Source organism: Dermacentor albipictus, chromosome 1, assembly GCF_038994185.2.
Source record: "Dermacentor albipictus isolate Rhodes 1998 colony chromosome 1, USDA_Dalb.pri_finalv2, whole genome shotgun sequence".
NCBI lineage: Eukaryota > Metazoa > Arthropoda > Arachnida > Ixodida > Ixodidae > Dermacentor > Dermacentor albipictus.
Window position 1 is genome coordinate 76,747,227 of NC_091821.1, and position 116,230 is coordinate 76,863,456.

A 116,230-nucleotide genomic window follows, 5' to 3' on the forward strand; every position below is an offset into this window, starting at 1 on the left:
TTCACATAACCTCAAAGAAATCGAGTAGAGAGAGGTCAGGTGACCTGGCCGGCCAATTTACTCGTCCGTGCCTTCCAATCTGTTGGCATGAAAAGTCGCATCCAGCCAGTTTCGTGCTCGGCTGCTGCTGTGTGCTGGTGCCCCACCTTGCTGATATCACAGAAGTGGAAGACTGGATAGCGGGGCTTCCCTGAGAAACTCATCTACCACTCCTTCAAGGATTTCGTACACCTAATGCTGTCCAGTCAGTGCGTGATCGAAGAAGATGGGACCGATCATAGCACCAGCATAAATTTAGGCCCAAACAATGAAACGTTCCTTTCCTTCGAGCGCTTAATTCCTAACCTTACGTGAGGCCTCCTTACAGCGAAGGACCGATGGAGGAAGCAAGCATACTCTGAAAGCTCCCTTCACCCGTCCTCACGTAAGGAGCGGTTGCCGCCATGCCTGGGTTCGAGATTATCTCTTAAAAGCTTTAGGCGAACACCAGAACACCCCTATTCAATAAAAAAGGTTGTATCGTCGCACAATCTCTAAGTTGATGAGCTAATATAGAGAAGCGTGGACGCTATTTTTTAGTTTTGTTTACTAAATCTAAAGAAGCAGTGCATTACAGTGCGAAACTTGATGTGCTCCAGCAACGCTGGCACGCCGGCGTCGTGCAACGCCTAGCAACGCTTCCATGCCGCACGCGTGACTGAAACGAACGTGCCTGGCAAAACGTACCGTGCTCGCGCTTCTCCGAAGGTGGGCGACAGCACGCACGCGCAAGCAAACGTCACGTGGTTAAGCAGTGAGGCGAAGTGCTCGTTCAGGGCCAGGAGCGGCGTAAGGACGCATGAAGGTAGCTTGGCCCAAACAATAAAACGTTCCTTTTAGGAGTGTGCGAATATTGAAATTTTCGATTACGAATCGAATACGAATAAGACGAAGAACTCTCTTCGAATATCGAATCCAATATCGAATACATGTGTAGTATTAAAAAATTGCAAGAGAGGTAACAATAGCTTTATTACCCTTTTAAAAATAACATTGCATTTTACAAGGTTGCTTCAAATTAAAGAGGTACTCAATTATAGATTACGGACTCAGGTAATGCCCTCAGTCAGGTAAAACGCTTGTTACAGATTGTCGTGAAGGAAAATTAACTGCTCAATATGGCCAGAAAGTAAACGCTCTCTATGCACTGTCACATTTCTACCGGTAGAAAAGACTCTTTCACTAGGAACTGAAGTGGCAGGGATCGCCAAGTACTTCCGGGCGAGTGCACTTAAAAGCGGGTACCTGAAGCGGCCAGTGGACTGCCACCACTCACAAGGATTCATGCCCCTTTCCAGAAGAGGCTTTTGCGCGTAGTCTGTACCTTCCCTCTCAGGGGCAGATGCCAAATGTGTCTTCTCTTTGTTCATCACTAGATCGTCAAAAGCATTCCATACACTCGATGCCACCAGTGGACACGAAGTCGACGCTGGCACGGCGGTGTCCCCATGGGGTTCCACGACGGCTTCCTGGAGCTCCCTTGTCACAAGGTTTTTCAGCCAGATCATCTGACATGATCATCTGATGAACTGTGGCCATAAAGCGCGGATCAAGAAACATGCCTAGGCTGGCCACTTCATCAAATTTCCACTCCGCACAAAGAGCCTTGATACATCTTGAATCAATGTTAGCAAACCCTGAGTTGCCTTTGCAACCTTCAAGGCAATGGGGCATTCCAAAATAATTGGAATTATAAAGCTTGGTGAAAAAGAAACCGAAACTGATCATGTCTCAAATGCCTGAAGCAGATAGACTGAAACAGAGCATACAGATAATGAGCGGATCATGCGAAGTTCTCAGTTAATAAACATGTTCTTAGGAGAATGCGGAGCAAGCATACAATTGGTTAATTGCTCAATTATTCGCAGTCTATCCGAATATTCGCCGTTTCCACCGTTATTCGGCCGTCCTCGGATATTCGTGAATTTCCGAACATGCATTTCTCGAATCGAATACGCTTCGAATATGGAAAATATTCGATTCGTATTTGAAATTCCGAATATTCGCACACCCCTAGTTCCTTTCCTTCGAGCGCTTCCTAACCTTACGTGAGGCCTCCTTACAGCGATCGAAGGACCGATGGAGGAAGCAAGCGTACATAGAGTTACTATACTGACACTAGAGGACAAGCTACCCATAGGGCCCATGCATTAAAATCGGGAACCTCAAGAGCGCCGCCATGTTGCTACGCGCCGAGGTTGCCAGCTCCTGAGACGCTTGCTAGACTTGGTGACAGTAGTCAGTTTTAATCCGGCAACAGTAGCAGCGTAGCAGCATGGCGTCTCGCTTGAAGCTTTCTCTATGCTTGAAGTGTTGTGATGTGTGCGTGCAGCCGTGTGTTTGGGCTTCATAAGTCGGTTCTTTATTCTATGTTGCGGGATGGTGTGGGTGTGGTCCATGTTGGCCGTAGAGCTGGCAGTTATGCAACCGAGGGATGATCCTGTTCAAGCTTCTGGCGGTATGCGGTTTTCAGCGGTCACGCCTGTTGCAGGAGTGTCACTCGACGACGTTACGAGCTCGAAGCTGTGGTCAGATTCCTCGTTGGCGTTCCGTAATTATCTTCGCACGGGCGCGGTATGTTGCAAAAGCCGCTTTCGCGATCTATCATCGTGACGATAGATCGGGTTTTTTATTATTATAAGTAATGATCCAGCTGTAGGGCACATGTAACCGACAAACGGAAGTCTCAGGAGAGCACCTGAGATGGTAGTAGAGCAGGCGGCGCAGGAACTCCAGGGCACCCGAGGGACAGTGGGGGGATCAAAGCTCGAAGCAGAACGGTACGTAGGTTGGGGCCGCCGAGGCAGGTGTGTGCCAGGGAGTGTTCGCACGGACAGCTCCCCTGGCACGCGCAGCCGTGCCTTGCAAGGTCGAGATACTTTAAAGGCACCTGCGCCCATGGTCTTTCTTTTGCCTCGGCGCAGTGAGCACGATTAACGAGAATAATGTGGAGGGCATCCGGTGCAGTCGCGAATGCATCATGACAAATGTAGCTCGCGTCGCCTGGCGTCTGTAGTAATATCAGAGTTGGTTGTATGAATTTTATGCATAATACGTTTTGTTACGGTACCTCAACGGAATGGGTCTAGAGGACGGTGTTGGTACATTTTTTCGTATCGCCCTAATCCTATACCCCCACTACAAACACACACATACCCCCTTTTTTTATGTATACATACAATTCCTTGCCATGACGGATCATAGCCTCCTTTATTTTTGAAAAATAGAGGAGGCTATGGACCGATTGACCAGTTCAAGTTGTCAACTTGTCAGTAACTGTCGTAGGAATCACTGTAATAAACATAATTACACGATCGGATTGTTTACTTTCATTTTTTGTTGTAACACTGAGGACTACATAGAACTTTATTTTGTATATGTGAGAGAAGTATGTGGATATCACGAGCTTAAGCCAATGTGCGATACACAGACAAAGCAGCTGCTACAACATGAACTGCATTGAGGGCCACACAACACATACGTAATTAAAGGTGCAAAATATAGGGGGAAGCTTCAAAATACGCTCTGTAGCACTGCAAAGTATAACATATATTGTATGTGTACAATAAATGTTCAAAAATACAATAATCAATGTACCATTTGCCTTCAAGTTTATTATGAAGTTCAAGTTTACTGAAGTTTATTATGAGCATATGTACAACAGGGATCAACTAACACACCCGCAGTCGAGGTGGCTGTTCGAGGTGTGCTGGCTGCCTCAGTGTAAGAAAAAGAAATTGGGTAAATGTCGACACCAGTGCCACTGCTTCTTGCCTCTGACCTGCACGTGCCTCTGCGGCATCTTTGTGCACAAGTGTGCTGGCGTGGTGAGGCGTAGGAGTCGTCCGAGAGAAAGAGTATTGTTTACATGGAGGAGTGGCTGTTCACATTGCCTGTCACTTTCCCTCAAAGGTTTCCTTGGCGACTAGGGTGACACACCCGCAGTCAAGGTGGCTGTTCGAGGTGTGCTGGCTGCCTAAACGAAATAAAAAGAAATTAGATGAATGTCTATACCAGTGCTATTGCTTATTGCCTCTTACCTGCATTTGCCTCCACGGCCTCTTGGTTTGCGGAGTCTGTATGAGGGAGCTGCTGTGGCTAGGCGTAGGCATTGTCTAAGCAAAAAGAAAAGGCCATTTAAATGGGGAATTATGGAAATAAATGCAGTTATGTCTGCTTCTTGCACTCTTCTTGCCTAAAAGTTTTCAAACATAGTGTCCAGAACACACCAGCACTTTGACTGCTTCTGCTTTTTACCTGCAGGTGTTGTTGCGAGATCCTTAGTATGGCTGCGTGCAGCATTGTAACACTTGGTGGAGGCATTTGAAGTGGTAGCCAAAAATATAAAGAATCATCCTTGTCTGCACGAATGCTTTCAATTTCTAAATGCAGTGGTAACTATCACTATTGGTGCAAGGCCCCCCCCACATCTATGCGGCAAGTGCCATAGCTCGAAACTGAATTGTTCCTTTATGTTTCACAAGGCATCTGATATGTCCACATTAGATGTGATGTGTTTGTTTTTATTTATCCCAGTGTGGAGAGAGCATCATTAAATGGCTGAAGTACTATAGCGCCAAACAGACGACACAAGAAGAGACACGGACGAGCGCTTATGTCCGTGTCTCTTCTTCTTGTGTCGTCTTGTTTGGCGCTATAGTACTTCAGTAATATGCACCAACTAGCCCAACAAAAAGTTCTGCTGAAATATCATTAAATGTTTTGTTTATTTTTGCGTGTCTTGTTTTTTGGTTTATTTCTGAATTCATCATGATGCTAAAGTGACTTATGTAATGGCAATCAGCTTTTGTTTTGCAGAAAAACAATGCATTTCCTGACCCATTGTTTGACATCCCCTCACTCGCATAATTTTGCAGAGTATTCTACCTATATTGACTTGCTTGACCTCCACTAAAGGGTCTTGCATTTTTAAATACGACTCTTTCCTTAAAATCATTAGACACTTCTCATAATTTCTGTACCTTGGGCTTCTGATACTCTGCATTCACTATTTTTGCTTGTTTCTGACTAGAAATGTCTTCTTTAATTTAGAGCTTAAATTTTACCTTTGGAACACACGGAAGGGCTTGCCATTGCATATCTGCATAAAAGGGAAACAGGTTTCATTAAACATTTGCAAAATCCCATTGAAGATTGATGAATGCAGCTTGCAGTGTGATATGACTGAATGAGCCATAAAAGTAACTCATCTCACTTGGTAAATGAAAGCACATATTAGTGTGATGCACAAGATACGTTACACTAACGTGGTGGGTTCTCTTGCTTATAAAGCAAAATAATCGGTGCGCGAGAAAAAAATTATTTTTGCATAACCCTTGTACACACTGACTTAAGGAAAATGAGCTGGAGCTGTCCACATGATGTACTTATTTTACCTGCGAGTATGGTCAACAAAAATGTGTCCCAGCTGCTTAGTGGTATTCCGGATTATGTCAGTATTGCATATGTGCCTGTTGTCGAAAATAATTGAATTTTGAAAGTGCTCGCAGGGATCTGATGCGCATATCTGCAGTTTATGGGTACATGTAAAAGACTCAGCATCAAGTGCAAGTGAACGGTCCCACAGGCCCGGAGTCGATCATGCAAATAGATTCGCTGCACAAATTTGTGACCAGAAAAGATATGCCACATGAAATGGCATGCAAGGAAGTGTTGAAAATATTGCACAGTTAATAAAACGCCTAAGCTATTAATATGTGGCTTGATGCACTCGTTATGCAAAACGGAGGTGAGGCGTGCAGACAGGAAACAAGAGTAGAGTATTTACAAGCAAACAACACGCGCGCCGCCCACTTCTCTACTCTTGTGTCCTGTCTGCACGCCTCACCTCTATTTTGCATAATGAATCCTTACGAACTAGCTCAGCTTTCTGTCGTTCTAAGTCTCGATGCACTCTATTTCGTCCGCATTAGGCACTCGCCTCTTGATTACTTCGTGGCACAGAAATACTCGGTCATCAGGCTGCTTTTCTGCTGTGGCCTTTGTAGAAGCATGATTGTTCAAAGTGCAACAATTAAACAGATTCTTTGAGTTGCTTGTGGCTTCGCCAGTACAATTCCGGTGCGCTGGTCCGCCTGTCCAGCAATTTCCTACTGAAGGGAAACCTGCAAATAAAAACACCGCTCCGCATGCAGAAAAATGCTCTACTGTGACGCTTCTCGAACGATTGTGATGTACCACAAGAGCTGCCTACTCGCGTGATATTCTCAACAAGGAGATAAATTCGTTTACTTACATGTGAAGGTATATGCCAGACCACTTCGGGGCTTCGGTGGCACATAAGGCACGAGTGTGTCATAGCGTCCGATGTCGACGCGCGATCGCATGTCAAACGAAACTACTACGCATCCAAAAAACAGATTCGAAACCGAAATTCGCGTCATCCTTTATTGCATGAATTCGTACATCGTGATTTACATAAGTCACGGACTTAGCGATCGCTTTCTGTAATCTTAATATTAACGTACCACCTTCATAAAGCCATCAGGTATGCGTTTTTAGGTGACAAAGCATAAGGTGACCTGTACTTGTTCTCAGCTCTTTCAATAGTAATTGCGCTGGCCACATTGACCAGTAGCAACAGGGCGGCGCCCTAGAGGTTCCCACTTTTCCGGCCCAGCTTTTCCTCTAGAGTTGTTCTACTAACTCTATGCAAGCGTACTCTGAAAGCTCCCTTCACCCGTCCTCACCTAAGGAGCGGTTGCCGCGTGCCTGGGTTCGAGATTATCTCTTCAAATCTTTCCGCGAACACCATTATTCTATTAAAAAATGTTGTATCGTCGCACAATCTTTAAATTGAATAGCTAATATAGAGAAGCGTGGACGCTTTCTTCTAGTTTCGTTTACTAAAGTTAAAAAAAAGTTGCGCATTACAGTGCAAAACTTGATATGCTCCAGCAACGCTGGCACGCCGGCGTCTTGCAACGCCTAGCAACGCCTAGCAATGCTTGCATGCCGCACGCGTGACTGAAACGAACATGCCTGGCAAGACGTACCGTGCTCGCTCTTCTCCGCAGGTGGGCGACAGTGCGCATGCGCAAGCGAATGCCATGTGGTAAGGCAGTGAGGTGAAGCGCTCGTTCAGGGCCAGGAGCGGCGTAAGGACGCATGAAGGTAGCTTTGGAGCTACCTTATGCTGAGGAAGCACCAAGGAAGCCTTCACCGAGGGCCCCTCAGTAAGGAAGCTTTCAGAGTGACATAAGGTAGCCTCACCCCAATGAAGGCTTCCTTAGTGAGGTAAGGAAGATTTCATTGTTTGGCTTCTTATGCTGAGGAAGTCCCAAGGAAGCACCAAGGAAGCCTTCACCGAGGGCGCCTCAGTAAGGAACCTTTCAGAGTGACATAAGGTAGCCTCACTGCAATGAAGGCTTCCTTACTGAGGTAAGGAAGATTTCATTGTCTGGCCCTTAGAGAAAGGCAAGGCGACTTGGACGAAACAAAACGCACCTTTAAACATCTGCACTGACGTTGTCAACTCGCCTTTTGTGGCAGAAAACAAAAAACAGACCATCCGTGCACTCTATCTACGCTAAGACAACAGCTATCACAGCTTGTTTCCAACACCAAACGCGACGTGTTACTTCGGCGGAGGCTTGGCAGATAAGGCACTAGCTCGATCACGACGTTTTACAGCGAAGCTGTATATGGCTAGCCGATTCCTCCGTCCGTCCGTCTGTCACCTGTACCCCGAAAACGCTTCCGGTGCATCTCCATGCGAATGCACAAAAAAAAAGCGAAAAAGAGTCACGCAATTGGCTGCGCCACTAGCGACGTCGTTGCTCTCCGTCGCACCTGAGCGGGCGCGCAGCAGTTTTTCTCAGGCTCCGAAATGGGTAGGCCATGCGTCATACATACTCCTGAGGAGCAGGCAGCTTTCGATCAGCAACGCCGCGAACAGAACCGGGAATGAGCTCGTTTACGCCGTCCCGATGGTGCAGCCGGGACACAAAAACAGGCTCGTGCAGGCGAGCGCAAGCAGCAACTGCGTATCGAGGATCGGGCCGCCTACCAAGCCGTCGTTTAATGAACCGTCGAGATTAACCCAGTGATAAACACCGGCGCCGCACGTTTCAGCTTCGATGGTTAATCATCTGTACGGAGTGCTTGGGCGGTGATGTTTTTCTTTATTTCCTTCATTTCGTTCTGCCTAACTCAGAAGGAGCCTGTTCGAGGGCGCTGCTTTATGATGCGGGTGGGAGCGCAGTCACGTGGTATTCGCCATATTTCGCAGGGTTTACTTATCAGTCTGAAGAAAATGGTACGCAATCAGTACATCGCTGAAAATACCGCAGTTAGATCTCCCTTGGCAGTGCCTACAAACACCTCATTGACACTTTGATAATTATAATAATACGTCTCGATAAATTTCAGTAACGAAAAATTACAGGCAGCTACTTCACTGTACTGGAAACAACACGCACTGGGTTTCCTTCGAGTAACGCATTGCTTCTTTTTTACCTTGGTGCATGAAAGTTAATTGGAACACCCTCTATATATTTATGACCTCAGCATGCAAGTCACAATGTTTTCATCCCTAATAAATGTAGTAAATTATTAGAAGTGCTTCTTTTAACGAGTCGTTAGCTTTGCTTACTGGAAAGGGAAGCGAGACTGAGACACATCATTCACATGCATTTCACACGCCGTTGATAAAAGACTTTACCGAAGGGGTCACTAAAGTCTACAGGTTTTTTTCAGGGTCAAAAAAGCACGCAAAGCATCTTGAAGCGAGGTGAACATACAGCAACATATTCATTCTCTAGGCATAAGCTATCCATACTTTTTGAAATAATTGTTAAATGGCTACGTCCTTCTCTTTAAAAATATAATAAACTATTTCCCGGTGTATTTATTTAAATATGTTGTATATGTGCATGATGTTTACAGTGGAAATTTAAAACAATGTTGAAATGAGAAAATAGGGATGAGGCAGCCGCCGCTGGTATTTCTAATGCGCTCGTTCTCCTATTGTCAGGATTTGCCAAAATAAAGCAAATTATGAATTAAAATCCGTGCACATCCGCGCCAACAATGATGCAGTAAGCTATTAGCCACAATAAAATTTTAAGTGAAAAGGTCAAGGCAAGTCCAAAGAAACCTCAAATGATGTGGTTGACAAAGCTCTGGGAATGACACTTTAGGTCACTTGAAACTTAGGCTTCCGCGTCACCGGGGGGGGCTCAGGCCACGAAGCCCCTCCCCCCCCCCCCTCCGTAGTCGGCGCCTATGGCAAGATGGATCCCAAAAGAATTGTCAGCGCAGCATAAGGCACAAAGGTTGGACATCTCAAGCATTTGACCCGTTATCGTAGCGAGGGAGATGGATTTTTACAGCAAATCGTTACAGTAGATGAAACTTGGGTACATCATCACGGACCGGAAAGTAAGGCTGCGAGCATGGTTTGGAAACACTCATCATCATTAGAAGTTAAGAACTTTAAACGTCAGCCATCAGCTGGTAAGATTATGCTAACCCTATTCTGGGACATGGAAGGTGTGGTAGCCGTTCATTTCATTCCAAGAAGCGAAACTGTGAAGTGAGAACTATTGTGATGTGTTGCGAACTAAATGGAAATCTGCAATCACATCCAAACGTCGTAGAAAACAGCGAAAAGGTGTCATACTGTAGCAAGATAACGCTCGGCCACATTCTGCCAAACGGACGGCCGAAACAATAACGGAATTGGGATTCAAATTGCTGGAACACATGCCATAGTCTAGACCTGCCTCCATGAGATTTTCATGTTTGGACCATTGAAGGAAGCGCGCAGGGGAAGATTTGCAACCGATGAAGAAGTCATTCATGCAGTGCAAAATTGGTTGTAGGCGATCCAAAAAAAAAATTTTTTTTTTCGACGGGATAAAAAAAAACTTGTGAAATGCTGGGCAAAGTGCGTTGAAGTGCAGGGAGGTTACATAGGAAAATAATGTAGGTTGCAGTTTTCTATCATTACAATAAATGTACCTTTTCTTAGTACCTTTACTTTTTTACTTCCCCTCGTATATACAGGGTGTTTAAGCGAACGCCTTCAGATTCTATTAAAGGTTGCCTGGTGGCAGATAGCTCAATTCTAGTTTATGAGCCGGTCTACTCGAAGCGGCGGACACCACTAGCAAAAAAAAAAATGAAATGCAAAATCGGCTAATTAACAAGAATTTACTAATTACCTTCTTAGCTAATTATCTTATGACCGATACTGCAATTTACAAATTCTAGCCATGGACTTCGCAAGGCGGATCCACTTGGAACAAATTCTCAGGACGACACCAGTTTCGAGATATAAATTTCCGAACTTTGCGGAGAAATGCATTGGCGTTCCAGTTACTTGTGTGCTTATAAGTCGATTCGCATCTCAATTTTTTTTTACAAGTATTGTCCGCCGTTTAAAGTAGACCAGCTCATGAACTAGAATTGTGATATCTGCCACAGGGGGGCAACATTTAAAAGTGCTCGCTGAAACACCCTGTATATATCATAAGAAGCCAACAATTAAACAATGACACCAAGGACAGCATAGGGGAAATTACTTTTACTTATTAATTGAATTAGAGAAATCATTAATGCAAAGTGGATGAAAGTACAACTGACCGCAAGTGGAATACGAGCACGTCTTTGCCTTGTGCGTGCGATGCTCTTATTACCGCGGCGCCGTTTTCCCATCCAGTTTCTCGGGAATCGGAACTACTGGATCTACTGGAACTCACCCTGGGTCAGTTGTTTTTTCATCCACTTTCATTTTCCTTAATTTATAATTTAATTCAATTGATAAGCACAAGTAATTTCTCATATGCTGTCATTGCTTGTCGGCTTCTTACGATATGACTAACAAAAAATGGCTGTGGCTTAGCTAAGGTTAAGCCCAGGATACGAAGCATACTAGCCTTTATTTTAGTTGTTGGACCACTGTTTAGCCTGGTGAACTGCTGTTGCTTGGCTATATTTGGTTCGGCTAGACGAAGAAACAACTCATGCGTTACTCTGCTTCGCCTTCAAGATTGGAACGCGACAGCGTTACCGTCGACCCGCCAAGGGGTGTAAGACAATGGGCTACGGCGCAGCGACTACGCGCCCCGCATTGGACGCGGTGAGCGTCGAGCAACGCAGCGTTCGGCGCGGCAACGAAATGTGCGCCTGAGCAAGCGACGCACGCCTGAGCCTTAGAAACAGCTCGTTTCTAAGGCAACACCGCATTCACTAGAGGCGCTTTTGTACCGCTTTGAAGCATCGTACTCGTGGCTCAGTAAAACCTTTCGGTACTCGGTTCTTACCGTGTGCAGACACAGGGGGAGTGCCGGCTGACTTGATGATGCTTTTGTGTATGAGCAGCGTGTGGAAAACGCGTCTGCATGTCAGGAATGCCCGCGTAGATGAAAGGTCTGCGAGGGAACACCTAAATGACAGTCTTACATACACGCGTGATGCCTTCAAGCACATGATTGAACCCCCAGAGTGGTTTCAGGAGCTTGACACTCTGGTGTCTGTGATATCCTCTTTGAGTGCCTTTTAAATATTTAGTCTCTCGAAGTGATGTAATATTATTTTTCTGCACCAAGTGACCTACTTTGTACGCGTTTGATTGGTGTTGAAATCAAGGTAATAAAAAAAATACTCGTGGCTCAGTGGTAGCGTCTCCGTCTCACACTCCGGAGACCCTGGTTCGATTCCCACCCAGCCCATCTTGCAAGAGTTGAGCCAAAGCCACCTAGAAACAAGCGCAGCTGCTTATATACCGCCGCGACGCCGCGAGCGACGGCGCGAGTTGGAGCCCCGTTTCTCCTCTGTCGTGACGTCACGGTGTCACGTGGTATGGCATGGGGTCAAAGGTCATTGAAGGCGACACCGCCGCGCCTGAGGAGCTGGGTTGAGCTCTCGTAATATGCTTCGCATAAAACCAGGCTCCTCGGTTTCCTTTCTTTTCGTTCATTATTATATAAGAGGGTATTAGTTAAGAATAAAACAATCACACAAATGAAGGTTCTTACCGTATAAAAGCCACACCCTTGTAAGGGCCGCAACCCTAACTTGACAGTTATTTTAAAAAATCCAACCGAGAAGCAATCACGTTCGGTGTGCCGAACGCGATTGCTTCTCGGTTGGATTCCTTCTTTTTTAAATGTTGACTGTCAAGTTGGGGGTGCGGCCTTTACACTGGTGTAGCTCCGATGCATATTTATACGTTAAGAATCTTCTTAAGTGTAATTTTCCCATACTTCGCTATCACAAATACAGTTTCGCCTTTCCGGCGAAACTGCAGCGTCTTTCTCGCGCTTTTTTTTTATTATTATTATTACGAGTCCGCCAGCCACTGTTTCTCCGCGAGGCTGCAAATAGCTCGTACTTCCAACTTTTCCTGTTACCTAAACAAGGCGGCAACCAGAAAAATAAAATTATAAGCGCGTAAGTTTATACATTTTCCCTCGTCTATTATAATGGAACGGTGAAAGCCTAATTCTTTATTGAACTGATATAAAATGCTTGCTTCGCTGCAACTATTTACTGTCAAGTTTCACGAGTAAAACGGGCTCAGCAGAAAAATATACCGTACATGCACCGCGGACTTTTGAAGAGTGAAATACTCGGCCTCCATACACTTTGTCCGTGTCTGTTGTACATCTCATCGTTTCCGCTGATGAAAAAAACTCTCCAAGAACAGCAGACGCTCCAGAAATATAAAGTACGACGCCATACTGAAAATGTCGCAGGACAACTTCGTTTGCTTCTGCGATTGGCTAGCGGAGTAGCACAACGCCACCATAGCCGCGCGGAAGTGCCGATGTTACCATCCCTAATAAATGTAAATTATTAAAAGCTTTAATTTTTTTCACGAGAGAGAGATCAAACAGAAAGGCAGGGACGTTAACCGGAAGATAGATATCCAGTTTGCTACCCTGCACTGGGGAAGAGACAGAAAGATCTTTAAGAAATGCACACACATGAAAGGAATGAGAGGGGAAAGAAAAATTAGGAACACACACACACACACACACACACACACACACACACACACACACACACACACACACACACACACACACACACACACACACAGGAACGCAGTAGTGTCAGTCATTCAAGCAGGTCACTTGACTGGAGAAACCTCAGTAGCGTCTTCACCACTTTCTGGTGTGAAGGTCGCATCAGCTGGCACTCCAAGATTGTCGGCTCAGAAAATGGCTGGTCATCGAGGAGTGCCAACGCCGTCATGAGCAACTGTTTCTGGGAGCTGTAGCGAGGACAATGACAGATGATATGTTGGATTGTTTCCTCGCTACCGAAACTATCACAAGTAGCACTGCCAGTCATTCCGATGCGGCAAGCAAATGCATTCGTGAAAGACACCCCTAGCCATATTCGGCAGAGAAAAGTTGTCTTGATTCGGGATAGTCCAGATGGTACAGTTGAGTATGTCGGAAAGCTGGCGTGTTCCACATGGATTGTGTGGCACCACGTGCTAGAATGCAAACCTTTGCTGCTGCATCAGTTCTTGATGTGGGACTGGTTCCTTTATGGCGTCTTCGTGAGCCCTCCTAGCAGCTTCATTGGCGTTTTCATAGCCTTTGATGCCACAGTGGCCTAGGAGCCTGTGAAAAGTGATTTCATGTCGTTTCTCTGCTAGCTCGTGATGTAGCTGCCTTATTTCTAGCACAAGTTGGTCTTGTGGTCCACAACGTAGAGCGGATAGCAAACAAGGCAGGGCTGCCTTCGAGCCGATGAATATGCTTTATACTCGAGGTAGGTCTTCATGGTTCATATTTTTTCATGAGTCATTAGCATTGCCTACTGGAAAGAGAGCAATACTGAGACACATATCATTCACGTGCATTTCAAAAGTCGTTAAAAAGACTCTGTCGAAGGGGTCACTGAAGGCTAGAGCTGTTTTTCAGGGCCAAGAAAGCATGCAAAGCAATTTGAAGTGAGGCGAACATACAACATATTCATTCTCTAGGCATACACTATCCATACCATTAGAAATAATTGTTAGTTGGCTACCTCATTTTCTTTAAAGAAATATAGTAAGCTTTGTCCTCCGTATATATCTAAATATATTGTCTTTACATAGTGATCACAGCAGAAATAAAAAAAAGAAACGAACTGAAGAAATGTGGATGAGATAGCCGCTGCTGGTGCTTCTAATGCACTTGTCCTCCTATTGTTGTGATTTGCAGAAATAAAGTGAAAATATGAATTAAATGCTGTGCACATTCACCCTGACAATGATGTAATAAGCATTTAGCCACAATAAAATTTTAAGAGGGCTTTGCCAGGCAAGGACTCACTGAACCTATTAGTTGGGTCATGAGAGTCTGGGAAGCTTGAAGTTGCAGAGGGTGCGACTCAGCTCCATAGAGCACTTCTTTTGTTCGATGCCAACCCACGGTCTCCCAGGTACAGTTGAAGACATTTTCTGTGTACCGCTTCTAAGCACTTAGATTGAATATCTGAGGGTGACACCAGATCAAATCAGATGAGATAGGTGTAGGTTACAGGCTGCACTCACATTTTTATGCAGCACTGAAGATAGCGCTGCTCAAGACAAGAGGGAAAAGGTAGACTCGCCTTGGACATTTGAAGATATGACCTGCAACTTAAGTGTATCACAATTTCAGTCAAAGAGCTGCATTCCATCTGAAGAAGCCAAGTCACTTGTTCTGGAACATTTGAACACAACTTTCCTGAATCACCTCCAAGTATACACAGATGGCTCTGTCAAAGTAGACGAAGACTGCTGTGCAATTGCATTCTATATTCCCTCTCTGAGATATGCGTGGTCTGGCTGTCTAGAATGTATAGCCTCGTCGACAGTTGTTGGAGTGACTATATAGGTACTGCTCTGCACAAACTAAAGACTTTGCGTCCACAGAATGTGTTTCTCCTTACGAACTCTCTACTGTGGTCTAAAATAACTAGCCCTCGTGAAAGAACTCGGCAACCAAGGCTTCACAGTAACATTTCAGTTGATTCACTCCCACATTGGTATTGCTGGGAACGAAAAAACGATGCTCTTGCATATGCAGCGCTCTATCATCCTACCAAAGTCAAGGCCCCAAACAGTAATCAAATTTTAAAAAATCTGACATTCGAAATCGCTTTGAATCACTTTGGGTTCCACCACATATGCCCTGCGTAACCAAGAGATTTCGTAGAGAGGAGGCCTCACTTTTATATCAAATAAGGACAGGATTAAGACAGAGCGCATCAATTCTCCGAACTGCACGGAATGCGACAAGACAGGAGAAATTTAACACTTTCTGTGGTCCTGCCCAAAATTCCAAGATGAAAGGCGTGCTCTCTTGGAAAATATGCACGGACCTTCCACATACGTGCCTGCAGCACCTTGTGTTCCCCGAAGGAACAGTTATAGCCCACAAAGGAACTTCGTCTCCTTATCGCATCTTCAAGGGAGACTGGTTTGATTGACGTGTTGTGAAACACCGCAGTGATATTAAAAGAGGCGCTTGGGCGGAGAAATTGCCGGCCTTGATCACCAGGCTAAACACGCCTGTTGATACAGCTCGCGACCACCATCATAATAAAATTTTAAGTGAAAAGGTACAGGCAACTCAAAAGAAACCTCAAATTATGTGGGTAACAGAACTGTGGTAATGACACTTTGGGGGGGGGGAGGGGGGGATCTGCCCTCCATAAAAAACTTCGGAGGGGGCTCGGGCCCTGGAGCCCCCCCAATAGTCAGGGCCTAGGCATAAAACGAAATACATGAGTGTTAATGTATTTTGCCCCCATCGAAATGAGGCCGCTGCAGCTAAGATCAAACTCGCAACCTACAGCTTAGCAGTTCAATGCCATAGCCACTAAGGTACTGTGACAGGTATTTGATGTAATGCACCATGAGCGAGCTGGTTAGCTCTTTCATAGTCATAGCACCCATTTTCTGGGACGCTTAGGGAATTTCAATGGCCAACTATTTCTATATAGGCCAGCAAATCAATGTCAGCTGCTACTTGAACCTTTCCGAAAAGCTGAAAGCCACCATTGGAAAGAAGTGTCTTAGAAAACTTTAGTGTCTTGTCATTTTGCTCACAACAAGGTGCTCTGCCACACAGCAGGCTATCCCACGAAGCAATCAAAGCTTATGGATTTGAACTGTTATGACATCCACCTTATATGCATGAATTTGCACCATCAGACAACGTCTGCTTTCAGCGATGAAGATAAGCCTAAAAATAATGTATTTGCTAATTGACGATGCAATCAAGTCCAGTTTAGATTAAAGGTGCAACAACCAGGAGGCACAACTCTAATTGGTGAAACTGGAACAGAGGCGAGACCGCTACTGGCTACAGACACCCAGGACTTGCTGGAATGGTTACGTTCCAGCATCCAGATCATGACAAAATTCACTACACATACAACTTTAACCAATCTTGGACAACTGCATCTTATTTGGCCGCAGCAAATTTTCATCGAACCCTCATAGTCACCATAGTGGCATAAAATGAGTTTCCTGCCATATATTTTACAAGAAAACCAAATATTGTGCTGCAAATCAAAGAGTAATGAAGCTTTTCTCTTATTTCATCACTACAAGGAAGGAAATGACAATATCAAATGCTCTATCGGTGTCCTCTGAACTAATTTCGTTGTAAGTAAAATTACTGGGTTTTTTTGAATTTCAAGTTCTAGATGGCCAGGGATTGCCAAGGGCTTGCACATGGCATTCATTTTCCACATGGACCTGCCAGAAACTCTACCCACTGGCTCAAACGATGTCAAAAGTGTTAGTTTTTTAGAATCGGGACTGGCTGCAGGCACCCAGAACTTGCTGGAAGTTTTCGTTCCAGCATCCAGTAGATGACAACATTCACTACACATGCAACCATTCAAACTGGATGCCAAAGACCTGTGGAAGGTTTTTGTGCTCTTGTTGGTTTTTTTCAAGGCTTCTTATGGTCACTGTCCATTTGCATACAACTTTCGATGTGTCATCCACATTAAACTTGTCAGCAATAGTATACATTTCCACTTGCATACAGAGGTATGTTCAATTAGTGCCGTCTTCTCGACTGAAGTCTGCCTTTTGCTGCAGCGGTTTGGATAGAATGGTGAAGCCTTAAACTCAGAAGTGAGGGCTGCACTCTGACTGCCTTGATGACTGAATGAGTTTCCAGTACTCGTCATCCATGCAAGTCAATACCACAGTTTCTACACCCAGTGGTACTCAGTGTGAGTCCTTTCCTGAAGGCCTTGTTGGTTGGATGTCGTTTTGAAACTGCAGATCAGGAGTGTCGCAGCCACTATTTGGCATCCTAAAGTTGGTGGCAGCTGTGGGGAGTGCACCAAAATCTCCCTCCATTGCATTATGAAGCACAACTAGCAGAAGCCAGGCGAGTGCTCGATTCACATGTGCAAAACTGCCTGGGAGTGCTAATCGCTTTTGGCCTACACAGCTACTATTATGGTTACATAGGTTTGTCAGTGAGATGCCAGCGGACTTCTAAATTGAAGAAACCCATTAAGGCATCCAGTGACATACTTTAAGAAGCAGTGGCACACTATACAATTATTAATTGCATTACATGTTTTCTGTTCTCACATCAACATTATATGGTTACTGCTTCAAGCCAATGCTCTTATATGGGAAATGGCAACACTTGTATTCAGTAAATGAGGCTACACACATCTTTTGTAAACAGAAAATGCATTCTTGCAGTGCTTTCATTGGTTACTCAACTTACTAGAAAAACAAATGTAACATTTTTTTTTTGAAGTATATTTAACCACTGATATGCAGCAGGGCATGCACAATGAAATAAGACGTTCTTTATTCTCAGCTACAAAAGTATCTAACATTATCGAACTTTCTTTAACAAATTTGCAATGGGATACTTTTTCAAAAGTGAATTAGCTTGCTGCGTAGACAACTGCGATGCCTTTAGCCCTGGAGTCAAGATTCCTAGCGAGCCAATAGCCTTGTACTCTGCATTACGTTTCTGCAAGAGTAAAAAGTGCACACAGATCCCATCAAACACTTCATATAATTAAGACATAGGTAACATGTCACCTTTACACTGAAGCATACTAACAACAACATGTGTCACTTTTCACAGGGGCAATTCATGGTCCATTAACACAATTTACTAATGCGAGACATTGGGCATGCACATAATACACCAGTTGTACATGTGCACCTCATGCCTTGATGGCATAGACTGCAATAGTGGGTGATGCATCATGCTATACACAAAGGATCCTAAAAATTGAATGTGACAACCGTGAGAAAGACCTCGCGTGGCCCTTACAGAATCTACAGGGTGTTTCAGCTAACTTTAGCCAGAGTTTAAAAATATACCGATGCACTCAAAGAGGACGCAACCAAATGCATGTTGTTCACTTTTGTATGTAGTGCGTCACGCTATTTCTTGTATTTTGCTCAACTGGATAATTAGTCAAGATTAATTAACCAACTTCTGAATCAACAAAGCTAGGAAAAAATTCTGATTAGAAAGTTGCAGACTGGTTTGCAAAACTCCAGAATAAACAGTTTCTTCCTATCTATTAAGTATTAACATTTTTGAGCTTACTGTGGATGCCTGTGAAATACAAAAGAACACCACGTGACATGCCCGCTTTCGCATCGTGATTGCACTGCTCCCAAGTGTTATGCCACCCCCCCCCCCCCCCCAAAAAAAAGACAGCATTTCGCCGGGTGTACTGCTACTGTGTCTGCTTATCGCTATCATGAACTGCCATGAGGGAAGTACATCACTGGCATAAATTGCACAGCCAATGCCTTCCTCACTACCCTGTTGCCTTTTAAACGGCAGCATGCCCTGCTAGATTCTTTGTTCGTTTGTACACGGACAGTTAGAGAGTGCTGCAACCACAGCGCGCAAGCAGGTATGTATTTTTTTTGTATTTGGGGGCATCCGCATTAAGCTGAAAAACACTAATACTTAATAGACAGAAAGTTAGAAACTGTCTAATCGGACATTTTGCAAAGTGCTCTACAACTTTCTAATTGGAATTTTTTTGCTTAACACCGTTGCTTCAGAAGTTGGTTAATTAATCTTGACTAATTATCTAACTCAGCAAAATACAAAAATTAGCTTGACACACTACACACAAAAGTGAGCAACATGCATTTGGTCGTGTCAGCTTAGAGTGCATCGGCATATTTTTAAGCTCTGGCTAAAGTTAGCTGAAACACCCTGTATAACCCTATCACAGCTGCACTCAGCCATTAGAGCCATTAGACTAGGAAAGCATAACTGGCTCCTTTATGGGAGCTTGCAGATTTAAATGGTCTTTGATTTCTATGGCATTTAAAATTGTGCCCATGACAGTGCTCTTTCCATCAAAGGACATGCTGCTTACACACTGCAATAGCAAGTGCAAAAAAGTACAATAAACACAAAATAAGTCATGTGTTTTATAAACAATGCTGTTAAATTTCCAGGAGATTTCTGTTCAATTTGGGCATCTGGACATCAGCGAACTCGATGCTTAAACTTTAGGACTTTTCTGCGCTAGTAATTAACAGCACTCATTATTTTGGACTGAAGCGTTAGAATCCTGAGTTATCATAATCAACAAAAGAATTATATGGCAAATACTCTCACCATTAATAATATAATTGGCCACACCAACATTATGACACAAAATCATGGCAAGGAAATACAAAAAATATGCATTTTTAATAGTAGCACTGTTACGGCAGCCACCACCAAAAACATGAACTACACATTTGCACTTTGTTTCACCTAGACATTGAATTGAATGCTCAAGTGACACCAAGTAACACAGCACAGAAGCCAGATTTATGCAAAAACCACAGGCCCTTTCTTTGCAAGTCACAAAGTATGTTAAAATTCAAGCTGTTCCCACACTGCTTGGTCTAACTTTAGCCGAGACTACTTCTAATAAATGCTGCAGCAGCTTATAATGGAAGCACAAAGTAATGAATGATGGTGATGCACTTCCAAACCTTAAATGCTTGAAAAAGCAATTCACATAGCAACAAAACAACTGTAAAGTCAGGATTAGGACACCTTCCTTCACTTGATATCCTATTTGCAACGGCCGACAACTTGCCAAGCTCAATTTTTCGGAACCACCACTGTGACAGCAACATGGCAGACATGAACACACTAGAACTGTATTCCACCGCAGTCTTATTGTCCACTGCTGATCGGCTGATTCTATTGATAACACAGAGAGGGTGCCTCTCAGGCCAATGATGAATTATGTAAAGTAATACACTGAAATACGATTCCTGCAGTAATACCGGGCTGTTGACTATTTCTCTTCTTTTTTGGGAGGAGGCAACTTTGGTAGTGCTTTCAATTAAGTTGATTTCTATGGCCCTGTTTGCACTTTTTTTTATGCAGGATTCCCAGGCCACAATTTTGTAGCGATGCCTTTTCCCGATGCCATAACACAAGAAATTTGGGGTTTGATATGGTGCCATCATGAGCTGTACACAACCACCGTATGTACTACCCATGCAACCCAGTAAATGCTACTAAAATCTGGCAGCAATCGTACCAAAACAGTAATGTGACTCCTGCACTAAGCTCTTACATTAGACATTTAAAAGTATGATAACATGATTATTTTAACAATAACTGACGATGTCTATGACCAGAAATTATAATATGTTACTTTAGTTAGCACATACTTGGAGTTTATAAATTTCTGGAGCATAACTGTTTACTTTTTATTTATTTCCTGTGTTATAATGTCCAAGAATTATGACCTTTTTTTTTATTAAGGCAAAACTTCTGAATATAAATTTGTCATGTGTTTTCTAAGTTTTAACCAAGAATGATGAACCCTAAACATACGTCACATGCTTTTCATCTTCCCTAGAGTTCCTTAACAACTTCTGCTTACCACATTAGCACAGCCGAATAAGTAATGTTCAATTGCCTGGACTTTTCTCTGTCACCTTTTCTCAGGCAAGCAAATGCAATTTTTTTAAGAAGGTTTATTTTAGACACAACATATTTATAACCAATGCTTCATTAGGTACAGCCCAGACTTTTGCAGCTTGCAAAATATTAATAATCAGGATGGAGCTGCTTGTAACAAGCAGCAGAGCAGATGCTCACTAGTTTATGCCTGATGCTCAATTGCTGTTGACAACACCATCCCTCACATTAGCAAAACTCAACACAATCAACTGTGAGGCACAGCAATGCTCACCTGTTCAACATGGGCATATGAGAAAATAAAGCAATGTGCAATGAAGAAGAGAATCGAATGACAAAGTAATGTCCGCATTGTGCTCAGTGACCGAAACAGCAAAATAGAGGAGCAAGACTACTGCAAAGGTTTGAATACGGTACAAGCATTTACGTACCAAGAATTTGTTGAAGCAGCCTTCAAATGCTGTGACTTCCTTAGTACAGTTATTGGAATCATAGTTTTTTTCAGCCAAGCAGGAGAACAAGGTCATCATCTCTGGTAAACAGGCAACATCTGTAATTGTAGCAAAATTCATGTTTTAATTATAGGCTACACTTGAGATGAGCATTAATTTCTTCCAAATAGGTCCCGCCATGCAGCTATGCACAAACTGAAGGTAGCAACATTTTTAATGCATCATTTTTGTTTAATTACAGAGCTCACAAAAGTTCAAAGCCAGGACAATGGGTGGACGGGTGTATACTACTTCCGCGACTTTTAATATAAATAAATAAATAAATAAATAAAAACACAATAGAAGGGGGAAAAAAGCCACAGGTGTAGGAAGAGCAAACTGCAGGCACAAAGATGTGCATTAAGCAGCATGGAAATACTGCCCTTTTACAATCCTTCATGCTGCTTAACAAGATGCAAACTATACAATGGTCACACGGTGCACTTTCGATCGCGGTTGGGCTCAATGGCAATCAAAAGAGCCCCGGCTGACCGGGAATTTCATTCAGAGTTTAGTCATTCATTTTGGTACTGAATCAGTAACTATAGCAGTGACCTGCTTATATCTTCACCATTAAAGAGTCTTTGCAACCAACTCGTTAGCGCTGAAATCTCCGCAAAGTAGTCACATTTACCAGTCTTTTTCGTACGATAGCATAGTTAACGTCGATGCTACCCTTGCCTGTCCAGTATAGGCGAAGAACGGCGGTCATCTACGATTTCTGCACGAAGGAAGGCACAACGAGAGGAGTGGCGCTGTTCATCTGCTGGGCCCCTGCTGCAACCTCCGTTCCGCTTTACTCACCGCAAACAAACAACGTAAATGTCAGTAGCAAAAAGGCTCCGCCGAAAGCTGAGGTACTCCCGCCAGACACGCTAAACTTGCTTCCTTGAGTGGTGCAGACCGTAGACAGCGGCTCTGCATTTACACTGGAATAACTAGGAATATATGGAAACGATATATGCTAACACGAACTAGAACGCGATGTACTACAATCTTCGTGCGAAGCACTAAACGGCGGCAGCGCTAAACTCGTCACAAGTTGCGGCGGCCACTGAAGAGATGCTCTCATTGCACTAGGATCGAAAGTACCAGAAACAAAACGTAGAATGGCTTAACGACATGATACTTCAGTGCTGATTACTGGATAAATTGGTATTTGCAAAACATACCGTTCTGGCGACCTTTCTTTCCAGAGATCCTGTCTTTCAGCTGCATGGGCAAGAGCTGCTGGAACGGGACCGGTGGCTCGGCAGGTCGCCGGCCGTTTCCGTACAACGGCTCTGTCGTTCGCATTCTATTTACACAGACACACGATGACACGTTTTAAGAATTAGACAATGCAAGAAGCAAATGAAAGCGTTACGCTGGCACACATGGAGCACGCATAGCGCCGAACAGCGGAACACATGGAGGAAGGATGCGACAGCACGGTTTCCGTTCAGTGTTGCTAGGCAGACACTAATAATGACATTTAAAACAATTTGAACTGCTTATTATACTGCTGTAAGCTCGTGAAGACCTAAATTTTGAATATACTTGCTAAAACGGTACTGTTGTAAATACTGTGTTTTTGTGCAACAATGGCATTTTAGTCTTAATATTATTATATGACCCGATTTGGCGTCGCCCGGATAGCTCAGTCGGTAGAGCGTTAGGCTTTTAACCTAACGGTCCGGGGTTCGAGTCCCCGTTCGGGCGCTTTATTTTTTTTTTCTTTTTCTTTTTTTCTTTCCGAATCGAAACAGCATTCTTGCAGCCAACAGCGGCCGTGGTGACAGGATCGACTGAATGGATGCCGAGGGATACGAAGTTATTTTGCCTACGCTGCCATCAGGTCGTAGTGTTTTGAATATTTTTGCACGCGGATGTCCCGTCGAAGCCTTACCGAGTCGAACATTTCCGGGACACGTTGGCGCATCTTGGGGTGCTCCCTGAAATTACAGCGTTGGGGGCATATCAGATGAGCCACGTGTGGGCTGTGACATTCAAGAGCACGGAAGGGATGAAGGCTTTGGCATGTAGTGAAATGAAGGTGAAGGGCCAACGTTGTTTGGTTATCGATGCGACAAACCAGGACGTGCATCTGAAGCTTCACTGGCTTCATTTAATGTGGCCGATGATGATGTGCGTGTAGCGCTTGCTCCGTTCGGAAATGTTTCCGAGGTCTCGAAGGAAAAGTGGAGAGTTCAAGGGATCCAAGACAAGGGGTCGATGACGCGCCTGGTGCACCTCGAGCTCCATAGCGGCATTAAGGTAGATGACCTTCCGCACCAGCTCCTCGTCGCTGGTGACATGGCCCTCCTAGTCGCGCCTGGAAGAGCGCCACTGTGCCTGCAGTGTCACAGTAAGGACCATATCAGACGAAAATGCAGAGTTCCTCGTTGCACGCACTGCCGTCGTTTTTGACACGAAGAATCTGAATGCGTGAAGACGTACGCAAGTGTTGCGGAGCCGGTTGGAGGAGAATACACCGCGGAACTCGTCATGGACGAGGCTGACGCTGAAGAAGCCGCAAGCGAAGCAACTTCGAAGCTCGAGGGACTTGATGCGGCAACGTTAACCCTGCCCGACATGCTCCAAGACGCAAATGTTAACAAGGAAAGCCGAAAGATGACCGACGCAGCTGGCGACGCCACCGGCGTCGTGAAAGTGCAGGATGCCACAACGCCGTCGACGTCACCTGAGGAGCCGGCAGTCATGGAAGTGAGCGAAGGACCAACTGGCGTCTCAGTATCCAAGCGAGGCCATGACGCTACGCTGGACGAGCATGAGGCTTTGGCTGCAAGGATCTTGGAAGGACCGCCACCAAAGGCGGCGATATCACTCGGCGGTCAACGCTGCGACCGCGTCCGAACATACCTCCGGACCGGAGGCCGGCGGAGACGCCGCCGACGTAGCCGCGAGAGCGTGTGCTTCGCGGCGTTTATTCTGGAGTCAATAAGTGACCAAGCCAAAACTCAAGGGACGATGGAAAGCCATGACAGGGACTGTGCCTTCCGAAGGCTGCCATGGCAGCTACGGAAGGTTTGTGCAAGATGCGAAGGCAGCTTTGAACCCAGACGCATGAGTGGGTACCATGCGGTTCGTTTGTTCTTCATAAAACATAACAATGGCTCAAAACACTGTACTTCGTTTTGCCACTATAAGTGTCCGCGGTCTTCGTGCCAGAAAGCGGCAATACTAGCTTAGCCGGCTTTTCTTAGAAACAGATGTTGATATAGCAGCGGTGCAGGAGACAAAGATAGAAAGTGAGGAACGGACGGATCGCATGGTGTTGCAGTTCCGCAATAGATACAATGTTTGTGTATCACATGCTGTTGGGACTTCCGCGGGATGCACTATCTTCATTAGAAGCAACCTGGGAATTAGAGAAGAAGAGGTTTTTTTTTCTTGTGAAAGTGGAAGACTGGTTTTTGTGGATTTTTCTTTTTTGGGCGTAGGTTGGCGCGTGATATGTGTCTACGCCCGAAACATTCAAAGCGAGCGTGCGCCTTTCTTTGAGAGAGTAAGTCAGCATTTACAGTGTGACAGAAAAGTCGTATTGCTAGGAGATTTTAATTGTGTATGTTTCGCGGCCGATCGAATGAAAAACATTCCAGTGCGTGACAAAAGTGCTTTACTTTTAAACACTCTGGTGCAAGAATCTAATCTGGGTGACGTCGGTCATTTCCTGTGTGGTACTGGCACGCCTGCATTCACACGTTTTCAAGGGCAAAGTCACGCAAGGCTAGATAGAGGGTATGTCGCACTGGAGCTTGTTCCGATGTGCGGCAGCTATAGTGTAGTAGTAGTAGTATAAAACTTTTATTTAAAAAAAAAGAAAAAAATCACATTCAGGTCCAGTGGGTGGGTCCCTCAGTCCAGGGCCCCACTGGCGATCGCGGCACGCCGGGCTTGGTCGAGAAGGGCCAATTGGTCCTCCCGCACCGTGCTGGCTAGCCACACCTCCCACTGCCTACTGTTGGAGTTTTGCCCCATAAGGGGTGATTGGATTTCTTGTGGCCGACTCTGGCACGACCATGTGATATGGTCAAGAGATGGTCGCCCTCCGCACCAAGGGCAAGTGTTGGGATACCGGGTGGGGTGTATGTGGTGTAGTAGGAGTAGGTGTGGGTATGTACGGGTTTGTAGTCGGCGCCAGTCCCGCATTTGCGCTGAGTCCAAGGATGTGTCTGGAAAGCTATATTGTTGCCTTCCTCGTCTCTGTGCCTCTAAGATATCTTTTGCTGTGATCGGGGATTCTACGAGAGTGCGTTCCGTCGCTCGGATGCTATATTCTCGAGCGAGGCGGTCCGCCCTCTCGTTACCCGTCACTCCGGCGTGCGCCGGACACCACGTAATAGCGTGGTGTTCCGTGAGATTTCTTCCTAGGATTTTGATGGTGAGTTTGGGCAGGGTGCCTGCCATGAAAAGGCGACATGCCGACTGCGAGTCGGTTAGTATTACCGCAGAACGTGCTCTATTTTCAGCGTCACGTATAGCCAGAGCCACCGCAGTAGCCTCTGCTGTGGCCACCGACCCTGTTCTGACTGTTGCGGAAATAGTAGTTTGTGCGTTTGTGGCTACCACAGTGAAAGTTTTGCTATCCTGTTTGCACGCGTCCGTGTAATGACCCAATGACCCAATAACAATGACCCAAAATGACCCATTTTTGTTAACTATGTTTCAAACAAGGCTGAGCGAAGCTATACCTGAATTCATTGTATCGTCACGTCGGTGCAGTCAAGGCAGAGTGCGTGGTTTCCTAAGAAGTAGTCTGGGCCTTTCAGCTGTTAAAGGTTCGGTTTTCCATGGAATACTTAAGTAGGGTATCACGAAAGCGCTTATATAAGGACCTGATAGACACAATGTTGCCGGTGCCATTGCATCGCTCGATGTTCTGCATTGGGCCTGAAAAGGACGTTCTAAAAAGAGTAAAACGAATGCCAGTACGCCCGTCGGTAAAGTCATTTTTTTTTCCAGCTCCCCACCAATACTTTACCTGTGAAACCGTGGCTAGAGGAAAATAGACTTTCTGTGCCTCGAAGCGTCAACTGTTTACTATGCCGGAAACCCGAAACAGTTGAACGCATATTTCTTGACTGCTAAGATGCTGTGTTCCATTGGGTCATTTTACAGAGAAGGCTAAAGAAGGACTTGCCGATTACACCATATGGGATTCGTTTCTTGCCTACTTTAAATGAAGACAATGTACCGTGTGACATGTTCATGCTGGTGTCCTTACATATTTTATGGAAAACTAGAATTGCCATGAGACATGCCGAAATAAACGCCCGGCCTGTTAGAAAACACTTCATTGAAAGCATTTGTTATATTAAGGAAATGTATAATTTGCAAAAAGAAAAACCAGCATGGCTCAGTGTGATGACTGAGCTTGCGAATTTCAAGCGTTCTTAGCCCCGTGACTGCCACCCAATGGTAGAGATTCTTGTCGTGACTGTTGCGTATTGTTAAAATGTATTGTTTTGTATGTTGCCATGTCGGTAATAAAGAAAAAAACGTCGCCCGTGGCTAGAGGAAAGAGGGATTTATGTGCCATGGGGAAGCAGATGCTTTCTGTGCAACAAAGCTGAAACGATTGAACATGTTTTCATTGATTGTAATAATGCCATATTCTTTTGGGATATATTACAGAAAACTTTAAAGATAGACCTACCCCTCAATCCACTGGCATTCGTTCTTTACCCCGTGAACGCGATATTGAACAGATGGATGTTATCTTTTTACTTGGAATGGCGCAGTATGGCGTAGTCTGTTGGCATATAGACATTGTGATGTTAAAGGCCGAACTGTGTATGAATATTTTGTGGAAATATTTGTGAAGGTACGTGACTTGTACAAGATGAATGACTGTGATGAAGCTGCGGTATCAATGCTTGATACAATGACACATATAAAACGAGTGTGATCTATGATCACAAACACTTTTGAGGCTTGTAGCCAAGCTGGAAATAATAAAGAAAAAGCCCGGATAGCTCAGTCGGTAGAGCGTTAGGCTTTTAACCTAACGGTCCGGGGTTCGAGTCCCCGTTCGGGCGCTTCTTCTTTTTTTTTTTCAAACTAAAACAGCAATATTGCTTACATCTAGGGCTCCATGTTTTCGGAGTTTATTTTTCTAGAAACTCGGAGCGTGTTTTTCGGAGTTTATTTTTTTGGCGGAAATTCGGCGTTTATCGGAGTTTATTTCTCGTAAACCCCAATTCTCCAAAATTCGGAGTTTAGTTTTGCATTATTCTCAATGAATACTCCAAAATTCTTAGAAGAAATATCTGAACATGAAAACATTAGAAAACACGAAGCGTATTTTAGTTGTATGGAAGGTTTGAACACACAAACACATATTGGGGGCGAGGACTTACGGAGTCGCCATCTGTCGGAAGCGCCTCCCTTGCGTAGTATGAGGGATAACGCGGCGTGCTCCTCATAGGTCTGGCTTACGGCGCTCGATAAAAACACGCGCCAGCCCTCCAGTAGATTTTTCTCTTAGTGATGGTAACTCACTAAGAATTTAAACAACGCGTGGAAGCGTCCGGACACCGCAGTAGCTATATGGTAGACGACCCGCCCCGACCCCACTATCAAGCGTTAAAACACCCACCCGCGCACACGCATACACACACGCATGCACTCACAAGGGTGTGACGTACGGGTTGACGTGTCGGCGCGGACGCTTAAGGTCGGAGCGTTTCAAACAAACCTTTCGTGGCACAGGCGCTCCATCACCTGCAGTCTTTGGTGACAAGATGGGGGGCGATAAAGGATAAAATAGAGTAGAAAATATCGACGGGTCAGCCGTGTCCCCTAGCACCACTTTAGAGCTGCTTCTGGGAGCCATTCGTCGGAGTGTTTCGCATCGCAGATTCGCAGCACGTGAAACAGGCCGTGTACCAAATGGCGTAGTACGCCGACTGCACGAGACCATGCAGGTTGTAGCGTGATAGCGATGATCGATAAGACCCGTGGCGATAAGACGAGAACCAGTTTTTCACCATGCAGGAACGCAGGTGTTTTACATTTACAAAAGTGCAGACTGGCACCAAGATCACCGCAAGTTGCTTGCGAAACTGGGTGCTTGTGACATGGAACTTTTGTAAGGGGGACAGCTGATGCTATAAACAGATGGACGAATGCATCAACGAATGCCTTTTATTCACTTATGTTTTTGTCTATATACACACTCTTTCAGCGAAACCAAAGAGCACATTTAAGTGACATCAAAAACGCACTGCTGGGTCTCAGTAAATGGGAACTATAAACGGGCGTGCACAGAACGAAAAGTACATACAAAGAATGCGTTTAAAAAGCATAGTTTATAAATCACTATCAAATATTCGTCTCTTTCAGAGTTTCAACACAAGGCCGGCTTGTGAATGACCAAGCATGTAACCCCTGTGATAGAAATTTAAATGTTACTTCGCCCACGTTCTGCCGGTGCCTTTCATTGTTGTATAGTCAGCCTTGTGCATAGCTTCAGACTCTCGTATAGTAATTAATTAAATTAGAATAATTAAATTATGGGGTTTTACGTGCCAGAGCCACGATCTGATTAGGAGGCACGCCGTAGTGGGGGACTCCGGAAATTTGGACCACCTAGGGTTCTTTAACGTGCACCTAAATCTAAGTACACGGGTGTTTTCGCATTTCGCCCCCATCGAAATGCGGCTGCCGTGCACTCCTATAGTAAACAAATAGAGATGTTTTTGTTTGTTTGTTTGTTTGTTTGCATGTCTTTGCAGCGCTATTCAATCTACACAAAGACTTGCAGTATGTTTAAAAAAAGCGTTACTCACTTGGGGAGCCGCGTCTAAATATTTTGCACAGAGGGTACTACAAACTGGGGATACCTACAGCATAAAAAGAGCCGAATTTGAACTAAGATCATGAAAAATCTGTGCGAGTTTCATTTCAATGACATGGTGCCTCAATGGATACAAAAACAATATGCTATACCAGGATGCACAGTTATATGTATTACTACGCTGTTAACACTGTCTGCATTTGTCCGATGAAAAACAAACAAAACAAAAACGAAGAAGAATACGAAAGCACAGAAACTGAATACCAAACATACCTCCGAACATTGCGGCCATACCGCCGAGACGATGTTATATGAGAGATTTGTATTCGGAATTAAGTCTCGATACCACGAATCTGGGCCCTTTTTGCGCAGGAATAAACATCAACGAATGCTTTCAGACTAAACTATTGTTTCTTTTTAATACTACGCAATCCTTATTTATCGGCAGTCGATTAAGTCTTTCGGGTCAGATGTTCTCACAACATTCGACGTAACTCAGCTGGTGAGAAAATTTCACAGACAGGGTGGCCATATTCCGTGTGGTCTTACGTCATTTTCTGGCATGTCAAGGCTGCCCTCTCAGGAGAAGTCACTCAATGGTTATTTCAAGAGCGTAATCTACAACTCTGTCCTGACGTTTTCGTTTCGAGTCTCTTTTGAAGCTAAAACCATCAACACGTGCCCCATGTAAAAACTAAGGAGGCAGTACGTGACACCTACTCACATTGCTCTATACAAGGTAAGAGAAGGCTTGCACGGCTCTTACTGTTAGAACATTCAGGAAGGTTGACGCTCCCACTGAACACCAAGCTTTCGAATAACAATCAGTAAAAAAAAACTAGTAAAAAAAAATGCACGGGCTGCCGGCCTTCCTGCGTGACGTCATGGCTGAAAGCGCGCAGGCCTCAGTATGTTTTTCAGGACGTGCTGGCTCAGCATACTACCTTGCTCTTACACATACACTGAAGTTCACTCATCTTGTCGTGTGTGCTGTTATATCGCGGCCCGAAAAAGTCGCGCTCATGTCGCCGCTTGAAGTGTTGCACACGTCAAGTGGCAGATGCAAAACAATTCGCCAAAGCTGGTCATGCTGCCCACTCTTGTAATGAGACTAACTTTTATGGACTAAGACAGCGTACTACATAATTTTTGTTTCTTAGCTTTTTATTGTATAGCCGGCGTTAAAAAAAATACGTAGTGCTGAAAGTGACCCGGAACTGCCCAAAGGCTCCCCCTGACTATGCATTCAAGGCAACCCAGATGAATAACGGGGTCTCCGAGGCCTCGTATTGCGCTGAATGGTTCATCGTTATGCGAATGGAGAAAGAGAGCGTTCGCACAAGGACTTGGAGGAATAGCAAGGGTACCTACCTAGTTCCGGCTATTTGTGTTTCTAGACCAGCAATATATATGAGATCGAACAGAAGCATGTGCCAGCATTGCATGGCGTGCTCACATGCACAAGAACAATAATATGCTGCATTCTTTTCTTTTCCATGTTCTTTCTTTCTTCACCGTACAGTTTTATCTAGTGATCAACGAAATTTCGAAAGTCTAATCACAATACACACGTAAGATTAATTAGGAAAACAATAAGACATATACATACACACAAATATCTAAGAAATGTTCCAACACGCTGAAGGGCAAAAGTGCAGTAACCGGTGCCCCTGTGGAAAAATGCAATACACAGAGGGAACTAGGCTCGCACTGAATGTATGTAAATATAAAGAGAGTGCCTATGCGTAAATAACGAAGGCGCCTTCGAATGTTGTGCATGCAATGCTATTAGCACGGCGCAACATTTGAAACGGCGCCACACGTCCGTTGTAAGGGTTGCCAAGCTTGTGCTTACAGCTTGCTCCCAGATGCCCCGTCACAAACTTCGTCTCCAGCTGAGTTCGACGAAGTGCCGGTACTTAACAAACTTGTCACCATGTCTCGCTGCTCATTGGCGACATATAAGGAGTCGCGCACACAACACACCGCACTCGTTAGCTTTCACTTGACTCGCGGGGTTCACACCAAAGGGCGCGCATGTCCCCGTCAACGCACTCGACTTGGCACGAACACATTGTGACTTTCGAATGGGAAGTCCGGAAACGCGTCGAACACTTCCACAGAATCGATTTCTCGCCGAGTCCTTCGCACAGAGAAAACACATGGATAAGTTCTTGTCGTCTGATGCCGAAGCACACACACACACATGTTCAACAAAAAAGACAAAGGCACGCTTAACGGCACACCATATGAAACTTAAATTTCGCCTTCGAGTGCAAGGAATAAACTATTTTCGCTTAGTTCTTGAAACGTAACCCGTTACTTGACATTTAGGACAGATCTCGCGCATTCTGATATGCACGTCAAGGACAGGGTGCCGTCTTGTACCAATTGCGGTCTAATTTTCATTCTTTTCCTTTGCCGTTTAGTGCCCCTGCGCATCGTATGCATATAGCCACACATAAGGCCTTCAAATATAAGTTTATATCCGTGTCCCATATGAAAACAATATAGAAGATACGCAAATAGAAGTGTTATTGGAACAAACTCACAAAAACGGCTGGCACAAATTTCACAACAACGAATTGATTAGCGAGAACTCAGCAATTACCTTTTTTATTGATCCAGATAACTTAATTCGTTGATGTTACAATGTACAAAGCGGCCGCTATTTAAGAGGTCAAACCAATCATGTGACGTTATTTTAACAAGTACACACGTTGCCAAATATGCGCAACATATGATCTTCCGTATCATCAGTCCGCTAACCAAATGATGCAGTTGAACTGACGTAGATGCTGGGTATTTTTTAAAACAAAATGTTTGCAAGCTAAACTTTAGATCCATAGTTTGGACTTGCGAGTTGTGTGTAGCTCATGATTCTCATCGGCGATGCAGCTGGCTTATTATTTATTACGCACGCATTGCGCTTTTCAATTGAAAAGCTTGTATTCAGCACGTCCGATAGCATATCTACGAATTTTGTTTTTTAATTTAGCTATACTGACTGGTGTGGCAGAAATTATGGCACAGGAAATTTCAACCTGAGCGGAGTGTCTCCCGATAATGTGGGGATGATTAAAGTATCACTACGCTGTTTCACGGCTGTTCACTACAGGCTCGAAGAAAAGTGTTTGATGCAGCTATATACACAAGGCCAAGTTGAACGCAAATCTCAAGTGACAAATAAGGTCCTCTTGAAATATATATGCAGTCTGCCTCCTTTTTTTCTCCGCACCATGTTTTTTTTTTTTCTGGCTTTACAGCGTTTTCTCAGCGGACGCCGTGCCGCTTCCCTTATTATGCACCTTTTACAATGCAGCGCGCCATACAGTAACCAGCGAACTGCCACAGCTCTTAGTGATTAGAGCCGTGAGGTATCTCTTCAATATACGTAAGTGAAACCCGCGGCAGATTTGGGTCTTCGCGCACATCGACCAAGCAGTACAGCAAAGCTCGCGCTTCGGAATCAAATACAAGCTATAGTAGCAACACAAATGCTACATCGAACTGAATGATCAGATAATTCGATGACTGTCGCGAGACAAACTTGGCATAAGTCAAAAGTCCTGAAGTGAAAGAAAAAAAAAACTTTCGAGAACTTCCGATGTGACGTCTACACAGGCACTGGCGGTCCATCAGGCAACCTGGACAGTTTTCAAAGCTCTCACTCGCCAGTACGGCAGCTGGCTCCCCTGCCAGCCACTCTCTTGGTGGTAACATAACAGGTGTCCGTGCTTCATCCGTGCGCCGTTGCACACAGATAATAACGGCGGAAAAAGAAGGAAAAAAACGTCTGATGCCGGGGAATCTTTAGCTGCAGGGCACCCGTAGCCGCAGCATCGTTAGGAGTCGAACGGAGGCGCCTACAGCTTCTCGTCCACGCCATATTCGAGGTTGTAGTAGGCGTGTTCGGGGAAGTTGTCCAGGTCGATGTATCCGGCGTTCAGCTTGATGAGTTGGTCAAGGTCAGAGGCGAGCCTCGAGAAGGGCGGCCGCTCCTTGGGGTCCGGGTGCCAGCAGGCGCGCATGAGCCGGTACAGCTCCCAGCGGCAGTGCACCGGCTGCACCATCACGCGGCCGTCGCGCACTGCGTGGATCACCTCCTGGGCGCTCAGGCCCGGGTACGGCGTGGAACCTGGGGAACAAGCAGCGAAAGGCGGCCCACCGGGGCTTAATAGCAGTCTTCGGAAGAAAGAAAAAAACAAGGGGGGGGGGGGGGTGCCCGCTTTTTCCTGACGATCAGGAAATTCAAACCACAGAAGCGGGATATAATTTTGTCCCAAATATTATTGGAGTGTTTGACTATAAACAGGCGCAGTTGACTTGAAGCATAAGACAATGAGCTGGATGTGCACGTCGGGTACACTTCATTAGGGAAAGATTGATACTTCGTGTGCGTGTGTGGTTAAGCCCGCTTTATTTAGTACTATTATCACTTGGGTAAAATGTTTTTTTTAAATGCTGCAACGGCAGAATAACTAGATTTTTTTTTATCTGCAATATTAGCGGCCCTGGTACGACCGAGGTAGTACCAAGGTTTTCCGGTGAAAGGAGCCCTTCGTCACTCGAACATACATATACAGTTAAATCTCGATATAATGAAACCTGATTTTACGAAGTTCCCGTTCTACCAAAGAAATTTCCATTCCCCGCCAAGTACCCGTAAGGTTCACTGTCGTCATCAACCCGAATTAAAGAAACTAGCTTGAATTAAACCCGACTTAACGAAGCTTTTCCAGAAATACATGAATAAAAGAAAGCTGTGATTTCTCCCTAATTTTGGCGCAGACGGGTTTTTGCTTCGAGCGTGCGCTCTAATGCTATCGCGTTAGAGCATCAAGACACCCTAGCCACTGCCATAGCTTTATTTTGACGAGGCTGCACGCCGCACCTACGCACGGAACAACGCACTCAGCAGTCACTGGCGTTAACGTACCAGATACGTACCACTGGTATTCTTACGTACCAGAACCTAACTACCGCCGCGAGGTCGGCGGTATAGTTAGGCCGCCTTCGCGGACTTTTTACACGCACAGGCGTGGGTTAGCGGCAAAGACAATGTCGCGGTACCTTATGGGTGTCGTTACGTTACAATTTTAAATTTCGAAAGACCGTAAAATAAGTTACTCGATTTTCCGAACTTCCCGATTTAACGAAATAATTCGAGCACGGTCATCACTTCATTAAATCGAGTTTCAACTGTAACTAGCGAAGGGTGACGGGCTATGCAAGAGGTCTATACGGCAAACTACGAGTTATTTATCTAAATTTTCGATTTGCCTTATTTCCTTTTCCCTCACACACACGCACACAAACACACACACACACGCACACACGCACGCACACGCACGCACTCGCACGCACGCACGCACGCACGCACGCACGCACATCATGTCAAACCCTACTCACATATAACAAGCTATATAGTGTTTTTTCTTTACTTCGAACACTTTCTGAAAAACCTACAAACTGTATTCGAATTAAGTCCTTACTTATGAAATATGCCCGGGCGGGCATCATTTGCAAGAAAAACCGAAGTAAGCCTTTTACTAATTAAACTAATTACATTAATTAGGTCATTCGGCACAAAGCTTACGGCACACGTTTATATTGGATTGGAAAGTTGAAGGGAATCGTTATAGAATTGTAGTTACAGGTTTCCACATTTCGAATGGCCATCTAGCCCGAGATAACCAGCTTCAAATTATTCGTTCAGTTTACACGATTTTGCACGCTGCACCGCGAAGCGCGGCTCGCCGTCCAACATCTCTGTGGCATAAAAGTGTGGCGTCAAATCAGGCTGCCGTCGCACTTCCCACGAGGTGATTCCGACTGGCGGCTTCCGCATCTCGCGGTTGGTCGCAGGCTCGCTTCAGCGGCAGGGGCGGCGAGACAGTCCACTTTATCGCGCGCTATGGCGAAGTCAGATTGAGCCGCGCTTCGCGGTGCTGCCTGCGTAATCAGGTAAATTGAGTCCACATTTTGACGACGCTATGCATATCGGTCTACACGGCTATCTTGAAGTTTTGAAATGCGGAAGTAGTCTGTTACAACGATTCCCTTCAACTCTCCGATATAAACATGTTCCGAAAAGTTTCCAACTAAGGAAGTAACTATTAAAATTAGCTTATCTAGTGAACGAATTGCTTTTTTTGTTCTTTTTTCTTTTTTTGGCAAATGATGTCCTCCTGGGCAGATAATTCATCTGTGGTGACGTTGTTCGAATAAATTTTGCAGGTTTTGTTTAAAAAAAAAAGATGTTCGAAGTAAAAGAGAAAAAAAAAGCTCCGTATAAACGTTATCGGGTCACGTGGGCTCACTTTCATTTGGCAGTAGGACTGGCCAGGCATATCCCAATAACGGACCGCGCAGCCGCTGCCACTGAGATGGGCTGAAGCACGTCATGTCTAACATCGCCCTGTTGTTCTAACTTCTCCACTCTAGAGTGGAGAAGTTAGAGTGGAGGCTGCTGCAAGGTCATCTGCACGTGGTCAGGTGGCGCTGATTGGACACCTGTATTGGTGTCACGTGGACCCTCGAGCATGGTATAACTGCGCATGCCACGGTGCGCACACGTATCGTCAGGGAGCGCGGCGGGTTTATTGCTGCACTCATGATAGACGCTCACGCACAGATATACGAGGTGATATTTTTAATGTAAAAAATAACCTGCGGAGGGTAGTCGGATTACTCGAAGGTCAGGAAATTACTTGCACGACAACTCGCACTGTGACGCTGGCTATGACAAGGGAAGTGCAGTTTGCTACCTTTTGTAATATATATATATATATATATATATATATATATATATATATATATATATATATATATATATATATATATATATATATATATATATATATATATATATATATATATATATATATATATAGCAGAAACCCCGCCCTTAGCGCCAGCTTCAAGAAATAAGTTCTTGGTTTATGCAGCGAAATTCATCGATGTTACAGTTAACATGTGGTTTAGAATATGTGTCACTTGCGCCTCGCGTAAGAAAAGAATTTTACTTTGATTAAGGGGAGAGAGTGTGAGATACAAGCTTTAATGATATGCTAAAGATGTTAGCCTGGCTGCTCGCCTGACATGCTACTCCAGGTTGTGAGTGATTGTGATTATGGTATATGCAGTCTACCTATACATAAATGCGCCAGCTGTTCACGTCACGACGAAGCAAATAAAGCATGCCGAACAATGGCAGCCGTGCCGCCATTCTCATAACGGCGCTTGCTTTCGGTTTTCGCCGTTTCCTGCAGCTGCTTCTTTGACTCTGAACGAGCTGTTATAGCTGGATTCGCACTACAGGTCAAATAGCGAATTCATTCCGCAGAATAACGCGCTGTAGCTTCCCGCACCCCCACCACTCCTTGACCAGAGCCGAACAAACAATATACAGGCAAATCCAGGCAGGATCCTTTCCCCACCCCTGCCTCCAGAACAAAATATACCCAGAGAGATATAAGAACACATGTCCTCACTGCAATGCATTAGGCACCCTTCGGCACGTCATAGGAGAGTGCAATTTTTCCATAGACCACCCCCCACCTATACCCATAACTAACCCCCCTGCTATCCCCACCCTTTACGAGCGATGGGAGATCATGCTGTCCAGCCCCGCCCTGGAAGACCAGCTCCGACTGATCCACAGGGGCCAGGCGGCCCTGGAAGCATATGGAGCCCGCGAAGAGGGAGCCACCCCATCAGACGCTTAACGCGTTTCATTTCATAATGGACCAGTAAAGTTGTTTCTCTCTCTCGCTCTCTCTGAGCTGTAACAAACCATGCCGCGAGCAGTTACTGCAGCCTTCGTCGTAATTCTGTGCAGCGTGATTCGTTCGCATAGGGCAACGTCATGCTCATCTTCGGAGTAAATCAGCGACTCAGCCCGCCATGTGAATCTAGCTCAAACGGATGACCATGCCGGGAAACATTCGAATCGTGATCAAGGTTGAAACGTGCGTCGGTTTCCATGCGCGCAGCGCGTAAGAGGAAGGCACGCTCTCAGTGCGAGCCTGCGCTCTGCCGCAGTGTGCTGCTGCAAAAGCCAGTGCCGTGCACGTGCAGCACGGGTGTGCATAGCAGCGGCCGATGCAACACGCACAGCCATCCGCATACCTAGCGTCACGATCTCCCACAGCAGGATTCCGAAGGCCCACACGTCGGACTTTGCTGTGAACACCTGCAGGTACAGGCACTCCGGAGCCATCCACCGTACAGGTAGCGCGCCCTTTCCGAGACGCGAAGGGAAGACGAGAAAAAGGAAACACAAATTAGTTGGCTGCAGCGACGCTTCAGTGCGCACATGTGTGAACATGCGACAACACCGTATATGTAGTATAAAAACGTAGACCAAGACTTGCTTGAAACCCAGTGGTTGATGTCAAATATCACTTGGCACGCGGACAGAAAATGCGGATTTTGTTTTAGGTTTATGCGCTACAATGCATCCACTATATATACATATAGGCAGCTTGAGGCAGCTGAGCTGAGCTTAAACTTGGATGACAAGAAAACAGCAGCAATTTGGAACGTTTCTTCACCCCCTCCCCCTTTTCTTTTATGAACTCCGTTCTTTATTCTAGAGAGCCTGATACCATCTGGGCTGCCATCTGCTAATGCCATCAGGTGGGGTGGATCATAAAAGTGAGGACTACGCTGAGAAATTGGAAGAGCTAAAAGGCATTATTAACGTTAGTAAGAGAGGTCGTAATCGTTAGAAAGAATGAGAGATTCCTTATGACAACGGCTGCAGAAAAATCAAAAGTCCATTTAAAATTTTATCTATACCAAATAACACGACTCATTGTTGAGCAGTATATTGATTGCACTTCATAGGGTTTCAAACAGTCAGCCACTATAGGCCAGAAATTATTTGCAGATGTGTGCGGACGTCTGAATGATATAAGGATTCCCTAGAAAGGTATCTTGGCCATAAAGGTTGAGAGCAATGATTTGTTTCTTTCTTGAACACTGTAAACGCTGTGCGATTACAGCGCAGATGCAGTTGTTGCAGCATAACTTTTTTTTTCCTATTATGCAATTAGTGAGGCGCTCCAGTAATGAAAACACATAACATTACAATCTTATCGCAATTCAGCTGTGTCGTTCATCCCAAGAAAAAAAAAAAAAAGAAAGCGCTCATTGGCAGTCTTAGCGTCGTAACTATTATGCAACTCATTATCACAATCATGTAACTGTGAGCCACTCAACAATATATAGCTTTTTCTACGCACTATGGACAAACAAATGCTCACTGAATAAAGTCGCGTGCGGCGCGATAGGCCCCGTGCGTTGGCTGCATTACAGACAACGTCAGTAATTATCGTTTTCATTTTATTATTTAACTTCTGCCCTCTAAAGGCGCGGTAGATGCTACCTTGTGCTTGGTATATAATGAGTGAACAGGAAGATTCCTGATGCGCCAGGTTGCGTGTGGTACCTTGGACTTCTGCTGATAGACGTCCGTCTCGGAATCTCGAACGCTGCGAGATAGGCCGAAGTCGGCCACCTTGCATTGGCTGTGCTCGTCCACCAGCACGTTCCGAGCGGCCAGGTCACGGTGGATGATCTGCGTGTTGCGGAACCCAGGTTCGAAAATCCTTAACATACGTATAGTCAGTCAGCGCTGGCGCAGGCCCACGATCGCGCAAAGACGCAGTGCAACATGCTTGATCCGTAATTCGCATTATCGCGTGCTGAACGCCTCATTGCATTCCGGACTTGTGGCTGTTGCGTTATTTGGCGTCACGAAGTACATTCTGTCCATTCTGATAATGCACTCGACGGCCACAAGTTCAAGAGTCGATAACCCGATACCGGTATATACTACACGGGCGCCGGACATAAAGAAGATGTAATCCTTACAGCTGTAGTATCCGAAACCTGGCATAATGCAAACATGCACCTGCATGATGAACCCTTTACTACAGAGACAGAAATCACGGCTATCATGGAAGACATTGCAATCCGCTCGCACCAACGTGACCACATACTTACACTAACGGACATACAGGACGCCTGTCGAGTCTTCGAACGAGGACGCTGACCTCCTCATGCGCATTACATACTCGGCCAACACGTTGAGTAGAACCCACAACTGCGACTCTTCAACCAATGGATACCTGGCCATGAAGGCATACCGGGGATCGAGCCAGCGCACAGTCTCACCCACGAATTTGATTATCCTGGACATCCATGTTCATGGCCAGATTCAAGACACAAGGATCACACTTAACGAACATGCCAAACGAAGATACTGCATGCTAGAGTACAACTCTAGCAGTTCTAGGTTCTAGGCAGTTCTAGGCGAACAGCCAGGCGTGACATGACTTGTGAAGAGGCGTGTATAACCGAGCGCACGCGGACCCACTCCCTGGTAATCGCGCTCACAATCTACCACTTTACCAGGCCACCAGATCCCCGAACTTTCGCTCAGCGCGAGGACTTCTTGTCTTTCATACACACCCTACGGGACTGCAGTTCCATAGGGTGTGTATGCATGCCCCATAACTCGAGACTCCCGTACGAGTACACTTAAGCCTATACATCCAGCCTCTGTGAATCACTGGCTCCGTCCCCGAACCCACACCTACATTATCATAAAGGCGCTTGTTCAGCACGTCCGTATAACGTGTTGGCCGGGACCTGGTAGGCAATCACAGTCTCACAGCCGCAGCTCCGTACTAGGAGCTGTATTATAATAAAATTCATTCTCTCTCTTTCGATGACCACGGGACGAGAAAAAAGAACCTAGCAGTATGTGCCCGCCTGCACCATTTCACGCGTTCGCACCCACTGGTTTAGCCGAGAGGCGAGCTTTGATGTGATCACTTCCGATTGCGATTAGCCGATTATACAATACCTGGTTACGCCGCCGGGAGGCAATTTAATTTGAGAGTGGTTTATCGACGGCTGGGGTACGTCATATGTCACGCTATACCGTTACATACGGGGGAGTACCCCGCTCTATGGGGCCTTGCGCCCCGTAGCTCGCAGCACCTTTCATTACAGTTATTCCATCCATCCATCCATCCATCATATGTATCCATCATATCCATCATTACATATGTACCCGTGCGCTTCAATTCGTATACTCATCGTGATGTCACTCCAGCGTCCCCATTATACTTTACCGTCCATTTTTCATTTCGCAGACTGGTACCCTTATTCTTCTGCAGAGTAACAGGGTTGTGGATTTTTCATCCTTGCTGCGTCGTTTCTACATCGTTTAGATGGTGGCCGAACGTTTACGGGGAATTGTTCGCATCGTGTTGTCCTGTACCGCATTGAATATGCACTTATTTTGACCTAGTCTCGTTGAATCTTAGGCTGATGGCGCGCTCTTACATGAACTTTACCAGGAAGCCACAGCGGGTTCATTCACAGACGCGCCATTTAAGATAGAATGGAAATTTTCGCTTTTTCCTCATTCTGTACATATCGTACTTTTATAGCGATAGCGTAACCGCCGTCGCGCTATTTCAGAGAAGGACCTTAGTTCAAGTCCTCCGTTCTATATTCGCTGTGATCGCGGCGCAGTCTTCGCACGGCGTAAGAACGAAGAGGAGCATCTATGGGCGAGTTGTACATCCTTTTCTTTTTCTTTAGCTTTTTTTTATGTGATATGGAAATCGGAGCGTAAGCGACGCGGCACCGTTGACGGTGTCCCAGCTGACGCAAGTAGCACACGCAAGATGGGCCGTCAGTGTTGTCCCCGTGGGGTCATGGTCGGGAGTGCTGGCGACACGTACGCCCCACGGCTCTTTGTAGCGGATGCCGTTCGGCCGGCGCGGCTGGTCGGCCGGATATCCGATGGACACGGTTGCATGCAGTTGTCCCCGATGCGATCGCCATAAAAGCGCGGTACAGTGTGCGCCGCCGCGCGTTCTCTTGGGCGTCGTTCTCGCAAACACAAGATCAGTAAGAGAAAGTGTTTGCGAAAAGCGTGACACTCGCGTTTGCCGTATAGGTTTGCTTTATTTTCTTCCTGCAGGTTATGTGGAACAGCAACGGGCTCACTGAAAAGTAAAAAAAAAATATTGGTAGTTTATGGGTTCAAATGCTACTATGGGTAGAATTGATAGCGAAACGTTCATAAACGTTCTATAGAATGTTACAATGCATATTTATCACGGTTCAGCCATCTTGCCCTTCCTAACCCGTATATTTAAAAAAAAATGAAGAAAGGAAAAAAAAAGCTCATACGGTAGAATTGTTTAAATAGAAAATATCCGTCAATCGTGATGCTGCACCTATTATTAGCGGAGGTGGACGGCCAATGGCAAAGAGCACTCGCGAACGAAAAGCTTCATAAACTGGTCCCTCTCTTCGAAACCTATAAGCAACGTTGAAGATGCTGGAAACAGAGTTGTATAAAACACTCTCTATCGCGGGCTCAGCGGTGGCGCTCGCATGTGCATACACCACCGGCTCCGCTTGCGATCGTACCCCTTTCTTGTGGATGTAGTCCATGCCCTGCGCCACCTGCAGTGCAAACTGTGCCAGGTCCCGCGGACCCAGGCAGCCGTCGTCCTCGGGCTCGTTGTAGTACGCCCCCTGGGAACGATGCTCGCGCAGGAACGACTGCAGCTTGCCACGCGAGACCAGCTCCATGATGAGCAGCGGGGGCTCTGTGCATGAGATGGGCACTTTGAAACGCCAACAGCGCCATCTTCTGCGCTAATCTGTGGATAAGCCAACTACCTGGTGCAATGGACGCAGTTATGGCGGTACACAGAAAGGGGCATGCCAAGCAGCGAAGAGAGCCGTATAATTGCTTTCATCACCAAAATCACTTACGAACATCCGGCGTCCTTACACCAACGCTCTACAGTATACTGCAAGAACAGTTTCGCACGGACATGAGAAGCTGTGAACTGTTATAGTGACCTTGCGACTTTTTTATTTATTAAAAAATGATGCAGAACTTTCTTGGGGGGCATGAAAAAAGGCAAGAATAACAAATACGCCAGACTGTAGAAAAGAAGAGCAGTTTTTTGTAATGTGCGTACTACACTGCAGGTTCTTATAGAGACCGGGAGCACAAGATCGAATTATTGTAGACTCATTCTTACGCACAATTCTGTTATTACTAATGAAGAATCCGCGTTGAACTAAAGTTGCAAGTTGCTGACGCTACGTATAACCACGAAAATAAGTTCTTTAGGTGGGTTGATAACGATATCATGGTGTTTGTAGCCGAACGTAGTTAAGAAATGTTTCGGTACACCGTAATTGGGCATTGGCGAGCATAAGCCACCGGGGACCACAGACCGTGATAAAAAGATATGCGATCGCTGGGTAATGCAGCGATCGCGTATCTCAGCACATCATGGAACAAAAGTTGTTCAGCGCACATAGAACAACTGCCCTTGCGCGACAGTGTCTGGGGACATTAGCGTTTAGCCCGGTATAGTATATACAGGGTGTCCCAGCTAACTTTAGCCTGAGTTTAAAAATATACCGATGCACTCTAAGACGACGCGACCAAATGCGCGTTGCTCACTATTGTATCGAGTGCGTCACACTATTTCTTGTATATTGCTTAATTGTATGGTTAGTCAAGATTAATTAACCAACTTTGGAAGCGATGAAATTAGGCAAGACATTCCAGTTAGAAAGTTGTAGAGCGCTTTGCAAAACGTCCGATTAGACAGTTTCTAACTTTTTTATTTATTAGGCATTAGTGTTTTTCCGCTTACTGCAAATGCCCGCAAAATAAAAAGAAAATAGCACGTGACCTGTCCGCTTGCGCGGCGTGATTGCAGCGCTGCCAAACGCTCTGCGTACAAACGAAGATAGCCAAACGCTCTGCGTACAAACGAAGATAGCATTTAGCCGGTTGTGCTGCCGCTGCGCCTGCTTGTCGCTATCATGAACCGCCGCGAGGGAAGCACATCGGTGGCGTAAATCGCACGGCCAACGCCTGCGTCACTGCCCTATCGCCTTCTAAGCGGCAGCACACTCTCCTAGGTGCGATGTTAGTTTGTACGAGAAACGTTTGGGACAGCTGCAATCATGACGCGCAAGCGGACATGTCACGTGATAGTTTTTGTATTCCTCGGGCACCTGCAATAAGCGGAAAAACACTAATACCTAATAGATAGAAAGTTAGCAACTGTTTAGTCGGACGTTTTGCAAAGCGCTCTACAACTTTCGAACTGGAATGTTTTGCCTAACTTCGTTGCTTCAGAAGATGTGTAATTATTCTGGACTAATTATGCAATTAAGCAGAATAAAAGAAATAGTGTGACTTATTCTATACAATAGTCAGCAACGTGCATTTAATCGTGTCGCCTTAGAGTGCATGGGCATATTTTTAAGCTCTGGCAAAAGTTAGCTGGAACACCCTGTATAGTGTGACCATAGCAGGTAGCAAATGAACATAACCGCATCATTACTACATAGGGAGCCTAAAAACGTTGCGCACAGTGCAGCTGTTCGCATACTTTTTCGCACTGTGCATATCGGCACATAAAATAAAACAATATAAAGAAATGAAAAAGGCCCGTGCTCGTAGCCAACAACTTTGAACAGCAATAATAGTGCGCAAAAGCCGAAAGTCATTTTGTTTTTCTTCTCATTTTTGCCCGTAGTTTAGGAAATGAATTTTGTTGACAAGGTCTACAGTTTCTTATTGAACAGCTGTGATGATCAGAGGCATAACAGTTTAAGCATAGCATGCCTTTCAGTGGGCATATCTTGTTGCAGCTAGTGAACAACAGAAACTGCTGAAGTCACTGGCAAACATTCACGAAGTTTCTTTTTGCCCGCTTAAGCTTACGCGCTTCCGTGCGCAGAAAAGACGTCTTCCTCCGATGAAGACGCCATCAGCACGCAGCCATCGTTGTCTCACCGTAATAATCATTAGTTGAGGGGCCGAATTTTCCGAAGCATGCTCGCCCGGTGCAAACGAGAGAAATAATATAATAATAGTATAAATAATATAATATAATAATAGACGCATACGAAAAGCTATATAAAAGTATATTTACAAGGAAATACGCCGCACTGGGCCAAGAGGCAACAGCCCGCGCTAGCCTCTAATCGTCGTCGTCGTCTTCACAGTGCTCGCCTCTACGTCATCGCAAATACTGTTCCGTAGCACTGTTAATATGCCAAGGTAATCTTCGGGAACATGCAATGCACTGTCGATGACTCGTAAATGCTTCTCTGCGGCGGACCGTATACGGATGTTGTTGGCGTAAGAATACGAACCAAGATGGTAGTCTTGGTCTGTATGAGAGAGCACTCTTTTTTTCTTTTTTTTTCCTGATTCCATTCTGTTCCTGAGGCAAGTCGATTGTGGTAGTAACGCAGGCGGTAGGCCGCTCGGGCTAATTAACGACGGAACTTGAAAAATGATAGGAATAGAACTACTACATTATTCCGACACCACAAATGATATAAACGTACAGGACCCCGCCTAAAGGTACAGCGTCGACCATACTTCAGGTTGCCTTTTATTTATTTCTCACAAACATTTCTCTCACTCTCTCTCTCTCTCTAGCTCTTCAGGGTTGACGCCTCGTTAGCACTAAATCCAACAATAACCTCGACATTTCTTATTCAACTTCTCATAAAAGAAGTGGTCGACATGACGCTGAAGGCACCTATCTCCTTAACCCTGTAATGCTCAACGTATCAATCTATACGCTAAGTTCGGCACCCCAAAATACTGATTCGTGCACGGGAAACTTAACGCATAGTCGATAGCAGCGTTTTTGATTCACTGGAGAGAGATTTCAGTTGTGGATGATTAAAAAAACTAATAACTATTGATTAATTGCTATAATAATTAGGCTTCGACTCAAATAAGACCTCGTAAATTATTTTTTTTCCTCTAATGTTCTCACAATGGCCGGAAATAAAGGTGGACATGTTCTAATTTTTCTGATTAGAACTTGAGACTGACTCCAACCAAATAACTGAATTTTATTAGCCCGACGTTTCGGAGCCCATTCGGCTCCTTCTTCAGGGGGTTGTTCTTCGGGGGGTGGCGGTGTGCCGCTTTAAAAGCGGCACACCGCCACCCCCCGAAGAACAACCCCCTGAAGAAGGAGCCGAATGGGCTCCGAAACGTCGGGCTAATAAAATTCAGTTATTTGGTTGGAGTCAGTCTCAAGTTCTAATCAATTTCCCAACCAGACAGGCAATTCTGTCGAAATGTTTAGCTTCAAGTCTAATTTTTCTTCATGAAGAACTGTGTTCGGGCATTTCAGGGTTAACGATGAAAGGTTAGCCTGCAGCACTGCATTCCAAATTTTGACCGCTATGAGCGCTTAGTAATCTCTACTGAGGCGCTTCTCCTAAAAGAGTGAGTAACACTGTAGAAGAATGAAAAAAAAATAATGAATGAGCGCTATGGGGCAGTCCCAGCGAGGCAGCCGGTTCCGTTTTCTCACCGTCCAAGGTGCAGCATCCCAGGAAGCGTACGACATGCGGGTGCTTGCCCAGTTTCCGCATGAGCCCCATTTCGCGCACCAAGTCTCTCTTCTCCTCGTTGGTCGCGTACTCTGCGGGAGAGCGCGCGCGCGCGCGTACAATTAGCGAACGAAAGCCCGTCGTAGGACAAGCAATTCCTCCGAAGGGAAATATATATATATATATATATATATATATATATATATATATATATATATATATATATATATATATATATATATATATATATATATATATATATATATATATATATGAGCTCGGTTGCAAAGTTTTGTACACAGAAGGTTGGCGGAGCTGCGTACGTGCTGCCCTCCGCATCTCTCCCTGTAAATACGGGATCCAGCTTGCTCCTTTCTTCCTCTACCAGCTCAATGCAAAAGCCTGCTTGTAGTGTGTCGAGTAATGTTTGTCTGTCTTTGTGCAAGGCTTAAAGTCTCCCTTCAGTGGAGAAAGGGGGAGGAGGCTCCTACGGCGGCGAAAAGTACAGCCGCACACACACACACACACACACACACGCACACACATATATATATATATACAAACATACACATATACATATATGACAGCAAACACTGACACCAAGGACAGCATAGGGAAAATTATTTGTGCTTAATAAATGAAATAAAGAAACGATAAATTAATGGAAATGAAAGTGGATGAAAAAACAACTTGCCGCAAGTGGGGAACGAACCCACAACCTTCGCATTTCGCGTGCGATGCTCTACCAATTGAGCTACCGTTTCCCCATCTACTTTCTTGGGTACTCATGTTTCCTAGTAGAGCCCTGGGAGTGTTAGCCAGCGCCACCACTCACAAACCGCTGCCGCTGTTTATGTTTATTTGGGCTAGTGTATCATTAGCAACACATACCAATTCTTTCACGTCCTTAAATGTTATAAATAAACTAGTGTCGTCGGCATAGATAACAAATTGTGCGCCGCTGTTGATATTAGCTATGTCATTTATATACAGGTTAAACAATAGTGGTCCTATTATGCTTCCTACAGGAACTCCAGCGAATATAGGCAAACTTTTTGAAGTTTTTACCTACGACAACGGTCTGATACCTGTACTGCAAGTAACTTCTAATTAAGTTCAGGAATGTTCCCCTAAAGCCATAAATGTCAAGTTTTGTTAGTAGAGTATTGTGATTAATGGTGTCAAAAGCCTTCGAAAAATCAATGAAGACGCCGAGTAACTAAATTGTCTTCAAAGCCTCGCAAAATTATCTCTTTTTGCATCAGTAAAGCTATTTCTGTTGAACGACCCTTTCTAAACCCATACTGGTAATCTGTAATTACAGTGTGCTTTTTACAAAAAAGAGGTTACTTTTGTATTAATCAATTTCTCGAGACATTTAGAAAAAATAGGCAGGATCGATATTGGCCTATAATTTGAGAGCTCGTTTCTGTCGCCAGATTTCAAAAGTGCTGTTACCTTCGCTATTTGCATGCGCCGAGGAAATATACCATGCGCCAACGAAAGATTGTACACGTGCTCTAAGACAGGATAGATTAGATCTAGAACATGCTTAGCTGGGCGAATCTGCAAATCGTCGATATCGCAACTTTTGCTATTTCGAAGGCTAAGAAACGTGATGTAGATTTCATGAATGTTAGTGGGGCTTAGGAATGCACTTTCGACGACTTTTGGTTTTACGTATTCTGTGCAACGAGGATCGTAGGAACTATTCACCAACGATACAAAATGATTGTAAAAGCGTCAGCCAATGCCGAGCCTGATGTCGGCTGATAATTCATTTCTAACTCTGCTGCATTCTCTGGCTGATTGTTTACACGAAGTAAACTCTTCAGTTTTTTTCAGGTGATATCGGTTCCCATTATCGTTTTTTCATTAAATAATTTCTCGAAATATTGCGCTTTTGCTACCCTTAGAGTACCATTTACTTTATCCCGGAATTTTTTTAACCCTCTCTCTCTCTCTCTTATATATATATATATATATATATATATATATATATATATATATATATATATATATATATATACATATACACACACACACAGTCTACCATCATGAAACAAAAGTAATCTGCGAAACTATATCTGGGTGTTCCATAAGTATAAGAGAACTGCGAACAATGTGCCGTTAATCAAATTTGATGTCTTATAAGGACTGCCTTTGTATAATTGAACAGAGCAGATTTTGCTAATCGTGGTAGCTTGGTATAGCGATGGCGCTGAGTCGATCGCTGGCGACTGTTCGATATCGGCAGCGGGGGCCGCATTTCGATGAGGCTTAAATGCAAAGAAGCTCGTGTACTTAGATTCAGGTCATGTTAAGGAACTGCGCGCGCGGTCAAAATCAATCCGCAGTCCCTATAGTGCGGTGTGGCTCGTAATGACATCGTGGTTTCGGCACGTAAAACCCCAGAATTCATTCGCTCAGTGTGCTAATAACTTTGTCCTGTAGCGAGTCCAGTATAATTAGAACGTTATCGAGCCGTCTGTTAAGAGGGCAATGAATGGCGCATTCTGCGATGGCTTTTCCGTGCGCAGCCAGTGACGGTGCCATTGCCCGCTGTGGGCACCAAGCAGCCCTGTTCTTTCACGAAAGTTTATTTATTTATTTATTTATTTATTTATTTATTTATTTATTTATTTTCGCGTGGCGCGATAGCCACACGCAGGTGACGGCAAAACACAACCTGAATGTCGGGCGCGCGGGGACTGCGTAGCCAATTACCTTTCCGCACTTTAATACGTATGAAATCTGTGAACTCGAATTCAGGTCTGCAACTGAAGAAACTGTCCTCACGTACCACACCCCACTTCCGCGCTCCGTCGCGAATACGCAGCAAGAGAGTTAGGCGAAGGCTAGTCGGCTTACGTGATTATGAAGCACGTCCACGGCAACGTTTTTCTGTCCGCAAGTTATTCTCTCAGGACTTTACATTGAGAGGAAGGAGAACTGGGTAGTGGCTATAGGAGAGCCCCGACCAACCACCAGGTAAAGGGCCGGGGCCGCAGTTAGTACAGAAACTTCGCACACCTTTGAGAGTCTTGACGGCGACTGGCGTGGACCTCTTGAAGCCGCCGAGCCCGTACGCCGTGGCCTTCCAGACGCGGCCGAAGTTGCCCTCGCCCAACACCCGCTCCAGCCGCACGTCGTTCCGCGGCACTTCGTCCGGACTCGAGGCCACCGGAGCGCTGGCACGAGGATTCGGCGGCGCCGAACTCTGCTGGGTAGCGTGGGTTGAAGTAAGAGCGCTTCGGTTTAGTCCTTCGGCGATGGTGGTGCTAGTTCACGTTCAACGTGCTGTATTACGTTATTCATACACAGTCACTCAAAAATTACGGATTGCATCTCTTGAAAAGTCGTACTCAGTTCTTCTTTGGCATTTAGGGGCCCCTCACGAAGCCCCGTAGCAAATTATGGTTATACACAAGAAGGTGCAAAGCGTCGGGCAGGGGGCGTGCGACCGCAAGAGTTTTTATAAAGGGTTTAGTAGTCCCGAGATAGAAATAAAACTAATAATAAAAAATAAATAAATAAATAAATAAAATAAAATAAAACCGGGCTAGTTCAAACTTTGATATTTGAGGCATTTCCAGCGCTTTAGGGGAAACAGGAAAACTGAAAAAATGACAACCTCCCTGTCATGTTCTGTCTTTTTTTTGTTTTTTTTATTAATATTATTCTTATCTAAATGGTGGTATATGCCTTGTTTTCGCCTAACACTAGGCGAAAACTGGCCCATTTGTAAAATGTCGCAGTTTCGCCCGAAAGGCGAAGCATCGATTGCGACAGAAAATTAGTAGACAGTTATACGAAGTGAGGATATAGTAAGTTTACCGGCCGTATAAATTTGGAAACATTCGCTCATTAACTGAATTAACAAGCATAGTGTCAGCGAGCACACGCAGACATAAACACATCACACTTGATGACCGCGGACACTCGCTGTCAAAACGCTGGCGTGAGTGAGCAAGCACGGTAGCAGCAGCGAGCGAATTGCCCTTCGTGCTCTCGATCGCTTCAATGTAAACAACGGCGAGAAAACAGCACGCACAAAGGTATGAGCTGTCTGCAGATCGCTTTCAAGACGTACGGCACTCGCGCCCCGCGCCCCCCCCCCCCCCTCTCTCTCTGCCACGCTGCCTCCCCACTTTTCTCCGTTTCGCGCGCGAGATTGAGTCGTGATCGTCAGTTCCCCTTGCGCCCGGTTGCGAAATGTGCAGTTGCTGCCGGAGCCCAACGCCAGCGTAGAGTGCGTCGTCTGTTCACCGATGACGCCATCCATAAAGCACGCGGCGAGCGCGTCAAACCAAAGCGCTGCATGAGCGGAGGTCTGTCTGCGGCGGCTGCTCTGAACCACACCCCGCGCACTGCCTCTCGCGTTCTCCCGATTAGCGAGGCAGTCGCATCACACTTCGCTCGTTTGCAACGTTCAGTACGAGACAGATTGTCCACGACAGCCAATATATCGCGAAATGAAAGCACGTATACAGCTGCGCTCAAATTTCGCATTAGCGAGTATCGTAATCGTCGGCGAATTTTTGTAGCCTATACATACGTAAAATACTTTGTAGACACGGTCGTTACCGCGTGGTACACGTATCAGGCTTATATGTTTATGATGCCCGACCTTGGTGAAGTGTCATTTAAAGAAATTACAAGAGCGCCTTATTGCCTCCGCGAATCGAATATCGCTTTTCTGTCTAATTAATTTGGAATTTAACAGTTTGCATACTTCCGATTTACATTTGTAGAGCACTGGTATATTGTTCAACGTTTTTTGTCGCTTAGTTGCGCTCGTCATTGTACCCCTCTACTAGACGCCTTTATCATCACCAGCATTCAGCCTGAGGCGTCGGCAACGCACTCCGCGTCGCGAGGCATTGGACTCGCTTATAGAAAGCAGTTACTCAATATCCTGTCCAGTCCCAGAATCGAGAGCCCCCACGTTCGAGTTCAGCTATTAGGCATTTATTTGTTTGTTTAGTTATTCATAGCCACGCTTACGGTTGTCAGCGGTAACGTTGTCGGTCGGATGCACACGAATATTATGGAATTACGGACGCTGGCTTCCCCCCACTATGCTTCAAGCTGTGGTGAAGCCCGCTTTGGCAAGCGATTTTTAAGGGCCTGCGCGCACTTCGACAATGCTTGCGACTTGTCGCAGTGCTACACAAAGAATATTTATCATCAGTATAAGGTCGCGACGATGTCATCAATATAAGCTCTTTTCTAATATTTGCACATTATTCACTGGGAACTGACTACGAAACTGCGCTTTATGTAGCCTTCAGCTAGCGCCCCTGTATAGAGCATATAGAGGGACGTGAACTCAGGTGCTACACGTCGTGAACATCGTTAGTATCTCACGGAGTACGCTGACGTCGCTGTTGCAAAAAAAAAGAAAGAAAGAAAGAAAAAGTAAAAGAGGAAACGACTCGCCATCCCCGCCCTGCGAAAGTGGATGTCCAGCGAAGTTGCTGCAGCGAAAACCACCGATAGAACAGCTTAAGGGGGTATGCAATGCTCTATTGCTTGTAATGGTATTCTTAGAGTAATGGTAGTAATGGGTGTAATGATAATTTTGACAGCACACCGCCACTGGTCGTATTGCCGTTTCGTTTTCCCTCTACCCGCCGCGGTTGCTTAGTGGCTGTGGTGTTGGGCTGCTAAGCAAGAGGTCACGGGATCGAATCCTGGCCACGGCGTCCGGATTTCGATGGGGGTGAAATGCGAAAACACCCGTGTACTTAGATTTGGGTGCCCTTGAAAGAATCACAGGTGGCCAAAATTAATCAGGAGTCTTCCATTACGGCGGTCCTCATAATTATATCGTGGTTTTGGCACGTAAAACTCCATAATTTAATTTGTTCCCTCTTTGTCGCTCCTCATATTCACGCTGCTCCTCGGGAGCCCTAACTATGCGTTGCCTACCCATAGCGGTGCTACAAATCAGTTGCTGTGCTGGTCCTTTTATACACGAAAGGCTAGTGACGTCACTCCCCACGTCGCAAGCTGCCGTCGCCGCGGCAGCTTGCGCAACAGTAATCTTTACCAAGAGACGCATGCGGGGAGTGCTACTTGCTGCGCATTGTTCTCAGGAGCACCTTATCATCAATTATGCGGTTCGAATGCTTGTTTTGTGCTTGCTATTTATTGAAACGAATGCTGTTCTGTATGTTGTACGCGTGATTCCAAAGAATGTATGCCCTTTTCGCTTCACTTCGCTGAGTGCTTGAAGCCTGTTTCAACACCGCCGCGGGTTGGTCCAGTATTTCACTACCTCCGGGATCGGTCCACATTTTTGCCCACGGACATCGACAGGAAAGATGACGACCAACGAGGGGCTAACAGTTTCGCTATAAAACGCTGACGTAACCTGCTTGACTGTTTCTTTCCCATTACCCGCACAAACGTAAAACTTGTGTACTGCGCGAAACGATCGCCTCCCCCCCCCTTCTCCCGTTCACGTACATATGCAAATAAACTATATACCATCACCTTATTTTCTGATTGTGAGGTGTTGAAAATTATCTTAATTGCGGCCTCAGACCTCCATTGATGCGGTGCGTCCTAGTCTCCCAATTCTTCCGGCATCACGACAGATGTAGCGTTGTGCGTATATGATGAGCAATCAACATATATATGAAATGCTTTCTCAAACTAAAACTGACGTGCCGCGAGTACCTTCAAACATCCACCAGAGTTAGAACTGGGACTCCATACTTCGTTGATAAGTTTCAGAGATATCACTATCAGTATTCGTTGGTTGCCCAAGCCACTGAGAGTATGTCTGTCGCTATAGTGAGACGTCGTGCGGGGTACTATGTCCCATGAATGTGGAAGTAGCACCTAATGTGAACGCAGACAATACGAGCTTTGCGCTCTTTGCAACTGTGGCACACTGACCGTAGGCATTAATTCGCTGATGGTCTTCGCATACATCTTGTTGTAAGCATCCTGGATGTAGCTGTACTTGGTCGGAGGATCTTGCGCCACCATCTCCTTGTCTTCTTCGTCTGCTGGTGGTGCGTCCGGGCTTTGTTTGTTCTGAAATAAATAAATAAATAAATAAATAAATAAATAAATAAATAAATAAATAAATAAATAAATAAATAAATAAATAAATAAATAAAGAAGTGCTGGGCTTCGACCTATCAATTGCCTTTCCTATCGACTGAAAAAGAAGAATGCTTAAAAATGTTGGCTTCCAAACGCACCACGAAAGAGATGACTTGTATACTGCTCATCGGTGCATTCCAAGAAAGTAATGCAAAACAACGTATCTGAGTAGACCTAAATACGAGCTAAGCGGGGTTTGTCGTGGAGAATTCGACGCTCCCGTTTACTGCCACGGTGAACAGTGCACAGATGGTTATGTATACGTTTTTTTTTCTTCCTTTGTATGAGGACCGCAACAGGATGGCAACTGGGGGCCCGTCACTATGAAGATAGTTTGGAAATTTCGCACCCACCCTCAAAACAATGTTCGTTTAATTTCACCAAATTCAGCAAAAGCCAGCAACGACGACTGCGGAAAAAGTGCTCTTAATTTTTCTATAAGTTTGTGGGGCTTCTGTTGTTAGAGACACTAGCAAAGGTAGCACGAACGTAAGTGTGTGGTGCATGCTCTAGTTCGTTCGCATGATCGAACTGCTCTTCCGACGCACTCTCGAAGACCTAACTTCTCTTTGCGTCTTAATTTGTGGAGAGGTAAACGACACTGCGAGTAAACAACGTGAAAAATCAGGCTGCTGACGATGTGAATTGGAGACGCCGTGGCATCTCGATGCAGCGATGCGTCGTGGAAAAGTTTACGTCGAAGTAAGTCGCGCTCTTTATATTTTAGTTTTATTTTCTTTCCGCCACCACTCGCCCGGAGCACGTGTAGCGGAGCAGCCACGAACCGAGACTGACTTGTCGGGCTTCTCCTAACGCAAACGTGCGCCGCAGGTAAACGTTCATAGCGGTGTCATTGCGTTCCCGTAAAGCGAATGCACGAAGCAAGACATGTTTTCTTTCTCTTTTTTTTGTTTATTCGGGGTGGGCTGCCTTAAGGTATCGTAATAAACAAAACTATATAAGTGGATGCAATCCTGCATCGTGCAGGAAGTCTAGTAATGATCTGTAATGCAAGTAATCTTGAATTCACGTGCTGAAGTCAGCATGCTAGTCACTGCGGAGGCCAGATCGTCCGAGCAAGGGCTCTCTGATATGTCATGTGCACGGGCAAGTACACAGAAAGTTGTACACATTTGTGTCTTGTGTCAGAGTCATGAAGTAGGGGCAAGTGGCATCATCCTTAATGAAGCCCTTGCGCTTGCAGGGGAAGTATTCTGTAAGAGTCCACACAGTAGACATGTCCATTTCGTCTGCTGTTGAAGTACTGATTGGCTGCGGCGCCTGGCGGCTGCGGACGCGCAGCGCAGCCCAGCCAATCAGAACTTCAACAGCAGAGGAAATGGACGTGTTCACTAGGTGGACTTACAGAATACCTCCCCAGGTGACAGCAGAGGTGAGGGCTACTTCAACCCGCATTCACCTCAGGTAGATTTCCTCCGCCGTTGCGAGGTTGCGGGGGAGTGAGCGGGCACACGGGGCAATAAGACCACGCGTGTAACGTCGGAGGAAATTTTGGGGGGCTAGGAGAATGGAAAATGAGACTGCCACAAGAGATGTCGGCGGATGCGTGCGTGTTTTTCGTGTTGTCGGGTACTTGGTTATCTGCCATGGCATTGAAATAGTCAGAGGTGCGTCCTTGCACCCAGGGCAGGTGAACATTGAAAGCCGAGTCATTATGAAGCTCATTTACCTTCTGACCGATTAATGGAGGTTTCTGACTCCCTCTAGGTGTTTAAGAACATTCAAGGGATCAGTGTACTTTCGGAACTTCGGGGATGTTCGATAAGCATGAGGCTGACTCAGTGGAATCACGTGAGGCCTAGACTTCTAGCAGTGTCGAGTCACGGACATCAGCTGTATATTCCTTGTTTCCTTGAAGAGGTAAACACGGGGGGCTGATCCATGGCGTGCGTCCGCCGCTACGGTGGCTTTTGCATAAGTACATCTGTCGCGTATTGCACGTACGAATAACTGAATCTGTGCTCTCAAAATTCTGCTGCTCCGCCACTGTGCATTACATGTATGAGGCAAAGTAAATTTGGAAATAATACAACTTTGTTCTGCGATCGAGTAAAACGCGGAATGCGCCCTGTGCAAGCTCGTTGGTTCTCCAGACGGGAGCAGAGGTTACGCTTTGGCCGCGGTTGTAGGCACTATGGTGCGATCTTAAAAAAAAAAAACATTTGTATGCGTTCGTGAGTGCCCTCGCGCCTGCATATATATATATATATATATATATATATATATATATATATATATATATATATATATATATATATATATATATATATATATATATATATATATATATATATGTGTGTGTGTGTGTTAATATGTGTGTGTTAATGTGACAAGCCTTCTACCTTTTCAAACCGCTGCTCTCTGCGGTGCGTGAACAGCACGCTACTAGGGGGGTATTCTGTAAGAGTCCACCTAGTGGACTGTCCATTTCAGCCGCTGCTGATTGGCTGGGGCAGCTCGTCTTCTCCTCGCTCGCACAGCTCTATCGAATCAGCACATCAGCAGTGGCCGAAATAGACAGTCCACTAGGTGGCCTTTTACAGAATACCCTCCAGGTAGACAGTGTGTGCGAGGAAGCTGTGACACGAACTTGTAACCACGGCTTCAGGCTCTCAGCGTGGAAGTTAGACGGCTAGATAGATTTAACACAGGATAGATGAAGAGACATGGATGTAAACGAGAAAAAAAGTACCTGCTTGGCTACTCTGTACTGGGAGACAGGCGTGAACGGTAGGAAAGGTTAGTGGTGAATAAACGAGGATGCGAAAGAAAGAACACTTGCATGGGTGACGGTGCTGACTGACACTGCCGTGCCCACTATGTAATAAAGTAGGTGGTGCTCTTCTTTTTTTTTCATTTTTAAGTAGCTATTTGACCGGTGCAGTAGCTTTGCATAATCATTGTCTATATGCTGAATAAGATGGAAAGCTAGATAAGACCTTGAAATTAATATATATATTGATAAGTAACATTTATTAGGAGTACAATAATATATATATATATATATATATATATATATATATATATATATATATATATATATATTATTGTACTCCTAATAAATAATATACAATAATAAACAATAATATATATATATATATATATATATATATATATTATTGTACTCCTAATAAATGTTACTTATGAATATTTATATTGCAATATTAACTGTGCTAAAACTAAAGCTGTTCTTTTCCGGGCCAAATTTACATCACGCATATTGTTTATTTCCCTAAGTTTACATAATGTCAGACTAGAAGTTTCGTCGTCTGCAAAGACACTGGGTGTTGTGTTTCACGAGTACATGTTCTGGCAGTACAACACAGGCTGCATAAGAAATAAATGTCAGTGCATACTGCTAGAGCCGCAAGAAGAGTTTCATAACGCTCTCTTCTCTTCTGATCTGCGTTACTGTCATCTAGACTGGTCTACTGGTACCAAGAACTTGTTGCACAACTTCATCATATTGCAATAAAAAAGATACCCTCCATTGCATTGCAGGTTTGTCGCACAATGCGGACACGTCCGAATTATTTGCCGAATTTAACGTTTTAAAAGTTACAACCCTATACGAATATCATCTGTTGACAGCTTTAGGTCCGTGCTAATTCATAAAGGCCGCAACATTCCCACTTTAGCAAATTTAACACTTAATCCCTCCTCACACCTAACAATTACGACATATCAACCATTGGTAAATCCCCCGGCCAAGAACTGATTATAGACTGCCGCTATTACAGTTTTGTCTCCCGAGCACGTTAAGTTTGAACAAACAGATGAAATTTTACGCACGTTATTGAAAAATGCTATATTAACTATCATATCATGAAGGTTTCTGTACCTTGCAACGTGAAAATTGTGTGAATTGCATGCAGTTGGACCACACCATTGCTTTGGATTGTTCTATGCGAGACTTGTATCCACTCCTGCCTTTGAAAGCAGGGGGTGGCGGGGCTAGTCAAGCTGCTAAAATGCAGCTTTTTTCCTGCTATCTTTACTATTTAGGTACATTATTGTTATGCGCTGATGTGCGAATATGGTGAAAATAAAGCAATCTAAAAAGTAATTTATTGCATAGGAGGTAAATTTACAAGTATCTGCCGTGTATAACCACGTTCAACTTGGTTGCTCTGATGGTGCACTGTAAACGAACGAGATACTAGAGAAATCGCGAGGTATCTTTCAGCAACTTCATTTAGATCTACTTGAAAGCATCGCAAATTTACGAGGGCCTTGAGTGAGTTCTTTCGCATGCCTTGCGCCTGTGTACCTTTGCGTTTGCGTGATCGTGGCAACGCGACTCATGCCTAACCCAACATTCAAAATCCACTCCCAAGGAAGAAGACGAAGTGCCTTTCAGGCAGAACGCCGAGTCTTCCAGCTCTACTTATTTTGTGCATTTCTTGGACTCTGCCTTGAACTGCTGTTTCCTCCTTAACTGCGACGGAGATGGACTCTCACGCGCGTCCGCCGGACTCGGCAGTGCCCGCGGCGGCTGCCTCCAGGAAGCGCAACGGCACCGAGAGCGACACTGACAGCGACGACACGATGCAGTACTATGTCAGCAGTGAAGATTCTTGTGACGACACCTTCGAGCTGGTGCGGAGTCGTAAAGCGAAGCGAAGATTTCTCAGCGCATCATCGAATTCGAGTGAGTCCACCGTTTTGTTGTTGTTGAGAGAGATGGAGCTCACCATCCTGTTCGCGCCAGTTCTCGCCACTGACAACCTAAGACGCCTCAACAGGCAAGCCGTGTCTTCACATCTAGAGGCGCTAGTTCCGAACGAAATCAAAGACGTCAGAGTGAACACCCGCAAGAACGTCCTAGCGATTGACGTAGAACACGCAGCTGCGTTGGATTCTTTGCGCATTGTCACGGAACTTGACGGGATAAAAGTCCGCCCTCATATTCCGCTGGGCAAACAAGTCAGTACTGGTGTCATTTACGATGTTGACGAGACCATTGTCGACTCTGATCTGTCGATCTTAATCAAGCCGGCTACCGAAAACACCATCATCGCAAACGCGTTTCGCCTCGGCACGTCACGGTGTGTTAAGATCGTATTTAAGGGCGAATCCCTCCCATCGCATGTAAAAGTGGGCCACTTTCGACACGCAGTTCGCCCGTTTATACCAAAACCGCTGCAGTGTTGGAAATGCATGAAGTTTGGACATGTCAGTAGTGTGTGCAAGAACACTACCGTCTGTTCTCGCTGCACTGGGCCACACACCACTAACACGTGCGAGGCCAATGTGCTGAAGTGCACAAACTGTAGCGGCCCTCATGATGCATCCTCGAAGGAATGCCCTTTGATACGAAAGGAAATGGCCATATTGAGAAAAATGGTTAGAGACCACTCGTCTCACCGAGAAGCAGCAGCATCAATTAAGCGACGACGATCACGTCGCCGACGTCGATCAAGAACCTCCAAAGCCTCTGCAGAACGCCAGCCGCGTACATTACCACCCGCTCTTCCGCCCCGGCCAAACACAGTCAGCTCAAAGGACACAGATGCATCGAACAGCATGGCTGCTGACGCTTGGCCTGCACTCCCGCGGCTACATGCCCCTACTGAGCGAAACCAGAGCTCTACAGCAAAGGATACCTCATCTGTTCCTGATAAATTGTCAGACCAGGATCAACAAGTTGTTGTCATGATAAGCTCTCCGATGAGTGCTATTCGTGTTCTTCTGGACAAGCTACAGACACCAACAGCTCGAAGTGCGTTGCAAGTGCTGGATGCCATCAATCCGGTTCTTGAGAGCCTTCAGAAGTCCAGTGCTTGAGGGCTTCTACAGCAGAACCATGGCTCATCGACAGCAACAGCGATCGTTCCGGGATGATGTCAGAAGTGCCTCCATATTCCAATGGAATGCGAGAGGCCTGAGGTCACGTATTTCGGAGTTGCGGCAGTTCGTGTTTGACAACCACTTTCCTATACTGGTTATCTGCGAACCGAACTTATCAGCCTCCATAAGACTATCAGGATATGAACCTTTTGTTTCAACCACGTGTGTCCGTAGTAGTAAGGTTTTGGTTTACATCCGCAAAGACCTTACGTATTTTTCCCAACCCGTAGCGCCACACGACGGTAACCAATACGTCTGTGTTACTGTGAAAAAGAAGAGGCTGTCTTTTACTCTTATTGGCGTCTACCTATCCCCAACCAGTCAGTTTAATAGCAAACGACTAGAAGATATTATGACTGCTACTCCCGGTCCTTGGATAATAACAGGGGATTTCAACGCCCACCACCATATATGGGGAAGCTCCAGGATAAACTCGAGGGGCAGGTCACTAATATCATTTGCATCAGGCCACAACCTATGTCTTCTAAACGACGGAAGCCCGACATTTCTGCGAGGAACAACGTACAGCAGCTGCCTTGATTTGACTTTTGTGTCACGTTGCCTGACTTCGAGCGTGCAGAGGTTCAGCGATATTGAAACCTATGGAAGTGATCACATTCCGACCTATGTGAGAATCGATGGACTAAACGCCGCATTACCGGTTGTATCTCGCCAAATCGACTGGTCAGTCTTTCAAGCTCGTGTAGAAGACACATGCAAGAAACGTATCGCACGCAAATTAGAAGAAATAATTGTTGACGCAATGCAAGATTGCACGCGTTGCTTCACACATTCATCAAAGCGTACAGAGAATGACATTGAGTTGGAAAGGCTTCGTGCACTTCGTCGCCGAGCTGAAAGGAGGTACAGGCGCACGATGTCAATTCACGACCTCAGAGAAGCTCGGCGTATGCAAAAGAAGATAAAGCGGCGAATGGATAAGCTAGCGGATCAAAGATGGAAATGCTTTTGCGAGTCACTGGACCCCCGCAAGCCATTATCCCGCGTGTGGCGTACCCTACGGGGCCTTAGCTCAAGCCCCCAGCAACGACACCCTTTCAACGCCCTTGCTCTCTATGAAAACCGCCGTGAGGTAGAAATTGCGGAGGAATTTTGTGCGAAAGTCGCCGGCGGCACAGTTTTAGCCTTTGACATGACTTCAGGTGACATCCCCGGTCCACGAGATACAAGTATGGACGCTCCATTCTCTATGGAAGAGCTAGAAGCTGCTATGGCGCTCTGTAGGAGTTCATCTTCACCAGGGCCCGATGGGATAACATATAGTGCTTTGCGCCACCTCGGTCAAGAAGCACGAAGACAACTCCTCAGCATTTTTAACAGCTCATGGCGAGATGGTGTCGTCCCACAGGAATGGAAACGAAGCCGCCTGGTACCACTACTAAAAACAGGAAAGTCACCGCTCGAACTGGCGTCGTATCGGCCGATAGCACTTGCCAGCTGCGTCGGGAAACTCATGGAACGTATGATCCTCATGCGTCTCGAATGGTACCTTGAACACAACAAAATTTACCCTGACTCAATGGCGGGATTTCGACGAGGCCGTTCATCGATTGATAGTGTCATCGATCTGGTATCTTCTGTAGAACAACAAAAATCTCGGAAGCGATTATCAGCCGCACTCTTTCTTGACGTGAAAGGCGCTTACGATAATGTTTCCCATCAAACCATTGTCGACGCACTTCTCACAGTTGAACTAGGAGGGCGAGTATATCGATGGATCAGAAACTACTTGACACAAAGGTCCTTGTTCGTGCGTACGGAAGATGGTCCGACTACCGACCACTACACATGCCGAGGCGTTCCCCAAGGCGGTGTTCTAAGCCCTGTTCTTTTCAACCTCGCGCTTCTGGGGCTGGCTGAATCCCTCCCGGAAACAGTGAGTGTTTCAATATACGCCGACGACATCTGCATCTGGACATCAGCGGTCACTCGCCTGCAGGTTCGCGCAAGGCTACAGCAAGCAGCAACACAGGCATCTGACTATCTTCAGACACAAGGCCTTACCATCTCAACAGAAAAATGTGCGTTAGTCGCTTTTACGCGGAAAGCAATGTCTGGTTATCCAGTATACATCAATGGCCAGCCTATCAGCTACAAGAAAAATCATCGGTTTTTGGGTGTCATTGTTGACCGGGACCTCTCTTGGAGCCCTCAGGTTGCCCAGTTGAAGAAGAGGCTCACATCTATTGTTCACATCTTCAAGTTCATCGCCGGCAAAACATGGGGATCGTCAATAGGCTCCATGCTACAGTTATATCGAGCACTTTTTATCGGATTTCTACGTTATAGTTCTCCCGTGCTTGCTAAAATATGCAAGTCCAATCTTAGAGAACTTCAGAGCGTGCAAGCACAGGCACTACGTGTTTGCCTAGGCCTTCCGCGGAGCGCCTCAACAGCAGGAACCATTATAATGGCTCAAGACCATCCGATCACGACTTACATCAGCACCGACTCGCTCAGGGCGCATGTTCGTCATATTTCACGGATTCAATCAAGCTTTCTTGCCTCTCTGCCAGAACGACGACCACAGGCATCCTTCTCCAACGAGATCAGCAAGTATCGTGCCTCCCTACCATCGGGGTTTACACCATCAGCACGTTCAACCTCAGCTTTGTGGTGTTTAAAACAACCTCAAGTGCGTCTTACGGTTCCAGGAATAAGAAAGAAGACCGACCTATCTACCTTGGCCTTGAAGCAAGCAGCTCTGGATTGTTTGCACACTTCCTACTTTGACCGAGTCCACATATATACGGATGGCTCTTCCACCCAGACCAGCTCCACCGGGGCAGTGGTTATACCATCACGATCACTAAGCATCCGATACAAGATTTCTCACATGACAACATCGACCGGTTCGGAGCTTGTTGCCCTCCGAGGTGCCGTTGATTATATTAGCAACCAACCGGCTAATCGGTGGGCAATATTCTGTGATTCAAAGGCGGCCTTACAACGTCTTCTGTCATCTCTTCGTCGCGGGTCCTGTGAACAACTCGTATCGGAGATACGAGAACTTCACCATCACATGATTGCTAAAGGGCACGACGTCGTGTTTCAGTGGCTGCCTGGCCATTGCGGTATCTCCGGCAACGACCTCGCTGACGACGCTGCTAAGAAAGCACACGAAGGAGCAACCCTTGTTTCTATACCTTTATCGCGTACTGACGCAGCCCAACACTTAGGCAAGCTAGCGCAACGTATGACATTGGAGAAGTGGCACACGCCTGATTTCACTCAACATCGATTGCATTCCCTCGATCCATCTATGCAACTGCGGCTGTTACCAGGGCTTCCGCGTAATGAGGAAACAATGTTGTGCCGCTTACGCTTGGGCGTCGCATTCACGAATGCATATACGTTTTTGATTGGCATGGCTGATAGCGCCGAGTGCAATGCCTGCGGTGTCGAAGAAACTATCGACCATCTACTGTGCTACTGCCCATCATTTGAAAATGAAAGACAAGATCTCTGCACAACTCTCAACAAGTTAGATAGCAAACCGTTCACCTTGAACAAGATCTTGGGACCATGGCCTCGTATATCGCAGCTACAAAAGGCCACAAAAGCGCTGCTGCGATATTTGAAAGATACAGGATTGAGTGAACGTCTGTAATCCGGACTGAGTGACTGAACGATATCCCCGGTGGACTTTCTCTTCTTTCTTTAATCTTTCCGTCCCCATTTCCCTTTCCCCAGTGTAGGGTAGCCAACCGGGCTCAGTCCTGGTTAACCTCCCTACCTTTCATTTATCATTTGCTCTCTCTCTCTCTTTGCGTTTGCGTGGCACTGATGTAAATGTATGCTACCATTACAAGCGTCCTGCGATGGGTGGCACATGCTCGTGTATACCGACCTCCTTGTTTTTGTTGATCATCTTTCGGACGCACCAAATGACCGCTCCAGCAGCGGGCACCACGCCCACGATGGCCACGATGTAGACGTTGGTGCCGCCGCTCGTCGGGTTGTCGAAGTCGTACTCCGGACGCCGGCCTGCGCGCGAGGTTATTTTGCGCATCAGAACGACTCCTTGCGGAACCCTATGCCTTACACACAATCAACTAAATCGTTGTTCCTGCGTAACAAATGAATACAGACGAGAGAACTGTCATGATCCGGCTGCCTCAAACCGAAAGTGAGATGCCAACAAAGTAAAAAAGAAACGAAAAAAGAATGTACGCAACAAAAACCACGCCAATTTTACAAGGCGCGTGAATTCGAGACTTTCTGACATTTTGAAACGTATGATATCTTAAAGTGCGCTTTGAACCTTCGTCGTAAGATGCAGGAATTTTCAATGAATTTTGGAAGAACACGCTTCTAGATGTGTCGCGTCCTACAAAAAGCTTTTTTTTTTCTTTACTTTTGGACATGGGACTTCACCAGACGCTGCCTACTTTCTCGAAGTTCCCGCGTGCATACTTTTCGTGCATGTACGTATGTGCTTTTTTTTGCTTGGACTTGCTTCTCGTGCTTTTACAGCGAAGCTGTTAGCCTCTAGTCGATCGAGATTTTGCGTGTCCGTCGACAAAAAAAGAAAGAAAAAATTAAAAAAAAAACGTGCATATCTCCTTTGGAATCAGGCATACAACACACAGCTCAGTAGTCATTTCAATAAAGAAGAGTACTAAACAAGCATCGAAACCACATGATGGATGATAAGGCGCCTGTGAACAATGCGAGGAACGTTCCTTCTCCCCGCGTGTGTTTCCCGTTGAAGATTACGGTTGCATAAACTGCTCCGGTGGGGAAGGGGCAACAGCAGCATACGAATCAGTGACGCACGTCACCAAACTTCATGTATAAAAGACTAGCCCAGCAACTCGTTCAGTTCATTGCAAGACCGCAATGGGTAGGCCACGCAAAGTTAAGACTCCCGAAGAGTAGCTTGAATACGACGAGCGTCGAAAAGTGCAAAATCACAATGCTCAGCAACGACGTCGTGCTCAGACTAAGCAGAACCATAGAACATTCCATATCCCCATAGGCGGCATTTGAGTGGTTTTCTAACAGCTTCGCAGGCCACCCACTTTCGCAGGGTCGGGATGGCGAGTCAATTTTTTTTTTCTACACTAAATCTCGGGCAACTGCCCAGTAACACGTGTCTCCTATACTCTCCATATTTCATTAGTCTTACAGCTGCGCTAGCTTGTTTTCCTTGGTGGCAATTTCTTGATAAATCACGTTGTATTTCGGGTGCCTTAATTTATTGTAGCGACGAAAAAGCAAAGAGATCGTCGGTTTCACATACGGTGACGCAGCGTCTCCTATACAAAGTGAACGCAAAGTGTCTGCAAGGCAGTTTGCGCGATACTCACTCCTGTCAGGCTCGGGTCCGCGCGCCACCAAGGTGCCCGAGTTCTCCTTGGGGAAGCTCGGTTGTTGGTCCTTGGCATCGACAACGCCCACTTCCGGCCGTATCGTCACCGACTCCATCGCCCTGAGCGCCTCCATTCTGGACTCCTCCGAGGAAGTTGGGCCCGCTGAGGTCGGTGTCGAGCCGTCGTCGAGAATAGAGGCGTCATCCTCGCCAACGTCTGGCTGCCGAGAGGGCGCTGCGGATTCCGCTGCCCCGTTCTTCGACCCACCGCTCCGACGCTCGTTTACGGCGACATCACCGTGGTCGCTGGAATTGGTCGCACTAGCCAGCCCGATCTCGGCGCCTGCGTCCGGTAACCGCTCGGTCTTGCCTCTCGTGTCGGCGACTTGGCTTGGCACCGAGTTGGCCCCGTCGGCGCTCTCTGGCGCTTGCAGCGCTTGGAAGGTGCCGAGGGGCGGAGGCACTGAGGTGGCCGCGACAACTGGAAAGGTAAAGAGCGCGGCACTTAGCGACAACTATGCGAGAGAACGCAGGAAGCCTAATAGAGCTACTTATACGCCAACTAACCGCTGGTTTGGGGCACAGGTAATAAGGTAATGACACAATGAGACAGAGGCGCCTTGGCAGTTGTGTGGAAGGCAAGTTGCACTTTACCCACTGCCGTATCCACGTAGCTATAGCGGGTAATCGTAATCACGCGCGACGCCCAAGAACAAACGTGAACAGTCATTTAGAATTTCCTCTCAACCGGAATCGCTACACATTGCGTGCAACATCACATTGGTTTTCGCTTGCTTTCACACACAAAGTGGCACCCCAGCCTTGATCGCGACTAAAAGCACTTGAGGGCACCTCAGACATTTGTCAGGGGAAAAGCACCGTCGGCCACTGCCATGTAGAAGTGCTCCAATGTGTTCCATGGTGACAAGAAGAAGATATACTTACAAAATAAGGTCTCGTTCACTTTCTTGTCGAGCTTACACAAACGTGTCGGCATGGAGCGACGCGGACAGTGAAACACCAATGGAAACAGGATGCACTATCTATGTGGCATTTTCCAGAGAGAAACGCGTAGTGGCCGCCGTCAAGGGGCGTGTTGCCAATATTTGTTGTACAGAACGCCTTTTTGGACCGCTTCGTAGCAGGTACAAGCGATTATTAAGGCACCTACTATTTTGGGGAACACGAACACGCCAGCGTTGCAATTAAATCGGAGTGGTAAAAGAGTCCCTGCATGCCTGCGTTGGCCAAACATGGCAGTAACCGAAAATATTTTACGCGACAGCTGAATTACCGCGCGTTTTTTTTTTATTTCTTATCGTTCCTTTGCTTCTCGTTTGTGGAGTATAAGAACACTGAACGTGATTGCGACCTGTAAGGAACCATGAGCTTGCCCAAGCCTTCTGTTATAAAGTAACTACAGAATCGGGACTGCTTATTACGTTGGAACGCAATGCGAGCAGAACAGCGTGCCTTGGATTTCAAGCTGCTTGTCATTGGCACTGCCCTTTGCGATTCCCAATGGCTGAAGCATATCGTGATTTACGCTGAGCGTTACAGAAGCATTTTCTTTATAACGGAAAAGAGTCAACATGTGAGTGATGGAACAATTAGAAACTGCATATGCGTCTGGAAGACTACAGGTAGGACTCAGGAACAAGTAAGGTCAAATTATGCACATTAAATGTGCGCAGAAATATACAATAAATATACAGCAGAAGCCTGCAAGTTGTTATGACGCAAGCCACAGACCGATACGGCCGAGAATGCTGCTGCAAGAAGTGTGGCAAATGTTTTAGACTGAGACGAAAAATAAACTTCTTTTTCAGAGTAGAAACAATGTCTCTCTGGCAGCAAAGTCAACCGCTTGTACTACCTAGAGACGAAGTTGCATAAACGACAAGACTAACTAGCGTAACTTAAGGGAACGGCCGCAAGAGCTGGCCCGAACTTCGTGTTCGCAGGAGCTGTTAACAGGTGGTTTCGGCACTGATGACATAGGCGTTTCAAGGTCAAGAATTTTACATCGACTGGCCATGGTACGCCTTTCAAGTATGCCCCGTATTCCGGGTCTTGACTCCTTAGCCTCCGTCATCAAGGATTTTCTTGTACTGGAGGACACAAGATTAACTTTGACATGAGACACCACGAAATTCGTCGCGGGATCGAATCCCGGCCACGGCGGCCGCATTTCGATGGGGGCGAAATGCGAAAACACCCGTGTGCTTAGATTTAGGTGCACGTTAAAGAACCCCAGGTGGTCAAAATTTCCGGAGTCCCCCACTACGGCGTGCCTCATAATCAGAAAGTGGTTTTGGCACGTAAAACCCCAAATACTATTATTACTACTACTACCACGAAATTCAAGTACATGAGGATTTTTACATTTTTTGCCTACCGGAATATTGACACGTGTACTTGTCTTCATCGGGCGACACGTTTCACCGCCCAACAAATGTTAACGCACAGCGCAGGACGCGCTTGCATGTGTCGGAAGTCTGTGGAATGTTATCGATGGTTCCATCCGTTGTCTGTGACCGAACCTTGTGCAATCTGATTGCATGTGTGCGCGACGCGAATAATCTAGAACTTTGTGGAACGCACGCGGGTCCCAGCGATAAGTCTGGAACATTCGATGATTGATGTATAAAAGCCGACGCACTTGACCCGTTGATCAGATTTTCGACGATCGCCGACTGCGTTCGCCGCTGTCGCCGTTCTTTGAGTGTAGCCTGTTTTTGAGGGCCCAACTTCGCCCAATAAAACGCTAGTTTAGTCTTTCTCAGTTTGGCTGCTTTCTTCACATTCACTACCACGTGACAATATTGTGGCCCGGCGACCATCCGTCGACATGATTTATTTATTTATTTATTTACTTAATTATTTAGTTATTTATTTTCCATACTGCCAGTCTCATTTCCATATAATAGCAGGCGGGCGTATGATTGTTTTACTTAAAAAAAAGAATGTATAGAAGGTTTAATGTAGAATGTACTCATGTATGAATATAACCATATCCATATTTACACACTGAACGCGCAAATGAAAAATACCGAGTATCGCCATATTCAGTACACTTGAGGCTAGGATTACCTCAACACAAAGAAACGATCACTGCGTACACAAGACGATCATACACGTGTCAAAGAAGGCATTGACAATTTTTAAATACATTTTGGTAAAAATGTTAACAATGTTGCGAAGGATGGCATAACAAAAAATGAAGTTACCTATAATAAACATAGGTGCAAATCTGAATGAATATGAATGAAAACTATGATCAGATCATTATTACATATTCCACTAATGTAATGAAGTGAGGCTGCAATACTGCAGTAGTTATTGATGCATCCAGATCGTCTCACTCGCGAACAATACAAGGAAAGTAAGAAAATTGAAAGATATTCTCACGGTGCTATGGGCAAAATGACCGACAAGGACGATGACCATCAATGGGACGAAGACGACTCAATGCTGCTATAGGCTAGACTGTCAGGCATACTAGCTGCGCCATTGCTAGCTTGTAAGTAGCAAATACATTTTAATTTATCTCGTATGGATATCCCACATCAATACAATTGTTGAAACAAAAAAAAAAGGGAAAAGAAAAGCTCGTATGGTCAATACGGGTGTCTATGGCGAGCTATGCGGTATCGAAGGATGAACGCACTGTTGAGGCATCTATTTTGACTCCGTTGCACAGCATTTCGCGTAGGAATTTCCGGCGAGCTATGTTTACTCGAAGCACCAAAACTACAAGCCCTGACTGTGTTAAAATATCAGTAGGTTTTATTCTACGCTTCACATTCTCCTTATCAGAATGTAATGACGCATGCAGTGCGAAACTATAAACTTGAACTGAAGCCAGAGATCGTTGATGTGAATGCAATGCTCGTTGGTCATTTCGTAAAAGCACTGATGTTCTAAATGGGTGCAGCGATACCAAGAATGTAAGAATCATTTGCTTCTCCGAGATTTCCGACAGTAAACTCAGTCGTACTTTGGCTGTTGCGGTGCACCCGAGTTCACCCAGTGCACCCAACATACCCGAGTTTGTATCTGGGCACGTTGTGATCTGAGGTGCCTTATATGATATCCGAGTGCACTGTAGATCCAGCGGGAAGTTGTCCATATTAAGTATTAAGTCGAGGATGTACTCTGCTGTTCCTTGCGTGCGCGTATAGGGTAAGATTCTATTCGATGAAAATCGACGTGTAATGTGAAATCAATGAGCGCACTTGAAAGGTACGAAGTGTGATGCACGGTGTTCCAGTCCCAATCAAGTAAATTAAAGTCGCCCACGAGAATAATTCGGCTGTTATGAGCACCCTTTATTCACAAGCGGCGAACGTCTTAGCCACCGACATTCCGCCCCGAAAAGCCATAGGCGCAGACGATTCAACGCCCGCCTCGAAAGCTGGGGGAAGCAGCAAATAGTCTCCCACTTAAGTTCCTTATACCCATGATCAGCGGCGATCACGTTTGTGTCATGGTCAAGGGTATAGCGTATCAAAGACTGAGCACCACTAGGGGTGCTCAGTCTTTGCACACAAGATGTGAAAAGGGACAAGTGCTCAAAGAACTGGATGAGTAGTTGTGTTATTCGTTTTACTCCGAAAAGGATATATTACGAGAGGAGACATCATGAGCGGTGAACAGCTATAGGGTGAGCGAATGAGGACTTTCGATAGCTTGGCATATTCTTTATGCCAGTTGCCGAGCTCCGACCGAGGAAAAGATCTAACAGGTATTAAGGCGCTTTGAGAGGAAACACCTGTCCTTCGAGAAGTACACGCGAGCACAAGTGTGGATCGCAGCGCTGCTTTGGCCTCACTTGTCGCGCATACGCCCGGCAGCACCAGCCGGCGCATTCCAAGCGTCGCTGGACGCCGGCAGAGGAGTCCATTAGCAATGAGGAGAAGCGGCTGGGCGTCGTCGCGTAATGAAATTGCGCGCGATGTCGACGGCGAGGTCGCAACGAGGCGTCTTTCCCGCGCTGCGTATACGCGAGGGGCCGGTGTTCACCTTCGTGCGCATACCACCGCGGAGGCAGCCTTCGCAACGCCGCCCTTCGTCACTCTTCCGTGCTTTCCATAAAGCAAAGCGCCAAGGCTGTGTCATATATGCCCGGCCGGCAGCCCGCGCCGCACGGATCGTTTATCCGAAAGAGCTAGGGCAGATGCACGCGTGTTCTTTTGCGGCTGACGGAGCGGTTGGCGGCGCGGAGCGTTGCGGCCACGTACGCGAGCGGACAGACAAAACAAAAAAAGAGTTACGGGAGTTCTGACCAGATTAACCAACACCGTTTCGTGCTGTTAAGATGCAAAGCTTCGCGCTTTGTGCGCTCTGCACTGTAGCGACCAGCGCTTTAATGTTGGAACAAAGAACGACGAGGAAAAGTTGCTACATCAGTTTCGTTACTTATCGTTTCTCGATATCGTCTTTCTTTTGGTTCTTGTAGTTTGTACTGGTTCACTCTTATGTTACGTCAGCGAATAGGTATATGCATAAAATGCGTTCGATTAAGTTCAGGAATATTCACTCCGAAGTCCAGCGCTTTGTCTGAGTCCCCTTTTACGTCACTGGCTTTCGGTTAACGCGCTGGTCACCACACATGTGGCGACTCGTGGGGGTTATTATTTGTTTTCCTATTCCTCGCTCTCTTATGCATTTTCCATAAAAAGCACAATAAGTTAAGGCGACGATGATGACAAAAATGACGACGATAATGATGAAAAGCTATTGCTAGTAAAAGGGAAATTTCCATTGTAACTCATCGAATAACCTTTTTATACATTACCTCCTGAATGCACTCGTACATACCCGCGCTATTTCATTTTATCATTTTTTTCATTTCTTGTGCTCCTCCGACGGTGCATGCAGCAGCTGTATAGCTATGCGTGTCGCGGTGCACGAGACAGACCTGAACCAGACCCGCCGTGGTTGCTCAGTGGCTTAGGCTGCTGAGCACGAGGTCGCGGGATCGAATCCCGGCCCCGGCGGCCGCATTTCGATGGGGGCGAAATGCGAAAACACCGGTGTGCTTAGATTTAGGTGCACGTTAAAAAGAACCCCAGGTGATCGAAATTTCCGGAGTCCCCCACTACGGCGTGCCTCATAATCAGAAACTGGTTTTGGCACGTAAAACCCCACAAATTAATTTTTTTAAGGACCTGAACCAGTGACATTGACAAAGAATTCGGGCGAAGCCGGAGGCACGAATTGAAACACAAGCAAAGAGAAACGAGAAGAAAATGATGGTCCCATTTTTATAAGTCATATCCAAGGATCACAGTGTGTGCGTGCGTGTGTGTGTGCGTGTGTGTGTGTGTGTGTGTGTGCGTGCGTGCGTGCGTGTGTGTGTGCGTGCGTGTGCGTGCGTGTGTGTGTGTGTGTGCGTGCGTGTGTGTGTGTGTGCGTGCGTGTGCGTGTGTGTGTGTGTGTGTGTGTGTGTGTGTGTGTGTGTGTGTGTGTGTGTGTGTGTGTGTGTGTGTGTGTGTGTGTGTGTGTGTGTGTGTGCGGGTGCTGAAGAATCCCACGTGATCGAAATTAACTCGAAGCCCCTTCAGGCATCTCGCACAGCCTGTGTGTTCATTTGAGGCTTTAAACCAAATAATTTTATTTTGTTTATTTTTGCTCAACGCAAAGAAATATTGCGAACCGCGTGCCGTTTCACGGGCTTCTGAGGCTTTCGGAGAACACTTATAACGTGCACGCGGTGTTTGGTTTGTCGTTTCGTATGCTGATAATGGGAGTGCATTGAACATGCCCATCATGCGTTTCTGCCAAGGAACATTATCACTTTGTTTTCGTGTATCTACCAAAGGACCGTCTGACGCAGCTTGGTTGCGCTGGCTACATCGCTAGTCGAGAGAGAGAGAGAGAGAGAAAAGGCAGGATTCTTAACCAGAAAAGCGTCTGGTTGGGAACCCTACGCTCAGGAAGACGAAAAATGGAATAGAAAAACCTTGGTCAAAGCGCCAGCTGATCTGTTCCATAAAAGCTCAAACGTGCCTTCAGGGCTTTGTGGGTCGACGAGAGTTGCGGACGCTGTTCCAGTAACGTTATTTTTACGAACAGTGGACGACCGTCCCGTCCTCTCAGTGTACTGATGAGTAATTTGACAATAATATTGAGGACAATGGCACAATGAGTAGTCGACGTTCTCCTCGCTCAGCCACAGACACGGCACGCCTCACTGACCGTCCTACCGATTAGTGTTGCGTAAACGTTCGCGAAGGCAACTGCTAACGACAGCCGACGCACAAGTGATGTCTCGTTAAGTCCTGGTGGAGGTCCGAGTTGCAGCGAAGCTGTAATCTGGCGCGCCTTTAGTTTGAGCGTGGTATTCCACTCAGCCAACGAGAGTGCGGGTGCCAGGCGGTGAGGCTGCCCTAGTGGTGTCGGGACGCAGTGGTCTCCATGCGATGCTCCAGCAGCCTTGTCTCCGCAATCATTTAGGAATCGCAATGTCCAGATAACAATTACAAAAAATAATTAGTGACTTTTTTTTTTTATCTGGTAGTGATGTTGCACAGTTTCTCACGTCAACTGGTCGTGAGTTCCATGTCCGAGAACCGACTGCCCACATTATCTATAAACGCTGCGTTGAGTCCCGAAACGTAGTCCGTGTACAATGACTCTGTATCAATGAACGGCACAGAGCCATGAGTTCCAAACCCATAGAAGTTTTGAAATGTGAAGTCTTGAAGCGTAGGACATGTTATTCCTATTGACGGTTTAACCACGGCGCCGCCAGAACTGGTCGATGTATAGTCAAGCCATAAGCATATAGACGTGCGTGTGGTTCCTGGGGTTTTTGTACCAGAGAGGGCGGGAGGGGGGGGGGGGTAAACCGAATTGTTTGAGTGTATGCGTTCGCATAGGTGAGATTTTTTCCGAAGAGCTGAAATTGTGAGGTGTACTTGAATACGGCTGAAACACCATGGAGGAAACAACTGCCTGGTCGAACGAAGGTGCAGTTGCACTGACTGTCGCCCATCGATAAGTGTACCGAGGTAGTGATTGCTTACATTAGTGAGCAATTGTGTTTCCTCGCGTGCATTAGGACATTGCATCGTGCGACGCATCATCGAATGAAGAAAAGTAAATAAATTATGAGGTTTAACATCCCCGTGCTGCACGTGTACTCGGAGCCCGGTACTCGAGCGTGTTTAGCATTCCGCCCAAATCGGAATGCGGCTTCCACGGTCGGGAACTGAAACCGCTATTTCATGCTCAGTAGAATAAAACCATAGCCCTGAGCCACCGCCGTGGGCTTGAATGGACCCAAGTTCACGCCTCGGGAGAATAAGTCGATCTCAGCTATAAGGCATCACAGTCCGTGTGTAGTATTACGTAATTCGTACGGCCGCAAACTAAACTATCAAATATTTGCTTAGCACTTTACTAGTGACGCGGCTGGCGACACCAGCTATTAGATGGCTAAGACTGAGCCCTTCCTCTTGTCACTTTTTTTTTTTTTTGAGACTGCCAGAACATAATTTGCTTTCGTTTGCTTGACGTTTAAAATTATTTTCTTTTTGTTTTTTGACGCTCAAGTTTACGTGTCACTTCAGTGTACTCTTGCCACCTGCTTGCTGTGGCAGCCTTCTGGAAAATTCTCTCAGTACGTAACGCGCATACGGTCGCTGCATGAGCGCTATATATCTGTTGAGAGAGAGAGCGCGGGTCCGCAAGCAGCGGCCGTTCGCAGCTCGACTTCTTTATCGCCGCGCCGTCGCACGAAGTGGTTCGTCGCCGATGCGGCGCGGCGCCCCGTGGCTCCCACGCACCCATTTGGAGCGCAGCTCTGCGAAAAGCGGGCGCCCACACACGCCAGGCCGACTGCGAGCGCACCCTTGCCGAGCATAGAAACAGCGCGTAATACGTTACCCTATCGGGCCACCTGCTCGTATCCTCTATACGTTGCTCCTTCGGGTGCAAAATCGATCCGTGCCTTGCAGGAGCGAGATTTCTACTACCCAATACTATAAGGCTGCGGCGACCACCCGCCCACACACACACTGGCGCGTTGCGGCAGCATTGCGAAAGCGCAAAACTAGTCGTCGACAGGCACCTGCGCCAAGGAAGCCGCGAGCCGTTAACGCTAACCGAACGCTGTACGCGTGCACTTGCAGCCCAATCATCGGCGTCCGCAACCAATGCTACCCGTTACGCTCCAATTGTGCTACAAGGCGAACGAGAAAAAGTAAGCTCACGGTGAACACATTTTTTTTTTTCTGGCACGTACAAACGACCATTACTCCTCGCACACGATTCGCCATTTCCGTTCGGGACCGTGAGATTGTGATCGCGCGTTCGGTTATCGAACATTACAAACACCCGTAGAGAAACGCTTTTAAGTTTTTTAAGCTTCAACTTAGTTGAATTATTCCTGCACAACAGGTGTTCGAGCTTTCTGTGCTCAAGGATAACCGCAATATCGGTCCCGCGTGATCCCTCGGTGCGACGAGGCAAAGTGAGCAATCGTACATGCGGAGGCCGTGGAGCTTTACGCCGCGAAGCGATCGATCGCTTCGTAACTTCTGCTCGAAATAAACGTGAGAGGAGAATGCGTGACGTGCAGTGTTGCCAGTATAGGCGGATATCTAGTGGTTCTAGTTTGCCGTTGCCACGAATTGGGAACATCTGGTTCAGTTCAGCTGCTTCGCCGGCACGTGTCATACGAATACGCTTTACTCGACTTGTCGGTATAGTCATCATGTCTCTTCGTTGTCTCGTGTGCGGAGGCTGCTTTCTACATCTTTCCCTAATTTCCCAAGGAACTCATTTCACTTCGTTAATTAACCCAAATACACCTATGTGTTGCTTTCACTGCGTTAATATCTAGCTAAAAATCGTTTTAAATCTTGTGTCTGTATCAACCAGATCGTTGAGAGATTAAAGTGTTGTTGAACATCGTAAAACTGAACAAAAAAGATAAACTCAAATCCCAAGCTTTTAACTATGTAACTCGGCAACAAATAACAATATCACGATGTTGTAAAGCGCACCTGTCAAGACCTTTCAAGCGGAAAAAAGTGATGTATACTACACCGATCTAGAATATACTGAACTGTGAGCACGAGTTTTCCAAAACACTCGTAAACACTGCAACAATTTCATGTAAGCTGTAAACGTATATATATATATATATATATATATATATATATATATATATATATATATATATATATATATATATATATATATATATACATATACATATCAAACTTTTCCACATTAGATGCATTGACAGATGCAGTTCATGGAATTGCGGTATCTGTGTTTGGCGTACAGTTATGGAATTTTCAACTTTCCACATACATTTATTTTATTATCGACTTTCGGCAATTTTAGTCAACATGGGGCCATAAATAAAAATTCGCTTCCCACAGTTGCTACAATTTAATTTTATCTCTCAAATGCAGCTAATTTCGCAAATTTGTTTTTCTCGGCAACCACTGCACCAAATTCAACGAGGCTTGTTGCATTTAAAAGAAAAAAAAATCGAGTGACTATTGGTTTCGGATTTTTGATTTAGGTCGTAAATTTTTTATTAAAGATTGGCAAAAATCGCAAATCTTCAAAAACCGAACAATCAAGTTTACAACTCTGTAGCTCAGCAATAAAAAATGATATCGGCACCTAATAGTACATCTATTACGCACAAAATGGATATGTTGCACATGAACCTCAAAAAATTAGTAATATGGAAATACAGCTTTTTAGAACCCTTGTACGCAACCTAAAAATTCCTACAAGATATAAATTGACATATTGAATTTGTCCGCTTTAAATTATCTAATGGATGCCGTTTGCAGAACCACGAGATCTGTTCCTGATGCAGAGCTATTGATTCGCAAACTTCGTGCTTCTATTTTTTTAGAACTTTCGAATTTTTTGAAAAACATATTAATAAAATTCAGGCCCTAAATAGAAATTCCACTTCCAACAGTCACTAGAATTTAACTTTCTCTCTTAAATGCAACAAATTTCATTAAAATCGGTCCAGGGGTTATCTCAAAAAACGTTTTTGCGTTTTACATGTATTTGAATAGGCCGCGCCGTAGTTGGGCCCGAGCTAAAGCTTCCTCTTAATGACCAGGTTTTAAAGTGAACCTTTTTTTGCCTACATTTTATAAACATATAAAAAAAATGCGTCAGCAGACTCCAGCGATTTCTGTGATACTGAACGCTTTGACTGTAACTGCAGCAGGCTGTCGCAATGGACACCGACATCCCCTCAAGAACAACTTACTTTGCGATAGACGCAATTTGGTCACACAATTACGAAGTGCGTCACATAAATCAAGTAACTCACACTCGCTCCTTTACTGCAGACTAATTTCATTAACAAGGATACCCTGCAAACTTTTCGAGCATTTATGTATATTCCAACGTCAGGTCTTTTCTTGAGCCTAACTCATTCTTCTTTCTTCATGTCAGCGTAGCTTTTGGAAGTATTTCTCTTGCGAAACGCAACTAATTTCCTTTACTACCGACTCCTTCGCAGTAGTTGAAAAGAAAATGATTACAGATTGCATATTCTTGTACTTAGCGAAGGCATTCGATACCGTCTCGCATAATCTCCTTCATTTCAAATGTATAAACTGAATATATATCGTAATATTTTAGGTTGAATACAGCGCTTCTTGTTAACCGTTCTCAATAAGTAAATGCCATTTTCATTCTTCGTCAGTGTCAGTGTGATCTCGAGTGGCAGAGATCCGTTTTAGGACCGTTGTTGTTTCTTATTTATAATAATGGTTTGCCTGTCGGAATTAGCTCTTCGCTTACGCTTTTCGCTGATGATTGCGTCTTATATCGGCTTAGCACTGAATCTAACGATAGTTATACTTTCCAAAGCGACATAAATAAACTCTCGTCTTGGTGTGATAAATGGTTGATGAGCCTTAACATTTCAAAGTGTAAGAAAATGAGAGTATCGCGCATTCTCAACTCATGTAAGCCTCTCACACCCTCAATGACACACCTCTAGCGCGTGTTTCTTCTATAAATATCGCGGGATACACATTACGCACGACCTTTCCAGAATACTTATGTTGAGTTTATAACTAGGAATGCCAGTCGCATGCTTGGTTATTTGCGCTGAAATTTCCGTTCCACCGCTCATTAGGTGAAGCTCTTACATTATAGGTCCCTACAGAGATCTAATCTCTAGAATGCCATTTCTATCTGGGGTCCAGCCCCTGCTACTTTATCGCATGCCAAGGAAATGCATTTTTTTAGGTTCCTGAGACCCCCCCTGTCACGCGTAGGATAGTAGAATTCTTCCAGAATATCGAAAATAATTTTAAATGAGAAAAGAAAGCGCAGAAAAGAAGCTGAAACCTGACCGAGCAGCCCAGTGAACACCGTCGTGTGACATCAAGAGCGGCACACCGGCGAGGAAGGCGCGCAAGGCATGCCGGTTCAGCCAGCACGCGCAGCTGGTTCGTGACCGCGCCGGACCATTGATTGGCACAATGTTTCCGGGTGACAAATGTCAGCTGCATCAGCTCTTTGGAGCTGTTAAACAGTGACAGCTACGATTCCCAGGAATTCCATAGCCATGAATCGTTGTTCGCATTCGACCATCCACCACGAGAGCCAGCGTGCTGCTGAACACATCGAGGTACATGGTCGAGGGTAGCCCTGATTTGATGTGTGCTGCTTGCTATATTATGTGCTTTACCACTTCTCAGGAAAGCGTTTCGCATACTCCCTATAATATGTTGTGGAGCGCTGCATTTCGCATTTGTATTTTGATTTATAGAGCGCACAGTTTCTCCGGAAGAACGCCGCTGACTGACTGGCGCATTTGTTTACGTCGGCACGGTGCAGCGACCGCTCGTCGTTCGCTTGAAATATGATGCAAGCCGCGCATCACTGGCATTAAATTATGCCAGACCATAACAAAGCACACCAATCTTTGTGCACTGTCGCATCACTCCGAGTCGCGCTGGTATGAGCGACCGGACACCTTCGAAAACAGCGAGCTAGGGGACCGTTTAGTAGGCGTTGTTATTCTGCCTTTCACTTTCACTTCATTACCTTTAAGGCTCCACTCTGGGGGTATTACATAAGGGGAGGGTGTACAAAAAGGATGACACGTCGACCATTCAAGATGAGTAGTGAGCTCTTACAGCGTCAATGAAGGCATGTCATGCATTGAGCTCTTACAGCGTCAATGACGGCCGCGATGACGTTGGGAAGGCCGTTCCAATCTACAGTGGTGCGTGGACAAAAAGAAGACGAAAAGGTGAGAGTACAAGTTCAGGGGCGAGCAATACTTGGAGAATGTTTTATACGAAGTGATATAGGAGCTGGTGGTACGATTGAAGGTGCTTGATTGAGAGGACAGTGATATATTTTGTGAATTAGGGATAGGCTGGCGATACGACGGCGACTGGAAAGAGGCGGGGGGGGGGGGGGGAGGCAGACCTGTTTCTACCTTTAATGAAGATATACTTATGTTGTATGAATACGGTGAGAGTATGAACCTAGTAGCACGATTCTGCACCATCTCTAGTGCATTTATAAGATAAATTTGATTAGGGTTCCAAATTGCTGACGTGTATTCGAGTTGAGATGATGTTGCACACGTGCGGAAGCCAATTAAGATCTTGAGAGATAGTGACGCCTATATATTTAACAGAATTAACTGTCTCAACGCGAGTGTTAGCAATTGTGTACGGAAAAAAGGGAGGGTAACGAGAACGAGTGAAAGACATTGCTTTACATTTAGTTGTATTTAGAACCATTAGCCAACAATCGCACCAGTCTAGGATATTATTTACGAGGTCTGTTAGAAAAGTATCCGGCCTTTTCTTTTTTTGCGAACTCCTGATGGATATGAAACAAGCGCGCTTGCATCAGTCCACCTTGAACCTTCGTGTACATGCCTTACCCTTACCCTTACCCTTACCTTCAGTCATTGCCTTACCCTAGTGCCCAAACACCTGTTGCAATACAAACGGGTCCACTCCAAATAGGGAGCGAGCACGATTATAAGATTAGACTGTTAGACCCCCTCCACAAGCTGTAATATTAGTTATGTATCTAACTTTTTCTAATGCGTGAATAAATTTAACTTGTGTATTCGGTTACGTCATTGCTTTACCTATATAGTAGTGTCCATACACTGTATACAACACGCACAAGGCGTTTCACGTAGACCACATGGTTGCGTCCCTGATAGACCCTTCCCAATTTTATAAAGCTGCCACTGGGACTTCGTGCAATATATCTGTAGTGATGCGCTTTTATTGTGTGCTCTTTACAAGGTTATCTTCGGTTTTCTTTTCGTGTACTGACGTATAGCCTGGACATGCAGATGCACGTTGAACGTTCGCGTGTTCCAAAAATATCCCGCTCTGATGTGTGTGTGCGTGTGTGTGTGTGTGTGTGTGTGTACGCGCGTGCGTGTGTGTGTGAAAGAGAAAGAGAGAGAGAAGGCGAACTCCACGATACAAGCTGTATAAAATCAAACGGCACAGTGCGCACTAGTGTGGCGCTTAATGACACGCGTACATTCGAGAATTCTGCGGTAGACTGCAACCGTTACGAGCCTGTGTGTCGCTGGTGAATTGTGCCTGGGCAAGCAGGTTGTATAATATGTCCACCTCTGCATTCCTCCCCGCAGCCGCATTCGAGAACTGTGGCCTACAAGCGTTTGTTCATGCGAAACAGTGCAGCTGCTGGGAGTTCCTCTTCCAGAAGAAACTATGTCTCTTGCAAAAACAATAGCAACTTGCTTTCCTGTATCTAAAACGCCACCGACGTGTGCAATATGATCTTGTGGTGCTTGGGAAAATTCGTATCCTTTTTCAGTGAAAACCTGTCACACAAAGGCCAAGAGACCCATTAGATTCGCGCGGTTGAAATTACCTATGGGAACCTGCAGGAAGTGACATGAGAACACCTTCTGTTTGTCGGCAGGAGCCTTGCTGTTCGTCGTTGAGGACTGCGTCGGTCGATCGCTCTCCGCTCTCGGCTCCCAGAAGTCCTTCTCGCGAGCGCCTCGTGTTTACGCATGGCAAAAAATTAACGGAGGCTCCCTCCGCATCAGTCACCTCCTACAGAGAACTCGGCGACGAAGATTCGGAAGGTGCGCGCCCGGGCTCCTGCTGACCGGTCAGCGAATGGTGCAACGAGCTGGCGACCCGGCAGCCCGTGTACAGAGAAGCACCACCGCGTCTGCGAAGAGCGACAGCGCGTGGGTGCGCACATGCGGGGCCCGCCTGTCAACGACGGCGACGATGAAGGATTTCGACGAGCGCGCGCGTGTACACACGCGGGTGCATGAGCTCTAGCTTTTCGCACGGCACACGTCAGGCGCTGTTCGCACGTGACCCGCGTTGTTTACTTCGCGATCCGCAGACGACAACTCCATCTCCAGGACTTAAGGAACAGCGCAAACAGCGAGAGCCTGGGAGAAACCAAATTATCCCACGCATCTTTAACGGTCGGCTGCCCCGCGCGGAGAAGCATTGCCTAGCTCCACGGCAATGGCCGCGTGGGGGGGTTTTGAGAGCTGATCATTCTGTTGAGCGCAGTTGCACATAGCCGCGGGATTCTTAAACGCTAGTAAGGATACGCGTGTACGACCTCAGATGCAGACTATTCTGCTGCGCCAATGCAAACGCGGTGGCATCTGGTATGGTATGGTATAGTGAAATATATAGTGGTATAGTGGTAATATAGTGGTAAAGTATAGTGGTATAGTATAGTATAGTATAGATGGCACCTGGTGGCGTGTAGATATATCGGACTCCACGAGTCAGCGAGATCTTATGGCACATTCGTCCATCCAACCTGAGAAACTGCTGCTGGAAAGTTTACATTGCGTCCCCAATACCTGTCCCCTGTTGTTGTACAGTCACACTGAGTTCAGCCACGATGTGCCGAGCTAACAAACGATCTGAAGGCCGAATGTGGCGCTGCATGTGGAAGTTTCTCTCCCAGGCTTCAATTGTGTTCGAGATGGACGTTTGTAGGCGTTTCAACCGTATCGTATGCACGATTTTGACGGAAACGGGACGAGGAGATCAGTGCATCGATATTAGCTTTCAGGGCTTGAATTCGCAAACGCTTTCGTTTGTAAGAAATGTATGTGGGCGGACGGTGGCTTTCGCTATTATGATCGGTATATCGTTATTGCTAGCTCGCTTGATTAACTTGAATATCTTATTTTTTTCGTTCTTTTTTCTCTCCTGGCTTGCTTGCTTTTTTTTACATTACTTTGTCAGTGTTATTTACTTTTGACGTTATTGAATGGCCAGCTCGTTCGGTGGCTTGTCTTTCCACGCTAAGATTTTTAATAAGAAACAACAACCATAATAATTAACCGGCGCCTATTTTTACGACTTACTTTATCGTACGAAATGTGCTGTGCGTAAATCACCGGCGCTATAATATTAGCAACAAAATATAAATAGATAAACGCACGGGTGGGTTTTGCGTTCATAGAATCAATATTAGAAATTATCATAGAATCAGTCATAGAAACTTTTTAATGATCTGAATAAATGTGGAATTGATTTAGGTCACACTACAGTTCGCGAACAGCGCCACGTCATATGTCATGTTTTTGAGCAATTCTAATATTTGATTTCATTGTGATATATTAAATCGAATCAATTTTGCATTTGTCTTTTGTTAGATTCCTGTATGTTTCATTTATGCTCCTGTGCTGCCTTGTAGAGGGGACTGTGGGCTTTAGTCAAGCTGTTCAGCAGCTTTTACCCACGGCCCCTCCATCGTTTTGATGGAAATAAAGCTTTTTATTATTATTATTATTATTATTATTATTATTATTATTATTATTATTATTATTATTATTATTATTATTATTTCTTGGCAGCGAAATTCACCTTTCTGGTGCGCGCAGCCTTCAACTAAAAGTACCATGAAATCAAATGAAATTATGGGGTGTAACGTTCCAAAGCAACATGCAAGCTGCGAGAGATCCGTTTTGGGAGGCTCAGGATTTGCGAAATATGGTTCCTGAGGTTCTCCTAGTCGCATTTATTTATTTATTTATTTATTTATTTATTTATTTATTTATTTATTTATTTATTTACGTTCTCTATGTAAGCAGTTTTCTTCATCCTAACCTATCCTCTCTCCCTGTGCCTGGCATTTTTTTAGCCGAGTTTGAAGACGCATATATCGAATCTGGTGCTCGTCTTGGGATTTCAGCTAAGCAGGCATGACTTGACTATTCCTCGGCGTCAATTTCGCAACTACAACTTGCACCCTTACGATAGTTATTGAAATGTTAATTAGCGTATTTTAGTTAATTCGCAAAATGATCGTTGACATTTTGTTTTTCCGCTGCTCTTTCTCTCTGTCACTCTTTCACCCATTTTCGTGGTTCCCTCTTCACGGCCGATACACAGGTGCAAAAAGCAGGCGATGTGCCTTCGAGTTGCGGGGCGTGCTGGTCGCGGAACGCCGAAATTCACAGTCCTTTGAGAAGCACCTGCTATCCTCCTCCTATATGCTGTATAATACCGCTGAACGTGCGCTGGTTAACGCCTCTGTTGCCTAAGAAATCGCTAAAAGAAAGAACAAACATTACGTAGCGTGCCCGCTCTCTTCTCGTCGCCGTGTCGAATCATTAAAATTCTTGCATTGCATTGTCAATTCTTTAGTTAGGCTCTCAAATGATAATTACATTAACTTCGCGCCGGGATCATCAACGAGAAGACATCGTGACCTAAACTTAATACCCTACTACGCACGTACTAACATGTTCAAATTGCGCTTCTTTCCCCGCTCAATCGAAGACTGGAATTCATTACCTGGATCCATTCGCTCATGCTCATCCCAAATTTTTGCAACCGCCATCCCAGATGCATAATCATGGGTATGGGTATGGGCATAATCAGGCATGGGTATGCCTGGCAGCATTTGTATAACTTCTTGTGTATTCTTTCACCAGTGCTCTTTTGTAAAAGTGTTCACTTGTGTTTACCGCTGTATACTCCAATGCATTTTCTGTACATTTTCTTAACCCCCTCCTGCTACAGCGCAAATTGCGCTGCAGTATGTATAAATAAATAAATAAATACAGAATAAGAAATGTACGAGACCGTTGTGCATTGCGTCACCGTTTTCTATACAGTGGGACTACCCGATTCGCGTCACGCGATACGTGATGCATGCAGCGCTCGCACAAGCTGTGCACACGCTGTATATGCCGTATGCGCATATATGGGCAGCCAGCGCTGAAGCCTTGCGGGCGACATCAGCGTAGCTCGCACCCTTTATAGCGAGAGGAGGAGGAAACTGTTTCAACGAACAGCAAGGCTCCTGCCGACAAACAGAAGGTGTTCTTTCTCATGAGGAGGAGGAAGTGCCTCGAGCGGCCAGTCGCGCGGCAATTTTGCGTGCATTCGCGGGCTTCTTTCACGCTCGGAAAAACACTTTTATGTAGTACGTATTGAGCGACAGAAAGCTGTATCGGGAGTTTTTCATGTCGCTCTAGAATTTTCTCAGTGATACTTTTCATCTAATTATAACTTTTGAGAAGTTGATTAACTATTTAAGACTAGTTATCTAATTAGGTGCAATGAAAAAGAAATAATCTTAGTATCTCCAAGCGACGGCAAGCAACATTACCTTGGTTCTGTCCAGCTACGCAGCATCCGCATATTTTTAAACTCTGGTTAAACTTAGCTAGGTCACCCTGTGTATGTGCTTCTAGCTTCTGGCCTGACTGGGCAGTGGCGTCCTGAAAAACGTAGGAGCGCCTGCATTTCTGCAACTCGCATGAATTCGAGCTTGGCTATATGTTATGCAGCTTGACTGGACGCGTTGGGCTAAAGGCGAATGGTAGGTCCAGCTGCGTGCCTGTTATCGTGAAAAACGTGAAAGTTTAGGTGCACACTTACACTGCCGTAGCGCCGCCTGCATCCAGACGCTGGTTCCCCATTACATTGAGCTATCAACTGTCAATTTGCTTTCCACACGCACTACTCGCATACGGATCGCTTTACAAGTTGTGCGAATCGCTCATCAAAATGTTTCCTCAGCAAACGCGACAACCGCGATGCGTCTGCAGCAGTGACGAAACATTTCGCCTTATTACGTGTACGCGTTCTAAACTACTTGTTCAAACACAGGAAACCGAGCGCCGCGAAATAGTGGTACCGATAGGCGCAGCTGAACTTCGAGAGGGCTTCGCTGTATGCCGATTACCTCGCTCCCGATAGGCTTTCTCTCCATGCATCATTGCTGTATATGAACCACTTTATCGCATCATTTCCGCTTGCATGAATGAATGTGACCAGCTATCTGTCGTACTTGTGTAAAAATCGACCATACGGCGAGGTCTGATGCGCGATGCTTGGTATACAGATAGAGACCTACGTAATAATCGGACACGCACTCGAACGTCCTCAGCCGATCGATGCAGACATCGCCGAGAGATTGGCTTAAATGCGCGGCGAGGCACCTTTGCACAAAAGCGTCGCTCAACTTCTGCACACTACACCGGCAATCCGAACATACGTTAAACCCGGCTTGGCGTGCGGACGGGTCAAGGCACTTTCGCGCAACGAGCTGAGTCGATAGATTTCCCTCGACGGGCTTAAGTCAAGCGTAAATATGACGCGAACGCAAGCGGGAGATCGCCGCGTGTTTTTATTATAGCGCGCTGAGATATTAATGGTAACGACACGGCTGGGTAACAACGCTTGCGCAATCTGTCTGTGCGCTGCCCAAGCGCTCGCGGAGCCTGCCAAAAGGCGAACAGGCATTCCCTTAAGTCGTTCCCACGTCTGGCAGCACCTAAGAGGCGAATTAATCGATGCTCCGTTGCATGCAGAGTACGTGCGTTGCCTACTGAACCTTGACTCGGCGGGAGGCAAAAAGCGGCCACACGGAGTTTCATTTCCGACTCGACCACTCTCTGCCCTTCCATACATCTTTCGCTCCCCTGCACGGCTGGCGTTACCATATCCGAATGACTCACTCGCTTAACATCAACCGACCGAGGTAAACAGGTGCGCGCGAGAGGCATACACGCCTGCTGCAGTTTCGAGAAGTGCGTCTTTGAGCCGCGATCAATACCGGATTTCGGCGTTTGAGCCAATCTTACATCCTTTTCATCGGCAGCATTCACTATCCCTGTCGCTCACGCACGTGCATTAGCGTGCCGCGTAGCAGCACATGCAGCAAATATTTCATCCTTCACAAGTCATCACAAGCGATGGTCTTGACGCCGTCGCAGGCTTACAAAGCGACGCGGGCACTGCTACGTTTCATGAAAGCGACTGGCCTTAGTGATCGATTATAGGCGCGAAGTTATGGACATCCGCACGTATTCTCACCGATAGTACCTTCTTCCCTCCACCTCCTTTCTTTTCTTCCTTTAAACCCCTTCCTCTGCGTAGGGTAGCAAACCGGACGTGCGTCTGGTTGGCCTCCATACCTTTCCCTCCTCCTCCTCCTCCTTCTCAATAATTAGTATATTGGTGATCGAAAAGCTGTCGACAGATAATCTGTCTTCGAAGAGAGAGACAGAGGGACAGACGAAGAGGGGAATGCAGGGGGGTTAACCAAGGATGTGGCCGGTTGGCTACCCTATACACTCGGGAAGGGGGAAAGGGGAAGAATCGAAATTGTGCGCATTGGCTATGAAGGATCCCCCCCCCCCCCCTTTAGGTGCCAAAATAATCCAGATCACCCCTGTGGTTTTTTAACATGCGCCTAAATTTAAGTATATACGTGAGCGTTTTCGATACTCGCCCCTATCTAAATAGGGGCGAGGCCGCTGCTGAGAATCGAACCTGCTACCTCGTGTTAACCAGCAGGGCGGCAAATCCATCGAACCACCGCGGCGCAGCGGGACTCGCAAAACAGCTATACGTATAGACTGCTAGCTTGTAGCCTGTAGAACCGCAGGTAAAAGCGTACTCGACCGGCAACGCTTGGGCCAACAGCGAGGTTGGTCACACGCCTGCATGCACTGCACTGCATGCTCTTGTGGAAAAGGGTGAAAATGAAGAACAGAAATTTTGAGCATATAGCACCAGTTTCGAAAAAAATTGGTCTCAAAATTTGCCGTGCGATTCATTGCTATTCTATTTGAGTTTTCCGTACTGCACTTTTCCACAGCGTGAAACATATATAAACTGGACCAGAGAGAGAGAGAGAGAGAGAGAGACAGAGGAAAGGGGAAAGGCAGGGAGGTTAACCAGAGGGGAAGATCCGGTTTGCTACCCTACGCTGGGGAAATAGGGGAGGGGGAGGTAACGTGTTAACAAAGTAGAGATAAAGAAAAAAGAGCATAGACATAGAATCACAGTCGGTCACTGTCGCCGCATACCGTCATCGCACAGCACAGAAGCACGTGCAGCACTATGAACATCTGTTCATGCTACAGCCGCTTGTCCAATTCTGTTTCCCTTAAAAACTGCAAAAGTGCCCTCGTCGCCCCCTGCTGCGATGGCTTGTGATGGCGGCATTTTAAAATAAGTTACTCTGTTAGAGGTCTTCGGTCAAAGCGAGCTATCGCGTTTGCGAGTGATCGTCTCTGTAAATTATAGCGAGGACATTCATAGAGAAGGTGTTGAAGAGTCTCCTCGTTACCACATTCATCACACGAGGCGTCATGGGCCCATCTGATTCGGAAAGCAAAAGACTTGGTGAACGCCACCCCTAGCCATATTCGACAAAGCAGGGTCGCTTCGCGATGGCACAGTCCAGCTGGAATGCAAAGGCGTAGAGACAAATCTAGGTTGTGCAGCCGGTTGTTTTGAAAACTTCCTGCATTCCACAAGGAGAACGTGATATCACGGCTGAGCATTCGAAGTTTTCTAGCGGCATCTGTCCTTGATAATGGTATCGGCTTCTCTTCGTCGCCTTGAAGAGCCGACCGAGCAACGTTATCGGCGTGTTCGTTCCCTATGGCGCCGCAGTGACTTGGAAGCCACTGAAATGTCACGTGGTGTCTTTTCTCAGTCAAGATATGGATTAGTTCTCTAATCTCGAATACCAGTTGTTCGTGTGGTCCACGCCGCAGGGCTAATAGCAAAGACTGCAGTGCTGCCTTCGAGTCACTGAATATTGACCATCTTCGAGGTCGTTCTTGGCAGACGAGACGAAGTGCAGCCCGAAGAGCTGCAAGTTCCGCAGCCATCGGTGTCGTTGGGTGACATGTCTTGAAACTGATGGTGGTGGCTTTCGCTGGGAAAACCACGCCTCCAGAGGAACACTGGGGAGTTGCCGATCCATCAGTATATATATGTGCGTGGTCGGCGTACCTCTCGTGCAAAAGGAGCAGAGTTAGTTGTTTAAGAGCAGGCGATGACAGCTAAGATTTTTTCCTGATTCCTGGTATGGTGAGGTGCACTGCAGGTCGATCCAAACACCGTGGAAGAATCGATGGGGTGAAGCCTGATGGAAGGCAGGTGTAATACTCCGAAATCGTAGTACAAAATGATGCCTGCGGCCTTTCTGACGGTGGTGTTGCCAGATGGTGGGAACGGGCACGGACAGCGTGCCTAATGTGCACTCCCAACACTTCCACCACAATGTGTGTTTGTACGGGCTGGTCCCGGGCGATCGCAATAGTCGCTACTGTCGATATGCATTTTGGCAAACCAAGACGAACCCTGAGAGCCCGAGCTTGAATAGCCTGTAGAGCACGAAGATTTGTCTGGCAAATGTTGGTCAGTGCGGGCAAACTGTATCTCAAGAAGCCCAGAAAGAGCCCTGTACAATTCCAACATTGCATGCACTGACATCCCGCAAGTCTTTCCGCCCAGAAACTTGAAAAGCTGGGAGATTGCTGTCATACGCTGTTTCAAGTAGGTCACGTGTGGGCTCCATGAGAGATCTCTATCAATGATTATGCCGAGAAATCTGTGAGTCTTCTCATAAGAAATTATCTGGCCATTTATTGAGATGGCGTAGGGTGTCATTGGTTTGCGAGTGAATGCCATCAGAGCCCATTTGTCTGACGAGATTTCAAGACCTTGGTTGCGGAGGTATACAGCTGTCAGAGTAGCAGCTTTTTGAAGCCTCGCACATATCTGAGGACGTGTCACACCTGAAGTCCATATACATATGTCGTCTGCGTACATTGATATCTTGATCGCTGCTGGCAGATGATCAACGAGACCAATGAGTGTGAGGTTAAATAGGGTAGGGCTTAGTACACCGCCTTGAGGAACACCTCTGTAGGTGTAGGTGTAGTGTCGTGCGGTTTTACCATCGCCGGTACACACAAAGAAAGATCTCATAAAAAAGTAATGAGAAATCAATAGGAAAACTCGACCACCTGGGCCAGCCATCGCAAGAGCATCGAGGATAGCCTCGTGAGATACGTTGTCGTATGCCCCCTTGACATCCAAGAACAAAGCTGCACATAATCTTTTGCGTGACTTTTGATGCTGGACATACGTGGCGAGATCAACAACACTGTCTACTGATGAACGATCTTGACGAAAACCAGCCATGCAATTTGGTAACATGTTGTAGTGTTCCAGGTACCACTCTAAGCGGACAAGGATCATGTTTTCCATTATATTTCCCACACAGCTGGCCAGCGCTATTGGGCGGTATGAGGTGAGTTCAAGTGGGGACTTGCCTTGCTTCAGGAGAGGGACCAAGCGGCTTGTCTTCCATTCTTCTGGTACCATGCCATCTTGCCAAGATACGTTGTATAGATGTAAGAGTTCTCTCCATGCGCCATCACTCAGGTTGTTCAAGGCGCGGTAGGATATTCCATCTGGTCCCGGGGATGAAGAACGCCCGCATAGAGCAAGAACCGCTTCTAGTTCCTCCATTATGAAAGGAAGATCCGTGTGGCAGTCATGTGAAACAGGGATGTGATTGGGGACTGGAAAGCCTGGACCGGTGGCTTGGCCAGAGATCCTTGCACAAAAGTCTTCTGCAACATCGGCATCCTGTCGCCTCTGGAAGAGCGCCAGCGCTTTGAATGGGAAGCGTTGTCCAGGGAGGGAACGCAGACCACGTATGGTTCTCCAGGTGTGGCAAAGTGGCTTTCGGGGGTCTAGTGACTGGCAAAACATTGTTCAATGTCGAGATGCCAATCTATCCATGCGACGTTGAATTTTCTTTTGTGGTCGTCTGGCTGTCCAAAGGTCTTCGATGGATTTTGTACGCCGGTAACGCCGTTCCGCACGACGATGGAGCGCACAAAGTCGCTCCAACTCTATATGCGATTCCGTGTGCTTCGACGAAACCATGACCGTGCGCGTGGCGTCTCGTATTGCATACTTGATTGTTTCCTCTAATGCAGAGGACAAGCCCTCCCGACAAGCATCTTCCATGGTGGAAGTAAAATTAGTCCAGTCATTTAATCGAATGGTATTCCGCGGGAAGGACCTGGACATCCCTTTGATGACAAGGCACGTAGGAATGTGATCACTCCCGTGTGTCTCGAGATCCGAAAGCCATTTAACACATATTGTGAAAGAGCTGGAGACTAAATCTAGGTCAAGACAGCTGCCATAATTCACGCCTCGTATAAACGTTGGGCTGCCGCAATTCAGGAGTGAAAGGCAGGCGAAGCAGGCGAAGCAGGCGTTGCAGGCGAAGTTTGCAAGTGTTTGCCCTCTTTCATTTGTCCTCGTGCTTTCCCATGCCATATAGTGCGCATTACAATCTCCGATGATGACATATGGAGCAGGGCACACCGACAAGATGTTCGTCAATATTTCGGGATCAAAATTACTTGCAGGCGATATATAAACGCTTACAAGTGTAAACACGAGTTAATTGTTAAAAAAATTAAATTATGGAGTTTTACGTGCCAAAACCACTCTCTGAATATGAGGCACGCCATAGTGGAGGACTCCGGAAATTTCGACCTCCTGGGTTTCTTTAACGTGCACCTAAATCTAAGTACACGGGTGTTTTCGCATTTCGCCCCCACCGAAATGCGGCCGCCGTGGCCGGGATTCGATCCCGCGACTTCATGCTCAGCAGCCCAACACCATAGCCACTAAACAACCACGGCGGGTTTTTTATTTGTTAGGCAAACATATTGATTGTTATCATGAGGCGGAATCGGCTGGCAAACATAGGTCAGTTCTCGACGAATAAAAACGATGACTTTGCTGCATGCCTCAGTTGCTGCGGATATAACAGCTTCGTATCCCGATAATCTGACTGTTTGGACTCGTTAGGCTCACATATGACAATGATTGGGAACAAATTAGTATGTATATACTGACGAAAGTCAGAAAGGCGTGACTTAGGCCTATTGCGTTCCACTGGATGATTGACGCTGCCTTGACTTCTTCTCGAAAAGATGGGTGATGGTTGGCCATGACTCTATTCGAGAGACTCAAGCACTGGGCTTAAGGCGTCCAGTACTTTCAGTGCACTTCGAGCAGACGTGGTTCCAAGGTTCGACAGAATCACTCGTATGGCATCTATGAGGGGACGCAGCATTGAAATGACTTGACGATCTGCTTTGGGCGTGTCATCAGCGGCAGGAGTATACGCTCCCGAGCGGGCTTGACGATCTATGGTTCTGTGGGAAGTTGCTGGCTCGGAAGCGCAGGCCATTGTTCCTGAGAAAGATTCCTTTCAGCTGACTTTCTTGTGCTGTTCAGCCCCTTTTTTGGCCTGATTGGAGAATGTTGGTGCTACAATGGAAGGACCCCTCTCCTTTCGTGTCTCTGCCTTTTTTGAGGAGGTTCGGTGACGCCGACGCCGACGCCGGATCGTTTCAGCATCCTCCCTGTCTGTCGAATTGTCACGAACCATCTTCTTGAGAACAGCGACCTCTTTCTTGATGCGAGGGCAGTCCCTAGACGAGGCAGCATGGCAACCATTACAGTTGCCGCACTTTAGGACAGTAGTAAAGTGAATCAGCAATGCACGTTGTTGCAAGCGTACGTCGCAGTTTATAACTGGAGATGTTGGAAGTAGTACAGAGCCTCTGGTTAGCCTATTTCAGTTATAGAGAAAATATTAATGTGGTTGAAGAAAGAAACGAATAAAAATGCAAAAAAGGCGATAGGTCTGCTACACGCGCGAATACTAACACATGCAAGAGGCTAAACATGAGACGAAACAACAACGAACGCAAGTCACTGTGCATAAAATTGTCTATAATATACAGGATTACAGAATTTCGGGCTAGGTGGTTTGATATAGTCATTGCGAGTTGAAAGTTGGCGCCCGTCCTTGTCGTTCTTCCTCGTCCACGTCACCTAAGCCCAATAAATGTCTCGACCACATGCATGACCGAAGAGATAAAAGTATTTCACTGCAATGTAAGCTGTCCTTTCAAGGCTATTGACTGGTCATGATCCAAGTACTGTCCCAAGTTAAGTGACACTGGGTGATTGCACAGCACACTATAGCTTTGTAGTGTAAATGCGTGCCGTCTTTGTTGAGCATAAACATGGCAGTCCAGCAAAACGCGGACTACGCCCTCGTCGGCTGCTCCTCACACACACAACGCAGAACTTGCGCGATGACTTTTTAGAAAGAATGTGCTTATTGTAGGCCACACCAAAGAGATAGTGGTGAAACAAGGTTTCTACACTTCGCGGTCACTTCACACATACGCAAAATTTTAGTTCGGGGTCTCAAACCATGCCGCAGATTATCTTCTCGCTGAGAGTTTCCGTATCATGTTTTTAACGTCGTTAGTGTACAGCGAAACACACACACACACACACACACACACACACACACACACACACACACACACACACACACACACACACACACACACACACACACACACGCACACGCACACACACACACACACACACAAATAGTGAACAAATTTTCTTCTAATTCTATTCTTGACTTAGACCTCTATTTGGCTGCTCAGAAAAGAACGTTTTTGTCTCTCTTTAATAATAATAATAATTCTGATAATAATAATTAGTGTTGGCGGCACCTTTCGGAGCGGCATGGTCTTTATATATATATATATATATATATATATATATATATATATATATATATATATATATATATATATATATATATATATATATATATATATATATATATATATATATATATATATGTATATATATATATATATATATATATATATATATATATATATATATATATATATATATATATATATATATATATATATATATATATATATATATATATATATATATATATATATATATATATATATATATATATATATATATGACATCACTCGCTGGTACCTTATAATGACAACTATGCTCGTTGCAGCATCGACAAACAACTTATTGAGTGTCTGAGCTCATTCAGCGCCAGAAGTGGCGCATCCGTAACCGACCACATTCGCATGCCAATTACCTCATTCTGCAGCACACGTACCGAGCAATAGCGCGACCGCGGCAGCGTAATTGCATCGTGCGTGCGCGTTATTCGACGATGATAGCACACCCGCGGAACGGATCGGTGGGTGGCAGGACTTGTGCGTTACCCGCTGAAAATCGCCTGTCAAACGTTAACGCCATTCATCGCTTCCTCGTTAGCCGACGCAAAAGAGGGAGAACATAAATATAGAAACAAGCACTACATCTGACAAATCGATACGTTTCCCATTACCAGCTCGGCCGTTCTGACAGTCTCTCTCTCTCTCTTCTTTTTATTCGCACTTTCAGGTTCGAGCCCTTCGATCTATCGCGCTCCAATGTCAACTGCTCGGAGGATTTTGCAGTTGCTCCCCCTGGAAGGTGGCCAATTTATTTCTCTCGCGCGAACGCCTTCCTTTTGGGTTTTTGTTTGCCTCAGCAGCCACCGCAGCGTGTGTGTGTGTGTGAGAATGTACGCGTCATCCTGCACGGTAGGCCCGTAAACGCGCGGCGCCAACCTATACAGCGAGCCCGCGCGTATACAAAGAAAGAGGCGCGAGCTAACATGCAAGCGGCCTAAAAGCCGCTCCGTGAGTGCGGCATGCCAGCGTGCGGTCGGCCTTGGGACAAGGCAAACGTGCTGCGCGTGCCGGCGGTCGTGGGGCTTTGTTCAAGACAAATATTCTCCCGAGCGCGAAACGGCGAGACATGACGCGCGGACTCCGTGAAGAAAGAGCGAGAGACAACCCGGCGCCGCCGTGCTTCCTTACGCAACGACGCCACGCGGGCGGCCGTTCCGAGTGGCGCAGATCACGTTAGCGCGGCAGTCGGTAAACAGTCGCAGGTTCGGTTCGTTTCGGTAGGATGAGATGAGACTCAGTTAATTCGCTTACGGCTTCCGTAGACGGCGTTCCATCGAGAAATGAATGTCCATTTAACTTACCTTAGCTTTCCGCGCAGTCGAAGCTGGATACGTATTCGTGGAGTGAACAGTGGGGCCACAAGTCAGAATCGTCGCGGTGGCGCGCATTGTTTCATTGAAGTACTCCGTGGACGCGTCTTCTATGCTTCTGTTTTCGACGTCGCCAACTTTTATATCACCAAAAGTGATTCAGAAATCCTCGCAGCAAAATTCCTTTCTTTGTTCATCGAGCGGATACAGTTCCGCGAGTCAACAAATGAGCGCGTATTATGTGCTGCACCTGAGCGTCTATGAATACGCTGCATGTGCAGCCGTGGCACGCGATCACTTTGCGATTTAGTTCCCGTGTTCCTTGTTAAATCGCGAGATAACGCTATAGGCTGACTGAAAGCAACTTGAAGCGGAGTATTTCGGCAGCACCGGGGCCTGCGACGCGCTTCCCACGCCCTATACAGTGTACTTTATTGCGATAGCAATTACATGGACACTCCAAGCGAATCATATATATATATATATATATATATATATATATATATATATATATATATATACGTTGTATATATACGTAGGTGCTACACTATTCCACCGCCAAAGTCGCTATAACCCGCCGTGGTGGCGTACAGTGGCTTCGGCGTTGCATGCGCTGCTAAGCCCGAGGGCGCGGGAACGAACATCCCGGAAGCGGCGGCTGCACTTCGATGGGGGCGAAATGCAAAAACCACTGTGTACTTTCCATTGGGGGCACGTTAAAGAACAGCAAGTAGTCAAAATTAATCCGGCTGCCCTACTACGGTATCCCTCATAATCATATCCTGGTTCTGGCATGTCTAAAACATGAGAATTTACTTTTAATTCATGTTTCTCTAACTAACCTTATGTTCTAGACAGAATTATTCCTCCGTTTCTTTTTTGTTTCTTTTCACATTTGCAGCGCGCAAATTACAGTCATGAAAAAAAAGCAGCGCAAAAAAGACGAGGACTACAAGAGGAACGTGTACGACGGATAGACGCGAAATTCCAATTAAATGCTTATTTGAAGGAACAGGGTTTATATAGATGGAAACAGGAATAGTACCACCCTGGCGTCACGACTTCTCTATCGCATCAGAAACGCAATCTCTATTTCGGGAAGTGCCACTGACGGGCAGCTAACGCACGTGCCATGGGCCCTAGCAACGTAAAACGCTTCTGATATCTCCCTTTCTAGCCTGTCTCCAGAACGTGCCAGAAACTAGGTGTCATGTAGATACAGATGTCATTTGTGACGTTTACAGTGTTGAGCCAGGTGACCCCCGCATTATTATTTACGGCCCAATTTGTGCTCTCGCGCCCTTCCATTGTAACGCCGTCCCGTTTGTCCAATACATTCCTGGTTGCAACTTAGGGGCATTTCATGTACGACATTTCGGTGCATTGCGTGTACTGCGCTGCATGTTTCGTGGAGCCCTTTGCTTTCGTCAGCATAGGCCACATCTTATTCAATTTACATGGTGCGCTAAGAAGAAGATTGACATTGTGCCTTTGCGCAACCTTCTCGAGGCTGTGGGACACCCTCTGCCAACATGGTGTACAAGTGATCAAGTGAATCAATATGGAGTAGAAATGATTCAGATTGCATTTCTGATGCGATAGAGATATCTTGACGCCCCGGTGGTACTATTGGTGTTTCCGTCTATATAAACCCTGTTTCTTCAAATAAAATTTAGTTCGTCTTCTTCTAGTCCTCGTCATTCTTGCGCTGCCTTTTTCTTCAAGTATGTGACACCAACTCGCCCACATCAAGCTCCTGCTGCTACAGTCATGAAACATTTCATTCACAGGGCGCTCTTTTTACGTTACATGTTTTCGCAAATTCAGAGTATTAAAAAGTGCGAAACAATATAAGTGCATGCTCACAATCTGAAAGTGATGTAATTTCACTGGCCCCGGTCTTCACGGCAAGCACAGTGGCGCCTGTATACTGGGTCATCACAGACCCTATGCACGGCGTTTTAAAGCATTTGTAGTATGTCGGATCCTCGTACAGTTACGACACCGTTCGAAGAGTTCAAGTACAACGTTAAACCTATCTATCTTTGCCTGTGCTTCGTGCCCTTCGAGCAAAACTATACCATTTTTTTTTATTTGAACATTTTCTTTTTTTAGAAAAGCCTACACGAGTTACTCTTAATACGCCGTTACAGATTAATTATCGGCCAAGCCGGACATCATTTACAAGAAAAACCAAAGCAATCCATTTACTAAATAAACTAACTGCATTATTGAACTTCCTAATTATTGACCTAATGGCACACGTTTATAAAGGAAAGTTGAAGGCAATCGTCATAAAAGTATGCTTCGGTGTTTCTACGTTTCATGTAGACCGAAATAACTGGCGTCAAATTATATACGTTCACAAGTGGGGAGGGAGAGGGGGGAGTGCACCGCAGGGCAGCATTTCGCTTTGCTGCGTGCATAATTGGGTAAATTGAGCGAATAATTTGACGCCAAAAGTATTTCGGTTCACGCGTCTGCGTTGAAATGTGGAAACTGGCAGCAAGACTTTTATGACGATTTCCTTCAACTTTCCAATATGAGCCTGTGCCGCGAAGTTTGTAACTAAGAACTGATCATTGTAATTAGTTTAATTAGCGAATTAATTGTTTTCGTTTTTCTCGCAAATGATGTCCTCCTGGGCAGGTAATTAATTATAGAGATGTGATAGCAGCTAATGTCGTGGGCTCTTTAAAGAAAAAGTGTCCGAAGTAAAAAAACGCACACCGTAAATAGTCTGGGGAATCTTCCAGCCACGAACAACACAACCCAATATTGCGACCGTGGTTTAAGAAAAGTAGTCGTACTTGAAATCAGGGAGCTCGCAAATATCGGAATCTTCAGAACAGTGGTTCCAACATCGTGCCGTTCGATTCTGTTCTCTATTCGAATAGCTCAGAATTTTCAATATTTATTTTTTTAAACTGTAGTTTTCGGACTGTCCGCACTGAGGTAGCAGACCTGCTTAACAAAATTTTAAAGCAAAGTGTCATTACCCTTCTGGAGAGTCGCGACAGGGTGAAGGAGAAAGCGTTCGCACGCGTGATATACGTATAGTGCGCAGCCAGGCCACTCTGGGAGGTTGCAACGTCTGACTTCTAGCACAATCGTGCAACGAGACAAAACGCAACCGCCGTAATTTTGTGGAGAACCTGAAACAAAGCGTTAAGCTGAACGTGACATCGTCGCTTTCAATGAGGCCACTCCGAATGGGCCAGTCATACGGAGTTCTTTCTATGTGCGTGACATCGGCTTTCGGATGAGCACGCTCATTGTTTTATGCGAAGCATATTACGAGGGCTCAACCCAGCTCCTCAGGCGCGGCGGTGACCATGAAATCACGTGACACCGTGACGTCACGACAGAGGAGAAGTGGCTTTGGCTCAACTCTTGCAAGACGGGCTGGGTGGGAATCGAACCAGGGTCTCCGGAGTGTGGGACGGAGACGCTACCACTGAGCCACGAGTACGATGCTTCAAAGCGGTACAAAAGCGCCTCTAGTGAATGCGGTGTTGCCTTAGAAACGAGCTGTTTCTAAGGCTCAGGCGTGCGACGCTTGCTCAGGCGCACATTTCGTTGCCGCGCCGAACGCTGCGTTGCTCGACGCTCACCGCGTCCAATGCGGGGCGCGTAGTCGCTGGCGGGTCGACGGGAACGCTGTCGCGTTCCACTCTTGAAGGCGAAGCAGGGTAACGCATGAGTTGTTTCTTCGTCTAGCCGAACCAAATATAGCCAAGGAACAGCAGTTCACCAGGCTAAACAGTGGTTCAACAACTAAAATAAAGGCTAGTATGCTTCGCATCCTGGGCTTAACCTTAGCTAAGCCACAGCCATTTTTTTTTATTTTGAGTTCCCCTATCGAACATTCTAGACAAAAAAGCTAACTTCACGGACTCGAAATACCCTGAAATTTTGCTGCTGAGTAGCGCCGCAAACCTGAAATACGAAGCCGCGATTCGCTGCAGCAAGAAATGTGTGAGAATGTACGCGTCATCCTGCACGGTAGGCCCGTAAACGCGCGGCGCCAACCTGCAGCAACTGGTTTGGTAACGTAATGTGACTCGTCTTACAAAATGACACTACTTAGGCCTGAATTAGACCTCTTCATTCTGCTATAGTTAATTCACACTAAGACATTCACATAAATTGAGAACACAAATTTTGATTTCCATGTTTACGTTCGCGCCGTTGTGTCTTCCATAAGCCAGTATTGCTCCTCTCGTTCCTTTGTCTCTTTTTTTTTTCTTTTTTAAAATCGGGATATTATTTGTCTTATACCAGACATTCACAGCCACATGCATAGGTTTCTGTCACGCCTCGTTTCGGGTTCTTCAATAAAAAAAATCAAACAGCCATTCCACACTGTGAAAGTGGATGAGCAGCGAAGCTGTAGCACATCACAGAGGGTTAGACAAAGGTACATGCCTTCGTTTTCATCATCTGCAAATGATAGTCACGATAGCTTTGTGATATTACTGCCTACACTGATTTGTTCGGCTACAATCTAAGACCGAATCTTGGCCAAAGTTAAATCTATACATGACCGTTGTTGAGTAGTTGAGTGGCTTAGATTGGCGTGCACGCCAAACCGAGCTCTTCTAGCACAAACTGAGTGAACCATTTTTCGTCTGGTTTTAAAATGTCCACATTGAAGTCTCCAAGGATGATCACAGGTGTAGTAGTGTCATTACGGCTAATCCACGCAAAGTACGTGGTCACGAACTTCTCAATATCACACTTTGGTGCGCCTCGAGGCACACACACAGTGGATATCATAATTCCGTCTTTCGTTTGTACGGCACAGACATCCCCACAGTCGGTGGCAATGTCCTCTTGCGAGTCAAGGGTGTGTGGTTGTACACGCATTTTGTCCTTTGCGTATGTGGCAACGCTTCCTGCTCGTGAGTCCACGTGCTGTTCACAAGCGATTCCAGTGTACCAATCGATTTGAAACGATGCATCTTGATTTATTTATTTCAGTCATTATTATTTATCAAGGTTATCATGAGGGGCGGAGTGCTTGAAGCCTGTTTCACCTCCGCCGCGGGTCGGCTCGCGATCACCTTTGTTGTTGTTGTTGTTGTTGTTGTTGTTGTTGACGCACGGACACGAAAAATACAGAGAACCCTAGCCATATGCAGGTTCGCTGTAAAAATTACGTGTCCCACGACGGCCGAAACAGAGCTGCCGGTCACCCGCAGTCTTCGGCAGCTTCAGGCGTCGACACATAGCCGCGTGGACTATACAATCAACAAAAATAACGCGTATGGCACATCCGTAGCGCAATGCGGAGAATGTTATGCCGGATGCAGCAAGCGGGCCGACAACAGCGCACGCCTCACGTACCTTCGTAAAAGTGTTTACTGAGCGCGCGGGGTTATTCGATACAACGACGTCGACAAAAGCCTGCGCCAGGTATGCGCGCGTCACGGCTGCTCAGGCGCTGCATGCCAGCGCGTTTCGCAAATTCACCCATGCAGACCGCATTTCCACTGTGACGCAACCTCTGTGATACTGGGCGCATTTGTTGTCTAACCGTGCGAAGTGTGCTTTCTCGTGTGGCGCTCGGTCATCGTCAAACGCGTTGGCGTTATTAATGCGCATTGAGAATACTGACAGACGCAGCCGCATCCGGATGCGAATTTTCATTCGGGGAGTGACAACTGTACGGACGCTTCGCAACTGCAGGGGTGTCTTTCCACCTTCGAGCTCGAAACCACCAACAGCGATAAAGTCAAATCAATCAAATTTGTCTTTATCTCATCTCGAAGGAGGAAATGGAGGATCAATTGACAATAATGCCTAAAAAAGCTGCTTAGAAACAGCTTGACGAAGTACGTTCCCGGCTATATAGGTACCGCTTCAAACGATCATCGTGATCGAACCCTTGACATGGGTGTAAGGATTACTACAAAATTTGGCATCGTCTCTGCGCTGTGCTCTTCAGCTCATCGACAGATCGAGAGCCTTCGGGAAAAATGCAGCTTATTTTGATATGCAAAGGTAATTTTACACGGCGCACAGTCAGTCCATCCTGCCAGGAACGGCTGACGCGTAAAATAGTGCAACTTCAGTATCACTGCGAAAAAAGAAAAAAAAAAGAAAAGAAGCGCCGTGAAATTATTTTGCGATGGTTACGTGGCCACTGTGGCGTCATTGACAATGACCGCGCGCACAAGGCTTCTCGATCACCACACGAGGAAGGCCACTGCTTTCCGATTTCTCTTTCAGGGACAAGACGCGGTAAGGAAACTTTGCCCTTCGCATTAGGCAAACTGGGATATCTTCTGCATCTATTCTGCTGCCATGACTTGCTTTCACTAAGTTATCTGCCGGGTGATATATTTTAATACACACATTTAAAGGAAGTCAGCCCCCCCCCCCTCCCCCAAGGGGATACTTTCTTCACGATTCTTCCCTTCAGCACGGAGGAGAGCGGATGGTCTAGCAGCCGTTGTAGTCGAATCGCTAATTAACTAAATTTGTTCATTTACTTGGTAATTCCTGGTTTTAGCGCCCATCTTACAATGACAGTATCGCAGGCGGGAGGCAAAAACAGTTCACGCGATTTTAAAAATATGATTTGATTTGTTGTCAAAGTACGCATTGAAAAACTTCTTTTTCTTTCTTTTTCGCTCCGGTTCTGAAGTAGTTCTGAACAAACAACGCCAGAAGCTCTGCCAGCGTTATTCTCGACGCTGTCGTGAGAATGACTCACTGTGATGACTCGCTGAGGCATCTAATACATCTAGTACCTCTCCGCGTGCCACTACCGCATGCGATAGTAGGTCGCCAACAGATGAGCTTCGCGAGAAACGCGCACAGACGGTGAACGTATTGACGTAACGAAAGCGAACGAGGCAAACATCACGTGGGCAGTGCTTCCGGCACTCCTCGTGCGGCCTGTTTGGGAATCGAGCGGAAAGAAAGGTAAAATTTGCTCGACGAATATGTGAACAACGGATAGCGCTTTCAAAATGACGCAAATTGCCTTTTGTCTATCGCGGTGCTCTCCTGCAATATATTCATTGCGAAATACACGTTAAAACCAGGAATTAAAATACTTATTTAACTAGCACTATAGTTCACGAGCGATCGCGCTACTCGGCCATGGGGTGTCCACCGCGCTAAGGGGCGAATATTGAAGAAAGCATCCGCACTTCCTTAAAATCTTATTCTTCAAAAAAAAAAAGAAAGACAAGAAAAAGAAGAAAAACTGCTTCCGTTGTAATATATCAACCAGTATTCCTCATTCACATAGAATGGCTGACAGTGCCGCGTGCCACGCCCTCGATTTTCGGTAACGCTCCTTCTCCAACACGTTCGGACGACTGGACAATCGAGCCCTGCTAGATTCGAAGATATATCTGAACACCGAGCTCCCCGCTCGTCCTTACACAAGAGAATTAAGACACGTTTGTGCTTTTACATTCCGACGAGCTTGTAGCAATACATTTCGCTACACCACAGTGTTCGTGAATGCGCACTTCCTCTCTCTCTCTCTCTCTCTCTCTCTCTCTCTCTATCTCTCATTTTTACGTCACCCTATCTTCCTATTGCAGAGTATCGATCAACCAGACGCTCTTTCGATTAAACCGCCCTGCCTTTTCTCTCATATGCCATATATCTAAGCACTTGAGGACAACGCACGTCGAAGCTTTTTCAAACTGTCTCTTCAAACCTATTCTGCATGGTTTGCTCCTAAATTTCACATTCGCCTAGTACGCCACATGCAATTTCCCAAGAAGTATAAGCCATGGCATTTCCCACTGTGGAAACTATTGCACTCTGCCACGAGCGGGAAAGAGAGCGGGCGTCGGGGGCGGGGAAGGCGCGATCGCAACGTTCACTGGTTCGCATACTCCTCTGAGAGTGTTCGCAGCAGAAGTCATACATACCGCGACGTGGAAGGGCAATCAACCACCACTGCCACCACGTTGCTGCTGGCGTGTCGACGCCACATTTCTTGATCAAACTATTCTTTTCATTTACGACGGTAGACTGCCGAATCAAAGCTGCAAAGCGCAGCCAAATCCACAGCTCTGTTCCACGATCGCCTGCGCTGTTTCCCTGCTCCTCAGTTATCCCTTTTTAAAACCTGCACGCAGGTTGCATTTTGAAACGGGGTTTCCTCTGTAGCGTGCGCTTCACTGCTGTAGTTACAGCCCCAGTGCTCCAGTAATCTGCCAGCTTCAGCCTGCTCTATAACCAATCCGCGCCGCCTCAGCCAGGTGCACGCGCCGTGCAGATTAGCTAGCGTGCGCAAACCTGACAGGTTGCCGCGGCGGTAACGATATACCGGTAACGTGGAACCGTGGTATGCAAAAATATTACGTAATACCGCGCTTACGGAAATTTGGCACTTGGACGGAAAAATGCTATAGCAAAGCGGTGTGACGACAACGAAGCGTTTCGCTATATACAATAAACGAGAAAGATAGAGTCACAATCCAAGTCACAATTTAGGGTAAAGAAAGCTGCGTTTCATGACACGAGTTCATGATTTAGTTGAACGTTTTGCAAGTCGACGGTTTCACCTCCTTGCTTAGCAGTGACACGTAACGATGCGAAACAAACGTACGCGAACAAATGAAAACAAAGAGAAAACAAGGGTAAACCGGAGATTGAGATATTAATCATTTTAAGGCAAGCTTTGACGGTAGTATAGTGATTGCCAGAAAAAGGGCATCCATATGTGGCGCAAGGTATGGTGTACCTAAGTGTCGCAGGCTGTTCGCACCCAAACGATAGAACTTTAAGAAACGGGGACGTAGAAACGCAACAAATCACTGGAGCTACTTTCCGCGCTGCATAAAGCAACATCCATGTCCAGAGAACTGTGCATCCGGTGAGCAATCTATCCTTGTCGTTGAATGTAATCACTTTTGGACATTAGTTATTTACTGCCTGGATTACTTTTCTTGCTATAGATTACGTACTTTAAGTATTGTGTGTGTGCCGAAAAGTGCATTTACGTGCATCCTTCACTGCTGCCACAAAGACGTGTGCCATCCCCAGACAAAGGGGAATAGGGAGCTGTCTTCCCTTCCCCTTTGTCTGCTTTCGTATGTCTGCTTTTCGTTTTCCTCTTTTTTTAAGTTATCGCTCTTTTTTTTTCTTTTCGAGGTTAGAGATTTGTCGCTTTGATTTTCGTACTACACTTGCCCTGGCTAGCGCACTTCGCCTGACGACTCTCATTCCCTCCGTTAGTAGACAATCCGCAAGCATCTTTCGTTCGACTGTAAGAGAGGCCACCCCCTCCTCATCAGTGTGCCACAACTGTTCGAAACTTACCTGGCAGAATCGCCAGGGCCGACGCGACCACAAACCAGCAGCAGCAGCAGCTGTGAACTGCCCTCCAAAGTGGCACCATAATGCTTGGGATGCTGTGGGCGACACCACCCGTCCAGCTGTATGTACTGTTCAAACACAACAGCGCGCAAGCACACACAGACACTGCCGCACACACGCAGTCAGAAGACGCAGCCACGCGTGCGCACACGTCCTAAGCAAGCGGGCAGGATGGTCATCGAGGGTAGCCGCGTCAGGCGACGCAGGCGCCGGGTCCCATCATCGCGCGGCCACGACTCGGTTTCTGCCTCTGACGCGCAGCTGTTCCTTCGCCTGGTGGCAGCGACATCGTGTTATAGCAACCGCCGCCTCTCGCGGAGTTCTGGAGGAACGGCCAGTGTGTCTGACGCCTTGCCGCCTCTCGCTGACTTCTGCGCTAGCATGCGCCCTCCTCGTCGCGTCGGCGGCGTTGAGTAGAGAGAGAGCCGCGTGGGCAGACCGGGCGCCGACGAAGGCGACTCAGGCTGGCCTTCCGCGGCACCTTCTCGTTGCGGTCGAACCGCTCTCCCCGTAACCCGGATGACGACAGAGCGGCGGCGGCGGCGTTTATGTGCGCCGTCGGCGGTGTCGCGCATAACTCGTCTATGACATGTACACACGGTCGACAACACTCGCCGCGACCAGTAGTAAAGTCGCTTCTGTGTTTTATTCTTTTTTTTTTGTATGCGTGTGCGTGTTCAAGCGCGCCGGACATTCTCTATTAAGGAAAGGGCGGCTGCCGAAGTTTCCGGTTAGCCGAGTTTTTGCTACGACGACACTCAGTGCGAGTGATTTGCAGGTTATGATCCGTTAAGACGGATTACGAAGATGGACTGCTTTTCCGCAGTTTCTTGCATTTTTCCTAATGCGTGCAACATTAGCAATCTGTCCTCGTCGTTCGAGAACGAGAAACCGCAGTAAAAAAAAAAAGAGAAAAGGTAGATATCGGAAGCTGTGTTTACGTCTCCCCGTGGCTTCTCACCCAGACGGCCAGCCGATGCTCTCAATGACGGACACAAGACACAAGAACCGGGAGCACCAGCCTTACTCGGTCGCATCCGGGCATCGACTGCCACGGCGGCCAGCGCAAATCCCCGCGAGACACGAGCGCGCATGCCCTGGAGCAGCACAACGAGGGAAGCGCGCAGAGCGCGTGCTCCACAAGGTGCGCGAATGCAGCAGACCCGGAAGGGCTTCTATACGCGAGTGCTCGCTGTGAACGACGGAAGAAGGCATCGGTGGTACCGCTCCTGCGTTCGCCATGTCTTGCCCAGCTTCCTCCTAACGACCCAAATAAATCAATTGACGAGGTCCAATGCGCCAGATGATCTCACGGACGCCCGGAGTGTCTTCGCATTCCGTCGCCCCCCCCCCCCCCCTCCAAATCACAATGCAGCCGCTACAGCCGGGAATCCAACACGCGACCTCGTGATCAGCAGCACAACGCCATCGCCGCTGAGTGGGTAAAGGCCGCACGTACTTTACGTGCATTGCTATGCGGTGGCCTTACGTGTCCACAGAAATATTGTCATCGTGTCTTTCTGGTATCTTACTGAGAGATGTGCCACCATGAAACGCTGCAAATGAATTAACGATTGCTTTATACAATGGTATAATTTTATGAGGGCGAGGAATAGGGAGGAGGGAAATGTGAGAATGAAAAGCGGTAAAGTGTGGGTGCGTCCTTGCGAGGATGCCCTATTTCGGGGCCGCAGACTCGGTGACCCGAGTAGCGTTGGTTTGCGGCGATGGTGAGGTCCAGTTGTCGTAGGTAGACGAGTGAAGTAAATAACGGCTCCCAGTGTAAGCTCGCACATTATTATTTGTTTTGAAAACATTTATACATTTAACAGGAAAGGGAAAGCCAGCAGCAGGCTGACAACTGCCACCGGAAGGGGCACAACGCCTGCCTACTCTTCAGACGGGAGGTGACAGCAACACAGAAATGGAAGATAGAAAGGAGGGGAGGAGGGTAGGAAAGTGGAAAGAAAGAGCAACAGGGCAAATCTAAAAGAATAAAGTAGAACACACAGTACAGATCACACAGTAGGGCAGGTCACTGAAGGTCACGCAACTACAGAATGGTAAACAGAAAAAATAGTATCGACGCTACAAACGTTAACCTAAGTTAGTTACTTCTAGAATAGTAAGCAGAGCGCGATGAGCCTGATCACGTCGAGCCGCACAACCACTGAGGTACAAGCATTCGTCGAGTGTCGTACACCGCAGACCAAGGAGATTATAATCTCTCACTAGCGACATGTGCTACGCAATGAAATGGGGCACTCCAAAATCAGGTGCTGAAGTGTCTCGCAGCAGCCGCAAGACGTAGTACATGATGGACTGGCCACACGTTCTTGTCTGTATAAACATTCGTGCACGTTCACGCAGCCAACCCTCAGCTTGAGTAGTAGTGCTCTATAGCGCGACTAGCAAGCCTCGACCGCGAACAAGGGGGGGGGGGGGGGGGACGTCTCATTTGCGACGCGCTGGTCTGGATGCTGCTTGAGTACGGGGCGACGAATCAGCAGAGGAGCGTCATCAAGCTTGCACAAAATTTCAGGGCAGACACAGTTGTTATGAGCGCAAGTTGAAACCAGTCGATCAGCCTCTTCATTTCCTACAAGCAAAGAAACACAGGAACGTGCATCTTTAGTTGGAGGAGTACGGCAGCACCACCGGATTCGTCTCCAAACCCCTCCCCTCCCCCCTCTTCTTCTGTTGATGCACAGTAGCGTGGATTGCCCGTGCGGGGCTCAAGGTGAAGCCTACGTGCCGTTTGAGGTGTACACGTAGTGCGCCGCTGAGGCCGCTGCAGTTATATAGTCGGCGGCGGCGGTGCTTTGTAAGTAATTAATTAAACGTGTGCTGGCAGTGGTGTGCTGACGACCTGCGTTTGTCAGCCTGCAGAGAGGAACTGAAAAGCCTTCGGCCACGTTCCTATCCAACTCGCGCGCACACAAAGCTGATTCCGCCAAAGTATGTTGCATGTGTGACCCGTTTACAAAAGAAGACAGCACTGTATCGAAATGTCGGCGACAGTAAGAAAACTCACCGATATTTGGTCGCTCTGCCAAAGGAGAGAGTGCGCACAGATAAGATTAAGGCAGGGAGGTTAACCAAGACAAAGCTCGGTCGGCTATAAACATTACACTGTGAAAGGAAAATATTAATGAAGAAAATGAACAAAGCTCGAGATAATGCATGCGTTGGTTCACAGCTATACTGTAGGGTTTTTTTATTCCTTGTTTTAGCTGCACCATTTTTTTTTAAATTGCCTGTCACAGATAGCACAATTCTAACCCTTTACCTAAATTACTCGATCAGGACGCCATTACTTCTATGAGAAATCAAAGTACTTAATTGAATAATTAACATAATTGCTCTAATTAACCTTTTTGAATTATAAGCTTTACGGCAAATATTTCAATCTATGAATTATATCCGGTGAGTTCGCAAGGTGTTGGAATAAATTGGAACCAATTAGAACGTGCAACTTGGAACAAATTCTCAGGACTGCACCAGTTTCGAGATATTAATTTTCAAAGTGTCCCACGAACTGCATTGGCGTTGCAGTTACCTTTCTTTAAGAAAACGCTGTGTTATGCATTGAAGCACCAAAGTGACTGGGGCACCAATGCATTTAAATAAATAAATAAATAAATAAATAAATAAAAGTTTCCTACGTGAGATTCCTGGGGCCAGGCTCTTGGCTATATTCATCAATCAAATAAATACTTCGTATTCTTCGAAGACACGTAGTGATTACTGTTACTAAAATTGACATAGGGGGAATATGTATAGTGTGAAAAACAAAGTAGGCAAGTAATAAGAGTATGTTTTCAATGATTCTTCAAAGAATAAACAAGCATGCTCGCATCTTCGCTTCGGTGCGTTTTAAGGAACAACTAATTGCTAGCGACGCCCCCGGTCTTCACCTCTTTTGCTATTAAGGCCCGTCGAACTTCGTAAAACGGAAATAACGATGCGAGTGTGAGTTTGGTGTTTTAGACAATGAGGAATAATCTGAAGGCGCACGTGCTACGCCATTGGCCAATTTGGTGTTGCGCAAGGATATATAAGGAAATGAATGACAGCAGCGGGAATTGTCGCAGCCGAAAAGTAAATAGGTGATCCTGGATTAAGCGCTTGAGAGTTATAAGAGGCCGATGTTTTCCGCCCCGGCACACAGTACAGCCAGCACGGAAGCCACGTCATTGCACATGCGCACACGAGGGGCGGACGGTTGTGCAGTCTACCGCATGCCCCACCGCTATACAGGGTGGCTAACAAGCACCGCGCTCTCCAATTACTCTAATGAGTTTAATGACAACCAATAAAAGGAGGGTATACACTCTCCGCGGCACAACAAATCTTGCGTTGGGTAGAAAAATCCGCCAAGTGCTAAAGAAGTCTTTTTATCAGGTAACACGCCGAAGAGTCGAAATCGAGAATTCTGAACTACTCAACTCCAGCCTAAAAAAAAAGGCTCCTGCGGATTACAAAAGCAGAACGGATATCTTTTCGCCAAGGAGGAAAATTTGTAAAGTAAAGGTTACTTCTTATCATCATTTAGAGCTTTCCCAGAGCATTACTGTATTCAAGAATTCTGAATTAATCAATTAATTAATTAATAAGTAAATAAATAAATAAGTCTTAGTTTCCTACGTGAGATTCCTGTGGACAGGCTCTTGGCTATATTCATCAGTCAAACAAATTCGACCCCCCCCACCAAGATATGCTTTAAATGTAATGTAATATCTAATGACAGATGGCGAACCGCTTTTCGTCCAAGCGTTGTTAACATGCATGAACTCGGGGATGCCGAAGGCGACCTTACAGCTCTCAATCAGCACTTGAGCTTAATTTACCATAAAGCGTGTTTGTCAACGTGCAGCGCGATGTTACGCAAGATGTTTCATCCCAACCTTCATGGTTCGAACCTTCTCGAGCATCAGCTAAAGCAGTTCGGCCCCATGGCCCACAAATTTCTAGAGAAGGGGGGAGGTACCTGCCTTGTTTGCGCCCCTACCCCACCCTTGCGGACGCCCGTGTTCGCAAGTGCCTTTTGCCATTGACCGGCCGCCTTCGCGAATAATATGCCCGATATCGCAATTGAGAGAGGTCCGCTCTTACGAACTGTTTTAGCGTAAAGAGTTACTTGTGATTATGAGAACCCCCTCCCCGAAAAAAAATTTCTGGCTACGCCACTGTGGTGGAATTGCCGGGTTTACTCGACACTGTTACGACTTTGAGGTGGTCCCGTAGCGCTCGTCACCCGTTTCGTGACACAGCGTTGTTAGCGAAGACTGCGAGTCAGGCGTCGGTGAGAATAACGAAAGGGATTTTATACGCTATATACAGGTCATTATACAGGACAAGATCGGATCGTCACTGGGGCCGAGAGCTCACAGCAAACGCTACTGTTCCCGCACGGCGACGTCCGGCGAGACTGCAACGCGTGACACATCTCACTCCGTTCGAGAGCGACACTGGGCTCCCGGTCGATCCGCGGATCCGGTTTTCCAGGCGGCGGCGTCGGGGCTTATAATGCCCCGAGAAACCATTGTCACTCAAACGGCCCAATACAAAGCCAGCACTCGACGGTCGTCCGAGAGGTCCAACCAGCGACCGCGCTAGCCACCCGGTTCAAAGTTGCCGCGCACGGTAACTTCCAGGCAAAAGGAAATACGGCGCCGGGCTGTCTGGCACTTTGTTGCACGTTTGGACATGTCGCTCGCCGATGCTTCTCCTCAGGACGCCGCTGCTTGACGGACCAGCATCTTGACTTGTCCAGTGAGAATTAGGGCGCTGTGCCTTTCGGAGCAGCCCCGGGTTGTCCAAAGGGCGTTCGCAGGATAAATTCTGCATCTTGTAGATTCGGAATCCGGGCTTGTGGTAATGGCACAACAAGACGCGAAGACGGAAGCTCGCCCACCAGTTCTTCGACGAAACCGTCACCTTGCTGGACTTGCACCGAAATCATCGGAGTTGGAGATCTCCCATGACGCGAAAGCTCAACTTTCAACAGTGGCGCCTAACAGCTAACAGCCTAACAGTTCTGTGCATCTGAGAGGGTCGCGTGCTTTCGCAGGAAAACCCGGCTGAGCCTCGTAATAAGAATGGCTCACCCGTAACCAACCCAGGTGAGCAGCTATAGAAAACCACCTGAACAGCGCTTCTCATACTTTCGAACGTCGCGTTTCTTTCTAACGAATAGTGCGCTCATGTGATTCGACAAGCACGAGGCAACATTAATAGAATGCAGCCGCTTCGCTCCGAAAATCAAGGAGCGTTTCGGCGATTTCGGGGCGAAAAAGAAACGGACAGAACAGACACTTCTCGAACGCGCGCAAGTACCAGGCGACATCTGTGCGAGATGCCAGATGTTTCACTACTTGGTACTTGCGCAGACTGTGCCTAATTGTTAAAAATAAAGGATTCGAGACGCAATTACACCTTTTGCCGGACAACATTCGCAAAAAGGCCAGACAAAAGAAAACTCCGTCTGATCATTTATCAGCCTGATTAACTGAATTACCTGATTCATTTTTTAAGTTATAAAGGATACGCAGCCAATGCCAATAGGACCTCTGTGCTTTAAAACTGATCAAAAACCTTTATTTAAAGCACGGTGGCGTGAACAGTTCAGACTCCAGCGCGAAACGGAAGCCAGCGCTTCAGGTGCGTGCGTAACCAGGCCTTAAAGTTACGTCACGTGGCGAAAGCCACGCCACGAAACAAAAGCAAGGAAACCTTGCGGCGACTAACTAATGCCCTTTAGCAGGAAGAAGTTTGGGCGTGTTGGTGGGATACATTCAGACTGGGATACTTGGACTGGGACTGGGATATTCAGACTGGGATACATTCAGACTGGGAACTAAATGCCGTTGGCTCAAAATAAAAACAGAAGAAAACACAGGCCCGCCTCGATGCACAGTCGCGTGAATCTCCTGCCGAGCAGCACCAATCACTGTTCAATCCCGCAACCTAAGCGCGAGCCACCAGCCGAGATCGCAATAAGCGCTACGGCCGGAGCGCCACGGTGTGTCGCAAGTCCGTGACGCAACTTTAAGGCGTGGTTACGTGCGCTCCTGATGCGCACGGTATCGGAATTGTGTTGAAGATGAATGGGAACTCCTCGCGCCATCGCGCCTTGAGTAAAGGCTTTTGATCCGTTGTGAAAGACGTGTTTATATACGAGCTCGCCATTAGCTACATGCGTCGAATCGGCATTGGTGGACTAACGTTGATAATTAAAAGTTAATTAGAGAATCTATAAGTGACTTAGATTGCTAAATGATTGAACGGAGACTTTTGTATTGCCCACTCTTGTTGCGAGTTGTCTTGCAAAAAAAGTATTGTTGTGTATCGAATCTCCTATATTTAGTAAAGCGACAGTGATCGCATAAACGCCCATTAAGGAAATATTAAAGCTCCATACGACAGTGACGGAATGTCTGAGATGTCCTAAAGGAACTGCTGAAAATGCTTATGGCTTTCTCATCGGAAAAGAGAGCCTTGGTTCCGTCGTCGACGTCATTTCGCACCGTCGCACATTCGAGAAACTTAAGATGAGGCGCATCGCGTCAAAAGTTCGGCACACTAGCCACCATGTGGGCGTAATGTAATAATTCTGATGCTATTTATTACGCGAATTGCGAAGGGTGCGGACGGCGCTCTGCTTTCATTGTCCCCAGGATTGGCTATAGTTAACGCACATATTGTTAGGGCCCGTATTCACAAAAAGCTCTTACGTTAAATCTCTTCGTAAGACCACATGCCAGTCTATCGTGACACTGGGCATATGATTAGCGAACGCGCCTATGGCCTATGGCAAACAGCATCTTACGAACGAAAACCTTTCTGAACTCGGCCATTCCTCGCAAGCTCATTTCCCGTTCATTTCCGTTCATTTGTCAGCTAGACAGGGTACACGGGATACGAATCGAACTCTTGACACGAGATTCACAGCTGCCAACCATGCAGCAGCTAACGCAGCTGATGCAGTGTCTGGCGAGGTGTAAATACGATAGATAGGGACCGAATATGTTACTGGTCTGAAGAGATCAACTGAGAACAGCGCCCGGTTCATGTCAACCGGTCCTCTGATGAAGAGTGGCACGATTACGATGTGGAGAAAGCCTCAAACAACACAGCATGAGACGTATCCGTGAGTTAACTGATCCCATTGCGCTGATCAATAAGATATATCTAACTCTTTCTCATTTCGAATGGCTGCGTGCTGCAACTTACACATAAGCAGGCAGCTTGAACGTATCTATCTATCTATCTATCTATCTATCTATCTATCTATCTATCTATCTATATATATATATATATATATATATATATATATATATATATATATATATATATATATATATATATATATATATATATATATATATATATATATATATATATATATGTGTGTGTGTGTGTGTGTGTGTGTGTGTGTGTGTGTGTGTGTGTGTGTGTGTGTGTGTGTGTGTGTGTGTGTGTGTGTGTGTGTGTGTGTGTGAGTTCAAGCAGCGGTCGCTCACAGGACGCCGGCTGAAGGTTGCGCGGCTTTCCCGTGCAGTCTGTATACTAAATAAACGGGCACGTGGGTCTGGCGCGTGGGCGGCCTAGCTGCCGCGTGCCCACTGCAGTCGACCCATATGTGCGCGCCGCGAACCCGTCAGCTCGAACAGCGCGCAAACTTCGCCAGAGGCCGGCAGCCCTTGGCTCGGCGCAGTGAACCTGACGCGTCCCGCGCGAGGCAAGGCCCATTGTTTATGGTCGCTGCAGGAGCTGGCCGGCCAGGTGTGCGTTGCGCGCAGCGGCCGCCCCCGTCGAGCATATTGCCGTTCGCTGGTCGGGGACATTCACCGCGCAAGTAGGTCGACCTTGAGACAGTCTTTAGCGCAGAACCTCTGTGCGAGCTATAGCACGCGTGTATGCGCGTGGATACCGTCCATCGTGCGTTACGCCGCGGAATATGATCAAAAGGAAAGCTGATAAGCAATCGTACCTGACTGTTTGTTTGTTTGTTAGTTTCCTTACGCGGTTTTCGAGGGGGGAGAGGCGAGACAGCAATGATTAGGCACTGTGAATGCCTTCTTGCACACTGTTTATCGTATGTGTAGTGGAGACGAAAAGCGAGCGAGTCGACGCGAGATGCAAGCCTGGAAGTAGAAATAAACGAAAACAGAAGACGAAGTCTGTATCTCAACACGGAGACGATAAGGAGACCTTCAACAATGAGGTGTGTATACGCGGCTCCACTCGGACATTCCACAAACAGCCATGCCCAACAGAAGATAACGCAGTTTTGCACTCTGTAGTTTACTTAAACGGTTTTCCTTAATGTGAGTATGAATGGTGAGAAGAGGTGAGAAAATACCGCTATATATATATATATATATATATATATATATATATATATATATATATATATATATATATATATATATATATATATATATATATATATATATATATATATATATATATATATATATATATATACCTACATAACGCCAGTCAACTCCCTACCGATTCCAACTACAGACAACAGAAATCGCCAGCGCTCACATTAAACTTTTGCGTCTCAATAAATAATGTGCTTTCCCAGGTAGTGAGAACTGTTCAGGTAATGATATACTAAATTGACAATGGCAACTAAACAAAGCATGAGCCGTATTCACAGAGCCAGATTACGGAAATATTCTGACGCAGAATAGCTTTAAGGAAGAATCATATTTATGAAACAATGATATTCGTAAGATCACGAGGCCGTACCGTGCCCGCAACTAGAAACGAGTGTTGTACTATTCGTCAGCAGACGCGCAAGTAATGGTACCGATGATGCAAACTTACTTGCGCCGAATGTGAGCTTGAGTCCCTTCACAAAACCAACACGACCATCACAGCTGCCTACGTATACGAGGAAAATCCTACGATAAGCTGGTAGCAGTATTACGAACAATATGTCGTCGGTCGAGTTGCGGCGACGGAACACGCAGTCGCGAGTGATTGACCGGCAGACGACGACTGATATTTAATAATGGCGGGTGCTTTCTTGTTTCCGACGAGCTGAGTCATACCGCGAAGCTTTAGTGCGTATAATAAGGCCGCAACTTCATTGGTCTGCTTTGGGATAGGTAGATAGATAGAATAAACTTTAATGTCCAACGGAGAAGGTGATCTACCCACCCCCTGACACGCAGGTCAGGGGGCGAGTGCCGCCGCCTCAGATGCAGGCTGGGAGGTCTTGGGTCCCAGCAGCCTCTTCAGCCAGTTGGACGAGCCGGAGCTGGAGCTCAGAGTCCGAGCTGCGCAGCAGGGTCTCCCAGGTGTCTCTGCTACCTATTTTGTGCGTTCCCCCGGGAGAGTACGGACATTCCCATATTATGTGGTCGAGGGTCCCTCTCGCCCCACAAAGATTACACTTATCGCTCCTGGCCTCGGGGAACATGTGGTTCGCCATAACCGGGTGCGGATATGTATAAGTTTGTAGTCGTCTCCATGCGACTGCTTGTCTGTTGTTTAATTTTGGGTCTGGCGGGGATACCAGTCTACGAGCCAATCTATAATGCTGCGTGATCTCCCCATATTTTAGCATGCGCTCTCCGCTCCCTCGGTCATCGAGGGGCCCCGTAGCGGCTCGGCGGTAGAGATCTCGAGCCAGCTCGTGGGCCGCCTCGTTGCCGGGGACGGCTTCGTGCGGCGGAGTCCAAATTATGTGAATTTTTCTGTCTAGCTTTCTCTGGCCTAGGATTCTGGCCGCTAAGGGCGAGATCCTTCCCTTGCTAAAATTTTGTATGGCAGTTTTGCTGTCACTTATCACAAATTTCGCGTCCGTTCCAGCGCAAGCTAATGCGATCGCAATTTCCTCGGCAACTTCTATGTTGCGCCCGCGCAGAGTGACAGCGGTCACGGGAATACCCCGGCCGCTGACGGCCGTTGCCACCGTAAAACTGCCGCTACCTCCCGCCGCGTCTACATAGGCCACCTCATGCTCCGAGATATTACCGAATCTAATTTTTAATGCTTCGGCTCGTTTATGCCTCCTGTCTTTGTTATGTTCCGGGTGCATGTTTTTTGGCAGAGGGGGGATAATCAGATTTTTTCTAACTTCCCTATCTACTTCCACCTTTTGGGTGGGGCCTCTGTCCGGATTTATTCCAACTTTGGCCAATATGGCTCTTCCTGTCTTCGTGGTGCTAAGTCTCTCAATTTGAGAGGTTCGCACCGCTTCCGCCAGTTCTGCCCATGTGTTGTGCACTCCTAGAGCCATCAGTCTCTCTGTTGATGTACACATGGGCAGTCCCAGCGCTCGTTTTACGCATTTTCTCATTAGAGAATCAATCTTTTCTCTTTCCACCACTTTCAAATCGAGATATGGCGTTGCATAGCTCACCCGGCTGAATATGTACGCCTGTATTAGCTTAATTAAATTTTTTTCCTTTAGCCCTCGGCCTTTGCTGGCCACCCGCCTAATTAGGCTCAGGGTCTGTAATGCGTGATTCTGCAGCCTCTTGACGGTCTCGCCGTTGTGGCCGTGTGACTGGAGAATCAGGCCCAAGATTCTAATTTGCTCGACTATTGGTACCTCTTTACCCGCCACCTTAATTTTGATGTCCGACGGTGCCTTGCACCTTAAGTGTTTCGGATTGTATATAAACAATTCTGATTTCTGCGGTGAGCATGCTAGGCCTCTCTCGGCCGCGTAACCAACTATGATGTCGGTGGCGGCCTGGAGCAGGCTTTCGACGGCTGAATCACTTCCCCGGTTGACCCAGAGGGTGATATCATCCGCATATATACTAAATTTTAATCCCTCGAGCTTTGCCAATTGCTCGGGGAGTTCTCTCATAGCCACGTTGAAGAGTAGGGGAGACAGCACTGATCCTTGGGGCGTACCCTTACTCCCTAGCTCAATTGTGGGGGATTCCAGCGTTTGGAACCTCATGCAAGCAGTTCTTCCCGTCAGGAAGTCCCTGATGTATCGGTATGTCCTGGTACCAACATTAATCTTGTTCAGCCCTTCCAGGACCGCCTCATGCTTTACCTTGTCAAAAGCCTTCGTGAGGTCCAGTCCCAGAATTGCTTTTGCATCTTTAGACCTTGAGTCTATTATATCATGTTTGATTTGGAGCATGACGTCCTGCGTACACAATTGAGGTCGGAACCCGACCATCTCATGTGGCCATAGATCGCCCTGCTCCATGAAGCCCATCAGTCTGGTCTGGACGACGTGCTCCATCAATTTCCCCACGCATGAAGTTAAGGAAATTGGCCGTAAGTTTTCCAATTGCGGAGGCTTCCCGGGTTTTGGTATTAAAATAATGCTTGCCGTCTTCCACTGTTGTGGGAGCTCGCCTTTTTCCCAACATTCCTGCATGTACTTCGTTAGATAACTAATGGAATCATCGTCTAAGTTTCTGAGCATTTTGTTCGTTACCCCGTCAGGGCCTGGAGCCGATTTCGTTCTGAGTCTTACAATCTCTGCTCGCACTTCCGCTTCTGTGATGGGGGCGTCCAACGCCTCGTTAGGCGCTCCACCATAGTCGGGTAGTGGAGTTCGCGATGTTTCCCCCACGAACGTCTCAATTAATTTCTTCATGAAATAATCATCGTTCCCTACGAACGCGTGCCTTGCTTTTGCCAATCTTATACTGGATTGAGTTTTCGAGCTTGCGGGGTCCAACAAGTGCCGGAGGATGTTCCACGTCTTGGAGAGGTGCATGCTCCCCTCCATTTCGTCACACTTGTTGGCCCAATTTTGTTCGCATAATGTAAAAGTATAATCTTCGATTTCCTTATTATGCCTAGCAATCCTTCTTCTGAGGTTGCGGTTCCATTTCTGATTTTTGAGACGACGTTCCATGCTTTGCTTAGCTTCCCACATATGCAGAAGACGGCTGTCCGCTATCTCCGGGGCGTTATCCCCTTCGAGCGTTTTTGTCGTCCCTCTAACGTCCGATTTGAGCGCCGTCGTCCATTCCTCGATGTTTCTGATGGGCCCCAGTTCCTGCGCTCTCCTGATATCTCTAAACTTATCCCATTCAACGACGGCCGGCGCGCGAGCCCTGCGCGTTTGAAGGCCCACTTTCAATATGGAAACAATTATGTAGTGGTCACTGCCAAAATTTTGATCCGAATTATGCCATTCTAGATCTTTAATGTTTTTCGAGAATGTTAGATCTGGAGATGTATCCTTACTAACGCTATTGCCCACCCTGGGAAGCTCAGCTGGTGCCTTATATCCGGAAAGTTGCGCTAGAATCTCCAGGACAAAGCCAAAATCATGTTACTGACACTATAAACAAGAAAACAGAAACGAAAAATGAAGCTCGAACAACTTGCAAGACAACTCCATCACCTTGGAGGCCAATTTTCGCGTTTCGGCGTCTGTGAGAACGCCTGTGAAAGACAAAAAAAAGAGGAAACGGTGATGTTCACATTAACCCAAATAACAGCCATCGTAGAAAGAAATCCAATCCAACCCGATAGCTCTTTTTTTTACAGTGAAGCTGTTAGCCTCTCGGTGGTCGGCATTTCTCGTGTCCGTGTCTGTTAGCAAAAATGTGGGCCGATGCCGGCGGCAGTGCAGGGCAGGAGCAGTGGCTCGCACCCTTATAAGGCAGAGGCTACAAGCACTCAGCAAAGCGAAACGAACAGTTCATACATTCTTTGGAATCACACATACAACGTACAGAACAGCATTCTTTTCAATAAAGAACAGGCAAAAAAAACAAGCATCCGAACTACATAATTAATGATGAGGCGCTCCAGAATGCGAGGCACGTAGCGCTCAGCGCATACGTTTCCCGGTAAATATTTCTGTTGCGCAAGCTGCTGCGATGAGGGCAGCTTGCGACGTGAGAAGTGACGTGTCAAGCCTTTCATATATAAAATAACCAGCATAGCAACTGATTTCATTGTTACTGTTACACCACTATAGATACGCAACGGATAGTTAGGACTCCCGAGGAGCAGCGTGAATACAAAGAGCGACAAAGGGTAAAAGAAACGGCGATACGATCAGCTGCGGCGTGCTGCCAAAATTACCATTACTCCCATCGCTACCACTACTCTAAAGAAATGAAGCATTCCATGTCCCCCTCAGCAGTTGTAGTGGTGGTCTTCAACAGCTTCGCTGGACATCCTCTTTCCCAGGGCCGGGATGGCGAGTCAATTTTTATGTTTTATTACTCGGCGGCTGCTCGGTCTGATGTGATGAGAATATAGGAGACTGTTATTAACGCCCCATAGAAGGTGAAATTATTCAAGACATTCCGCGCGCATGCATAGACCAGTCAACGCTTGTATAATAACATGCGTCCTCATTTGAGGACACCAGGGCTAAGTGGTCGCCATGTCACACGCGAGGTGTAAACGCATCGTATATCGTGCGCAACAGCTGCTCGAATTTATTTTGCAGGTGCTGCAATCAAGACTTGCTTGTTTTACTCAGTGAGGAATGCCCGTTGGTCTAGCTTCTAGCCGCTCGTAGACGAGGATCAAATGTTCGCTCAACTTGATAATGGAAGTCTATCAGACGTTGGAGGAAATTATGAGGAAGACGATGACTTCATTTCTGAGGAGATAGGAGACGGTGACTACAGTC

General features: G+C 46.3%; 2 protein-coding genes, 1 long non-coding RNA gene and 2 other non-coding genes across 8 annotated transcripts; 2 read left to right on the top strand and 3 right to left on the bottom strand.

Annotated features, from left to right (window-relative positions):
• Positions 1–3,633: 3,633 nt before the first annotated feature.
• LOC139055316 (uncharacterized) lies at positions 3,634–4,620 on the bottom strand. The gene is made up of 2 exons (XR_011511668.1): positions 4,080–4,620; positions 3,634–4,015 (listed from the first exon to the last, which is right to left on the bottom strand). It is a non-coding gene; the product is annotated as an uncharacterized lncRNA (long non-coding RNA).
• A 13,196-nt stretch (positions 4,621–17,816) lies between these two features.
• LOC139055321 (uncharacterized) lies at positions 17,817–22,864 on the bottom strand. Its single transcript, XM_070532764.1, has 3 exons — positions 22,612–22,864; positions 21,380–21,498; positions 17,817–18,008 (listed from the first exon to the last, which is right to left on the bottom strand). Exons 1-3 carry the CDS (start codon positions 22,733–22,735, stop codon positions 17,868–17,870), a joined length of 384 nt encoding a protein of 127 aa, XP_070388865.1. The 5' UTR covers positions 22,736–22,864; the 3' UTR covers positions 17,817–17,867.
• A 203-nt stretch (positions 22,865–23,067) lies between these two features.
• Positions 23,068–23,140, top strand: TRNAK-UUU (transfer RNA lysine (anticodon UUU)). Its single transcript has one exon. It is a non-coding gene; the product is annotated as a tRNA-Lys (tRNA).
• A 4,267-nt stretch (positions 23,141–27,407) lies between these two features.
• Positions 27,408–27,480, top strand: TRNAK-UUU (transfer RNA lysine (anticodon UUU)). The gene has a single exon. It is a non-coding gene; the product is annotated as a tRNA-Lys (tRNA).
• A 1,092-nt stretch (positions 27,481–28,572) lies between these two features.
• LOC139048123 (tyrosine kinase receptor Cad96Ca-like) lies at positions 28,573–102,143 on the bottom strand. Of its 4 annotated transcripts, none has more exons than XM_070522615.1 (10): positions 101,575–102,143; positions 64,007–64,489; positions 62,545–62,681; positions 52,590–52,730; positions 48,714–48,903; positions 45,662–45,772; positions 41,706–41,887; positions 38,698–38,826; positions 37,374–37,485; positions 28,573–33,378 (listed from the first exon to the last, which is right to left on the bottom strand). In XM_070522615.1, the coding sequence occupies exons 1-10, from the start codon at positions 101,651–101,653 to the stop codon at positions 33,107–33,109; spliced, it is 1,836 nt and encodes a 611-aa protein (XP_070378716.1). In that variant the 5' UTR covers positions 101,654–102,143; the 3' UTR covers positions 28,573–33,106. The 4 variants fall into 4 exon arrangements, with proteins under 4 accessions (XP_070378716.1, XP_070378719.1, XP_070378711.1 ...); XM_070522618.1 differs by lacking the exon at positions 101,575–102,143 and adding an exon at positions 64,954–65,093; XM_070522610.1 differs by lacking the exon at positions 101,575–102,143 and adding an exon at positions 64,576–64,809.
• Between the last annotated feature and the right edge of the window lie 14,087 nt (positions 102,144–116,230).

Excerpts from the sequence above, each read along its gene's own strand:
- LOC139055321 (XM_070532764.1), bottom strand. The coding sequence starts at position 22,735 with ATGCGAACGACAGAGCCGTTGTACGGAAACGGCCGGCGACCTGCCGAG. Across the intron at positions 21,499-22,611 it reads AAAGAAAGGTCGCCAGAACG|ATGTTGCCTGTTTACCAGAG; the intron begins GTATGTTTTGCA and ends CTACAATTACAG. Across the intron at positions 18,009-21,379 it reads GCTGCTTCAACAAATTCTTG|AAACGTAATGCAGAGTACAA; the intron begins GTACGTAAATGC and ends TTACTCTTGCAG.
- LOC139048123 (XM_070522610.1), bottom strand. The coding sequence starts at position 64,738 with ATGACTGTTCACGTTTGTTCTTGGGCGTCGCGCGTGATTACGATTACC. Across the intron at positions 37,486-38,697 it reads TCTATCAGCAGAAGTCCAAG|GGCGCGCTACCTGTACGGTG; the intron begins GTACCACACGCA and ends CGTCTCGGAAAG. Across the intron at positions 33,379-37,373 it reads GTGGGAGATCGTGACGCTAG|GTTCCACGCCGTACCCGGGC; the intron begins GTATGCGGATGG and ends CTTGTTCCCCAG.